Raw genomic sequence first — 144,179 nt, 5'->3', positions numbered from 1 at the left:
AGATTAGGAGTTTACTCAGCCATGCAAATGTTTACACAATTAAATGCAAATCAGGCACACATTTGAGCTGAAGGACATTGTCTGCCTAAAGTCACATTCAGCAAGTAGTATCCTTGTGGTAAAATGAGTGATGTGTCCTGCATTTGACCAGCACTGCAAGACAAGCCCTGTCTTACAATTGCCTCTGCTAACATTAGCCGTAACTATAGGCCTTCTCATGAGTCATTCCACATCCCTTTTGATTAGCTGAGGTGATTCGGTCAACTGTGAAACGCATATCTAGAAACAATTGTTATTTGATTGCGAATGAAAACCTTGAACACTTAATTATTATCTAAAAATAAATGTACAAATACAAAATATGCACTTATTTTTGGCAGTTTTTCCCACCGTTTTGTTTTGTAACAGTTTTGAGCCAAAATATTTTCTACAATGTAAAAAACCTCAGCGCACAATAAGTGCATCTTCTGTATTTCTAAAATTATTTGAAAGTTGAGTTTCTGAGGTTTCCAAAACAATATTGTGTGCAGTAATCAGGGCCAGTCCCAGTCACTGCCTGGTACGGCAACTGCTCGGCCTCCGACCGCAAGGCACTTCAGAGGGTAGTGCATACGGCCCAGTACATCAATGGGGCAAAGCTGCCTGCCATCCAGGACCAGGCTGTGTCAGAGGAAGGCCCTTTGTCAAAGACCCCAGCCACCCCAGTCATAGACTGTTCTCTCTACTACCGCATGGCAAGAGGTACCGGAGTGCCAATTCTAGGACAAAAATGCTTCTCAACAGTTTTTACCCCCAAGCCATAAGACTCCTGAACAGGTAACCAAATGGTTACCTGGACAATTTGCATTGTGTGCCTCCCCCCAACCCCTCTTGCACCCTTCTGCTACTCTCTGTTCATCATATATGCATAGTCACTTTAACGATACCTACATTTACATACTACCTCAATAAGCCTGACTAACCGGTGTCTGTATATAACCTTGCTACTCCTATTTTCAAATGTCTTTTTACTGTTGTTTTATTTCCTTACTTACCTACACACACACACACACACACACACACACACACACACACACACACACACACCATTGGTTAGAGCCTGTAAGGAAGCATTTCACTGTACAAATAAACTTTGATTTGATTTGATCTTTTGGGGGCCCTAAGCAACATTTTGTTGGGAATTTTGTTTTATCCCCGGATTCCTACCGCAAACTGAACATTTTCATCTGGATCTTCACAACTAACCGCAATCCCGGATGACTACTCCTGGCTAGCGTTTCCATCCCAGAGCAAGCACCAATTTAGCTTGAAGCTAGCCCGGCCAGGGCTCCTGTGCTACCACCGAAGCATACATCAGGGCTACAATATCGGCCTGCTAGCTACCTAGAGCTACTTGGAACCCTACTAATTCCACGAGTGGTCTATCGACGTCACCACACGAAGAGGCAAAAACAGACTTACCCCCATCGCGATGTCCCCCCCCTCTAGCCCCTGCTATCTGCATGCTTGCTAACCCGGTCTGCTAACTGCTAAACTGCCGGGCCCTGGTCTGCTAACTGCTAGCTTGCCTGCCCGGTGTTATATAAATATTCATACAAATAGCTCATATAAACAAAGACATTCCATCGCAAGAACACATACACCCAGCCATAAGACTGACCCCCTCTGTTCTCTTCTTTCACGACCCCCTCTGCTCTCCTGTATCAGATTTCCAGACACACAAATATCTCCTTGTATAAACACACATCTCATCCCCCTCTAGTGGTCGGGTGCCAAGAGCAAAGGACTTTTGCTGTGCACCAATGGGGCCCGCTCTGGCTAGAGCAAGGCCCGCCTCCAACCCTTTGTGACCAGTCAGAAGACTAAAACGACAAGACTCCACCTACTTTATTCTATGTATAAAAATGAATGTAACCGTTGTATAAGGCCTCTTTTTCACCTGACTCCTTGCCGAGTTATATGAACTAGATCTGTGCACGTAAAACTGCGGGACAAGATATCTTTGACTCATTAAAACTGTCTTTTGTTACAACTGAAATCCACTCTGTCCAGCGTCCGTGATTTGGTCTCAACTCTCCAGTATTTAAACACTAACAGAACTTGGTAGCAGAGGATGGTTATTCTTGAATTCGATCTATGATAAGTTAGTGTGAGTGGACGAGACTGATCACGGCTCAAAAATCAGACGGAAGCCATTCATCTTGCCTCAGGAAATCTGATCGGAGCGCTCTATATAAGGTGAGCAGAGCCTGTTAAATCGAAATCTGCATATTGTATTATAGCCTAAACCAAATTTTGATCAGAAAGTACTGGGCGTGAGTATGAATCGTTTTACATAAGAACCTAAGGCATTGAATAAAGATATCTTGTTTTGTATAAAGACAAAAAATATATATATATATATATTTTTATTTTTATTAATTGGCCTATACTCAGTTATTTTAATAGGAATGTGTGAATTGTGATTGACCAATGTGTTAAATTCCTTCGGGACGCTGTTTGTTCTGAAATCTGCATAGAAACTGTCCTAATTATATATATATTGGGTTGTGTATAGAGGTGAGGAAAAGCAGAGGCTGTGTTTTAACATGTAAAGGACACGATTATGGATGTTGGAATTTCAATGTGAAATTCGTATGAATGAATGTAGTATTGAGAAAACATATGAACCAGAGTTGACGTTCCATGATTTTGAGGCCGGGGAAATTAAATTGAAAGAAACGTTTGGCGCGGAGTAAACCGCTAGTTTGGGATACGTAACTGGGCTATTAGGCACACGTGCTGATAGACAAAGCTACCTTAGTAGTCGAATGGCCGTGCAACTTTGATTGACAGCAGCCGGGCTAAAACACTGATTTTCGCTTTTTTTCATTCCTGTTGATATTGTCTAAAGTTTAAAATTATTCTGACAATTGCTATAGAATCGCTGGAATTTACTGATATAAGTTCATAAAGGAACTTACTGAATTGTTTCTAGAAAGTATTTAAATAAGCCGCCGAGCTTAGTACAGACTTTGTTTGACAGATGCTAAAAGCTACACACTGATTTTTTTTAATTTTTATTCTATCCATATTTCCTAAAGAGATATAATTATTCTGACAATTGCTGTAGAATCGCTCAAATTTACTGATATAAGTTCATAAAGGAAGTTACTGAATTATTTACAGAAAGTATTTAAATAATTCGCAGAACATTTTTTAAAGTTCTTCTATCTATATTTCCTACAGAGCTAGAATTACTCTGATAATTGTTATAGAACCGCATATATTCACTGATATATTGTTCCAAAAGGAAATCGCTGAATCATTTCTAGAATATACCTAAATAAATCGCTGAACAAATTCAAATTACATGCCGCAGAGGCACACACGTAACATTACTGATCTGTGCGAGGGTGGGGGCGCATGCGAGGAGTCTGAGCTAACACCACAGTATGGGCTGGGTATACAAAGATAGAAATAAACACCACACAAAGGACTGACTAAAACTTAGATAAACGCATTATACACATTATCAGACGACTTAGATAAAATGTCTGCAGCCACCACGCCCAAACAAATGATTGCAGTAGAAACTCAAGACCAAGGGGAGCAGCCAGATAACACTCAGATCGTAGCACAGACTGTCTCTCAGATGATCCAACAGCAGGCAGCCCCACCACCCCATTACCCTCCCCCACAGCGGTATATCCTGCAACAGCAACGGGCTCAACGAGGCCCCTACACTGGACCATACAGAGGGGGAAACTACCAGTGGATTAACTGCGGAATTCCCGGTCACTATGCCAGATATTGCACGAAACCACTCTCCCCGCAACAACAGCAATGGAGAGAAAGAGGATGTGGAGGGGCACCAGGAAGAGGAAGAGGAAGAGGAGGACCCTCTCCTAATCACATGCAGCAGGAGCAGCAAGATTACAACCAACCCTCCCACTTCAACACCTGATCGCCCAGTAAGAATGATGAGGATGCCACTCCTGCCGATGCCCACACTGTCTGAAACCCAAGAAGTGTACTGGCTAAAATGCCTACCCACAGGGCCTGCCACCCCTCACATCCAGTTTAAGTTCAACCAACTGAAAGCTCAAATCTACACTCTGCACCCATATAAAACTCCCCAAGCTGAGATCCATTGCACACTCAATGCAACAGAAACTGATGACTGCCTCTACACTGCAGACTGGGACGAAGACATGATGCACCTGACCCCACCTATCAGCTGTTGTACCATTGTGTGTGGCCCAGAGGGGGTGGCAGCACCGGTCATCCTACGATCAAGGAACCTCCATGCACTGGACGGCTGAAGCATCAACAGCCATAGCACTCCTGAAAACAGATCTATCAGCGGCAGCAGCTCTGACTGCACCTGACTACAAGAACAATTTCCATTTGGATGTTTCTGAAAGGGAAGGATTCACCTCATCCGTCCTATTCCAGAAACAAGAAAGGGAGAGAAGGGTCTTGATGTACTACTCTTCCAAACTTGACCACATTGAGGTAGGACAGACAACATGCTCCAGATACGTTGCTGCAGTAGCAAAAGCTATTGAAAAAACAGCTCACCTCGTGATGTCACCCTTCAATCAGCCATCATCCCTCAACCAGCATCGGCCCGATTGACGCAGGCCCTCATCAGAGGAAAAGGAAAGACTGTGAATATCTATACAGACTCAGCCCATGCCCATGAAGCAGTCCACACTGATGGACCCAGAACTTTTATGAGAAACACATGGCCCCACACACGAAGGCAAACTAAAGACCCTCCAAAAGGCCTCGCACATCTGGTGGCACCCTCACATAAAAAATATGACTGACTTATTTTATGACAATGATTTATTTTGTGACGAATGCAATGTTTGTGACAGACACAACCCAAAGAAACCATATCAAACACCAATGGGCTCATACTTAGTACCTAATGCATGTTTTCAGGACATTAGTATAGACTACACCGACATGGGCCCTGACAATTTATCTAAAGGCAAACACTATCTCCTAGTCATAGTAGATAGGTTCTCCAAATGGGTAGAGGCAATACCAACAAAAGGGGAGGATGCTAGGTCAGTCTTTAAGTGGCTACAAACCAAACTAATACCCAGGTATGGCATCCCAAGACAAATCAAATTTGACAAATGGCTCACATTTCAGTAACTAACACCTGAGACAGGTGGAAGAAAGATTTGGCATAACCCACAGATTTGGATCTGTGTACAGGCCCCAATCCCAAAATCTGGTGGAACGTCAAACCAAAAGCAAAAGCTAAGATAGCTAAAGTATGTGCCTCATGGGATAATGACTGGTAGAGTCATGCATGGTCCACCAAGGGAGGGAGGTCATATGCCCGCCCTTGATGTACAACAAATTGTAATGTCTATTATGTGAAAAAACTGACGGTTCTCTCTGCAGCACTCTCTACCCAGGTTCTCAAGGTCCAGGAGGGGGAGCTGCCGGGGGACACGCCACTACTGAAGGTAAAGGTTGGTGACTGGGTGAGGGTTAAAGTCCACAAGAGAAAGTGGCTGGAACCCAGGTGGACTGGACCGTACGAAGTGAAGGAGGTTACTTCACACTCAGTCCAGGTCAAAGGTAAATCAGGCGCACCTTGGCACCACCTGACACATTGCACCCTAGCCCCAACTCCTTCCAGAACACTGACTGAAGTCAGAGCTGATTTGAGCAGCCTAAATTCGATTCCAAATGAAGACACTCCTTCCTCAAGTGATGCGGCATCAAACTCCGCCTCCCCTGAAAAAGGAGCCTCGCCCAGTTAGAGGGACATTTCTCCCTCCCTGGGTGAGGCTGGGGATATCTGGCCCTTTATTTGTGATATTCTTACTGATATCTGGGGTGTCCCTGGAAACTTTCACATGGTTAATTGAACAACTATTTCACCCTGCCACAACACGTACACCAACCCCTACACATGTCCCTAACTCCGTTCCTGATATCACTCCCTCCAATCACTCCCGTCCCAAACGTAGCACTACACCTACAGACCCACCATGCACACCAGACAAGGTTAGAAGCACCACCTTATGTATACCCACGAATGCAACCACCACCATTGCACTATAGTTTTCACGTCTAAAGAGGGGGATTTGTTATATAAATATTCATACACATAGCTCATATAAACAAAGACATTCCATCGCAAGAACACATACACCCAGCCATAAGACTGACCCCCTCTGTTCTCTTCTTTCACGATCCCCTCTGCACTCCTGTATCAGATTTCCAGACACACAAATATCTCCTTGTATAAACACACATCTCATCCCCCTCTACTGGTCGGGTGCCAAGAGCAAAGGACATTTGCTGTGTACCAATGGGGCCCGCTCTGGCTAGAGCAAGGCGCGCCTCCAACCCTTTGTGACCAGTCAGAAGACTAAAACAACAAGACTCCACCTACTTTATTCTATGTATAAAAATGATTGTAACCGTTGTATAAGGCCTCTTTTTCACCTGACTCCTTGCCGAGTTATATGAACTAGATCTGTGCACGTAAAACTGCGGGACAAGATATCTTTGACTCATTAAAACTGTCTTTTGTTACAACTGAAATCCACTCTGTCCAGCGTCCGTGATTTGGTCTCAACTCTCCAGTATTTAAACACTAACACCGGTTTGCTAACTGCTAGCCCTTGCTAACTGCTTGCTTGCTAACCCGGTATGCTATCTGCTAGCTTGCACTGGTCTACTAACTGCTAGCCCATGCTAACTGCTTGCTTGCTAACCCGGCCTGCTAACTGCTAGCTTGCCCTAGTTTACTAGCTGCTAGCTTGTTTAGCTCCGGCCTACTAACTGTTAGCTTGTTAGCATGCTAACTGTCTGAATCGCCGTGTCCCCAGCCAGCCCACCCACTCACTGGACCCATATGCTCACTTGGCTACGCATGCCTCTCTCTAATATCAATATGCCTTGTCCAATACTGTCCTGGTTAGTGATTACTGTCTTATTTCACTGTAGAGCCTCTAGCCCTGCTCAATATGCCTTCACCAACCATGTTGTTCCACCTCCTAGATATGCGATAACATCACCTGGTTTAAACATCTCTAGAGACGATATCTCTCTTCATTACTCAATGCCTAGGTTTACCTCCAATGTACTCACATCCTACCTTACCATTGTCTGTACAATATGCCTTGAATCTATGCTATCGTTCCCTAGAAACCTGCTCCTTTTACTCTCTGTTCTGAACGTGCTAGACGGCCAGTTCGTATAGTCTTTAGCCGTACCCTTATCCTACTTTTCCTCTGTTCCTCTGGTGATGTGGAGGTTAATCCAGGTCCTGCAGTGCCTAGCTCCACTCCCACCCCCCAGGTTCTCTCATTTGTTGACTTCTGTAAACCTAAAAGCCTTGGTTTCATGCATGTTAACATTAGAAGCCTACTCCCTAAGTTTGTTTTACTCACTGCTTTAGCGCACTCTGCCAACCCAGATGTCTTAGCCGTGTCTGAATCCTGGCTTAGGAAAACCACCAAAAACCCTGAAATCTCCATTGCTAACTACAACGTTTTCCACCAAGATAGAACTGCCAAAGGGGGCGGTGTTGCAATCTACTGCAAACAATTTGTACCCAAATAATTTGAGCTTCTACTTATAAAAATTCACCTTTCCAGAAACAAGTCTCTCACTGTTGCTGCTTGCTATAGACCTCCCTCTGCCCCCAGCTGTGCCCTCGATACTATATGTGAACTGATTGCCCCCATCTATCTTCTGAGCTTGTGCTACTAGGTGACCTAAACTGGGACATGCTTAACACCCCGGCCATCCTACAAACTAAGCTTGATGCCCTCAATCTCACACAAATTATCAATGAACCTACCAGGTACAACCCCAAATCAGTAAACACGGGCACCCTCCAAATACACCTCTGCTGTTTTCAATCAAGATCTCAGTGATCACTGCCTCATTGCCTGCATCCGTAATGGGTCTGCGACCAAATGACCACCCCTCATCACTGTCAAACGCTCCCTGAAACACTTCTGCGAGCAGGCCTTTCTAATCGACCTGGCTGGGGTATCCTGGAATGACATTGACCTCATCCCATCAGTAGATGATGCCTGGCTATTCTTTAAAAGTGCCTTCCTCACCATCTTAAATAAGCATGCCCCTCTCAAATGTTTTTTTAACTAGGAATAGATATAGTCCTTGATTCACGCCAGACCTGTCTGCCCTTGACCGGCACAAAAACATCCTGTGGCGTTCTGCATTAGCATCAAATAGCCCCCGTGATATGCAACTTTTCAGGGAAGTTAGGAACAAATATACACAGGCAGTTAGAAAAGCTAAGGCAAGCTTTTTCAAACAGAAATTTGCATCCTGTAGTACTAACTCAAAAAGTTCTGGGACACTGTAAAGTCCATGGAGAATAAGAGCACCTCCTCCCAGCTGCCCACTGCTCTGAGGCTAGGAAACACTGTTACAACCGATAAATCCACTATAATTGAGAATTTCAATAAGCATTTCTCGACGGCTGGCCATGCTTTCCACATGGCTACCCCTACCCTGGTCAACTGCCCGGCATCCTCCACAGCAACCCGCCAAAGCCCCCACCATTTCTCCTTTACCCAAATCCAGACCAATCTGGAACCTCTCTTTTTAAAATTATCTGCCCAAATTGTTGCAACCCCTATTACTAGCCTGTTCAACCTCTCTTTCGTATCGTCTGAGATTCCCAAAGATTGGAAAGCTGCCGCGGTCATCCCCCTCTTCAAAGGGGGTGACACTCTAGACCCAAACTGCTACAGACCTATATCTATCCTACCCTGTCTTTCTAAGGTATTTGAAAGCCAAGTTAACAAACTGACCATTTCGAATCCCACCATACCTTCTCCGCTATGCAATCTGGTTTCAGAGCTGGTCATGGGTGCACCTCAGCCGCGCTCAAGGTTCTAAACGACATCATAACCGCCATCGATAAGAGACATTACTGTGCAGCCGTATTCATCGACCTGGCCAAGGCTTCGACTCTGTCAATCACAACATTCTTATTGGCAGACTCGACAGCCTTGGTTTCTCAAATGGTTGTCTCGCCTGGTTTACCAACTACTTCTCTGATAGAGTTCAGTGTGTCAAATCAGAGGGCCTGTTGTCTGGACCTCTGACAATCTCTATGGGTATGCCACAGGGTTCAATTCTCGGGCTGACTCTCTTTTCTGTATACATCAATGATGTTGCTCTTGCTGCTGGTGATTCTCTGATCCACCTCTACGCAGACGACACCATTCTGTATACTTCTTGCCCCTCCTTGGACACTGTGTTAATTAACCTCCAGACGAGCTTCAATGCCGTACAACTCTCCTTCCGTGGCCTCCAAATGCTCTTAAATGCAAGTAAAACTAAATGCATGCTTTTCAATCGATCGCTGCCCGCACCTGCTCGCCCGTCCAGCATCACTACTCTGGATGGCTCTGACTTATAATATGTGGACAACTACAAATACCTGGGTGTCTGGTTAGACTGTAAACTCTCCTTCCAGACTCACATTAAGCATCTCCAATCCAAAATTAAATCTAGAATCGGCTTCCTATATCGCAACAAAGCATCCTTCACTCATGCTGCCAAACATACCCTCGTAAAACTGACCATCCTACCGATCCTCGACTTCGGTGATGTCATCTATAAAATAGCCTCCAACACTCTACTCAACAAACCGGATGCAGTCTATCACGGTGCCATCCGTTTTGTCACCAAAGCCCCATACACTACCCACCATTGCGACCTGTACGCTCTCGTTTGTTGGCCCTCGCTTCATACTCGTCGCCAAACCCACTGGCTACAAGTTATCTACAAGTCTCTGCTAGGTAAAACCCCGCCTTATCTCAGCTCACTGGTCAGCATAGCAGCACCCACTCGTAGCACGCGCTCCAGCAGGTATATCTCACTGGTCACCCCCAAAGCCAATTCCTCCTTTGGTCGTCTTTCCTTCCAGTTCTCTGCTGCCCATGACTGGAACAAATTGCAAAAATCTCTGAAGCTGAAGACTCACATCTCCCTCACTAGCTTTAAGCACCAGCTGTCAGAGCAGTTTACAGATCACTTCACCTGTTCTTAGCCTATCTGTAAACAGCCCATCTACCTATCTCATCCCATTAATTGGTATTTATTTATTTTGCTCCTTTGCACCCCAGTATCTCTACCTGCACATTCATCTTCTGCCGATCTACCATTCCAGTGTTTAATTGCTATATTGTAATTACTTCGCCACCATGGCCTATTTATTTCCTTAACTTACCTCATTTGCACCCACTGTATATAGACTTTTTGTTTTCTTTTGTTCTATTGTATTATTATGGGTAGCAAGTAGCAAGTTTTAAGTTCCTCGGCATACACATCACAGACAAACTGAATTGGTCCACTCACACAGACAGCACCGTGAAGAAGGCGCAGCAGCGCCTCTTCAACCTCAGGAGGCTGAAGAAATTTGGCTTGTCACCAAAAGCACTCACAAACTTCTACAGATGCACAATCGAGAGCATCCTGGCGGGCTGTATCACCGTCTGGTATGGTAACTGCACCGCCCTCAACCGTAAGGCTCTCCAGAGGGTAGTGAGGTCTGCACAACGCATCACCGGGGGCAAACTACCTGCCCTCCAGGACACCTACACCACCCGATGTCACAGGAAGGCCATAAAGATCATCAAGGACATCAACCACCCGAGCCACTGCCTGTTCACCCCGCTATCATCCAGAAGGCGAGGTCAGTACAGGTGCATCAAAGCTGGGACCGAGAGACTGAAAAACAGCTTCTATCTCAAGGCCATCAGACTGTTAAACAGCCACCACTAACACTGACACTGACTCAACTCCAGCCACTTTAATAATGGGAATTGATGGGAAATGACGTAAATATATCACTAGCCACTTTAAACAATGCTACCTTATATAAATGTTACTTACCCTACATTATTCATCTCATATGCATACGTATATACTGTACTCTATATCATCGACGGTATCCTTATGTAATACATGTATCACTAGCCACTTTATACTATACTATGCCACTTTGTTTACATACTCATCTCATTTGTACATACTGTACTCGATACCATCTACTGTATCTTGCCTATGCTGCTCTGTACCATCACTCATTCATATATCCTTATGTACATATTCTTTATCCCCTTACACTGTGTACAAGACAGTAGTTTTGGAATTGTTAGTTAGATTACTTGTTATTACTGCATTGTCGGAACTAGAAGCACAAGCATTTCGCTACACTCGCACTAACATCTGCTAACCATGTGTATGTGACAAATAAAATTTGATTTGATTTGATTTGATTATTGACTGTATGTTTTGTTTATTCCATGAGTAACTCTGTGTTGTTGTATGTGTCGAATTGCTATACTTTATCTTGGCCAGGTCGCAGTTGTAAATGAGAACTTGTTCTCAACTAGCCTACCTGGTTAAATAAAGGTGAAATAAAAAATAAAATAAATAAAAAAATGTGGCTTAGTTGCTAGCGGCTAGATAGAGGATTTAAAAGCCTGTTTTATCATGGGCAGTGCCATTGGGGACTTTCACAATTTTTAAGTAGTCAACTACGTGGGACTTCCTATGGGTCAAGGAAGGCTCAAATAATTAAATCTGGGTCATCAGGAGGGATCAACCAATGAATTATGCTCGTGAGCAAACATTTAATAACTGCAGGTGGCATTAAATCACCAACTGTGGCTTTATGCCTGTTCAGAAACACACTCCTGGTGGCAGTATGCCTCCTTTCAGTTTGTTTACCAATCATAGAAGTAGTAGAAGAAGAACATACATTTTTTTTAGATGGCTTCAATGACACTGTCTGTGCACTCACAGATGCCATAACGGGACATATACAAAGAAGAGTCCTTTATCATCCTCTATGCTAGCGACCCATATTGACTAGGGACGACATCATGTGATGAAATATTCATTTTCAATGGAGGGAAAGCGATGAGACGCTGAGTGGACGGGGCAGTGTTAGGTAATGCGAGCAGGGTCAAGAGAGCATGAACAGGGCGGGAGTGAAGTTGGGGAAAGCTGAACTTCATACAAATGCTCAGCAATATTTGTATGTATAACCAATCGAAGCTCACCATAGCATCCAGACACTACTGGATTGGCTGTTGATACCCAGCACTACGTGCAATGCTGTCGGCTTGCTAGCACCCACATCATGGGTGAAACTAGCAGGGCTAGGCAAAGTATCGCTGTGTAGTCAATCACGGCCGTGGGGCCGGCCTGGGCGATGATTATTTGCGGTTAGACGGAGGGTCAGGACTGCTGTACACATTGACCCTGCTGTGGTCAATTGTTCAAATGAGAACATGTGATTATATGGCCTTGGGTTCTCCAGAGCTACCTTAACTACAGCAGAGCAACCATACAGACGTCATGAAGCCAGTCCGCTTACAAGTCAAGGTGCAGACACGAGCAATAAAATAAATCAATAAAGAGATGAGTTATTGATTTCATATTTATTCAGTTAAAGGGAGAATATAAGTTAGATTTTGTATTCAGTGTTTGTTCAAGGGCAGACATGTCAAGTCTCTATCTGTGTCTCATTGTGGCCAAACCATTGAACAGCCAGCTGCCGATGCCAGTATGTAGGACGATGTCAGAGAACTCTAAATACAAAGACAATATTTTCTAAGTTTGTACTCTGACACAATCGTTCAATTGGTTTAGGCGCCAAACATTTGTTTGTTGCTCCGCTAGGTTAATTTGTCTTACCATGCCTTTTGTTAATTTAAATGTTATCACTAACAAGTGCACGTGTTTTGGGGTAATAAGATCGCGAGAGATCGTGTTTAGAACTTCATTCTTTCTAGCTAATGAGGTGACATTTTGGGAATTTATTTCTGTCTTGCTTGCAGGTAGGTGACTCAAACAGCAGGTAGCCTAGTGGTTAGAGCACTGAGCCAGTAACAGAAAGGTTGCTAAATCAAATCCCCGAGCTGACAAGGTACAAATTTGTCATTCTGCCCATGAACAAGGCAGTTAACCCACTGTTCCTAGGCCGTCATTGTAAATAAGAATTTGTTCTTAACTTACTTGCCTAGTTAAATAAAGGTAAAAATAAGGTATAATAATTTTAAAACAAAGCGGTATTCAGAAGCGCCAATTATCATGCTGTTTGGGTGAAGCTATGGCTTGTTGCTAACCCTAGGGGAGAGTGTATTGTGTTGTGCAAAGATAGGGCTGTACCTGTGCAAAGCACATGCCCATTTGCCCTTCCAGTCTCCAAAGTGTCCTTTTGGGTGACGGTATAATTAGTATAAATTATTTTAAATATTTTTTTTCCATTTTTGTTCGGAACCGACTGCCAGCATGTCATCGTCAAGTTCGCCATACCCACACCCCGTTCGTTGGTTCCACCTGTTGATCTGCCCTGTAGCCTACAGAGCTTGTGTGCGCCCAGTCCTCAAAGTCCTCATACTAGATATTGCAGCGTGACCATGCTATTTAAATATGCACCAAATACAACAACCTTACAGTGAAACGCTTACTTGCAAGCCCTTAACTAACAATGGAGTTTTAAGAAAAATACCTAATCAAATGAGAAATAAAAGTAACAAATAATTAAAGAGCAGCAGTAAAATAACAATAGCGAGGCTCTATACAGGGGGTACCGGTATAGAGTCAATTTGCGGGGGCACCGGTTTGTCGAGGTAATTAAGTAACTGGTTCCACAGCCTTTTTTTTCTTTACTCAACTCTTCAGTCAAAGTGTCACCTGAACTTGACATGTTTAGTTTGCCCAAACTTAGCTCCAACATGAGAAAAATGTAGGCAAAAATTCTGTCAACTTAAAATTATGTGTTTGCTCAATTTGCCTCATATGTTCATTCATGTTCATTCATTCATTCAGTCGTTTAGCTCAGTTACCTTAGCAACCTTAGCAACCTTAGTTACCAAGAAAGCTAAGGTAACTGAGCGAAACGACTACCGCCCCGTAGCACTCACTTCCGTCATCATGAAGTGCTTTGAGAGACTAGTCAAGGACCATATCACCTCCACCCTACCTGACACCCTAGACCCACTCCAATTTGTTTACCGCCCAAATAGGTCCACAGACGACTCAATCGCAACCACACTGCACACTGCCCTAACCCATCTGGACAAGAGGAATACCAATGTGAGAATACTGTTCATCGACTACAGCTCAGCATTTAACACCATAGTACCCTTCAAACTCGTCACCAAGCTCAAGACCCTGGATCTCGACCCCGCCCTGTGCAACTGGGTACTGGACTTCCGGACGGGCCGCCTCCAGGTGGTGAGGGTAGGTAACAACATCTCCACCCCGCTGATCCTCAACACTGGGGCCCCACAAGGGTGCGTTCTGAGCCCTCTCCTGTACTCCCTGTTCACCCACGACTGCGTGGCCATGCACGCCTCCAACTCAATCTTCAAGTTTGTGGACGACACTACAGTGGTAGGCTTGATTATTACCAACAACGACAAGACGGCCTACAGGGAGGAGGTGATGGCCCTCGGAGTGTGGTGTCAGGAAAATAACCTCACACTCAACGTCAACAAAACAAAGGAGATGATTGTGGACTTCAGGAAACAGCAGAGGGAGCAGCCCCCTATCCGCATCGACGGGACAGTAGTGGAGAGGGTAGTAAGTTTTAAGTACCTCGGCGTACTTAAAAGACAAACTGAAATAGTCCACCCACACAGACAGCGTTGTGAAGAAGGCGCAGCAGCGCCTCTTCAACCTCAGGAGGCTGAAGAAATTTGGCTTGTCACCAAAAGCACTCACAAACCTCACAAACTTCTACAGATAATCGAGAGCATCCTGTCGGGCTGTATCACCGCCTGGTACGGCAACTGCTCCGCCCACAACCGTAAGGATCTCCAGAGGGTAGTGAGGTCTGCACAACGCATCACCGGGGGCAAACTACCTGCCCTCCAGGACACCTACACCACCTCGATGTCACAAGAAGGCCATAAAGATCCACAAGGCCTGTTCACCCCGCTATCCTCCAGAAGGCGAGGTCAGTACAGGTACATCAAAGCAGGGACCGAGAGACTGAAAAACAGCTTCTATCTCAAGGCCATCAGACTGTTGAACAGCCACCACTAACATTGAGGGCCTGCTGCCAACACACTGACTCAACTCCAGCCACTTTAACAATGGAAATTGATGGAAATTGATGGAAAAATATATCACTAGCCACTTTAAACAATGCTACTTAATATAATGTTTACATACCCTACATTACTCATCTCATATGTATATGTATATACTGTACTCTATATCATCTACTGCATCTTTAAACTATGCCACTTTGTTTACATACCCTACATTACTCATCTCATATGTATATACTGTACTCGATACCATCTACTGCATCTTGCCTATGCCGTTCTGTACCATCACTCATTCATATATCTTTATGTACATATTTTTTATCCCTTTCCACTTGTGTGTTTAAGGTAGTAGTTTTGGAATTGTTAGGTTAGATTACTCGTTGGTTATTACTGCATTGTCTGAACCCGCCATCACACAATTACCAGTTGAGGACACAACAGTTCACCTGACACAAGACCGACTCCAAACATTACATTACTCCAAACAAGCATTTCGCTACAATCGCATTAACATCTGCTAACCATGTGTATGTGACAAATACATTTGATTTGATCTAGAATTTATTTTTATTTTTATTATCTTACCTAAAAACTAGTTACACACACACAATGCTTTTAAAATACGTTTTAAATGTACATATTTGACACGCATTGACATACATGATCACATTGTGCATGTTCCTTCATACAGTAATTAGTATTCAACATCTCTTCACCTGGGATTTGAACTCACATAGTAAAATGAATATAGTAAAATATGTACATACAGTGCCTTGCGAAAGTATTCGGCCCCCTTGAACTTTGCGACCTTTTGCCACAATTCAGGCTTCAAACATAAAGATATAAAACTGTATTTTTTTGTGAAGAATAAACAACAAGTGGGTCACAATCATGAAGTGGAATGACATTTATTGGATATTTCAAACTTTTTTAATTTAACAAATCAAAAACTGAAAAATTGGGCGTGCAAAATTATTCAGCCCCCTTAAGTTAATACTTTGTAGTGCCACCTTTTGCTGCGATTACAGCTGTAAGTCGCTTGGGGTATGTCTCTATCAGTTTTGCACATCGAGAGACTGACATTTTTTCCCATTCCTCCTTGCAAAACAGCTCGAGCTCAGTGAGGTTGGATGGAGAGCATTTGTGAACAGCAGTTTTCAGTTCTTTCCACAGATTCTCGATTGGATTCAGGTCTGGACTTTGACTTGGCCATTCTAACACCTGGATATGTTTATTTTTGAACCATTCCATTGTAGATTTTGCTTTATGTTTTGGATCATTGTCTTGTTGGAAGACAAATCTCTGTCCCAGTCTCAGGTCTTTTGCAGACTCCATCAGGTTTTCTTCCAGAATGGTCCTGTATTTGGCTCCATCCATCTTCCCATCAATTTTAACCATCTTCCCTGTCCCTACTGAAGAAAAGCAGGCCCAAACCATGATGCTGCCACCACCATGTTTGACAGTGGGGATAGGGTGTGTTCAGGGTGATGAGCTGTATTGCTTTTACGCCAAACATAACGTTTTGCATTGTTGCCAAAAAGTTCAATTTTGGTTTCATCTGACCAGAGCACCTTCTTCCACATGTTTGGTGTGTCTCCCAGGTGGCTTGTGGCAAACTTTAAACGACAATTTTTATGGATATCTTTAAGAAATGGCTTTCTTCTTGCCACTCTTCCATAAAGGCCAGATTTGTGCAATATACGACTGATTGTTGTCCTATGGACAGAGTCTCCCATCTCAGCTGTAGATCTCTGCAGTTCATCCAGAGTGATCATGGGCCTCTTGGCTGCATCTCTGATCAGTCTTCTCCTTGTATGAGCTGAAAGTTTAGAGGGACGGCCAGGTCTTGGTAGATTTGCAGTGGTCTGATACTCCTTCCATTTCAATATTATCGCTTGCACAGTGCTCCTTGGGATGTTTAAAGCTTGGGAAATCTTTTTGTATCCAAATCCGGCTTTAAACTTCTTCACAACAGTATCTCGGACCTGCCTGGTGTGTTCCTTGTTCTTCATGATGCTCTCTGCGCTTTTAACGGACCTCTGAGACTATCACAGTGCAGGTGCATTTATACGGAGACTTGATTACACACAGGTGGATTGTATTTATCATCATTAGTCATTTAGGTCAACATTGGATCATTCAGAGATCCTCACTGAACTTCTGGAGAGAGTTTGCTGCACTGAAAGTAAAGGGGCTGAATAATTTTGCACGCCCAATTTTTCAGTTTTTGATTTGTTAAAAATGTTTGAAATATCCAATAAATGTCGTTCCACTTCATGATTGTGTCCCGTGTTGTTGATTCTTCACAAAAAAATACAGTTTTATATCTTTATGTTTGAAGCCTGAAATGTGTCAAAAGGTCGCAAAGTTCAAGGGGGCCGAATACTTTCGCAAGGCACTGTATGTACATTCCTGTATTATGTCCAGTCCCTGTGTTTTCAGAACCCTGCATGAACATGTAAGTATCCAGTGTACAATTAGGTTTCCTACCAAACATCTGTACAAACTTCAAATAGACTCTGGAGTTCCACTGAACGCCTTAGAACTGAACTTTTTTCCTAATTGTCCATTTTCTTCTGATCCAGCTAGATGCTCTTGTGGTCTCTTTCTGTTCCTGCACATTATCCTCCCCTGGCTAAAGATCACAACATCAGCTCCAGTGTGCAGTGCTGACTGTGATGTGCTCTGGGCTGTGACAAAGATTGTATTTCTGCACCAAGGGGACCAAAGGGGTTGTATTTCTGTGTTGCACAATAGGATCAATACGCTAGCCATCTAACTTTTATAAACTTTGAATAGAGACTCTCCACAAAGACGGTTTATTTTTGTCCAGGAGTTTCATCAGGGTCCATGAACCTGGATTTGAATTCCCATATTATTATTGAATAAAAGGTTGGATAAAAATATATGAATATGGGACATTTAGAGAATCTAGATAATCAGATATATAGAGTTGTTAAAGCTGGCTAATTCATTGATGCTGCTTTGTGACATACCCCCTATACTGTTCAGAGACTGTGTGTACACAGCACACACTCCTGCACTCAATGAGGAAGTGGGCATTTCCTGGTAGTGTTTACATAACTCCAGCTAGATGTTGCCCTTAGGAGCTGATGTAGGATCTTGGTCAGCTTACACTCTTTGAATTGTAACCTTTGAGGAAAGGGGAAAATACAAACACTGACCTAAGATCAGTGTTAGGTGCTAGTTTTTCCAACTGTGTTTACATGGTGCTGAAGGGCTGCTGTCAAACACACAGAGCATATTTGGTGATGTTAACAAAAATGTATGTGAACAGTCAGGTTTGAAACCATGTTGTATATTTGCCATATGACGGTGTTAGCATGCTAGCTAAAGTCTGGGCATTTGCTAATGCAAGTCTGCTGGTCTCAAACGAGGGTGATCATTATGCGAGCTTGGCTCACCCAATCCAGTTTTCTTTTTCTCCTAATGCATTGATATGGGACAGCTCTATGTTTGTATTTTGCCCCCGCCCAATGCATTGCTTTAGAAAGAAGCCTAAATCTGCTCTTCTGCAATGAGAACATTGCCCCCAGACATTGGCAATGATGAATAAAAGTAATTCCCCAGCAAGTGGCTGCTCCAGAACGAACAGCCACTTGAGGAGCAAAATAAATCAAAGTTCTGGGGAGTCTCACACGGCGATAAAGCCTGAAGTTGTGTATTACTTTTGTCTGATGCCTCATGACTGTTTTTGACTGAATCCTTTGCGGGCCACCAGGAAAGAAATGAATAAGCTATGTAGAGCATGGGGCTGCTGCGAGGAGGAATGGCTGCTGTGATAGACTGGAATGGTTCCTCTTTCCCTGGTTAAGGATTCACAAACTGTTACTGTGTAACCACACTGCCTGTTCTGTGGTGCAGAAGGAAATATTCAGCTCTCTAAAAAGCATTTGGTGTGGTGCATGTTCCATTTCTCACACAATTGATGATATCGACTCAGCATCAGGATGTTGTTTAACCCAAATTCTGGAACACTGCTCGTGGCAGCCATTTTTTATTTGTCCTCTAATCATTTGTCTCACTCGCACTTTCTGTCTTTCTCCGTCTATTTCTTTCTATTTCTCCCTATCTATCATTGTCTCTTTTGCTTACTCTCTCTGTCTTTCTCTCTCTTTCTCTTCTCCTCACTAACTCACACTCTTCCTCTCTCTCTCTAGAAGGCTTTATTTATTCATGTGCAGTGCTCCCTGCTCCTCTCTCCTGGCTACCTGCCACATGACTATGGTTTGACCCTGTTAGAGCTGAAACCCATTACCCGTGTCAGGGCCGGCCCTAGACATTAGCAACCCCCGACCGCAAGAAATACATCATTTTTTAGGAACTAAGTCTGGGTCTCAACTTACTGTTGAGAATTAGAATAGCAATTTCAAAATTTCAAAAGATTGTGCTTCAGCAGTTTTTCTCTTGTTATGTCTGTCACTGACTGTCACTCAATTATCCCTTGACAGCTATTTATTTTGGTATTGGTAAGTTAGTCTACCCAGCTGTCTAAACTTGTAGTAATCATGGTCAAATAACCGACTGGGCACGCAGGGCATGTGCCCAGGTGCTCTGACCTCCAGGGGGTCCCCATTGATTTTGTTAGTCACTCTCACTCAGATATCATATTAACATGGCATAAGTCTTGGAAAAATCTATAGAATTGCATGAAATCTGCTTTCAAACTGCAAAATCTTCTCTCCGCCCCATCGAGAAATGTGTAGAATTGCAGCAAACCTTCTTTTAACTCGCTTTTAATGCATAAGCATGTTAGCAATTGAAACGGAAGAGTTTGGAGATTATGGGAATATTATTAGACCAGTTGAGGACACAACAGTTCACCAGACTGACTCCAAACATTACCTTGTTGATTACACTGTTGATTACATTGTACATTTACTGTACACATTTAGCACATTTGTATGATAACAAAATGTGAAAATACTCTGGATACGTTCAGTATAATGATAAGAATATTCTTTAAAATCTGGGGTAGGGACAAGGGTTTGAGTAAGAGGAAACTGGTGTCTCCAAGTAGCCACACACCTCTCCAAAGTGTTGACAGTTCCTAAGTAATTCCCCCATGCACTTCTATAACTCAAAGAAGTCTTCAACTATAAGGTGCTTTTTTGAGCTCTCCAGGCTGTGCCGTTGAGGAAGCCACGGTTGTCTGTTTTCTTAACAATAGACAAATATAGGCTCATTCTGTTCCGAACAACCCAGGGTATGACGCTATGTCATCTTGTAATCGTACATCAAACATAGCGATAATAAACGTTGACACTGTACATGACATTAGTTGTATGTTAACGAAATGTGAAGTGAACATTTGGCTTGTTTGTATGACATCAAAGCAGTATTTACAGTTGAAGTCGTAAGTTTACATACACTAACGTTGGAGTCAATAAAACTTGTTTTTCAACCACAAAACTATAGTTTTGGTAAGTCAGTTAGGACATCTACTTTGTGCATGACACAAGTAATTTTTCCAACAATTGTTTACAGACAGATTATTTCACTTATCATTCACTGTATCACAATTCCAGTGGGTCAGAAGTTTACATGCACTAAGTTGACTGTGCCTTTAAACAGATTGGAAAATTCCAGAAAATGATGTCATGGCTTTAGAGGCTTGTGATCGGCTAATTGACATCATTTAAGTCAATTGGAGGTGTACCTGTGGATGTATTTCAAGGCTCAGTGCCTTTTTGCTTGACATAATGGGAAAATCAAAAGAAATCAGCCAAGACCTCAGAAGAAAATTGTAGACCTCCACAAGTCTGGTTCATCCTTGGGAGCAGTTTCCAAATGCCTGAAGGTACCACGCTCATCTGTACAAACAATAGTACACAAGTATAAACACCATGGGACCACGCAGCTGTCATACCGCTCAGGAAGGAGATGCGTTCTGTCTCCTAGAGATGAACGTACTTCGGTGCGAAAGTGCAAATCAATCTCAGAACAACAGCAAAGGACCTTGTGAAGATGTTGGAGGAAAAAGGTAGAAAAGTATCTATATCCACAGTAAAATGAGTCCTATATCGACATAACCCGAAAGGCCGCTCAGCAAGGAAGAAGCCACTGCTCCAAAACCGCCATAAAAAAGACAGACTACGGTTTGCAACTGCACATGGGGACAAAGATCTTACTTTTTGGAGAAATGTCCTCTGGTCTGCTGAAACAAAAATAGAACTGTTTGGCCATAATGACCATCGTTATGTTGGGAGGAAGGGGGGAGGCTTGCAAGCCGAAGAACACCATTCCAACTGTGAAGCACGGGGTGGCAGCAATATGTTGTGGGGGTGCTTTGCTGCAGGGGGGACTGGTGCACTTCACAAAATAGATGGCATCATGAGGGAGGGAAATTAGGTAGATATATTGAAGCAACATCTCAAGACATCAGTCAGGAAGTTCAAGCTTGGTCATAAATTATTTAATTTTTTTCACCTTTATTTAACCAGGTAGGCTAGTTGAGAACAAGTTCTCACATACAACATCACAGAGTTACACATGGAATAAACAAACATCCAATATAATAATACAGTAGAAAAATGTATATAAAGCATGTGCAAATGAGGTAGGATGAGTGAGGTAAGGCAATAAATAGGCCATGGTGGCGAAGTAATTACAATATACCAATTAAACATTGGAGTGATAGATGTGCAGAAGATGAATGTGCAAGTAGAGATACTGGGGTTCAAAGGAGCAAGATAAATAAATAAATATAGTATGGGGATGAGGTAGATTGGATGGGCTATTTACAAATGGGCTATGTACAGGTGCAGTGATCTGTGAGCTGCTCTGACAGCTGGTGCTTAAAGCTAGTGAGGGAGGTAAGAGTCTCCAGCTTCAGAGATTTTTGCAGTTCGTTCCAGTCATTGGCAGAAGAGAACTGGAAGGAGAGGCGGCCAAAGGAAGAATTGGCTTTGGGGGTGACCAGTGTTTAACGATTTTCATTGGTGGAAGGAGAAGAGGACCAAAGTGCAGTGTGGTACGTATCCATAATACTTTTAATCCAGAATGAATACACGAACAAAAACAACAAAACAATAAACGAACAGTTCTGACAGATGCAACAAACACCAGAAAAGAATCACCCACAACTCAAAATGGGAAAACAGGCTACCTAAATATGGCTCTCAATCAGAGACAAAGATAGACAGCTGCCTCTTATTGAGAACCATACCAGGCCAAACACATAGAAAAAGAAAACCTAGACCTACAACATAGAATATCCACCCACATCACACCCTGACCAAGCTAAAAATAGAAACATACAAAGTACCCCCCCCCCCCCCCCCCCCCCGCCCGCCAAAGGTGAGGACTCCGACCGCAAAACCTAAACCCATAGGGGAGGGTCTGGGTGGGCATCTGTCCGTGGTGGCGGCTCTGGCGCGGGACGTGGACCCCACTCCACCATAGACTTGGCCCACTTAAGTGGCGCCTTTGGAGAGGTGACCCTTGCCGCCGACCTCGGACTGGGGACCCTTACAGTGGGACCAGAATAGACGGGAGACTCCAGCAGTGCCGGACAGGCAGGAGACTCCGGTAGCACCGGAGTGAAGGGCGACTCCGGAAGCGCCGGAGTGAAGTGCGACTCCGGCAGCTCCTGACTGACGGGCGGCTCTGGCAGCTCCTGACTAACGGGCAGCTCTGGCAGCTCCTGACAGACGGGCGGATCTGGCAGCTCCTGACGGATGGGAGAACGGAGGAGACGGAGAGACAGCCTGGTCCTCGGAGGAGGCACAGGATAGACCGGGCCGTGGAGGTGCACTGGAGGTCTCGAACTAAGGGCCTGCACAACCCGTCCTGGCTGGATGGTGATTTTACCCCGGCACGTGCGGGGCGCAGACACAGGGACGCACTGGGCTGTGCAGACACACGGGAGACACAGTGCGCAGAGCCGACGCAGGATATCCTGGCCAGAGGAGACGCACTGGCTGTCTGGGGAGCAGGGCTGGCACCATCCGCCATGGCTGGATCCTCACCCTAGCCCGGCAGATGTGGGGAGCTGGGATGTAGCGCACCGGGCTAAAAACGCACACTGGGGACACCGTGCGCTCCACCGCATAACACGGTGCCTGACCAGTATGACGCCCGCCACGGTAAGCACGGGGAGTTGGCTCAGGTCTCCAACCTGACTCCGCCACACTCCCCGTGTGCCCTCCCCCCAAAAATGGTGCTGCCTTTCGGGCTTCCTTGCCAGCTGTGTTCCCTCGTATCGCCGGTTCCCTTTTCCTGCTGCCTCCGCTCTCCTGGCTGCCTCCACCTGTTCCCATGGGAGGCGATCCCTTCCAGCCAGGATCTCCTCCCATGTGTAGGATCCCTTACCGTCTAGAATGTCCTCCCAAGTCCAGGAGTCCAGAACCCTCTGCTCCGGGTTACCATGCTGCTTGGTCCTTTTTTGGTGGGTGATTCTGTAACGATTGTCGTCGGGAGAAGGAGAAGATTACCAAAGTGCAGTGTGGTAAGCATCCATAATATTTTTAATCAAGAATGAATACACGAACAAAAACAACAAAATGATAAACGAACAGTTCTGACAGGTGCAACAAACATTAACCAGAAAATAATCACCCACAACTCAAAATGGGAAAACAGGCTACCTAAGTATGGCTCTCAATCAGAGACAAGGATAGACAGCTGCCTCTGATTGAGGACCATACCAAGCCAAACACATAGAAAAAGAAAACCTAGACCTGCAACATAGAATACCCACCCACATCACACCCTGACCAAACTAAAAATAGAACATACAAAGCAATCTACGGTCAGGGCGTGACACAGTGAGAAATACCTGCTGGAGCGTGTGCTATGGGTGGTTGTTGCTATGGTGACCAGTGAGCTGAGATAGGGTGTGGCTTTACCTAGCAGAGACTTGTAGATGACCTGGAGCCAGTGGTTTTGGCAATGAGTATGAAGCGAGGGCCAGCCAATGAGAGCCTACAGGTTGCAGTGGTAGGTAGTATATGGGGCTTTGATGACAGAATGGATGACACTGTGATAGACTGCATCCAATTTGTTGAGTAGAGTGTTGGAGGCTATTTTGTAGATGACATCGCCGAAGTCGAGGATCGGTAGGATGGTCAGTTTTACGAGGGTATGTTTGGCAGCATGAGTGAAGGATGCTTTGTTGCAAAATAGCTAACCAATTCTAGATTTAACTTTGGATTGGAGATGTTTAATGTGAGTCTGGAAGGAGAGTTTACAGTCTAACCAGACACCTAGGCATTTGTAGTTGTCCACATATTCTAGGTCAGAACCGTCCAGAGTAGTGATGCTGGACGGGCGAGCAGGTGCGGGCAGCGAAAGGTTGAAGAAATAGGTCTTCCAAATGGACAATGACCCCAAGCATACTTCCAAAGTTGTGGCAAAATGGCTTGAGAACAACAAAGTCAAGGTATTGCAGTGGCCATCACAAAGCCCTGACACAAAGCCCTCAATCCTATCAAAAAAATGTGGGCAGAACTGAAAAGGCATGTGCGTGCAAGGAGGCCTACAAACCTGACTCAGTTACACCAGCTCTGTCAGGAGGAATGGGCCAAAATTCACCCAACTTATTGTAGGAAGCTTGTGAAAGGCTACCTGAAACATTTGACCCAAGATAAACAATTTAAAGACAATGCTACCAAATACTAATTGAGTGTATGTAAACTTCTGACCCACTGGGAATGTGATGAAAGAAATAAAAGCTGAAATAAATCAATCTCTCTACTATTATTCTGACATTTCACACTCTTAAAATAAAGTGGTGGTCCTAACTGACCTAAGACAGGGAGTTTAAATGTATTTGGCTAAGGTGTCTGTAAACTTCTGACTTCAACTGTACTTTAATCGTCAATGTCTCATATTTCAAAATACATTGAGTCCTCTTAATTTACAGCATTTCTCTCACTCAGACAATTACCGGGAAGGATGTTGGCATCTTCTTGTTGCAAATGTGTGCATGTTCAGAACAACTGTCAGTCAAAACCCTGACTTAATTTATAGCATGTTACTGTGCAGTCAATGCGTTCCATTTTAGGCACTTATCAGTGCCCAAATCTGCCATTTTCAACCTGTCTATGGGTGTGAGTGCTTAGGACCCCCAAAATGCTAGGGCCAGCCCTGTCCCCTGCTTCAGAACTGAGGTATCAGGGATGGAATGGTGCATACCCCATTCCTCTCTACCTTGGTTGAAGAGCCTGGAAGAGGATGTAATAAAAGTAAAGGGGACATTCTCCTCGTCCGTGTGATTGGAGGTCAATGTTGGGATTCTGCCCAATCATCTTTTGGCCTATAGGGTTGAAAGGATATCATACACGGTTCTGTTATGGTGCGTGAATGAGGACCCAAAAGCGAATTAACAAACAGAGTACTTTAATGACGAACATACGTGGGCTCAGATGGACAGGTAGATTCCGACAGGACAGGACAAGGTTGCAGCACACACGATGATAGTCTGGTTCAGGCATGAGACACATAAACAAACAAACAAGAATCCGACAAGGACAGGAGCAGAAACAGAGACAGATATAGGGACCTAATCAGAGGGAAAAAAGGGAACAGGTGGGGAACGGGGTGAATGGGTAATTAGGAGGAGACAAGGCACAGCTGGGGAAAAGAGGGGGAGAAAAGGTAACATAACAACGACCAGCAGAGGGAGACAGGGTGAAGGGAAAGGACAGAGACAAGACAACATGACAGTACCCCCCCACTCACCGAGCGCCTCCTGGCGCACTCGAGGAGGAAGCCTGGCGGCAACGGAGGAAATCATCGATCAGCGCACGGTCCAGCACGTCCCGAGAGGGAACCCAACTCCTCTCCTCCGGACCGTACCCCTCCCAATCAACAAGGTACTGGTGACCACGGCCCCGAGGACGCATGTCCAAAATCCTGCGGACCCTGTAGATGGGTGCGCCCTCGACAAGGATGGGGGGGGGGGGGGGAAGACGAGCGGGGGCGCGAAGAACGGGCTTGACACAGGAGACATGGAAGACCGGGTGGACGCGACGAAGATATCGCGGCAGAAGAAGTCGCACTGCGACAGGGTTAATGATTTGAGAGATACGGAATGGACCAATGAACCGCGGGGTCAACTTGCGAGAAGCCGTCTTAAGGGGAAGGTTCTGAGTGGAGAGCCAAACTCTCTGACCGCGACAATATCTAGGGCTCTTCGTTCTACGCTTATTAGCAGCTCTCACAGTCTGCGCCCTATAACGGCAAAGTGCAGACCTGACCCTCTTCCAGGTGCGCTCGCAACGTTGGACAAAAGCCTGAGCGGAGGGGACGCTGGACTCGGCGAACTGAGATGAGAACAACGGAGGCTGGTACCCGAGGCTACTCTGAAAAGGAGATAGCCCGGTCGCAGACGAAGGAAGCGAGTTGTGGGCGTATTCTGCCCAGGGGAGCTGTTCTGACCAAGACGCAGGGTTGCGAAAAGAAAGACTGCGTAAGATGCGACCAATAGTCTGATTGGCCCGTTCTGCTTGACCGTTAGACTGGGGGTGAAAGCCGGAAGAGAGACTGACGGAAGCCCCAATCAAACGGCAAAACTCCCTCCAAAATTGAGACGTGAATTGCGGACCTCTGTCCGAAACGACGTCTGACGGAAGGCCATGAATTCTGAAAACATTCTCGATGATGATTTGTGCCGTCTCTTTAGCAGAAGGAAGCTTAGCAAGGGGAATGTCATGTTCCCGAGCCCAGGTCTCGTCCATAAAACAGCCCTCCGCCCCAGAGTCTATTAAGGCACTGCAGGAAGCTGACGAACCGGTCCAGCGTAGATGGACCGACAAGGTAGTGCAGGATCTTGAAGGAGAGACAGGAGTAGTAGCGCTCACCAGTAGCCCTCCGCTTACTGACGAGCTCTGGCCTTTTACTGGACATGAAGTGGCAAAATGACCAGCGGAACCGCAATAGAGACAGAGGCGGTTGGTGATTCTCCGTTCCCTCTCCTTAGTCGAGATGCGGATACCTCCCAGCTGCATGGGCTCAGCACCCGAGCCGGCAGAGGAAGATGGTAGTGATGCGGAGAGGGAGGCGACGGAGAGCGCGAGCTCCTTTCCACGAGCTCGGTGACGAAGATCAACCCGTCGCTCAATGCGAATAGCGAGTTCAATCAAGGAATCCACGCTGGAAGGAACCTCCCGGGAGAGAATCTCATCCTTTACCTCTGCGCGGAAACCCTCCAGAAGACGAGCGAGCAAGGCCGGCTCGTTCCAGCCACTGGAGACAGCAAGAGTGCGAAACTCAATAGAGTAGTCTGTTATGGATCGATTGCCTTGACATAGGGAAGACAGGGCCCTGGAAGCCTCCTCCCCAAAAACAGATCGATCAAAAACCCGTATCATCTCCTCCTTAAAGTCTTGATACTGGTTAATACACTCAGCCCTTGCCTCCCAGATTGCCGTGCCCCACTCACGAGCCCGTCCAATAAGGAGAGATATGACGTAGGCGACACGAGCAGTGCTCCTGGAGTAAGTGTTGGGCTGGAGAGAAAACACAATATCACACTGGGTGAGGAACGAGCGGCATTCAGTGGGCTCCCCAGAGTAACACGGCGGGTTATTGATTCTGGGCTCCGGAGATTCAAAAGCCCTGGAAGTGGCCGGTGGATCGAGGCGGAGATGGTGAACCTGTTCTGTGAGGTTGGAGACTTGGGTGGCCAGGGTCTCAACGGCATGTCGAGCAGCAGACAATTCCTGCTTGTGTCTGCCTAGCATCGCTCCCTGGATCTCGACGGCTGAGTGGAGAGGATCCGAAGTCGCTGGGTCCATTCTTGGTCGGATTCTTCTGTTATGGTGCGTGAATGAGGACCCAAAAGCGAATTAACAAACAGAGTACTTTAATGACGAACATACGTGGGCTCAGATGGACAGGTAGATTCCGACAGGACAGGACAAGGTTGCAGCACACACGATGATAGTCTGGTTCAGGCATGAGACACATAAACAAACAAACAAGAATCCGACAAGGACAGGAGCAGAAACAGAGACAGATATAGGGACCTAATCAGAGGGAAAAAAGGGAACAGGTGGGGAACGGGGTGAATGGGTAATTAGGAGGAGACAAGGCACAGCTGGGGAAAAGAGGGGGAGAAAAGGTAACATAACAACGACCAGCAGAGGGAGACAGGGTGAAGGGAAAGGACAGAGACAAGACAACATGACAGGTTCATTGTTGATGCCTTCTCACACACACACACACACACACACACACACACACACACACAAACACACACACACACACACAGAGACAGACAGACAGACAGACAGAGACACACACACACACAGACAGACAGACTTACAGACAGACAGACAGACACACACACACACACCTCCAAACCCTCTCAAAGATTCTATGCAGTGCACCTTTCTCAAACACCTCAGGTACTGAGGATAACAGGTGTGCCATTAAACAGTTGAGTCTCTGAGTGACTTCAGATTATTCTGAGAAATGTATCATGTGCCATATGTTTACTGCTCTGGGCAAGTGTTCTGCACACATCAGTTGTTTATGAAAGGCATCCACAAGAATATATGATAGTTCTGATAAATGTGTTGCGTAGAGGTGACACCATCTTTCTGATGCAATGGAACAACAGTGGACTTAAGAAACTGCCTGACATTGTTGATAAAAGACACAAATCAAACAATTACCTGAATGAAGTCTGTTGGGAGGACAGATCGTTTGAGAAAGACAATGTCTTAAGTATTGCCAAATAATGAGTAATCACTCCCAACTGATACAAGCTCAAATATGTCTGTGAGGACTGTGGCTCATACACAAAATACTATTGGTTTATAATGGATTCAAGGGCTGGAAAAGACAGGCTGAACCTTGATGTGTAAACTACAGGGGGATTCATTGAGATAGATAGAGTCTTTTTTAGCAGATTTGTTTGATAGTATGAACACCTCAGAGGCAAAAGGCATAGTTAAAACCTCTGTCTAAGAAGCACGCCACATAAGCACCCTGACTTTAAAGGCTTGATGGCAAAACATACAAGTACAGATTTTCTAGAATAGATGAAGTGTAAATTGGGGTTTTAAAATTTAAACAGGCTACGGAAAATGACCATTGCTGTGGGATTCACACTGGTTGTTTTTTTATTAGACAAACACTGGCATGTATGGCATTTAGAAGTGATCACAAACCACACACCCACCACTTTACTGCTGGGTTTGTCTGGTGACATATACAGTGGGGAGAACAAGTATTTGATAACCTGCAAACCCGGCAGTGTTTCCTACTTACAAAGCATTTAGAGGTCTGTAAAAATCCAGAAAATCACATTGTATGATTTTTAAGTAATTCATTTGCATTTTATTGCATGACATAAGTATTTGATACATAAGCAAAGCAGAACCTAATATTTGGTACAGAAACCTTTGTTTGCAATTACGAGATCATACGTTTCCTGTAGTTCTTGACCAGGTTTGCACACACTGCAGCATGGTTTTTGGCCCACTCCTCCATACAGACCTTCTCCAGATCCTTCAGGTTTCGGGGCTGTCGCTGGGCAATACAGACTTTCAGCACCCTCCAAAGATTTTCTATTGGGTTCAGGTCTGGAGACTGGCTAGGCCACTCAAGGACCTTGAGATGCTTCTTACGGAGCCACTCCTTAGTTGCCCTGGCTGTGTGTTTCGGGTCGTTGTCATGCTGGAAGACGCAGCCACGACCCATCTTCAATGCTCTTACTGAGGGAAGGAGGTTGTTGGACAAGATCTCGCAATACATGGCCCCATCCATCCTCCCCTCAATATGGTGCAGTCGTTCTGTCCCCTTTGCAGAAAAGCATCCCCAAAGAATGATGTTTCCACCTCCATGCTTCATGGTTAGGATGGTGTTATTGGGGTTGTACTCATCCTTCTTCTTCCTCCAAACACGGCGAGTGGAGTTTAGACCAAAAAGCTCTATTTTTGTCTCATCAGACCACATGACCTACTCCCATTCCTCCTCTGGATCATCCAGATGGTCATTGGAAAACTTCAGACGGGCCTGGACATGCGCTGGCTTGAGCAGGGGGACCTTGCGTGCGCTGCAGGATTTTAATCCATGATGGCGTAGTGTGTTACTAATGGTTCTCTTTGAGACTGTGGTCCCAGCTCTCTTCAGGTTATTGACCAGGTCCTGCCGTGTAGTTCTGGGCTGATCCCTCACCTTCCTCATGATCATTGATGCCCCGCGAGGTGAGATCTTGCATGGAGCACCAGACCGAGGGTGATTGACCGTCATCTTGAACTTCTTCCATTTTCTAATAATTGCGCCAACAGTTGTTGCCTTCTCACCAAGCTGCTTGCCTATTGTCCTGTAGCCCATCCCAGCCTTGTGCAGGTCTACAATTTATCCCTGATGTCCTTACACAGCTCTCTGGTCTTGGCCATTGTGGAGAGGTTGGAGTCTGTTTGATTGAGTGTGTGGACAGGTGTCTTTTATACAGGTAACAAGTTCAAACAGGTGCAGTTAATACAGGTAATGAGTGGAGAACAGGAGGGCTTCTTAAAGAAAAACTAACAGGTCTGTGAAAGCCGGAATTCTTACTGGTTGGTAGGTGATCAAATACTTATGTCATGCAATAAAATGCAAATGAATTACTTAAAAATCATACAATGTGATTTTATGTTTTTTTGTTTTAGATTCCGTCTCTCACAGTTGAAGTGTACCTATGATAAAAATTACAGACCTCTACATGCTTTGTAAGTAGGAAAACCTGCAAAATTGGCAGTGTATCAAATACTTGTTCTCCCCACTGTAGAAGGTAGGACACCGAGGCTTACATTCACTGCTGTATATCCAAAGTAGAGTAGAGTCCTTGCAGTTCTGTCCCTTCCTCCTTCTTGCTCTCTGTGACAAATGATTTGAGAGTAAGGTATGAGGTGAAAGTGCAAACAGAGAGCTGACATCATGTGTTCAAAAGGGCACACCTCCCGGTGTGCCTGATAATTGTGTTATCATTCTAACAGTGAAGGGCATAAACCCTTTGTCATGGTCTGTAAATAGCCATGGCTAAACATGGGCGTTTGCCAAAGCAGCAGGAACATGTTACTTCAGGTCAACAGGTACAATGGGTTATTATGCAGTCATATGGCATTGTAGCACTTACCAGGAGCACTTATAATTTATAACCACATCATATCTTAGTAGTTCTGTACATGATAGGCCTACAGCGCTTTTGTAGACGGGAGACGTTTGTGTCCATCATACCAATACCGTATAGTGGTTTCAAAGCTAGAAATACAGAGAATTCAACTTTTTCAGGGATGTAATTTCTTATTCTTCTCTCTCCTTCTCTCCTTGCTTTACACCTAACACTTTGCCTAGTCATGCCAAATACAATGAAATGCAGAGCCGCTGGAAGCATATGATACTTGGTGTTGGTGCACCTCCGGCTAAACAGTCCAAACAGTTTCCAGCAAATGGAAAAGGTGACTTATCCTCAGAGGAATCTCATACAGCAAACTGGAATCTATTCAGACTTCCTCCTCTGTCATTTCCTCATTCCCTTACTGCCAGAGATGTCCCTGATTTTAAAGGCAAAATGTGTCTGAGGTCAATGTTTTAACATACCAGGAACATCCCTACAAATCATTCTCACAAATGTTCAGCACTTGTTTCATACTCCAAGAGAGGGTTTGTTATACAGATAGAAATGGGGTCAACCTCTGACAACATTGAGGAAACTCCAGGGTTTATTTTACCTGTCATTAAATGGCCAGGGAAAACCCATGATTCTAAATAAGGCTGTATGAACTGCAGTAGGAGAGAGAGATGCAGACAGGGGACAGTAAATGGGGTCACAGGAAGATCCACAAGCCCTAATTTCCCATCAACCGTGCTGCTGTGTTGGCTTAGAGGCTGTTGTTGGGGGTGGGGTTGAAGGGTGTGGTTTGTTGTCAGCCACACACACACACACACACACACACGCACACACACACACACACACACACACACACACACACACACACACACACACACACATAGTCTTACTGGAACACAAATAACCCCTACTGTATGTCTCTGTAGAGAGAAACCAAGTGTCTCTAAATATCTGGTGAGTAGGGGCTAAATGTGTGTTGAGCATTTAAGAGATTATTATGAAAGCAAACCACAGCCAATTAAAGCAGTATCACAGGACTATAATCAATATAGATAGAGCAATACAATCTAAAGTATCTATCTATTTCCCTCATACACTTTCCACTAAACTGTAAACTGTCAATAATTGCCAATGTGACATACACAACTGTTGAAAGTACCATACTGTTGCTTATCACTGTCTTCAGTCTTATTTGCATTGCATTGTGGCTATTGTCCATTTGTCAAGTCAAGGCTGGGCAACCCTGGATGTGGAATGCAACAGGTTCTGAAGGATTATGTTTTAAAATAAAATAAATCAAATGTGAGTCCACACTATGTCAGTATTGAAAAAGCAGTGATAATCTTATTCTTAATTAAATTAATAACCAGTTGAGTTTAGCCACCAACTAAAACACGAAGGTATTCAGAGGAGCAGGACTATTTTATTAAGCATTTAATTTACACCTAATGAGTAAATGTAACCCATTCATTATTGGAAAAGTAGGTCTATCTCATTTAGGGTAAATAAATGTTAACAAGTATGTTATTACATGGAGAACAGTCATTACAGTGAGTGTCAGGGTCATCGTGTCATTTTAACATTTAATGTGAAAAATTGCAGTAAAATGGAAGAGGACAATATGTTTACTACAATGTGCAATGACAGTTCTCTAATCAAATGTACTACATCGCATAAATCACAATAACACATGTGCTAGGTGAAATTGATTATAAAACCAATTAGTTCTGCAAATGATCGTCTCAATTCAACTGGACAGACAGGAAAGGAAAGCAAATTGGACTCATCATTTGGTGTCCCTCAACAGTAGACGTCTATGCAGCCATTTGGTTCATGGAGATCGGGCTACATCTACAGCGCAGACAGCGCAGGGGACTGGAGCGCATTTCGCACATGATTACGTTCATACGTTGACTAATTTCAGTCATCCACTCCGCACTGAATAAACAGCACCGCCCCAATCTCCCCTTGGTTGTTTGTTTTAAGTGAAGAGCGATCCATCGCAGAGCGCCGGGCTCGATTGACACTGTCTGATGATCTGCTACTGCGGCTGGCTCAGAATAACAAGGCTGCTTGCTAATATCCGTCTATCGGGGCTTTCGCCAAAACACCGAGCGAATAGGATCCAAAAAAGCCAACAAGGCAAGCAAGAACGCCGCGCCGCCGAAGTCCGCACCACAGGATGGCTTCGGGAGACCTTTACGAGGTACTGTGAAACCATGTCTAAGCGACATACTCTGTAGTATTGACGAATACTGGAATTAGGAAGTAAGGGGAGGTCCTCGTTTATGGTGAAAAAACGAAGTCCTAAACCCTTTAACAGGCGTAACTAACCAACCCTCTCGAGAAGATGAGGCTCGTCTTTTTTCGATGTGCCTCGGCGACTTTTGTATGGGGTGAATTGTATAGAGTTGTGAGTGTTCGAGTTCGCGATAAGATCATAAAATATAAACTCCCTATCGGTCGCGCTAGTTGAAAGTCATGATAAAGTGACAAGAGCACTAAACGTACACGGCGAATTGCTCCAGACTGGTGATGGTTAGGAAGGTGCGCATGCCAGAGGATAGGCAATGTATTATTAGCCTAGCAAACATTTAGTGGAGGTGACAACAATGTAGTGGAGAAGCTTCGATGGAGTTATTGTGTTTTAACTAGATGATGCACGTGTCGTGCCAGAATGTGCGCCTCAACAATTACGGGGCGAAAAGTTTGCTAAATGTTGGGTGATGGATGGATGGAATAGCCTAGAAGGTCTCGATGATTACGCGCACATCCCACTGGCCACCTACGTCAGTCAGTTCAACGTCTAGTTTTGATTTAGGCCTAGATTTGGTTGAGTTTTCAACTAACGTGAATTCAACGTAAAATCAATGACATTGTGCATTTTTTTGTTGGATTTATGTTAAAAGTTGGGCAAAAAAAGATGCCCTTATGTTGATTACTTTTTGCAAATCTAGTTTTCCACGTTGATTCCAACGTCATCACATTGCTGAAATTATGTGGAAATATCGTTGATTCAACCAGTTTTGGCCCAATGGTGGTGGCATGATTTATGGTGATAGATTGACCAAGATGTTGGCAGCAATAAATAGTCTTCCATGCTTGTATTGTGCTTATTGTAGGCCTATTGTTGACAATGTAGCTGACTCCAACTCTTCTTTATTGGAGGAGTGATGTCATGCGACCATGTTTCACTTTCTTTTCACGGTGGCCTATACCAGTTGCACTACAAGGTCATAAACTAGTTGGATTGCCTGGTCATCACCAGATAGGTAAATAAGTTTGCCTTGACCTATTGTGTGGCATGTCACCATCAACTGTTGACCAGGTTGACATTAGTGCTTGTTCTCAGCTGTGAGCTATTTCCTGCGGTTTGTTGCCATAACTAAAATGTGTGCTCTCCTCTGATTTATTGGCTAGGAATTCTCTGTTACATTGTTTCACTATTGGTTTGAGAAATGGTTTGGTCAGTTAAATGTCTTCTTAAATGATCCCCATCTGACTGTGTTTGTTAGGCTGTAGTGATTGATTGTAATTCTTATTCATTACATTTGAGTCATTTAGCAGACGCTCTTATCCAGAGGGACTTACAGGAGTGAGTGAATACATTTTCATACTGACCCCCCTTGGGAATTGAACCCACAACCCTGGTGTAGCAACCGCCATGCTCTACCAGTTGAGCCACTAGTAATAACAAGTAATTTTTAGTCATTAGGAATAACATTGTCATAAGGCCTACATTTCCTGTGTTTGCTGACATAGTTGGAAAATGTGCATGTCCTCTTTCCACCAAATACTCCTCTTCAGGTTTTTGAATCCATATTCATTTTAATTGTTGCACCGTAAACAGTTGACCTTAAAAAAAACAATGCAGTAATGAGAAATGCACTTATATGATGGGAGGTCTGTTGCTCTATATAACCTAACAAGCCCTGGTCACATTAATGGCATATTAATTGGCTACAACGTAAATGTGCAATTTCTGACGGTCAAAACTGTGGCAATCACTTACTGAAATTGACAGTTAGCACATGTTCCTTCTGGAAGTGCCTTTTTTACACATAGATCTGTGTTTTCCAGTAAGCGAGGTGAACTGGTTCAATCAACATGTGGTAATACAAGTATGAGAGGAAGACGTCACTATCAATAGTGTCCCTCTGTATGACTCATGAATTGGATTCAGGAAATGTAGGCCTGTACGTGTGTTACACATGAAGGTGTGTTTAGGCTACCTAACAAACTGTAGGACTATGATACACTTAGTTTAGAAGCATTAAGAAGCTATGATGTGCTGAAGAGGAATTTGAACTGGAGTTTTTACTTTCCAATTAGGAACTGCAACATCTAGGCCTATACACCCAGTTAAATGCCATGCAAGTTGAATCGAATTTGAAACATTGAAGAGCTCAGATTTATTGATATTTCAAGATCATGTCTCAACTTAATTTCACAAAGTTTTCAGAGGAATATCTTTGAAGTATGATAGGCCTATGATTGTACAATTATGCTACTTTCTTATGCACCATCACTCAAACATTAATCTATCAGTTTCTCTCAGTTTACTGCTTCTCTTTCTGCTTCTCTCTGTCCACCCCCCCCCCCCCCCCCCACACACACACACACTCTCTCTCACTCGCTCTCTCTCTCGCTCTCACACACGAACACTCATTTGATGTTCTCCCTCTCCTTATCTCATATTGATTGAGATGGTCTGGTCTATTCAAGTGGCCACCTACACTAGATGCTCCAATGTCTCAGAACACCTGCAGTTCTGCTAAATCCTCTGTTGTGTGACTGAGCAGCAGTAATCCTATGGATTAGCAATAGATAGGCTATATTTAGGAGTTTGTGTTATGTTATCAAGAAATGCATGATATGATGTAGGGAAATATGAATATTCTGTTATAGAAATAAATCACAAATGTCATGAAAGTGGTCATGGAGTGAGCTAAATTAGAACCTTTTGATTAGTCAACAAGTGATATACATATTGTTCAACATGATGAGCTGTCAAGATGCAGCTGAAATAATCATCAGTTCATTATTCTCTTCATTCAAAATTCATAAAGTAATCAAGTTGTTAACCATCGACATGCAGCCTTTATCAGCACAACACACAACCACAAGTTCTCGCTCAAAACAAAAGTAGTTGCAACTGGCCATTGGGAGCGGTGGAGAGAGACTGGAGGAAACGGGTTGACCTCGCAGGGGGAAACGTGGGCCATGAGTGCAATAAACTATGCATTGCATGGGAGATACACAGCACTTAATGGGTCGCCAAATACACTGAAGCTGTCTCAGAGACAGTATACTCACAATGTGTTCTTTGAGTCTTCAAGCCCATTGCTTAATTTGAGATTTGGCTTCTTTAATGAATTTGGTGTTCACAAACAAACATAAATGTCAATTTAATTGTAGAAGGAATAAATGAACCCCTATGACACGCGATAAACTGCAGTACTCAGCCCTGGAATACCTCAATGTGTTCCTGCTATACCAAGGCTCTGGGTACTGTGAACGGGATGCTTAGGATAGGTATCTCCCCCTCCACTGATTCCCTGCCAGCTCATAGTCATGTATTGTGTGTGTTGTTGAACCCCTCTCCAACCCACTCCCCTTGTCTGTTTTACTAACCTGAGGAAGGAGAGTGTTTTCTCTCTCTGAAGTCGGCTTTGATCTGGTTAGTGTGACAGTGCGCGGGGCGGTAAGCATCATAATCGTCTCTTCATGACAGCCCTGCTGCTCGCCCATCTTAGGTTGTTTAGTCATACTAATGTGCACAGCACCTCGGGTGGCAGGAGCATTCGTCACTGCTGGAGCTCAACAGCTCCACATCCACACCTAAAGCCTTTAACATTCTCCTGATAGCCTAGTTGGAATGCAGAGGGAATAGAGGAGGTGTGTGTGTATTTCTTTTTTGTTTCTCGTGTTTATGTCCACTTGTGTCACGATCGTTTAGAGATGGATTGGACCAAGGTGCAGCGTGGTAGGCGTACATTTTACTTTCATTTAAAATGACACCGAAAAAACAACAAAATACAAAAACAAACGTAAAGCTACATGCAGTGCAGAAAGCAACTACACACAAGCAAGACCCCACAACTAAAGGTGGGAAGAAGGCTGCCTAAGTATGATCCCCAATCAGAGACGATAGACAGCTGCCTCTGATTGGGAACCATCCCCGGCCAACAAAGAAATAGAAAAACTATAATGCCCACCCAAATCACACCCCGACCTAACCAAATAGAGAAATAAAAAGGCTCTCTAAGGTCAGGGCGTGACAACTTGTCTGCAAATGTGCACGTAATCAGTGTTTCTTGGCTTGTGACTCCTATTGAATAGTTGGTGAACAGGCATACAGAAATAATCAATTTGGAAGTAAGAACCCAGCAGGGTGACATGTCAGGTCCGGACACTAACAATGGCCCTTATGTCAGAGTGAGAAAGAGGATGTTACGGTCTCATCACACCAGCCCAACTGTGTGTCTGTGTATATGCATGCACGGGTGTGTGTGTGTGCGCTACTGAGATTGAATGTCTGCCCCCTGCTGATTGTCCCCCTTGGGGGTGGTCATTGTCAGAAGGAGCAGACTGGCCAGGGCCAACATGGCGCTGTAAGAAGCAGCTGGCTCCAGGGAATGAGGTGAAGACTCTCCACAGCACAAGTCTCTTTAATATATCTCCTCTCTCTGATAATGAGCAAGCTGGACACAGACCACCATTCAGGCTCAATATGATACACTGTGTGCAGTGCATTTGGAAAGTATTCAGACCCCTTCACTATTTCCACATTTTGGTACGTTACAGCCTTATTCTAAAATGTATTAAATAAATAAAAATCCTCATCAATCGACACACAATTTCCCAGAATGACAAAGCGAAAACAGGTTTAGACAGTTTTGCAAATTTATAAAAAATAAAAAAAACAATACCTTATTTACATAAGTTTTATTTTCTTTATTTTTTATTTCACCTTTATTTAACCAGGTAGGCTAGTTGAGAACAAGTTCTCATTTACAACTGCGACCTGGCCAAGATAAAGCAAAGCAGTGTGACACAGACAACAACACAGAGTTACAAATGGAGTAAACAACAAACAAGCCAATAACACAAACAAATCAATGACACAGTAGAAAAAAGAAAGTCTATATACAGTGTGTGCAAAAGGAATGAGGAGGTAGGCAATAAATAGGCAATGGGAGCGAATAATTACAATTTAACAGATTAACACTGGAGTGATACATGAGCAGATGATGATGTGCAAGTAGAGATAATGGTGTGCAAAAGAGCAGAAATGTAAATAAATAAAAACAGTATGGGGATGAGGTAGATAGATTGGGTGGGATATTTATAGATGGTCTATGTACAGCTGCAGCGATCAGCTGATCAGATAGTTGATGTTTAAAGTTGGTGAGGGAAATAAAAGTCTCCAACTTCAGCGATTTTTGCAATTCGTTCCAGTCACTGGCAGCAGAGAACTGGAAGGAAAGGCAGCCAAATGAGGTGTTGGCTTTGGGGATGATCAGTGAGATATACCTGAAGGAACGTGTGCTACGGGTGGGTGTTGTTATCGTGACCAGTGAACTGAGATAAGGCAGAGCTTAACCAAGCATAGACTTATAGATGACCTGGAGCCAGTGGGTCTGGTGACGAATATGTAGCGAGGGCCAGCCGACTAGAGCATACAGGTCGCAGTGGTGGGTGGTATAAGGTGATTTGGTAACAAAACGGATGGCACTGTGATAGACTGCATCCAGTTTGCTGAGTAGAGTGTTGGAAGCTTTTTTGTAGATGACATCGCTGAAGTCAAGGATCGGTAGGATAATCAGTTTTACTAGGGTAAGTTTGGCGGCGTGAGTGAAGGAGGCTTTGTTGCAAAATAGAAAGCCAATTCTAGATTTGATTTTTGATTGGAGATGTTTAATATGAGTCTGGAAGGAGAGTTTACAGTCTAGCCAGACACCTAGGTATTTATAGTTGTCCACATATTCTAGGTCGGAACCGTCCAGGGTGGTGATGCTGGTCGGGTGGGCGGGTGCGGGCAGCGAACAGTTGAAAAGCATGCATTTGGTTTTACTTGTATTTCAGAGCAGTTGGAGGCCACGGAAGGAGTGTTGTATGGCATTGAAGCTTGTTTGGAGGTTAGTTAGCCCAGTGTCCAAGGAAGGGCCAGAAGTATACAGCATGGTGTCGTCTGTGTAGAGGTGGATCAGGGAATCGCCCTCAGCAAGAGTGACATCATTGATATATACAGAGAAAAGAGTCGGCCTGAGAATTGAACCCTGTGGTACCCCCATAGACTGCCAGAGGTCTGGACAACATGCCCTCCGATTTGACACACTGAACTCTGCAAAGTAGTTGGTGAACCAGGCGGGGCAGTCATTAGAAAAACCAAGGCTATTGAGTCTGCCGATAAGAATACCGTGATTGACAGAAGACGGCTGCACAGTACTGTCTTTTATCGATGGCGATTATGATATCGTTTAGTACCTTGAGCGTGGCTGAGGTGCACCCGCGACTTTAGATAGGCAGGGCAGGATGGATATAGGTCTGTAACAGTTTGGGTCTAGGGTGTCACCCCCTTTGAAGAGGGGGATGACCGCGGCAGCTTTCCAATCTTTAGGGATCACGGCCGATACGAAAGAGAGGTTGGACAGGATGGTAATAAGGGTTGCAACAATAGCGGCGGATAGTTTTAGAAAGAGAGTCCAGATTGTCTAGCCCAGCTGATTTGTACTGGTCCAGGTTTTGCAGCTCTTTCAGAACATCTGCTGTCTGGATTTGGGTGAAGTAGAAGCTGGGGAGGCTTGGGCGAGTAGCTGGCCGGGGTTGGAGTAGCCAGGAGGAAGGCATGGCCAGCCGTTGAGAAGTGCTTATTGACATTTTTGATTATCATGGATTTATCAGAGGTGACCGTGTTACCTAGCCTCAGTGCAGTGGGCAGCTGGGAGGAGGTGCTCTTGTTCTCCATGGACTTTACAGTGTCCCAAAACTTTTTGGAGTTAGAGCTACAGGATGCGAATTCCTTCTTGAAAAAGCTAGCCTTTGCTTTCCTGACTGACTGCGTGTATTGGTTCCTGACTTCCTGAACAGTTGCATATCGTGGGGACTATTCGATGCTATTGCAGTCCGCCACAGGATGTTTTTGTGCTGGTCAAGGGCAGTCAGGTCTGGAGTGAACCAATGGCTATATCTGTTCTTAGTTCTGCATTTTTTGAACGGGGCATTCTTATCTAAGATGGTGAGGAAATTACTTTTAAAGAATGACCAGGCATCCTCAACTGACAGGATGAGGTCAATATCCTTCCAGGATACCCGGGCCAGGTCGATTAGAAAGGCCTGCTCGCAGAAGTGTTTTAGGGAGTGTTTGACAGTGATGAGGGGTGGTCGTTTGACCGCGGATACAGGCAATGAGGCAGTGATCACTGAGATCCTGATTTGAAAACAGAGGAGGTGTATTTGGAGGGCAAGTTGGTCAGGATAATGTCTATGAGGGTGCCCATGTTTACGGATTTAGGGTTGTACCTGGTGGTTTCCTTGATGATTTGTGTGAGATTGAGGGCATCTAGCTTAGATTGTTGGTGGCCTTCCTAAGCCAGGATTCAGACAAACGTAGGGATGAGGCTTCTGATGTTGACATAAATGAAACCAAGGCTTTTTCGCTCACAGAAGTCAACAAATGAGGGTGCCTGGGGACATGCAGGGCCTGGGTTTACCTCCACATCACCCGAGGAACAGAGGAGGAGTAGGATGAGGGTACGGCTAAAGGCTGTCAAAACTGGTCGCCTAGAGCGTTGTGGACAAAGAATAAAAGGAGCAGATTTCTGGGCGTGGTAGAATAGATTCAGGGCATAATGTGCAGACGGGTATGGTGGGGTGCGGGTACAGCGGAGGTAAGCCCAGGCACTGAGTGATGATAAGAGAGGTTGTATCTCTGGATAAGCTGGTTATAATGGGTGAGGTCACCGCATGTGTGGGAGGTGGGACAAAGGAGGTATCAGAGGTATAATGAGTAGAACTAGGGGCTCCGCAGTAAACTAAAACAATGATAACTAACCTGAACAACAGTATATAAGGCATATTGACATATGAGACATACAGCGAGGCATAAAGTAATCAGAGGTGTTGATTTGGAGAGCTAACTAAGACCACAGTGGGTGAGACAATCAGCTAAAAACAACAACAGGTAAAATGGCGATGACTGGGCAGAGAGGGTTGGTTAACTACACACAGGGCCTGAGTTCGAGGCTGGGGCCGACAGACAAAATGTTTGTTTATTTATTTGTATAAAAAAAACACACAAAAAACAGAATGGAGTACCGTGATTAATGGACAGTCCAGCGGCTATCAGCTATGTTGCCAAGGGATCATAGGGTCCAGGGGGCAGCAATAGAAGGAACAGGGGAGCCACGGAGTAGTCGCTATCACGCGGGTGACGCAGCGTTTAAAGCGTCTGCTCCGACTGAGTCCACTTGAAGGCACAGCGGATGGAGTATTCGTCGGCAGACCTGTTGTGGTGGTGCGGCTGGCCGCCGTGTCGACTAAGTAGGCCGGGAGGTGGGCCTCAGGGATAGCGTCAATACTGGGTAACTCGGTTGGTGCTAGCTAGCTGTGAAGATCAGGAGAATGGTCCAGGGATTACGGCAGGAATCCGGCGTTGTAGTGGAGAGACAGTCCGTTACTGGTAGGCTCGCGAGTATTATCCAAGCTAAAAAAAAGGGCTGGTACCTGTGCAGAAGGTAAAGGCCACTAGCAGTGGCTAAATAGCTTGTAGCTAATTAGCTGGTTAGCTTCTGATGGCTAGGTGGTTCTTGCTATAAGGTTTAAATATGAAAAATAATAGCGGTTCCGTATCACATTGGGTGAGGCAGGTTACCAGAAGGTATAATTGAACTAAAATGGAGAAGAGATTGAAAATAAAATTGAAATATATACAGAAAAAGACGAAAAAATACAAAAGTACACGAGAGGACGAACAAAACACGTCTGCACTGCTACGCCATCTTGGAGAATGAGTATAAGTATTCAGACTCTTTGTTATGAGACTAAAAATTGAGCTCAGGTGCATCCTGTTTCCATTGATCATCCTTCAGATGTTTCGACAACTTGATTGGAGTCCACCTGTGGTAAATTCAATTGATTGGACATGATTTGGAAAGGCACACATCTGTCTATATAAGGTCCTACAGTTGACAGTGCATGGCAGAGCAAAAATAACAAGCCATGAGGTCGAAGAAATTGTCCGTACAACTCTGAGACAGAATTGTGTCGAGCCACAGATCTGGGAAAGGGTACTAAAAAAAATTCTGCGGCATTGAAGGTACTCAAGAACACAGTTGCCTCCATCATTCTTAAATGGAAAAAGTTTGGAACCACCAAGACTATTTCTAGAGCTGGCTGCCTGGACAAACTGAGCAATCGGGGGAGAAGGGCCTTGGTCAGGGAGGTGACCAAGAACACGATGGCCACTCTGACAAAGCTCATCTGTGGAGATGGTTGTCCTTCTGGAAGGTTCTCCCATCTGTGCAGCACTCCACCAATTAGGCATTTATGGTATATTGGCCAGGCAGAAGACGCTCCTCAATAACACATAACAGTCCACTTGGAGTTTGCCAAATGGCACCTAAATGACTCTCCGACGTTGAGAAACAAGATTCTCTGGTCTGATGAAACCAAGATTGAATTCTTTGGCCTGAATGCCAAGTGTCACATCTGGAGGAAACCAGGCACAGCTCATCACCTGGCCAATACCATCCCTACGGTGAAGCATGGTGATGGCAGCATCATGCTGTGGGGATGTTTTTCAGCGGCAGGGACTGGGAGACTAGTCAGGACCGAGGGAAAGATCCTTGATGAAAACCTGCTCCAGAGCACTCAGGACCTCCGACTGGGGTGAAGGTTCACCTTCCAACAGGACAACGACCCAAAGCACACAGCCAAGACAATGTAGGAGTGGTTTCGGGACAAGTCTCTGAATGTCCTTGAGTGGCCCAGCCTGCGCCCGGACTTGAACCTGATTGAATATCTCTGGAGATACCTGAAAATAGCTCTGCAGAGCTTGAAATTATCTGCAGAGAAGAATGGGAGAAACTCCCCAAATACAGGTGTGCCAAGGCTGTAGCATCATACCCAAGAATCAAGGCTGTAATCGCTGCCATAGGTGCTTCAACAAAGTACTGAGTAAAGAGTCTGAATGCCTATATAAATGTCATATTTCAGTTTTTTTATTGTAAATTTGCCAACATTTCAAAAAACTGTTTTTACTTTGTCATTATGGGGTATGGTGTGTAGATGGGGGGTATAATCCATTTTAAAGTGCTGTAATGTAACAAATTGTGGAAAAAGTGGGGTCTGAATACTTTCTGAATGCAGTGTAACTGTTATACACAGGCCAGCATAGTATCAATGTGGAGCGGCTCTATTTCTGTACCTGTTTCTCATCCCATCACTGTCTGGTAATGGGCAGATGGCCATTTGGGCTCAGTGTCTTCCTATGTGTTAATTGTCTTGCTGGGAGGCAGACGACCATTCCGGCTTTCTGTGTGTGTGTGTGTGTTACACAGAGGTGTATGTCGTGTGGAGCTCTGCGCTGCTCGCTCTCTCCTGTGGGTGCAAATCACAACTTTTTGTTACTCCTTTTTTTTTAAGGCATTTCATTAAACTCTCCTCTGTACACCTACACTGCCCCTCCCACCTTCGATGTCATGTGGGTGGGAGGATGTTTTCTAAAGGAAAGGAGAGAAGCATTTGAACTGGAGGCAGGCCGCTACATAACTAGTGGGGAGGATAAAGTATAGTAGCCAGACTGATGTCTGCATGCTCCTTAGTGTGGGAGTCTGCTTGTCTTCCCACAGCATGTCATCCGCAGCATTGTGTATGAGACAACTAAACACCAAGGAAAGGCTGGGGCTAAATGTCAGGGCACTTCCATCTGGTACAAGGTCAACTGCTGAAGAAAAACAACTCTTGGCAAGATGTGAGGTTGTGTGATGAATGGAGGACTGGATCAAGAAATGGATTGCAGTATAAAACAGACTCTGTTCTCTATAAAACCGCCCCCTTTCCAATACTAATTTGGTTTCTATCTTTGTTGTACTGTCAGAGAACAACCTAGGTCAACAGTTCAAGTTAGTAGTTGACAATCAGTGTACTGTATATTAATTTGCACACTAAGAGCCCATCACAGATTATTGAAAGAGGACATCATAGATATCGAGTTGTCTAATAACACACTTGAATTCTACAGTGTGTGTCTTCCTAAATGTAATAGTAAAGATTGCTTTTCTGCAGCATGTAATGATGGTTATTGGAATAAAGCATGAATGGCTACAGAGAACCTCAGTGAGGTCCCTGAAGCATCAAGGTCTGCTGCTAGTTTCTCCAGTGCCATTGTCAACTGCCTCCATGAGAACAGGAGATCTAGAGGGAAGGTCCCTCCTGAGATGATGTGGTGGAGGGCGTGAGAGAGCTGCTGCCAACCAATTAGGCTTGTTTCTGTCTGCTTGGTCTCTGGGGGTGGACATGCAACAGGCAAACAGGAGAACACCTGTACCACACGCACATCTATACACACATGAACATACTCCGAAAACAGAATGTTATACAGAATAATATCGACCACTGAAAGGGTCATGACCCATGATCCAGAGAACATAACCTTTATTATGCATCCGGGTGTCTGTGTGTAGAATGGAGAAAGCTCCCCCTTGACTATTTGTATTCTGTCATTCATAATGGCTCTGTCAAATGTCATGCTCAACGTGTGTGTGTATGTGTGTGTGTGTGTGTGTGTGTGTGACCATGAATATCCACAGTCATGTTTAAGGGTTCTCCATGATAACAGCTTACATGTCAGCCTATGGGTTCTTATCTCCTTCCCACAGTGGGTCCTACTGTATCTGCCACCAGCAGCACGTTACAAATGTACTTTTAGGAATCAACTATCCCCGGAGGCTGAGAGACATACACTACATGACCAAAAGTATGTGGACACCTCCTTGTTGGACATCTCATTCCAGAATCATGGGCATTAACATGGAGTTGGTCCCTCCTTTGCTGCTATATCAGCCTCCACTCTTCTGGGACGGATTTCCACTAGATGTTGGAACATTGCTGCAGGGACTTGCTTCCATTCAGCCACGAGCATTAGTGAGGCCGGGCACAGATGTTGGGCGATTAGCCCTGGCTTACAGTCGGCGTTACAATTCATCCAAAAGGTGTTCAATGGGGTTGAGGCCAGGGCTCTGTGCAGGCCAGTCAAGTTCTTCCACACTGATCTCGAGAAATAATTTCTGTATGGACCTCGCTATGTACACGTGGGCATTGTCATGCTGAAACAGGAAAGGGCCTTCCCCAAATTGTTGCCACAAAGTTGGAGGCAAAGAATTGTCTAGAATTTCATTGTATGCTGTAGCGTTAAGATTTCCCTTCACTGGAACTAAGGGGCCTAGCCCGAACCATGAAAAACAGCCCTAGTCCCCATTATTCCTCCTCCACCAAACTTTATAGTTGCCACTATGCATTGGGGCAGGTAGCGTTCTCCTGGCATCAGCCAAACCCAGATTCGTCCATCAAACTGCCAGATGGTGAAGTGTGATTTTTATCACTCCAGAGAACGCGTTTCCACTGCCCCAGAGACCAATAGCGGCAATCTTTACACTACTCCAGCCGACACTTGGCATTGCGCATGGTGATCTTAGGGTTGTGTGCGGCTGCTCGGCCATGGAAACCCATTTCATGAAGCTCCCGACGAACAGTTATTGTGCTGACGTTGCTTCCAGAGGCAGTTTGGAACTCTGTAGTGAGTGTTGCAACTGAGGACAGACAATTTTTGCGAGATGTGCGCTCCTGCACTCGCCAGTCCTGCTCTGTGAGCTTGTGTTGCCTACCACTTCACGGCTGAGCCGTTGTTGCTCTTAAACATTTTCCCTTCACAATAACAGCACTTACAGTTGCCCGGGGCAGCTCTAGCAGGGCAGAAATCTGACAAACTGACTTGTTGGGAAAGGTGGCATACTATGACGGTGCCACATTGAAAGTCACTGAGCTCTTCAGCAAGGCCTTTCTTCTTCCAATGTTTGTCTATGCAGATTGCATGGCTGTGTGCTAGATTTTATACACCTGTCAACAACCGGTGTGGCTGAAATAGCCAAATCCACTAATTTGAAGAGGTGTCCGCACACATTTGCAGAAGTCTAAGAACTTCATAAAGTTATCTGTGCTAGAATATTCTGAGATGTTAAGTTTTACTCTATTTTTGAATGGATATGGGATATGCTGCCCTGACGTTCCCAGCTCTCTGGAGTTGGTACTATTGGCCGGCTTGAGTAGTGTTAATATAGAGTTTAGGAAGAAGTGCTTTGTGCTTCTGCCTGTAGCTTATACTTTAAGTGTCTACATGGCAAAACCAAATTATTTGGTCAGCTTTGAAACAGATTCTTCCACTTCAGAGATCCTTCAGTTTAGTCAGGGGTGTGTGTCTGTCAGTCTGTATTTATGTGTGTACTATTCCACTGACATCTACTCTTTATCAGTACATTTGTGTTCCTCTGCCAGTCCTTCTGTGTTGGAGCCAGGATGGAATTGCTTCTATTGTTGTTCTTTCTGTTTGTGTGTGTGTGTGTGCTGTTCTTATTGAGTCTGTCTGTGTCAGTCTACACTTTAAGGTGTGGGATTTGTATTATTTGTGTATTCCAGATATAGTCGCTGAACATTGAATGCTTCCTCATTGGTAATGGACTTGTTCAGTGCTGCCAAACATTGTCTCCATCATTACCAGCTCTCCTGAGTCTAATTATTGTGCTTTTGACAATATGTCAAAAACACCCTGCCTGTCTGTTACACAATGGACAAACGAGACTGTAGTGGAGGCACTATAATCACCAATTTAATTTCATGTTTCTAAAACAATGAAATTGCTCAAGTGAATGAGAAAGTGGCCATTGCTTTCAGACAGCAGTTTGGAGTCACGCTTCTCACTTGTTTGTAGGCACGACATGGCTTTCACCTCTCTACGTGATTATTAAAGAGTTTGACAACCCTGTTTGTAAGCTTTCAAATGATATCAAACCCAGCTGTGTATCTTTTTTCAGTGATGAAAACATGGATGTCTCATGGTAGGGTGGGTATGCAAAAGGGGTCAACTTTGAGCACTGAATGTTTTGGCAATTATGTCAAGCAAGTCATTTTCTGACCACTTCTACCATGGGCAAACATGCATGGAATGTTTCATGCAAATCAAGTGGGGCAGTCAGAAGTGATTGAATTCATATAGAACTACCCTTATGCCAAAATACTCAGTCTGTCAGCTCCACATTTTACATGATTGAAGTTAGAGTGGTACATTTCAAGTTTTCTGACTTGCTGATCAATCCTCTCTCATCATCCACAGAACAGATATCTGGTTCATCTGTATTGGTGTGATCACAGTGCTGCTCCCATTGTTCCTCTCCTACATCTCCCATAACCGCTCTCTCTAACGCATGATGAGAGCTTGCCTATCAGCGCAGCAATTCCAGAACAGAATCACTGATAGACTGGTTATGCTAACATTAAAGAGGAGAGATTCAAAGTGGAGCGCTAACCTGGTCAGACTTTATTTACATCCCTATTACACATACTTACTAGAGAATGTCATGGTGACAGGTGGTACTTTTTAATCTGATTTGAAATCATTACAAATGGTGTCATGTGCAAATTTATGAATGAATCGCCAAGAAACTGATAGGTATTTGTTAGGTAAGGATAATGTCATTGAATTGTGATCATGTCATTTGAAATTCTGACTCTTTCTTGATTTTCTCCCTCTAGGTGGAGCGGATCATGGACAAGCGACGCAACAAGAAGGGCAAGTGGGAGTACCTGATCCGGTGGAAGGGTTACGGCAGCAAGGAGGACACCTGGGAGCCCGAGCACCACCTGCTGCACTGTGAGGAGTTCATCAACGGCCTGCATCTGCACACCCAATACAAACAACCCAAACCCCCCAAGCTGCCCGCCGGGACGGCAGGGGGACCATGGAGGCCGGGAGGGCCCCCAGGGGGGGTTGGACCACACCTCCTATCTGCCCGTCCTCCTGCCCCAGACACCCCGAGAGCACGAGCAGAGGCACGTAAGAAGAAAAGGACTAGTGTTAGTCCAGGGGCCGGGGTTAATCCTGGGGCAGGAGTAAGGGAGGGCATGGGTTTGGGGGTTGGTACTGGAGCTTCTCAGAAGCAGAAGAAGGTGAGCGGAGGAGGAGGAGGAGGAGGGAAGCATGTCTCTCCACACAGGATGACCAAAGCTATTCCGTACAAGGCTCCTCCGGGGGGACTGCAGTTTGTGCCCCCGGTAAGGGCCCCTCATAACGGCCTACAGAACGGAGAGATGGACCATGTCCTGTACAGGTCAGCAGCCAGGACACACAGACTGACCCATGACACGGAGAGGGTGATGGGGGGCGTGGAGACCCCCGGGACACCACTGGTCAATGAACTAGGTAAGTGACGCACTCTGGATGGTGTGTGTGTGTGTGTATATATATATATATATATATATATATATATATATATATATATATATATATATATATATATATATATATATATATATATATATATATATATATATATATATATATATATATATATATATATATATGACAGATATATGACAGATATATATATATATATGACAGACAGACAGACAGAGACCAGACAGACAGACAGACAGAGACCAGACAGACAGAGACCAGACAGACAGAGACCAGACAGGCAGAGACCAGACAGGCAGAGACCAGACAGACAGAGACCAGACAGACAGACAGACAGAGACCAGACAGAGACCAGACAGACAGACAGACAGAGACCAGACAGACAGAGACCAGACAGACAGACAGACAGAGACCAGACAGACAGACAGACAGAGACCAGACAGAGAGACAGACAGACAGACAGACAGAGACCAGACAGACAGACAGAGACCAGACAGACAGAGACCAGACAGACAGACAGAGACCAGACAGACAGACAGACAGACAGAGACCAGACAGACAGAGACCAGACAGACAGAGACCAGACAGACAGACAGACAGACAGAGACCAGACAGACAGAGACCAGACAGACAGAGACCAGACAGACAGACAGACAGAGACCAGACAGACAGACAGACAGACAGAGACCAGACAGACAGACAGACAGACAGAGACCAGACAGACAGACAGACAGAGACCAGACAGACAGACAGACAGACAGAGACCAGACAGACAGACAGACAGAGACCAGACAGAGAGACCAGACAGACAGACAGACAGACAGAGACCAGACAGACAGACAGAGACCAGACAGACAGAGACCAGACAGACAGACAGAGACCAGACAGACAGAGACCAGACAGACAGACAGACAGAGACCAGACAGACAGACAGACAGAGACCAGACAGACAGACAGACAGAGACCAGACAGACAGACAGACAGAGACCAGACAGACAGACAGACAGACAGACAGACAGACAGAGACCAGACCAGACCCGCGAGTTTGTCCTGGCCAGGTGACCTGGCTAGAAAACATTCAGGCCCCTAGCTATTGATTGAATGAACATGTGCAGTAAACTGTAAGATTGATAGATGGAGGGATAGACAGAACATTTACATCACAGTTTGAGGTGACGCTGGTTTGTTCAGTCAGCTTGCTATCTTGCCAATATGCCAGCCAACGTTAGCTTACATAGTATCCCAGTGGAAATGACATTGTTATATTGTTGTTGTCATTTTCGTTTTCACTCAATTCCAATTCAATGTAGTTTTGTTCTCTATTGAATTACAGTGATTCCAGCGGGATGGGAATATTCATTTGAAATAGAAACACACTGTATCCTGGACAGTTAGCTACATGCCATAGTGGATTTGGTAAACCAGGTTGTGTCTCTGCATTGGACCAGATGTAGATGAGACAGCCAGAGGATGCCTCCGTAACCTATAGTTGAATGCATGCTCTGAGGTCCTTATGGTTCAGTATTGTACTACTGACAGTGGTGATAAGGACAGTGAATTTCACTCCCGGGTCACAGTCCAAGACTAGTCTCATTGAGTTAATGATTATATTTATAAAGTCCTTTCCACCTCTGCCAGGGTCAAATCACAATGTGTGGGGGCTGTTTGTCATCACATTGATAGTTTGATTCTTCTACATTTGTCTCGATAGACTGAGTGTTTGTCAGTGGTAGTATTTTTCACTCTTATTATGATTTTGTTTTAGTCCAATCTCATACCCAAGCAAATCAGTGCCATGTGGCACATTTAACACATTGCAGCATACTGATGATATACTGAAGGCAGTTAATGGCCACATTACCACAATGTGTGACACTTTATAACTTGAAACACAGTACTATTGTACACCTCATATTTATGTTAGGTGTGAATCATGTTCTGTAAAGCATTTTATTGATGCTGTTAGTTGTCTATTATCACTCAGGATAAGCTGGAGCCCTCGGCCACGGTAGAGCTGTGAAGAAGTTGAATAATGTTCGCTTATCTGACTAGAACAAGACATGGAAAGTCACTGCATTTATTTGCGCCAAACTACGAAGAAAAGCCAAAAGCAGGTATGCTTGTATTACCCTTGTAAAAAGCATAAACAATCTGTGCTTTTCCACAGACACCCTTTGTGTGTTTCCACAGACAATTATTGTTTTCCTATCCAGAATCAGTAGACCCCAGCTGAAAGGCACAGCAATGGGCTCATCAATGTGACCCGTTTCAGGAAGCTAGGCTTATGTCGTACGTCACTACTTCACAGGAGAGGCATTTGAACGTAATCGTTTTATTTTTATAAAAATGTGTTTTTTGGCAGAAATGCCTTCTGGAATATGTGAACGTTCATCTGTCTTAATAACAAACTTGTATGCCATGTGTAAATAGAAATACAATTGTTAAATTACGAGCCTAGTTGGTTTAGCCCCGGAAAAAGACAAGAACCTTCCTGCTAGCCATGATTGGCTGAGATAATTGTTGGGCTGGACTTGCCGAGAGATGAGTTTGGATTGGTCTGCCTTGTAGCATGCTTCTGTCAATAACAGAAGCCTTCCTACCGCATATTTTTTTTTAAAGATTTACCGTTAGCCATGGAGAACTGCAAAAGTGTTGCTACTGCTCGAAACAACATTGCTTCCCTGAATTTAGCAGGTGCTATTGACAAAGTGGGAAAAAGTTGTGGACTACTTTCTGTACACGGTCCGTGTGAACTGGAGTGACTTGACACAACGCAGGCCAAACAAGTTGTACAAGCAAACTGTACCATTTACACCTTTTGTATCCTGTGCATGTGACAAACAAACTTTGATTTTGTTTGGTATAGTGTGTGTTTACCAGAGACGGTAATGTGAACAACAACGTTACCTGCACCAAAGGCAGATTAGTATATAGGTAAAGGACTACATAGTGTATTGTTACCTGGAGTTTTTCCTTATTGTAAGCTACTACATTCACCACTTTTAGTCTTGAAATATTTGGTTATTTACTACACTACCTTACTCACTCTGTTTAGCACATGGCCTCGCATGTGAATCCCTAAAGAGATGGGTGGGGCTAAAGCTTAAGAGGGTGTGAACGATGATGAAGATGTGTAGACAAAGAAGAGCTCTGCAGTAGGTGTACCAAAACTTTCAAGGGCCATTTCCTCAAAAGTGGGGTTACAAGTTTATCAACTTTCAAAGCAGAATTACTTTCCCATTGTTCCTCAACTGTAGTGTATGACATACCATTTTGTAGCTCTGAATCACTACTTTTGTCCAATGTAAAAAAAACACCATTTCTAATTTTGCAACATAAGACCGAATCGAGGTGGTCTGTCACAAATGAGCTACAGTCCCTTATGCTTTGCATTATCGTCTCTACCTCTGTCTATCATGAAAGCAGGACAGGGTTGAGGTTTTTATGTCATCCATCTATATACATCCACTATACGGATTCATTAGTGTCACTTTGCCTTCATAGAAACATTTGCCTCAATATGGTCCCATCGCAACAAATGTAATAGTTTATTGGTTGGGTGATAACATTGACCTACGATGTCTAATGTCACGAGATGACAGAGGAGAAATGTCTGTCACACTTACAGCCTTGGATTCGAACATCTGGCTGGGGTCTGGGGACTCTTGACAGGCCTACCTACCCCTGAGGGATCAAACCAAGGTTTGGACATGGTTTTCCAGCATTTACGATCTAGCTCTTTTTCCCATGTTCAAATCAGGTCATAGAATACTTGTTCTGAAACATTTGTTGTGATAAAATATATTTGTAGAAATAGAATAAATGATCATTGTAGTTGGTAATGTCTCAATGGGTCAAGTTAGGTTTTCCTTGGTCAGTAACTGAGTGTTGGTCCCTGTTTGGTCTTCTGTGCTCAGCAGTGCTCAGTAACTGTTCTATGTAGACCTGTAAACAAAATGAATCACTTTGTTTCTCTCTGAGGATCCTAGTCTTGCATTTAAATGTTGTCACAGCCATAGTTTACCCCAGACTGGGGAATTGGTGTGAATCCATTCTCTCTGCTCATTTGCAGTCATGCCTCTTTCATTGTCTTAGAAACGAATAGAATCAAGATGGGGTCTGATTCAATAGTTATGATACGTTGACAGGAGCAGCATGCAAAATGAGGATGATGTTTCCTGATGATAAAAATTGATATAGCCTTCTCACTCTTTCAAGGGAGTATTTTAAGAAAGTGTGAATAGACAACTATTGACATGCAAACAGAGCAATGTAGTTGACCAAGTTTTTTTTTTCTTCGATATCAGTAATGCACATCCCATCTCTACAGAAGTTAAAATATGATTTACATGTCTATTGTGTCACTAGCTGAGCTGGCACTTGCAGTACTACTGTGGGCACAACAAATGTATCTGAATAAGTCTTCCAGTGAAGAGGCTCAAGTACACCCCTTGAGATGCACCAGGTCGTTTTCCAGGAAAGTCTCTCTAAAGTAGGGTACACTGCTCTGACTCCTGATGGATCCTCAGCCCATCACGCACTCTGCTCCATCACGCACTCTGCTCCATCACGCACTCTGCTCCATCACGCACTCTGCTCCATCACGCACTCTGCTCCATCACGCATTCTGCTCCATCACACATTCTGCTCCATCACGCACTCTGCTCCATCACGCACTCTGCTCCATCACGCACTCTGCTCCATATGTTCCAACAGGCTCCACACTCTCCAACGGTGAGGTGAATCTGCACAGCTCTGTGAAAAGGAAGCTTGGAGAGGACAAAGGCTACGTGTTCCACAAGCGACTGAGGTACAACGTGCGGCAGAATGAGACCAACTGTCGATTCCGTGACATTGTCGTCAGGAAGGAGGAGGGCTTCACGCACGTGCTGCTCTCCAGCCAGACGTCTGACAACAACGCACTAACACCAGAGGTAGGGGATACGTTACACACACACTCATGAATGCATGCACACACACAACAACAATGCAATGACACCATAGGTAAAAGCTTTGACATAGAAATTGGACTCAAGCGTGCATGACCTTTTTGAATAATTCAGTACCTAGTGTTTTTTCCCATGTATGTACTGGAGCACTACATAATGTACATGTCACTATGCATTGCCTCACATTTTAAATGAGTAACAATGTGACTCGACTGAATTACGGCCCATCGCAGACTATTGTTTGATGGGATTTCTATGGATATCTCAATAGGAAGATTATGACCGAGAAATTAATACCTCTCTGATAGTGTTACATTTTGATGCCAAAAACATTTTATTGTCTTGACATAACTCAGCATAGAAGTGTTTTTTCCTATTTTTCTTATGCACTGAAAATGGGAATGGATTGTCTTTGTGTAAAATATGACTATTGTCAAAGTATGCCTTCACAGTGGTTCTCAGCAGTACTTTCTTCACTTCAAACAACTGTACTGAGCGATTTGCAAGCCTGTCCATTACGTCGCATTAGCGACGGTGAATTGTTTTTGGGAGTCTCGATACGGGAGAAAACCCACTGCCTCTCAAATGACACTGGTGCCCAGTTATCAGCGGGTCCTTAACTGATCATTACCACTGCTGAAAAGGTACTGGAGGCTTTGTCCTGGCTAACTCACAACATGGCTGTAACAACTAGGGCCAATGTTTGTTCAATTTACTTTTTCGCACCCTCAAAAGAGCTTATCTCATTGGCGACTGTTACTGTAGAAAACTGCCATGAGCTACCGGAGCAGCTCTAGTGATATGCAAGATTCCCTTGCACAAAATCCTTCTGCTTAAGTGTGGAATAAGTCTTACTCATCCACTCTCAAGTGCTGTATTTCCATACTGCTCTTCTATGATATATTCCATAGATTTCCGAGGTGAGTGGTCCCCCTTTAGAAAATCTTCTCTTGGGAGATGTGTATCTGTCTATGTGTGTGTTTGACTGACAGCTGATTGCTTATTTCCCCAGGCATCAAGCTTTTAATGGGGTGGCAGGTAGCCTAGTGGTTGGAGCGTTGTACTAGTAACCGATAGGTTGCAAGATCAAATCCCTGAGCTGACAAGGTTCAAAATCTGTCGTTCTGTTCCTAGGCCGTCATTGAAAATAAGAATTTGTTCTTAACTGACTTGCCTAGTTAAATAAGATAATAAGCAGTTGTATGAGTCTATGACACTTCCCCGTGCATCCCAGTAGGCCATAACATAATGTTTGTATAAATCAAATGTTATTGTTGGACACATGCAGATGTTATTGCGGGCAGATGTTACTTAGCGACAGCGTCTTCTCCATGTTAATGTGCTCGCTCCCTCAATCCCTCTCTTACCCTCTTTTCACCTCTGGACACTTTCTTTCCTTTTATCAAGCCTGTAGATGATCATTACTCTGTATATGGAAATGCATATTTAACTGGCTCTGGAGTGTGCTTGATGTAATCTTATACAAGGTCATATGCAACCCAGTATTTTTCATGGAACATTTGCCCTCTGCCGTATGTTCCTCCAGTTGTGCCAGATAAATTAGGGATCATTGGGGGTGAAAACCTTCAGTCTGGGGAATCACTCATGCTTTGTCTTTGTTTCTTCATACTATGTCTATTTCTGATTAGTTACCCAGGAAAGGGCAAATAATAGCCCATATTAATATATTTAGCCTGAGAAATAAGGTTTATGAAATCAATAAATTGCTAAAATCAGTTAACATTCAAACAGTGCCTTCAGAAAGTAAACACACCCCTTGATATTTTCCACATTTTGTTGTTACAGCCTGAATTTAAAATGGATTATATTGATATTTTCCACATTTTGTTGTTACAGCCTGAATTTAAAATGGATTATATTGAGATTTTTTTGGTCACTGGCCTACACACAATATCCCATAATGTCAATTTGGAATTATGTTGAATAAGTCTGGCTGCACATCTGATTTGGCAAACTTACTGTACATTGAGAAATTACAGTGCCTTGCGAAAGTATTCGGCCCCCTTGAACTTTGCGACCTTTTGACACATTTCAGGCTTCAAACATAAAGATATAAAACTGTATTTTTTTGTGAAGAATCAACAACAAGTGGGACACAATCATGAAGTGGAACGACATTTATTGGATATTTCAAACTTTTGTAACAAATCAAAAACTGAAAAATTGGGCGTGCAAAATTATTCAGCCCCTCTACTTTCAGTGCAGCAAACTCTCTCCAGAAGTTCAGTGAGGATCTCTGAATGATCCAATGTTGACCTAAATGACTAATGATGATAAATACAATCCACCTGTGTGTAATCAAGTCTCCGTATAAATGCACCTGCACTGTGATAGTCTCAGAGGTCCGTTAAAAGCGCAGAGAGCATCATGAAGAACAAGGAACACACCAGGCAGGTCCGAGATACTGTTGTGAAGAAGTTTAAAGCCGGATTTGGATACAAAAATATTTCCCAAGCTTTAAACATCCAAAGGAGCACTGTGCAAGCGATAATATTGAAATGGAAGGAGTATCAGACCACTGCAAATCTACCAAGACCTGGCCGTCCCTCTAAACTTTCAGCTCATACAAGAAGAAGACTGATCAGGGATGCAGCCAAGAGGCCCATGATCACTCTGGATGAACTGCAGAGATCTACAGCTGAGGTGGGAGACTCTGTCCATAGGACAACAATCAGTCGTTTATTGCACAAATCTGGCCTTTATGGAAGAGTGGCAAGAAGAAAGCCATTTCTTAAAGATATCCATAAAAAGTGTTGTTTAAAGTTTGCCACACGCCACCTGGGAGATACACCAAACATGTGGAAGAAGGTGCTCTGGTCAGATGAAACCAAAATTGAACTTTTTGGCAACAATGCAAAACGTTATGTTTGCCGTAAAAGCAACACAGCTGAACACACCATCCCCACTGTCAAACATGGTGGTGGCAGCATCATGGTTTGGGCCTGCTTTTCTTCAGCAGGGACAGGGAAGATGGTTAAAATTGATGGGAAGATGGATGGAGCCAAATACAGGACCATTCTGGAAGAAAACCTGATGGAGTCTGCAAAAGACCTGAGACTGGGACGGAGATTTGTCTTCCAACAAGACAATGATCCAAAACATAAAGCAAAATCTACAATGGAATGGTTCAAAAATAAACATATCCAGGTGTTAGAATGGCCAAGTCAAAGTCCAGACCTGAATCCAATCAAGAATCTGTGGAAAGAACTGATAACTGCTGTTCACAAATGCTCTCCATCCAACCTCACTGAGCTCGAGCTGTTTTGCAAGGAGGAATGGGAAAAAATTTCAGTCTCTCGATGTGCAAAACTGATAGAGACATACCCCAAGCGACTTACAGCTGTAATCGCAGCAAAAGGTGGCGCTACAAAGTATTAACTTAAGGGGGCTGAATAATTTTGCACGCCCAATTTTTCAGTTTTTGATTTGTTACAAAAGTTTGAAATATCCAATAAATGTCGTTCCACTTCATGATTGTGTCCCACTTGTTGTTGATTCTTCACAAAAAAATACAGTTTTATATCTTTATGTTTGAAGCCTGAAATGTGTCAAAAGGTCGCAAAGTTCAAGGGGGCCGAATACTTTCGCAAGGCACTGTATGTTACTAAACTGAACACAAATAAGAATAAATTGTATTATGAAACCAAGATAAATGACAAAGTATGATGGATACAAGTTTTGAATACTTTAAATGAAATTATGGGCAGAAAGACTAATTAAACTCAATCTTTCATTGAATCAAATGCCTCGTTTGTCACAAAACCTTTTGATGTTGTCAATTACTTTAAGGTAGAGTGGCCAGACGGAAGCCACTCCTCAGTAAAAGGCACGACAGCCTGCTTGGAGTTTGCCAAGAGGCACCAAAATGACTCTGACCATGAGAAACAAAATTCTCTGGTCTGATTTTTACCAAGATTTAACTCTTTAAATCATCACATCGGTAGGAAACCTGGCACCATCCCTACGGGGAAGCATGAGTGGCAGCATCATGCTGTGGGGATGTTTTTCCGTGGCAGGGACTGGAAGACTAGTCAGGATCGAGGGAAAGATGAACAGAGCAAAGACCAGAGAGATCCTTGATGGAAACCTGCTCCAGAGCACTTAGGACCTCCGACTCGGGCAAAGGTCCACCTTCCAACAGGACAACGATCCTGAGAACACAGCCAAGACAACATAGGAGTTGCTTTGGGGCAAGTCTCTGAATGTCCTTGAGTGGCCCAGCCAAAGCCCAGGCTTGAACCCGATCGAACATCTCTGGAGAGATCTGAAAATAGCTGTGCAGCGATGCTACGCATCCTACCTGACAGAGCTTTAAAGGAGCTGCATACTAGAATGAGAGAAACTCCCCAAATATACACTACCATTCAAAAGTTTGGGGTCACTTAGAAATGTCCTTATTTTTTAAAGAGTAGCACATTTTTTTGTCCATTGAAATAACATTAAATTGATCAGAAATACAGTGTAGATGTTGTTAAGGTTGTAAATGACTATTGTAGCTGGAAACGGCAGATTTGTATTTATTTTATGGAATATCTACATAGGTGTACAGAAGCCCATTATCAGCAACCATCACTCCTGTGTTCCAATGGCATGTTGTGTTAGCTAACCCAAGTTGATCATTAGAAAACTCTTTTGCAATCACGTTAGCACAGCTGAAAAATGTTGTCCTGATTTTAAAGAAGCAATAAAACTGGCCTTCTTTAGACTAGTTGAGTATATGGAGCATCAGCATTTGTGGGTTCGATTACAGGCTCAAAATAGTCAGAAACAAATAACTTTCTTCTGAAATTCGTCAGTCTATTCTTGTTCTTAGAAATGAAAGCTATTCCCTCTGAGAAATTGTCAAGAAACTGAAGATATCGTACAACACTGTGTACTACTCTCTTCACAAAACAGCGCAAACTGTCTCCAACCAGAATATAAAGAGGAGTGGGAGGCCCCGGTGCACAACTGAGCAAGAGGACAAGTACATTAGTGTCTAGTTTGAGAAACAGATGCCTCACAAGTCCTCAACTGGCAGCTGCATTAAATAGTACCTGCAAAACACCAGTCGCAACATAAACAATGAGGAGGCGACTACGGGATGCTGGCCTTCTAGGCAGAGTTGCAAAGAAAAACCCATATCTCAGACTGGCCAATAAAGTTTAAGATTCAGATGGGCAAAAAGAACACAGACACTGGACAGAGGAATTCTGCCTAGAAGGCCAGCATAGCGGAGTCGCCTCCGCACTGTTGATGTTGAGACTGGTGTTTTGCGGGTACTATTTAATGAAGCTGCCAGTGTTGGCGGCTATTTTGTAAATGACATCGCTGAAGTCAAGGATCGGTAGGATAGTCAGTTTTACGAGGCTATGTTTAGCAGCATAAGTGAAGGAGGCTTTGTTGCGAAATAGGAAGCCGATTCTCGATTTAATTTTGGATTGAATTTTGGATTGAAGATGCTTAATGTGAGTCTGGAAGGAGACACCTAGATATTTGTAGTTGTCCACATATTCTAAGTCAGAACCGACCAGAGTAGTGATGCTGGGCGGGCGGGTGCAGGCAGAAATCGGTTGAAGAGCATGCATTTATTTTTACTTGCATTTAAGAGTAGTTGGAGGCCACGGAAGGAGTGTTGCATGGCATTGAAACTCGTCTGGAGGTTTGTTAACACAGTGTCCAAAGAAGGGCCAGAAGTATACAGAATGGTGTCGTCTGCGTAGAGGTGGATCAGAGAATCGCCAGCAGCAAGAGCGATATCATTGATATATACAGAGAAAAGAGACTGCCAGAGGTCTGAACAACAGGCCCTCTGATTTGACACACTGAACTCTGTTTTTGCCTGGTTCACCAACTACTTCTCAGATAATCAGGCTGTTGAGTCTGCCGATAAGAATGCGGTGATTGACAGAGTTGCACCCCCCACAGCTCTTTCAGAATATCATCTATCTGGATTTGGGTGAAGGAGAAGCGGGGGGGCTTGGGCAAGTTGCTGTGGGGGGTGCAGAGCTGTTTGCCGGGGTAGGGGTAGCCAGGTGGAAAGCATGGCCAGCCATAGAAAAATGCTTATTGACATTCTCGATCATCGTAGATTTATCGGTGGTGACAGTGTTTCCTAGCCTCAGTGCAGTGGGCAGCTGGGAGGAGGTGCTCTTATTCTCCATGGACTTTACAGTGTTCCGAAATGTTTTGGAGTTTGTGCAACAGAATGCAAATTTCTGTTTGAAAAAGCTAGCCTTTACTTTCCTAACTGACTTGGTTCCTAACTTCCCTGAGAAGTTGCATATCGCGGGGGCTATTCGATGCTAATGCAGTACTCCACAGGATGTTTTTGTGCTGGTCAAGGGCAGTCAAGTCTGAATTGAACCAAGGGCTATATCTGTTCTTAGTTCTACATTTTTGAATGGGGCATGCTTATTTAAGATGTGAGGAAAGCACTTTTTAAAGAATAAACAGGCATCCTCTACTGACGGGATTAGGTCAATGTCCTTCCAGGATACCCGGGCCAGGTCAATTAGAAAGGCCTGCTTGCTGAAGTGATTCAGGGAGAGTTTGACAGTGATGAGGGGTGGTCATTTGACCGCGGACCCATTACGGACGCAGACAATGAGGCAGTGGTCGCTGAGATCCTGGTTGAAGACAGCATGCAAATCTAGCTTAGATGCCCTCTTGCTCAGTTGTGCACCAGGGCCTCCCACTCCTTCTATTCTGGTTAGAATGAGTTTGTGCTGTTCTGTGAAGGGAGTAGTACACAGCGTTATACAAGATCTTCAGTTTTTTGGCAATTTCTCACATGGAATAGCCTTCATTTCTTAGAACAAGAATAGACTGATGAGTTTCAGAAGAACATTATTTGTTTCTAGCCATTTTGCGCCTGTAATCAAACCCACAAATGCTGATGCGCCAGATACTCAACTAGTCTAAAGAAGGCCAATTTTATTTCTTCTTTAAAATAAGGACAACAGTTTTCAGCTGTGCTAACATAATTGCAAAAAATGTTTTCTAATGATCAATTAGCCTTTTAAAATTATAAACTTGGGTTAGCTAACACAACATGCCACTGGAACACAGGAGTGATGGTTGCTGATAATGGGCCTATGTATATATTACATCAAAAATCAGCCGTTTCCAGCTACAATAGTAATTTACAACATTAACAATGTCTGCAGTGTATTTCTTATCAATTTGATGTTATTTAAATGGTCAAAAAATTTGATTTTCTTTAAAAAACAAGGACATTTCTAAGTGTCCCCAAATTTTGAAACAGTAGTGTAGGTATGCCAAGGTTGTAGTGTCATACCAAAGAAGACTCAAGGCTGTAAACATTGCCAAAGGAGCTTCAACAATGTTCTGAGTAAAGGGTCTGAATATTTATGTAAATGTGATATTTCATTTTATTTGTAATTCATTTGTTAAAAATGTCTAAAAACCTTCTTTAAAAAAAAATCATTATGGGGTATTGTGTTTAGATTGATTAGGAACAAAAAAAGTGTCAATTTTAGAATAAGGCTGTAACGTAATAAACTGTGTAAAGACGAGGGTTCTGCATGTATTGATGTCATAGAGCAGCTGTCAATCAGTCATTTGGGGCGGCAGGGTAGCCTAGTGGTTAGAGCGTTGGACTAGTAACCGAAAGGTTGCAAGTTCAAATCCCCCAAGCTGACGAGGTTAAAATCTGTCGTTCTGCCCCTGAACAGGCAGTTAACCCACTGTTCCTAGGCCGTCATTGAAAATAAGAATTGGTTCTTAACTGACTTCCCTAGTTAAATAAAGGTAAAAAAAAAATAAAAAATCTGTATTGCCTTTATTTTAGTCTCCATCTATGCAGTATTTATGTGGAACCACCACTGGGGGAGACCATTATTCCATGAACCCTGAGGTCGTCTGGAGCCTCCATAACCCTGCCATCACCCCACTCACTGACCTTAACCCATGTCATCTGATTACTAGGGCAGGGACAATACCGGGGTATCAATATTTTTCCCATGGCAAAAATTAAAGCACCTAGCAAGTCTCGGGTCCTTTTTAAAAACCTGCTGTATGTTAAATAGTGTGGAAAATAAATACATGTGGCTCTGGATGACAACACAATAATGTTTGTTTCCAATATTAGGGCTGTTTTTCTTGCCACGACACTAACAAGTATTGCGATACTGATATCGTCCAATCCTACTGATTACCCCCTGACCCAAATAGTCTCCCTAGTCTCCCAGTCAACTCAATTCAACATCTCCTACACACTGCATAATCCCTCCTGAACTTCAGCCGGATGTGGTGTGTGTGTTTGTGTGTGCATGCCTGCTCATGTGTTTGTGTCAATGTCAGATTAATTTATCCGGCTCAATTAAACCTGGGGACAAACAGGGCAGGAGAGTGATACTGACACAACTGGAAGGGGGTGGGGCTGGCATGGTAGGCTGTCTGTAGCGGTGGTGAAGACACTTCAGCCAAACAGTGTCATTCAGAGGACAGCCCTGTACACAGGCCCTGCCTGGGAGCCATTTCCAGGAAGCAGCAGGGGGCATCCACAACAAATTGGACTAGAACCATGTTACATGTCAGCTCCCTGAGAAGGAAAACTACACCACATCAGGGACAGACAGCCAAAAGCTGTGTGTGCGATGTAGAATGAATAGTGTAAAGGTGAACCATGCATATATATTGTAAAAGCAAAATGCATGTGTATGCAATACGTGTGTGTTAATTTGTCAGCGTGTGCTTATGCGCCCTTTGCGTGTGGTTGTGCATGTATGTGGGTGTGCATGTGTGTTCGCACTGGGCTTGTCTTTGTGTTCGGGCCACACGCACTGTGTGTGTCTTTGCACTCTGTGTGTGTGTGTGTGTGTGTGCGTGCGTGCTGCCCCAGACTTGGCTTCTGGGTCGTGTGTCTTTCCCCTCCATGCAGCGTCTGTGTGGATTGAGGTCAGAGGGCTAAGCACCCCTCCACAGAGAGCTATCCACCAGCTATCCACACGGCGTTAGCACGCTAAAAGCAGGTAACCCTCCTGCTAGTACAACTTAACTCCCTCAGAGGGATATAGGAGTTATGAAAGAAATAATACTGGAAATGGGAACTCACTATAGCTGTTACAAAGGAAACCCCTTTGACATCTAATGAAGCAGTGTTTTTCATGATTTCTGTTTGTGACAACTCCCTTTCAGCCCTTCCTCAATCAAGTCTTCATACAAGCTAACCACTTCTTTGGGATTTGAATTGGTATTTTATTAGGATCCCCATTAGCTGTTGCGAAAGCAGCAGGGGTCAAACAAAACGTGCCATAATAAAGACATTAATAGACAGAACAGCTCAAGGACAGAACTACATACATTTAAAACATCACACACAGCCTACATATCAGTACATACACACACAATATCTAGGTCAAATAGGTGAGAGGCGCTGTGTCGTGAAATGTTGCTTTATCTGTTTTTTTAAACCAGGTTTGCTGTTCACTTGAGCAACCTGAGATGGAAGGGAGTTCCATGCAATCATGATTCTATATAATACTGTGTGTTTTCTTGCATTTGTTCTGGATTTGGGCACTGTGAAAAGACCCCGAGTGGCATGTCTGGTGAGGTAAGTGTGTGTCAGAGCAGTGTGTAGGTTGACTATGCAAACAATTAGGAATATTTCAATTGTGTTTCTTATAAAAAGAAGTGTTGCAGTCAGTCTCCTCTACTTTTAGCCAAGAGAGACTGGCATGCATAGTATTGATATTAGCCCTCTGATTACAGTCAATAACAAGATGTGCCGCTCTGTTCTGGCAGCTGCAGTTTTTCTAGGTCATTCTTTGCAGCACCTGGCCATATGGCTGAGCAATAATGAAGATAAGATAAAACTAGAGCCGGCAGGGCGAGCTTTGTGGAGTGGGGTGTCAAAAAAAAGCAGAGCATTGCATTATCACTGACAGACCTCTCCCCATCTTTACAACCATTGAACCAAAATGTTTTGACCATGACAGTGTACAATCCAAGGTAAAAACCAAGTAATTTAGTCTTGCTCAACAGCCCCGTTTATTCTTTATCAGATTCAGCTGAGGTCTAGAACTTAGGGAATGATTTGTACCACATAAAATGCTCTTAGTTTTAGAGATGTTCAGGAATAGTTTATTACTGGCCACCCATTCTAAAGCTGACTGCAACTCTTTATTTAGGGTTGTGCAGTGATTTGCGTAGAGGGTTGAATCATCAGGATACATACAGTGCATTCACAAATATTCAGACCGCTTGACTTATTCCATATTTTGTTACTTTACAGCCTTATTTGAAAATGGATTAAATCATTTTTTCCCCCCGTCAATCTACACACAATAACCCATAATGACAAAGCAAAAACAGGTTTTTAGACATTTCCGCAAAATGTATAAATAAATTGAAATATGACATTTACATAAGTATTCAGACCCTTTACTCAGTACTTTGTTGAAGCACCTTTGGCAGCGATTACAGCCTAGAGTCTTTTTGGGTATGACTCTACAAGATTGGCACACCTGTATTTGGGGAGTTTCTCACATTGTTCTCTGCAGATCCTCTCTAGCTCTGGCAGGTTAAATGCCTTGCTGCACAGCTATTTTCCGGTCTCTCCAGAGATGTTCGATCGAGTTCAAGTCCGGGCTCTGGCTGGGCCACTCACGGACATTCTGAGACTTGTCCAGAAGCCCCTCATGCATGGTCGTTGTCCTGTTGGAAGGTGAACCTTCGCCCCAGTCTGAGGTCCTGAGCGCACTGGAGCAGGTTTTCATCAAGGATCTCTCCGTTCAGCTTTCCCTTGATCCTGACTGGTCTCCCAGTCCATGCCGCTAAAAAACATCCCCACAGCATGATGCTGCCACCACACTTCACCTTAAAGCTGGTGCCAGGTTTTCTCCAGAAATGACCCTTGGCATTCAGGCCAAAGAGTTCAATCTTAGGTTTCATCAGACCAGAGAATCTTGTTTCTCATGGTCTGAGAATCCTTTAAGTGCCTTTTTAGCAAACTCCAAGCGAACTGTCATGTGCCTTTTACTGAGGTGTGGCTTTCGTCTGGCCACTCTCCATAAAGGCATGATTGGTGGAGTGCTGCAGAGATGGTTGTCTTTCTGGAAGGTTCTCCAGTCTCCACAGAGGAACTCCGGAGCTCTGTCAGTGACCATCGGGTTCCTGGTCACCTCCCTGACCAAGGCCCTTCTCCCTCGATTGCTCAGTTGGGCCAGGCAGCCAGCTCTAGGAAGAGTCTTGGTCGTTCCAAACTTCTTCCATTTAAGAATGATGTAAGCCACTAACCCTAACCCTAACCCCAGACATTTTCGGTACCCTTTCCCAGACCTGTGCTTCAACACAATCCTGTCTCGGAGCTCTACGGACAATTCCTTCGACCTCATGGCTTGGTTTTTGCTCTGACATGCTCTGTCAACTGTGGGATCTTATATAGACAGGTGTGTGCCTTTCCGAATCATGTCCAATCAATTGAATTTACCCCAGGTGGACTCCAATCAAGTTGTAGAAACATCTCAATGTTGATGAATGGAAACAGGATGCATCTGAACTAAATTTCGAGTCTCATAGCAAAGTTTCTGAATACTTGTGTAAATAAGGTATTTTTTTTATTTTGTCATTATGGCGTATTGTGTGTAGATTGAGGGGAAACAAATATTTTATCAATTTTAGAATAAGGCTGTAACTTAACAAAATGTGGAAATAGTGAAGTGGTCTGAATACTTTCCGAAGGCACTGTATAGAGGAGGTTTGATTGCTGCTATGTCATTAAGGGGAATATTTATGCTGGGATCTAGAGCCATGTGCACTGATGGCTCTGTCTGTAGCCTCCGTTTCATTGGGCAGGTGTGAAGAATTACACTGAACAAAAATATAACTCAAGGTGTAAAGTGTTGGTGCCATGTTTCATGATCTGATTAAAAGATCCCTGAAATGTTCCATACGCACAAAATGCTTATTTCTCTCAAATGTTGTGCACACGTTTGTTTACATTCCTGTTAGTGAGTATTTCTCCTTTGCCAAGATAATTAATCCACTTGATAGGTGTTGCATATCAAGAATCTGGTTAAATGGAATAATTATTACACAGGTGCGGCTTGTGCTGGGGACAATAAAAGGCCACTCTAAAATGTGCAGTTTTGTCACACATGCCACAGACGTCAAGTTTTGAGGGAGCGTGCAATTGGCATGCTGACTGCAGGAATGTCCACCAAAGCTGTTGCTAGAGAATGTAATGTTCAATTATGTACCATAAGCCACCTCCAACATAATTTTAGATAAACCGGCCTCACAACTGCAGGCCACGGCGACTTGTGGGCGAGTGGGTTGCTGATGTGATATTGTGAACAGAGTGTTTCATTGTGACGGTGGGGTTATGGTATAAGCAGGCATAAGCTACGGCCAAACAAACACCATTGCATTTTATCGATGGCAATTTGAATGCACTGAGTTAGCGTGACAAGAACCTGAGGCCCATTTGTCGTGCCAGTCATCCGCCACCATCACCTCATGTTTCAGCATGATAATTTTCACCTCTGGATGAAAAGCGTGCCCAAAGTAAACTGCCTGTTACTCAGGCCCAGAAGCTAGGATATGCATATAATTGGTAGATTTGGATAGAAAACACTCTAAAGTTTCCAAAACTGTTAAAAATGTCTGTGAGTATAACAGAACTGATATGGCAGGCGAAAACCTGCAAAAAATCCATCCAGGAAGTGGAATTATTTTCATCTGGCTGTTTTTCAACTCAATGCCTATAGAGAATCCAATGGGTTAGGAATCAGATTGCAGTTCCTATGGCTTCCACTAGATGTCAAGTCTTTAGACATGGTTTCAGGATTTTATTTTGAAAAACGAGTAAACAGCCATTTTGGTCAGAGGACAGAATAACTTTGCAGACCTGATTCAGCGCACTCCCGTGAGCGTGCCGTTTGTTTCTTTTTCCTTTCTATTGAAAACGGTATTGTTCGGTTTAAATAGTATTGATTATATAGACCATAAACAACCTGAGGATTAATTATAAACATTGTTTGACATGTTTCAACAAACTTTACCGGTGCTTTTAGTATGTATTCGCCTGCATGTTGTGACCGCCTTGGAGCCATTGGATTACTGAACAAAATGGGTTTTTGGGACATAGAGGGACTTTATCGAACAAAACAAACATTTGCTGTGTAAATGGGAGTTTTGTGAGTGCAACCATATGAAGATCATCCAAGGTAAGTCATTCATGTTATCGCTATTTCTGACTTTATTGACTCCTCTAATTGGCTGGTAAATGTTTGTTTGCTTTTTTACAAGGGGCACTGTCCTCAGATAATCGCATGGTATGTTTTCACCGTAAAGCCTTTTTGAAATCTGATACAGCGGCTGGATTGGTGACAGGGGTGCAGTATTGAGTAGCTTGGATGAATAAGGTGCCCAGAGTAAGCGAATGAGAGTTGATTGAGCCAGGTGTCTGGCAGAGTGCCACAGGCTCTGAGGCGCAGTCACGAGAGAGTTAGCTCTCGTTCCATTGCTTTTCTACAGACATAGGAATTCTCCGGTTGGAACGTTACTTAAGATTTATGATAAAAACATCCTAAAGATTGATACTATACTTAGTTTGACAAGTTTCTACGGGCTGTAATATAACTTTTTGAACTTTTCATCCGACGTTCGGCTGGACCTGAACGCGCGTTTGGATTTGTTTACCAAACGCGCTAACAAAATAACCTATTTGGACATAAATGATTAACTTTATCGATGAAATCAACATTTTATAGTGGAACTGGGATTCCTGGGAGTGCATTCTGATGAAGATCATCAAAGGTAAGTGAATATTGATAATGCTATTTCTGACTAATGTTGACTACACAATATGGCGGATATCTTTTTGGCTGCTTTGTTGTCTGAACGCTGTACTCAGATTATTGCATGGTTTGCTTTTTCCGTAAAGTTTTTTTGAAATCTGACACAGCGGTTGCATTAAGGAGAGGGATATCTCTAGTTCCATGGATAACACTTGTATTTTCATCTAAATTTATGATGAGTATTTCTGTGAATTGATGTGGCTCTGCACAATCACTGCATGTTTTAGAACTACTGAAAGTAACGCGCCAATGTAAAATGAGATCTTTTGATATAAATATGTAACATGAAGTCCTATGAGTGTCATCTGATGAAGATCATCGAAGGTTAGTGATTTAATTGTATCTCTTTGCTTTTTGTGACTCCTCTCTTTGGCTGGAAAAATGGCTGTGTTTTTCTGTGAGTTGGTGGTGACCTAACATAATCATTAGTGGTGCTTTCGCGCTAAAGCATTTTTGAAATCAGACACTGTGGCGGGATTATGAGAATTGTATATTTTAAAATTGTGTAAAATACTTGTATGCTTGAGGAATATTAGATTTTAGTTTTGTTTTGGCGCCCTGCACTTTCACCGGCTGTTGGCGAGGTGGGACGCTACCGTCCCACATATCCCAGAGAGGTTAAGCCGATGTATAACACTTGTATATTTTATGAATGCTTATTATGTGTATTCCTGTATTTTGAATTTGACGCTCTGCAATTTTACCGGATGTTGGCCAGGTGGGAGCGTCCCACATACCCTAGAGAGGTTTTAAAGTGTCTGTGACCAACCAATGCATATCTGTATTCCCAGTCATGTGAAATCCATAGATTAGGGCCTAATTAATTTATTTCAATTGACTGATTTTCCATATATGAACTGTAACTCAGTAAAATCTTTGAAATTGTTGCATGTTGCGTTTTTATTTTTGTTCATTACATATTGATCTGATTGCTCAGTTAGATACAGTTAAGTTGGAAGTTTACATACACCTTAGCCAAATACATTTCAACTCAGTTTTTCACAATTCCTGACATTTAATCCTGGTAAACATTCCCTGTCTTAGGTCAGTTAGGATCACCACTTTATTTTAAGAATGTGAAATGTCATAATAATAAGAGAATTATTTATTTATTTCAGCTTTTATTTCTTTCATCAAATTCCCAGTGGGTCAGAAGTTTACATACACAAATAGTATTTGGTAGCATTGCCTTTTAAATTGTTTAACTTGAATTTTGGCCCATTCCTCCTGACAGAGCTAGTGTAGCTGAATTAGGTTTGTCGGCCTCCTTGCTCGTACACGCTTTTTCAGTTTTGCCCAAAAATATTCTATAGGATTGAGGTCAGGGCTTTGTGATACCTTGACTTTGTTGTCCTTAAGCCATTTTGCCACAACTTTGGAAGTATGCTTGGGGTCATTGTCCATTTGGAAGACCCATTTGCAACCAAGCTTTAACTTCCTGATTGACGTCTTGAGATGTTGCTTCAATATATCCACAACTTTTTCCCTCCTCATGATGCCATCTATTTTGTGAAGTGCACCAGTCCCACTTGCTGCAAAGCACCCCCACAACACGATGCTGCCACCCCTGTGCTTCACGGTTGGGATGGTGTTCTTCGACTTGCAAACCTTCCCCTTTTCACTCCAAACATAACGATGGTCATTATGGCCCAACAATTCTATTTTTGTTTCATCAGTCCAGAGGACATTTCTCCAAAAAGTATGATCTTTCTCCCCATGTGCAGTTGGAAACCGTGGTCTGGCTTTTTTATGGCAGTTTTGGAGCAGTGGCTTCTTCCTTGCTGAGCGGCCTTTCAGGTTATGTTGATATAGGACTCGTTTTACTGTGGGTATAGATACTTTTGTACCGGTTTCCTCCAGCATCTTCACAAGGTCCTTTGCTGTTGTTCTGGGATTGATTTGCACTTTTCACACCAAAGTACGTTCATCTCTAGGAGACAGACCGCGTCTCCTTCCTGAACGGTATGACGGCTGCGTGGTCCCATGGTGTTTATACTTGCGTACTATTGTTTGTACAGATGAACGTGGTACCTCCAGGCATTTGTAAATTGCTCCCAAGAATGAACCAGACTTGTGGACGTCTACAAAAAAAAATGCTGAGGTCTTGGCTGACTTCTTTTGATTTTCCCATGATGTCAAGCAAAGAGGCACTGAGTTTGAAGGTAGGCCTTGAAATACATCCTCAGGTACACCTCCAATTGACTCAAATTATGTCAATTAGAAGTCAATCAGAAGCTTCTAAAGCCATGCCATTTTCTGGAATTTTCCAAGCTGTATGCACATTTCTGGCCCACTGGAATTGTGATTCAGTGAAATAATCTGTCTGTAAATAATTGTTGGAAAAATGACTTGTGTCATGCACAAAGTAGATGTCCTAACCAACTTGCCAAAACTGTAGTTTGTTGATGAGAGTGGTTGAAAAACAAGTTTTAATGGCTCAAAGTATGTTAACTTCCGACATCAACTGTATAACCTGTTTTACCTGTCTCTAGCTTTTGATAAAGGTATCCCACAGCTACGCTTGCATTGCCTGTAGTGTGTACACTCTTATCTTGTCTGTAGATCATGGGGGTAATGTACAGCAGGGCTCTGATCTGATAGTTCAATCTTCTCTCTCTGTCTCTCTGTGTGTGTGTAGATAATGAAGGAGGTGTGTCGGGCTCTGGGGAACGCAGCAGCTGATGACAGTAAGCTGTTGCTGCTCAGTGCTGTGGGGAGTATCTTCTGCAGTGGCCTGGACCCGTCCTACCTGATAGGACGCCTCTCCACAGACCGCAGGAAAGAGAGCAGCCGCATTGCTGACGCTGTACGGTAAGAGAGGAACATAAGCTATAGCCACACACACGCGCGGAAGTAACACACGATTGCAATTATCCACCTAAAGAAGGCTACAGCAGGAACAGAGAACACAGCACACATGCACACTTACCTAGACATCTCTTACCGTTAGTGCATTTACTTGACGTCTTACCAAGGTCTATCTTTTTAACCTAAAAAAGGCTTGATACAAGTGGGTAAGATAAATTATCTTATTTAAAGATATTTGATCTTAATGAGATGTCTTACCAAGACCAATTATTTTTCATACTTTAACTTCTTCGGGGTAGGGGGCAGTATTTTCACGTCCGGATGAAAAGCTTGCTCAGAGTAAACTGCCTGCTACTCAGGCCCAGATGCTAGGATATGCATATTATTAGTAGATTTGGATAGAAAAAATCCAACCAGGAAGTGAGAAGTCTGAGGTTTGTAGGTTTTCAAGTCTTAGCCTATCCAATATACAGTGTCTGTGGGGTCATATTGCACTTCCTAAGGCTTCCACTAGATGTCAACAGTCTTTAGAACCTTGTTGCAGGCTTCTACTGTGAAGTGGGAGAGAATGAGAGTTGATTGAGTCATGGGTCTGCCAGAAGGCCATTGGCTCAGTCAGGTGTGCGGCCATGAGTTAGCTCCATTCCCTTTCATTTCTAAAGACAAAGGAATTCTCTGGTTGAAACATTATTGAAGATTTCTGATGAAAACATCCTAAAGATTGATTATATACATCGTTTGACATGTTTCTACGAACTGTAATATAACCTTTTTGACTTTGTCTGGACCTAGTGCTTGCACATTTGGATTACTGTACTAAATGCGCAAACAAAAAGGAGGTATTTGGACATAAATGATGGACTTTATCAAACAAAACTAACATTTATTGTGGAACTGGGATTCCTGGGAGTGCATTCTGATGAAGATCATCAAAGGTAAGTGAATATTTATAATGCTATTTCTGACTTTTGTTGACTCCATAACATGGCGGGTATCTGTGTTGCTTGTTTTGGTCTCTGAGCGCTGTACTCAGATTATTCCATGGTGTGCTTTTTCCCGTAAAGCTTTTTTGAAATCTGACACAGCAGTTTCATTAAGGAGAAGTATATATTTAGTTCCATGCATAAGTTGTATTTTCATCAACATTTATGATGAGTATTTCTGTAAATTGACGTGGCTCTCTGCACTTTCACCGGATGTTTTGGAGTCAAAACATAACAACGCGCCAATGTAAAATGAGATTTTTGGATATAAATATGAACTTTATCGAACAAAACATACATGTATTGTGTAACATGAAGTCCTATGAGTGCCATCTGATGAAGATCATCAAAGGTTAGTGATACATTTTATCTCTTTCTGCTTTTTGTGTCTCCTCTCTTTGGCTGGAAAAAATGGCTGTGTTTTATTGTGACTAGGTACTGACCTAACATAATCGCATGGTGTGCTTTTGTCGTAAAGCCTTTTTGAAATTGGACACTGGTGGGATTAACAACAAGTGTATCTTTAAAATGGTGTATAACACATGTTTGAGGAATTTTAATTATGAAATTTCTGTTATTTGAATTTGGCGCCCTGCACTTTCACTGGATGTTGGTCAGGTGGGACGTTAGCATCCCATGTACCCTTGAGAGGTTAAACTAAGTCTGCTTGCCCTGATTCGCCTAAAGCAGGATACGCACGAATAAGCACAAAGACACAGTCATATTGTACTGTATAGTTTATAATCACTGTTTTGTGTCTCCTCTCCCAGAGACTTTGTGCTGGCGTTTATCCACTTTAAGAAGCCCATCGTGGTGGCCATCAACGGGCCTGCCCTGGGCCTGGGGGCCGCTATCCTGCCTCTATGTGACGTGGTGTGGGCCAGTGAACGGGCCTGGTTCCAAACGCCCTGTGCCGCCCTCCGCCTCACCCCCTCTGGCTGCTCCTCCTACACCTTCCCCCAGATCCTGGGAGTGGCTCTGGTGAGTCTGGTTGCCTGGTCCCCTGTGCAGATTTTTCTTCAAACCCTGCAGTAAAACACGATTCAACTAATTATTCAAAGTTTTACATCTATATTACCTTGTCCCCGCCTCTCACCCTGACAGACCAATGAGATGCTGTTCTGCGGGAGGAAGCTCACGGCACAGGAAGCCTGCAGCCGGGGCCTGGTGTCACAGGTATTCTGGCCAACCACGTTCAACCAGGAAGTGATGCTGCGCGTGAAGGAGATGTCCACCTGCAGTGCTATGGTAGGCTTTTCTGACATAGAGATAGTCATGTTGAGCTGAAATGCTATATCCCAGGCCTTGAGCTAGGAGCCTGCCAGGAGCATTGGTCTATAAATTAAATATAACTCTTAGATCATTTTATTTTTATTTTATTTTACCTTTATTTAACTAGGCAAGTCAGTTAAGAACAAATTCTTATTTTCAATGACGGCCTAGGAACAGTGGGTTAACTGCCTGTTCAAGGGCAGAACGACAGATTTGTACCTTGTCAGCTCGGGGGTTTGAACTTGCAACCTTCCGGTTACTAGTCCAACGCTCTAACCACTAGACTACCCTGCCGCCCCACCACAAACAGAAACCACAAATAAGTGAAAAGGGAAATATATATATATATATATATATGCTGCCAGATCAAGTGTGTAAAAATGAAGGGCCTCAATCTATGAAGCAGGCTGCCTCTTACTCTCTGTTTGACCCTGTGTGTGGAAGGTTCTGGAAGAGTCTAAATGCCTGGTGCGGAGCATCCTGAAGTCGGTTCTGGAGGAAGTGAATGAGAAAGAGTGTCAGATGCTCAAACAGCTGTGGTGCTCCACCAAGGGACTGGAGGCGCTCTTCAGCTACCTGCAGAACAAGGTGTATGATAACTGACCTCTCACCTCCACACAGCTGCAGAACTATCTATGGGCCACGAGATCTGGTCTTCAGTTGCATACTGAGCAACATCCCTGAAGATATATGGCTTTGATCTTCAATTACCAACAGTCTTCTTTAACAACCAGCAGAGCGTAGTTTGCCAGTCTCCGAGGCCTTATCTCCTCTCGTCAACATCTGGGCCTGCAGAGCACCACAATCAATGTTTGTTTTACTTTGGTCATCCCTCAACGTCCCTGCCTGTAAGATGAACAAAGCATCAACTTCTGGAGAGGATTCATTCTGCATTCATAATGGCCTACTGGGAGTCCAGTGACCGTGAACAAGGCTCTTCAGGAAACGGATACACAGCAGCAGAATGTTGTGGGAGTGTGTGGAGGCAAAAGAGCTCATCTGATGGCTGTCATTGTTCAATTATTTATTTGAAAATGTATTTAGGTTTGATCCTAAATACAAAAAAAGCATACCATGTGTATATATTTTCTATTAGTCTGCTGTGTTTTTTTTTTTTTGTATCTTGCTTTAGTCTTTCTGTTTTGAGGTGAAGTGTCCTCCTGGGCTCTGAGGTGTAGTGAAAATCAAAGCTATGCTTGAGGTCAAAGTGGAACATATATCTTCTCACCTTACAATGCAGTAACCCTGGCCAAAGAAGTAAATAATAATTGAAGTGAAACCTGTCCATTGAATTAGGTGTGGTGTAATAGGAGGGCCACTGGGGAAGAGTTAGAGGTAGGTCATGCCCAATGATACACACCCATAAGTGGGAAGTCACTGTGAATGGGCAGTGAACTCTTTCTGGATTTATATAGACCATTTTGCGATGCTCTTTTGGAAGTGTTTATTCAATTGCTTGTATTTGGTTTGTCAGTAAGGGTGTGTTTGACCTCTGATTGAATGTGAATATATATAGAAGGGCCCTCTTTGACCACGACCAGCACTCCCATAGAGAACCAGAGCTGTCTGATTCCATCTTTTCATTAGAATGTGGAGACTGTCGATAGATCAAAAGGAGACCTCTCCCTGGGAAAGGGAGGAAAGAGAGAATGAGGGTGAGACATATGTCATCGTTATTATATCAGCAGCAACAAGTGCAGCGTCATCATTATCATCAAGGTACATATATGACGTGTATTACAGTGTAAAGGTGTAGCGGGAGGGGTTTGCTTAACTACTCTTCTGTGTTGACTAACCTTGCCTGAGACCTGAAGACTTCTTTTAGCTCCCAGAGCTAATGCCCGGCCTTTAGCTCAGTGGGCTACTGCAGTCTTGAATCGTGAAGACGACCAGGGTTTGATACCCCGTTGATTATATAGGCATGTATATTACATTGTGAAGAGTTTAGCTATGATATTTGGACAGATAATTATTTTGATATTACCTTGCAATCGGTTATTAGTGAGACATTGTGTATTTTTGTAACCACAGAAAGATGTTTTGTCCCAAAGTAATCACTGCACTTTTTTTGTCTGTTGGCTGTCTGTGTTGTGAAGATGCAGTAGTAGTGCAGCTGAAGCAGATGATACCTGCATGTGATAATGGCTTCAGGAAATGGGAAATGTATATCTACATATATTGTATGTATGGATATCTATTTTTGGTTTACCCAATAATGAAATGTAGTTTTGTGGAAATTGTTTTGTATCATTCAGGAAGTGGTGGGTTTTTGCAGTTGTATACATATATGCACCATGTAGGTGTTATATGGTGTAACTATATGCATGTACAATATTGTAGATACGTGTGTTGCCTGTCAAAATACTTTACATTTCAGGGTATGTTTTCTATTGCCATAGTAAGCAATGTTAGAAATCTTGCACAATTATTATTTGTATTTATTTTAAGTTAGTGCTCAAGTTCCCCTTGGGGCTGCAGTGCCATAATGTTTCCCTTTCCCCAGAGGCATCTCTTTCGCTCTTATCTTCTGTTCCAGATCCAAATTGCTTTTTTCCCTAGATCTGCCCTGTGTGATAGTGGTGACACAACAAACACACACCAAAAACATGGTTACATGTAGCATAATTATTTGTAAAGGCTGTTGATAACCACTTTATGCCAAACTTTGAAACATTTAAAGTAATATTGCTATTAACAGCTCTGACAAATCAAAGCTCTATCAATTTCTAATCAACCATTCCCAATTATATTTGAATAACACTTTCCCTGAATTTCCCTAATTGATGTATTATTTGTGTGTTGATCAGTATATTGCTAAAGTATAGTGTAAGATTAAATGTATATTAATATATTCAAGATTAGAGTTTTGCCTGTACCTCTCCCCAACCTGGTCTCAAGAGTATTTTGTCTTATTATGTACGTAAACCCATACACTCCATTTAGTATGCTATGTTACTTCTGTATGGTATGTATTCATTTGTGGATGTCCATCAACCGTTCGTATGATATGTTACGAATTTGCAAAATGTACAAAATAGTACGATTTGCTAAACGTATATGTTCCGAATTCTAGCTAGGTGGTTAACATTAGCGAGCTGGCTAACATTAGCTGAGGTTAGGGGTTAGTATTAAAGTTTGGGAAGGGTTAGCTAACATGCCAAGTAGTTGCAAACTAGCTAAAAAGTAGCAAGTAGAGGAAAAGTTACTAATTAGCTAAAATGCTAAACTTGGTCGTGATGAGATTTGAACTCACAACCTTTAGGTTGCTAGACGTTCATGTTATACACCAGCCCATCCACCCCACACCAACTCATTTTTGCCTGAAGTAAACATCTGTCTTATCTAACCATACCAAACGTAACATATCATACAAATTTGTATCTCAGTTTACATTTACTTTGTTATGTATAGTCTGAGACCAGGCTGCTCTCCCAGGACCCAAATAGAGTAACATTGTGTTTGAATGAATCATTTGAAGTAAAACCGTTATAATTCATTTGTTGAGGACTTATCCTTGAAAATGATGACCGGCCCTGTAAGCCATGTGTTTAGGTTTAGTTTGTAAACTCCTATCATCACCATATGATGTTTCTATGCATCTTCCAAGCATTTACAAACCTATTACATGTTGAGTTTCTACTCCTTTCTCTCGTCTAAAATCACGCCTCGGGGTGCCTTAGAAGCTGTATCTTTTGTCAGTAGGATGCTGTATCCATACGTTGTGAGAGTTTGGGGGTCGAGCTGCTTTGAATAAACTATGACATTAATTTAAACATGGTGTTTTTGTTGTGTGTTTTAAAAACTTTTGTTCCTACTTAGTCATCACTCCTACAAACTTTATTTTTGTTCGCTGCATTTGTATAGTATCAATGTCCGTGTTTGGATAAAAGCACACATCATTTGGATCAGATAAATACAAACTAAAAGAGCATCCATCTGTCCTTAGGCTCCTCTCCATTGAAACACACCACATAAAATAAACATGAATGGGTTGCTCCTCTATGGCACTCTCACTATAACCCTCTTCAGCATTCTTTTCACCGTCACTCTGCTTTCCAGAAATGACTGGAGGCCTAATGCTAAACTGCTGTGAGTCATCCAGACAGGAAAAGGAGGGGGGATTTTTGCTCTGAATAAAATATTACAATGTTCCACACAATTACCTAGTGGAATGCATTCAGGATTTAGGCAATACCAACCATGGCTGTGTCTCTGTAGCGTTTCATTCTGCATAACTAAGATGATGATCACTTAACATTTACAAAGTGCATGTTATTCCTAGTGCTAACTGCTGTATAGATGGTCATTGTATTATGTTTCTCTGGAAGATCCACTGACCTTATGGATGTCCAGATGCTTCCCTTCTGTGTTCTGACACACACACACACACACACACACTGGGTGGGAGCCAGACTATTCGTTTGACTGAAGTGCCAGACCAATAACAATCGACCACAGCTGAGAATAGGCCTCAGGTGAGTCAAAACAGCCTGCTTTGAAAAGGGCCTTATTTACTTACTGTGGTAACAAATACAGTGGATTGTTCAGGATGAATGGAAGCTGGATATGAACAATCATCCGATGAGGACTTGAGTGAATCAATCAATCGATCAAATGTATTTATAAAGCCATTTTTACATCAGCTGATGTCACAAAGTGCCTGTACAAAAACCCAGCCTAAAACCCCAAACAGCAAGCAATGCAGGTGTAGAAGCACGGTGGCTAGGAAAAACTCCCTAGAAAGGCCAGAACCTAGGAAGAATCCTAGAGAGGAACCAGGCTCTGAGGGGTGGCCAAGTCCTCTTCTGGCTGTGCCGGGTGGAGATTATAACAGAACATGGCCAAGATGTTAAAATGTTCATAGATGACCAGCAGTGTCAAATAATAATAATCACAGTGGTTGTAGAGGGTGCAACAGGTCAGCACCTCAGGAGTAAATGTCAGTTGGATTTCATACCCGATCATTCAGAGTTAGAGACAGCAGGTGCGGTAGAGAGAGTCCAAAACAGAAGGTCTGGGACAAGGTAGCACGTCCGGTGAACAGGTCAGTAGCATGGAGCAGCAGCATGACCTGATGGACTGGGGACAGCAAGGAGTCATCAGGCCAGGTAGTTCTGAGGCATGGTCCTAGGGCTGAGGTCTTCCGAGAGAAGAGAGAGTATTAGAGGGAGCATACTTAAATTCACACAGGACACTGGATAAGACAGGAGAAATACTCCAGATATAACAGACTGACCCTAGCCCCCCGACACAAACTATTGCAGCATAAATACTGGAAGCTGAGACAGGAGGAGTCGGAAGGCACTGTGACCGTGTCTGACGATACCTCCGGACAGGGCCAAACAGGCAGGATATAACCCCACCCACTTTGCCAAAGCACAGCCCCCACACCACTATGGGAAATCTTCAACCACCAACCTACTACCCTGAGACAAGGCCAAGGGGGCGCCAACCCGGACAGAAAGATCACGTCAGTGACTTAAGCCACTCAAGTGACGCACCCCTCCTAGGGATGGCATGGAAGAGCACCGGTAAGCCAGTGACTCAGCCTCCGTAATAGGGTTAGATGCAGAGAATCCCAGTGGAGAGAGGGGAACCGGCCAGGTTGAGACAGCAAGGGCGGTTCGTCTCTCCAGTGCCTTTCCGTTCACCTTCCCACCCCTGGGCCAGACTACACTCAATCATAGGACCTACTGAAGAGATGAGTCTTCAATAAAGACTTAAAGGTTGAGACCGAGTCTGCGTCTCTCACATGGATACAGACCATTCCATAGAAATGGAGCTCTATAGGAGAAAGCCCTGCTTCCAGCTGCTTGCTTAGAAATTCTAGGGACAGTAAGGAGGCCTGCGTCTTGTGACCGTAGCGTACGTGTAGGTATGTACGGCAGGACCAAATTGGAAAGATATGTAGGAACAAGACCATGTAATGCTTTGTAGGTTAGCAGTAAAACCTTGAAATCAAACCTAGCCTTAACAGAATAAGGCTGTGAATATGGCACTGACACATTTGTAAATGAATGAAATGTCCTGTGAGCTTGGAGCTTTCACATATAAGTAAAGCATCTGCTGACGACCCATATGAAAATAACAAGGCAATTCTGTGTTTTGATACACTTTATTCAATAGAAATCCAGTGTTCAATCATCATTGCCATTCCCCAGTCAGAAACGCAGACAATTTAAAACAATTATTTTGTTAAGTACTTTAAATATGCAATCAACCATGATTGCAGGGGGTTGGGTAGCAGTCCTCGAAAACAGACCCCCCCCATATGAGCTCTGATCCCTGAGTAGCGAACTGATCATCCACCAAACACTATTCAACACACATACTGAAACCGACATTATGAGAGACCTCTTGTGGCCAGATGTCCAGGCAGTAAGGTAGGCATCTCATGGTAGGCCCCAGTAAGTCCTCCAATACCCAGTTCCTGTGGCCCTTCCTAGAGCATCGGCTCAGTCTACTGCCATTCAGAAGTCTTCCTTAGGGCCGTCTTTCAGCCTCTGTCTCATCTCTTTAGCATGCTGTTTGCTTTTCTCCCTCTTTGCAATTCGCTGTTGGTCAGAAAGAGAAACACACACATTGTTGAAAATACCGAAGTGCTCCCATCAATGAAATATGACAATAGTAGTCATCTGGTGAGGCATCCCTTTTGAATTAAAACCAAATTGCTGGTAGTCCTCACCTCGTCCTTCAAACAAGCTCTCATGGCACGGTCCATATCATTGCAATGGCCAAAGAACTTCTTGACATTGTGCTGAGGATGAGACATTACAACATGTTTTTGACGGGTAAGAGTGTAGCTATACTTGACTGCTCCTACACATTAGTTTAGAACAGCTACAGTGTAGAGCAATACAGTAGATCTTTCAGGTGGAGGTCTATGTGGGACATGTTCTTAGACGCTGTTGAGTCGTTCCACCTAGGATTTTTACACCCACCATCTCAGATTGTTCTGAAATTGTTTCTGTAGTTAAACATATTAGATTAACACTCCTGAAACATTACTTTGTTGAAATATAATTTGATCGCTGAGAAATTAAGGTAATTGATTGCACCCTAATTGGCCATTTTAATTTCTAGGATTCATATAATCTTTAATAAGACAAAAATATAAACGCAAGGTGTAAAGTGGTGGTCCCATGTTTCATGAGGTGAAATAAAAGATCACTGAAATCTCCATATGCATAAAAAGCATATTTTTGCACAAATTTGTTTACATCCTGTTAGTGAGAATTTCTCCTTAGGCATGATAATCCATCCACCTGACAGGTGTTGCATATCAAGAAGCTGATTAAACAGCATGATCATTACACAGGTGTGCCTTGTGCTGGGGACAATAAATGGCCACTAAAATGTGCAGTTTTGTCACACAACACAATGCCACAGATGTCAAGTTTTGAGGCTATGTGCAATTGACATGCAGGTTGCAGGAATGTCCACCAAAGCTGTTGCCAGAGAATTCAATCTTCATTTATCTACCATAAGCTGCCTCCAATGTCATTTTAGAGAATTTGGTAGTATGTCAAACCAGCCTCACAAACGCAGACCACGTGTAACCACACCATCCCAGGCTTCTTCGCCAGCGGCATCGTCTGAAACCAGCCATCTGGAGAGCTGATGAAACTGAGGAGTATTTCTGTCTGTAATAAAGCCCTTTTGTGGTGAAAAATTCATTCTGAATGGCTGGGCCTGGCTCCCCAGTAGGTGTGGCACCCATGGCTGTGCCCCTGCCAAGTCAGGTGAAATACATAGATCGGGGCCCAATTAATTTATTTCAATTGAATGATTTCCTTATATGAACTTTAACTGTAAAATCGTTTAAATTGTTACGTTTTTATATTTTGTTCAGTATAATACCTAACTTCTGATTTGGACCATAATTCTTCCTAGCATGAGAAATACAACAAAATTATCAAAAGCCACCCAGACCTCCACACCAATCCCACCCCAACAACTAGGATACAGTACTCTATGTAGGTAGCCTAGAGGTTAGAGTGTTGGACTAGTAACCGAAAGGTTGCAAGATTGAATCCCTGAGCTGACAAGGTAAAAATCTGTCGTTCTGCCGCTGAACAAGGCAGTTTACCCACTGTTCCTAGGCAGTCATTCAAAATAACAATTTGTTCTTAACTGACTTGCCAAGTTAAATAAAGGTCAAATAAAAATAAAATGTCTGACAAGTAGTATGGAGCTGCTGCTTGGGAGTTTTGCTTCTTCATCCTTTGTAATGTATTCCCTGTGATGTTATTTACCATAAATGAGTGTGAAAGTACCAGTATTGCCTACTAGATGCTGCTGTTTCTGCTACTGCCACCACCTTTTATCCATTTTGCTGGTCTCTTGTGTTTATTAAATATCACAACGTTTTCTTTGCAACTTTGGGTAGAAAACCAATATCTTTTGCTCATGATGGAAATAAATTGTATGGTCATCCTCACAATTAAAGCCAGTCCTCCATGAAAGCAATTCCGTTTGTCCTTCTCTTAGGCTTAATTTGTGTCCAGGAAATGGCACCTCTGTGTGTGTGATTTATTCCCTTCAAAAAAGGTCTGGGCTAGTTAGGCCATTCCTGGCGAACAAGCAAACCATTAGGCTATAGCAGTTCTAACTGTTTCAATGGTAAAAGTCCCAAACACACACTGTATAGTGTTTTTGCATTGGCAATGGTATTGGGTTGGGTTTAATGGTACATGTCACTAATCACACTACATACAGAGATGTTTTCTAATAATTTTATTGAAAAACATGGAATACCATGCAATGGTTTATAATTGTATTATTTTATTAGGGTTGTCATAACATTTTAGTTACTAGCCCAAGTTTTGGACTTGTAGGAAAAGTGTTCATTTGGTAATTGCTACATACGGATAGCCCTCTCAGAAAGCTGCCATTTGTTGGACTATTCATGGAGAGTCTCCTGACCCCTCCTGTCTTAGCCTCCAGTATTTATGCTGCAGTAGTTTATGTGTCGGGGGGCTAGTGTCAGTCTGTTATATCTGGAGTACTTCTCCTGTCTTATCCGGTGTCCTGTGTGAATTTAAGTATGCTCTCTCTAATTCTCTCTTTCTTTCTCTCTCTCTCTCAGAGGACCTGAGCCCTAGGACTATGCCTCAGGACTACCTGGCATGATGACTCCTTGCTGTCCCCAGTGCACCTGGCCGTGCTGCTGCTCCAGTTTCAACTGTTCTGCCTGCGAGTATGGAACCCTGACCTGTTCACCGGACGTGCTACCTGTCCCAGACCTGCTGTTTTCAACTCTCTAGAGACAGCAGGAGGGGTAGAGATACTCTTAATGATCGGCTATGAAAAGCCAACTGACATTTACTCCTGAGGTGCGGACTTGTTGCACCCTCGACAACTACTGTGATTATTATTATTTCACCATGCTGGTCATCTATGAACATTTGAAAATCTTGGCCATGTTCTGTTATAATCTCCACCCGGCACAGCCAGAAGAGGACTGGCCAACCCTCATAGCCTGGTTCCTCTCTAGGTTTCTTCCTAGGTTTTGGCCTTTCTAGGGAGTTTTCCTAGCCACTGTGCTTCTACACCTGCATTGCTTGCTGTTTGAGGTTTTAGGCTGGCTTTCTGTACAGCACTTTGAGATATCAGCTGATGTAAGAAGGGCTATATAAATACATTTGATTTGAGTTGGGTTGAAACAATAGGTTGTTAAAAGAACGAACTGAATTGCTTTCATGGAGGACTGGCTTGACCACACTATTTATTTTCAACATGAGCAAAAGTTATTGTTTTTCAACCCTAAGTTTCAAAGAAAACGTTGTGATCCATTTTTATATTTTTTTATATTTCACCTTTATTTAACCAGGTAGGCCAGTTGAGAATAAGTTCTCATTTACAACTGCAACCTGGTCAAGATAAAGCAAAGCAGTGCGACAAAAACAACAACATAGAGTTACACATGGGATAAACAAACGTTAATAACTTAAAGGTCCCAATACAGCCGTTTTTACATCAATATCAAATAACTTCTGGGTACCAATTAAGCAACTTACTGTGTTTGTTTTCCATTAAAATTGTCAAAATGAAACAAAAATAGCTTCTTAGCAAAAAGCAACTTCTCAAGCAAGAATTTAGCTAGGACTGTCTGGAAGTGGTCTAAGTGGGAGGGAGACACTTAGACCCCCCCGCCACACACACACCTGAAAACTAGCTGTTACTGGCAGAGAGTTTTGGAACTCTTTCTTAAAACTCCATACCACCAAAACAAGCTGAAATATTAGGCAGTCTTTTCAAAAAGCTCTTACACTAAAAGGGCATGATCATTATTTCATTATTTTCATTATTATTTAATTGGAAATATAAATAAAACACAGGAAAAGCACATATTTGACTGCACTGGGCCTTTGATAAGAACCACAAGAGACCAGCAAAATGGATAAGTGTGTGGTGGCAGTAGCAGGAACAGCGGCATCTAGTGGGGGAAACCTGGTACTTTCACACTAATGTATGGTAAATAATTATTCACTGGATAACTTCTCTAAACGGGGCAAAAACCATCACCTGATTCCCAGAGAATACAATACAAAGGGTGAAGAAGCAATACTCCAAGCCTCACAGGTCCATACTACCACTGAGACACAGAAAACTGATACTGTATACTGGTTGTTGGGGTGGGATTGGCCTGGGGTGTGGTGGGTCCGTGAGTGGCTTTTGACCATTTTCTTGGATTCCTTATGCCTTATGCAATGGTAGGAAGAAGTTTGATTCAAATCGGATGTTGGGTACTATATTTGTTGAATATTATGTAAATCTTATAAATTAAAAGTGCCAATTCAGGACCAATCAATGAGCTTAATTTCTCAGAAATCAAAATACATTTCAACAAAATAATGTTTCAGGAATGCTAATCTTATCTGGTTAGAAACTATTTCTGAACAATCTGAGATGGTGGGTGTAAAGGCTTGCTGAAATGACATGTAACAACCCAGTCTATGGTTCTCAGGCAAGTATACAATATCTTACCTCCGTGTGGCACTGCTTCAGCAGGTTTATCAGTATGTTGCACTCATCCGTGTGCAGGTGAGGCGACAGATCAGAGTGCATTCTGAGTTAAGGGCTTACCACTCCAACAATACTGGAAGACAAACAATACCAACCATGTTTGTGACTACAATGTATGCTGAAAATTACTATTTGACTATTTGGGTTTCTGTTATGTGTGTCTACTCTAAAGGATACTCCATCCACCCAGTCCCTCTCCATCCTGCAAACTCATGGGGATGATCCGTTTTCTGTTTACACTTACCTGCAATGAAAGAGAAAACAGGTGTAAAACACAGGTGGGCAGGTTAAAACTAATAGAAGTCTAGGTAAAGACATGGATAGCATTGCCTGTGTGGGTTAATGAAGGACAGAGTACCAGACACAATGAGGAGTGGCAATTGTCATACAAGCCCATCCTTTCATCCTGATTAATCTCAAAGCTGTGATTGCCGAAAAGTGATTTCAGCCTCTACTGTAACAAGTAGGCTAGCAGTTGGCAGCGTTGTTATAAACAGTCATAAAGTTGTGGTTGTATGGAGATGGACTTTGTTACATATTCAGAGACCGGTTGAAATAGACTCATGTGTATGCAGCAAAGGGGCCAAGTTGTGAAATTAAATGATGCTAGTTAGTTACAGACTGTTCTAGCTACAGTGCAACTCAGACTGGTAGCTAGTACGGTAGCTACCAAAATAGACTGGAATTACCTTAAAAGCTGTGAATCGAATAAGGTAGCTAGTCGAATAAAGATATTACCAGTTCAGTTGGGATATCATTGAGATATCTATCTTCCAGGAATAGAATATATCGTAGATAGCAAGTTGACCAAATGTAGCTAGCTGCCAATGCCTATTAGCGAGACATACCACTTAAGGGCAAATGCAACGTTCTTTCAACCCCTTGTTTTAACTCCTATTACTGCCAGGTTACTGTCGATGTATTTACATCTAACTAGCTACTGTACACAGCTTGAAAAATGTGTTTAACAATTTTGACATAACATTAAATTGTAAACCTAGTAATGTATTTGATCAAAGGAGGACATGCTGGTAACATGCTAGCTAGCTACACGTCTCTCACTCTTTCGTAACAGCAAAGACAGTAAACTCTGTGGAAAATGATAATCTGATTGACATTACAGTAGCAAATCAACACCTGCTACCGTTGGATGATGGACCAATCACATTAATTGTTGATCACATGTGGGCGGGCACTCCCTCAACGGGCACACAGCAAATAACTCCAGTCATTGCACGACTGGAACATAAAACACATTTTATTACATATTTATGTACGATTGTAGTATGTATGCATTATAGATAGCTATATCATCAAACGTAATTAATCCTAAACGCTGTGCATCTATGCCTCTCCAGCAGACGGCGCCTTCGCATGTGGCAGTGGAAAGAAGAATACATTTTTACGAAACAAAATCCCAGATCTCAGTTTTCTATTTATTTTGTTTTTACACATTTGTTGTATAATTTAGGACAATATTAAACCCCATTTAACCCCATATAACCTCTAAACATCTCTAAAGCGTGTGAATATGTGGTAAACGTTATTTGCGGGGGAAATTACGAAACAGGAAGTGCGACCCACCAAATAATTCCGATTGGTTGACTCTCGTTTGGCGGTTTGTTTTGTATTTGCGTGTCTGCTGTTAGCTTACTATCTAATGCGTTTTAAGAGTTTACTTGGTTAAAACAAACATTTTAAGCATGGGTGGCTCTACAAAGCTTTTATTACAACGTCTGATACGACGAATCCCTTATCAAATGCTCCAGACAATGCTTGGCAAGTGGGCTCATCTATCAAATGCGGACCTGCATTCGCTGAACTTCACACAACCAAAATGGGTGTTGACGGAACATCTACTGGCTCTCTGTGAGGTAGATGTAGCTGCTTGACTATATAGTTAACGTTGCCTATCTAAGTAGCTTTCTAGTGATGGATGTGATGTTCTCTTTAGCTAACTTGTTCACTTAATCTAGTGTAACAGTTTAACTGTAGTCCTTTTTTTGTTATACTTTCAACCTTTCTGATACACTCTACTTGTATCTTTCCCAGGAGAAGGGCTTGACAGTGAAACACATCACAGAACTCGAAATGATCTGTAAGTGTTATCTGACAGTGTGAATGAACTAATTCCCCCCTCAGTAGCTAATGGTCTACTTAGTTGTCAGTAATAGATAATACATTTCACCAATGCTTTCCAGATATCATTGAGAATCCAAACCAGGGAATGTGGCATGGCTTCCAGCTCCTTGATGCAGAGGGTAAATTAAAGTCTCTAATACCATGCTCAACATTTAGTATCTGGTGCTTTCACTGACACTCACAAAGTTCCTTTTGAAAGTGGACCTTAATCAATATTAGAGTTCCAAGGTATTAAAGGTATCCTAATCAGCATTACTGTTAATTTCAAGTATATTTTTCTTCACAGAGGATGCACCATCCATTGAACTGACACAGTTCAAGGAACAGTTCAAGGCCAACCTCACAGAGCTCATCAGCCATGTATGTATGATTTCCAGCTTTTATATGCTTGGTAGAAAAGACAGAACTAACATTCATTAAAATGGACATTGGCTTGTAATGTCCCTCAATTGCTGTGTTTGCGTGTGCCATCTCTGTCAATGCCTGTGTTTGTCTTTCCTTCCAAGGTGTCTATTAAAATAAAGAAACACACAGATGAGGCCATATGGATACGTGTTGCCTGGGGGGACAACTTCACAAAGCCTAACCACCTTAAACCCACATATGTTGTCCATCATCTTCAGACCCCTTATGTCTTTGTGACCGGCATGACTTCAAAGGATAAGCCTCTTTTAAACCAGGCAAGGATGCTTTCTAAATTGCCCTGGGGGGGATTCATAATGTCATATTGCAGTGCTTTGAATTCAGTTTCTATGGTCTCTATTGCCTGTTTAACAGACTGGGTTCTGTCATACAGGCCTTGGTTCTGGCCACCAGATATGGCTCTATGAAGGACGCTCACCTCAGTGGACGGAACCTCATCGCCATCAGAGACCTACTGACGAGGCAGTACCAACAGGTAGGCCTTGGCCCTGTCCCCTACGGGCCATATAAAAGCCTTTGTCATGACCATCCCACTGCTTACTGATAACAAGGAAAGCCTATTGAACTAACTAGATATTCTGTGTTCTGCACCTTTTCATTCATTCATAGGTGTTCCCCACCAAACATCCAAAACCTCTTCAGGAAAAGAATCCTGTCCCTAGAAGTATGTTTTGTTGTCTGTTTATAAAATACAATTGTACGTAATGTATACATGAACATAATCATGGTGACAACCACAACTAATTAGATATCAATAGAATATTTACTTAGTTTATGTTTCACTGACATTCTATTTTCTAATTTTAGACCCCAATATAGAGAACGAACAGCCTGAGAATACAGAGAACCGTCTTCAGATGGCCTGTGAGGCCTTCGGCGATGGGACACTACCTCAACTGCAAAAAGCTGTCTACAAGGTGCAAGAAGTTGAACTATGGATTGTTTACAAAAAAGCTTTCTCCTCATGTGCCTGCTATGCTGTGTGTGACAATGTATTCTGCTCTATTCTCAGCTGGAGACCAAGTTCCGAGATAACTCTAACAAAACGTTGACAGGCAGAAAAGAGCCCTTCAGAGGAGTGGTGGAGTTTTCCAGCACCAACCTCCTAGAGTCACTCAGGCACTGTGTGTCCTCAGGTACAGTATCTATATGTCTGGGGCTGGGCTTTGTTTAATATCCCCTTTAATCTCTGTCAATGGGAAGAGCCACATCTTACAGTTTTTTAAATATCTATTTAACTTGGCAAGTCAATTAAGAATTTGTTATTTATTTACAATGACGGCCTACCCCAGCCAAAAACCCTAACAACTCTGGGCCAATTGTGGGAGTCCCATAGGGCGGCGCAATCACGGACGGTTGTGATACAGCCTGGAATCGAACCACGCCTCTAGCACTGAGATGCAGTGCCTGCAGCGCCACTCGGGTGCCCCATTAGAGCTGCAGAGACAACAAATTATGAACAATAGCTCTCTCTCTGCACTTTGTTCCATACAGGTTTAGAAGTCATGTCTTCCAGGTGATGCTCAGCATTATAACGTTTTATTTGATGTGGTTATAGTTAGTTAACTGCTCATATATGGCTTCACTTCTTTATTCAATTCTGTCCATGGCCACAAGGGGGCAGAGGAACAATGACAGACTTTCACTGTGTCCATCTCATTCTCCAGACAGATGTGCTGAGTTTGATGCTTTTCAGAGGGTCTGCTAATAAATGAGTGGATTAGACTGAACTGGGGTGAATCAGGCAATGGCCAGTCACATGACTGGCTAAAACCGGTGAGGGCGGAGTACCCTGCTCAAATTGAACAGTAATATGCTCAACCTGGTCATATTGTCAACATGGCAGCATGATGGATCATTCAGAACAAAATGTATTTTCCATAAAAATGTATGTTCACATTTTCAAACTAGCTTTCTTTTGGACAGTAGATGGTGATATATCAATAGCAAACAGTTGTGCAGGTGAACATGAAATTCTAACTCATTACTCCATGTGTTATATCACTTTTGTTTCGTGCGGGGCACCCAGCTCATGCCAGGGAAGACTCACAGATTTAAAAAACGAATGCAATCACTTTTAACCATGTGCAAAATCAGCCTACCCTGTGAACAGAGTGGGTAAAAATGAATCCCCTCAGTAATTGCTTGTGTTTTACAGGCATGGCGTCAACTCCAGTCACCCCTCTGCTCTCATCCATCACACAGAAAGGGAGAAACTATTTTGTTATCACAGACAAAGGAGTTTAAATCAAATTTAACTATAAGAACTACCAGAACAAGTCGTGTATATTTTGTATTGAATGTGTTAACATTTTATGGAGTTTAACATACATTTTTTAGAACACCTTGTTTACCCATTCACTCTGTCCTTCACCCAGGTGTTAAGAATAAGAATCATCTTGTATTGTTTCTCAATTAATATACTACAATCTGTACTCTAATAAATGTTATTGTATGGATGTTTTACTTTGTGTTACATTTTTGCACATGTAATATGTCATTAGACTTTAGCTACAATATTGTCACTTGCCAGCCCTCTGATGTTGCCAGGACGCTTGTGTGGGAGTGGCTGTCTGTTGCTAAGAAAGGTCTCCCGGAAGTGGCCGCGTCCTCGTATTTTCCAGACCATATTTTCCTGGCTTGTTTGCAGCAGCGCGTCTGCTGCTTGACGAGCAGTTGGTTTGGTGACTTGTCAACAGAAACATGGCTGCCTCTGCGTCCGGGAAAGCATACCGAAACGATAACGCTTCCACGGGCAGTCAAAAATGCACGGAAGAGCCCCCTGCACCGACGCGGGAGATAATCAAACCGTCTATCATGGAGCTCACCAAAGAAGTGCGGACCAATATCCTATGCACCGTAGAAGGATGTGGCAAGATTCTACCGAACACGCCAGCCCTGAACATGCATCTCGTGAAGTCCCACAGAGTAAAGGTAGCTAGCTTGTTAGCCTATTTGCAAGTTAACCAAAGGGGCTTCTGACATATTCCAACACGTTGTCTTTCTATTTTTCAATTAATGATCCTTGTATCACTAACTAGTTACGCTAGGTAGTTAGAGGCATGCTTATTGGGAAAACGGCAAGTCATTGTGCACTGTTTGAGGCCAGTTCTTTGAAGTTGGCTAGCAACAACTGTATATTGCTGATAACGTTACTTTCTTACTATTGTGTTACATTGCTTTAAGCAGTGTTTCAATCATCCTAGGCTAGGATCATAGCTGCATGAGACTGATTATCCGCGCTAATGTTAAGTTAACTAGCTTTCTTGTACTGCCTTTACATGTCAGCCATACAAATATATTATCTGTTAAAATCCACACGTTTAGATGCGCACAATAATACGAATATTGTGGATATTCAGATTAATATAATAGTAAGTTTAAAACGTTTACATGCTTTGCAAGAACAACGATTTCACTAATAATCCTGTTTTTATGGACACATCTGAAATTAGGCTACTAATGGGACTTTTGATTAAATGCAGAAAATCGCCAATGAAAATAAACGTTCTACCACATTGACCATGTTATATTTGAAAAGACGATCTGATTCTGCGTTAGGACATAATGTGTGTAAGTGATAAGATGCATACTTTCATTTTTCCGAACTCACGCAGGGAGGCTTGCGCTACGGGTGCTGGCACATGCGCAGATCAAATACACAGCTGGAACGACGATTAAACTGTTTACATGCCATAATTCGAAGGTTGCTCCGAAAACCTGGTGTTTTAATCGGTTTATGTTTACTTCGATTATGACCTTACGCCGATTAAGATAAGCAGAGTAAGGTGTTTACATGACTAATGCCAAACTCAGTTTAATATCGAATTATTTGTGTGCATGTAAACATGCATGTCTCCATGCCCACATAGCCTAACTGTGTGTCATATTATTGAGTCATTTGGTTCTCAAGACGTTTCTGGAAATTCAAGCAATTAAAATAGCCCTCAGTGAATTAATGTTTAAATGGCTGAAGAAGATGGGCTAAACCTGAGATGTGCAATGAAATCAGTCTGGTCATACAACCAACTGTCGCACTGTCTTTAGGCTAAATATGAATACTAGTTATAGTAAGGGAAAGTCTTGGAGACAATGGTCCTCCTCTTTAACTGAAATGTATGCAATGTCCTGGCCTAGTCTTGCTGCCCCGTAGGAGTCCTAGTGATTCCAGTTTCCCCCAAATGAATGCTGGGATCTAGCAATCTTTTGGCTTTCTACAGACTGAGCTCGTTGAAAAAAAGAAAAGGTGAATGTTTGAATTAGGTCAGAAAAGCACTTCATGCTCCTCATTCCCCCACATAAATGCTAACTGTTCTCAATATTGAACTAATTCAACTGGGTCTAATGCAGGAGAATGAGAGATGGAGGAGAAAATGCATGGTGCAGCAGTTCATTAAGGAAACTGTCAATCAGAACAAAATGGTGTCAATTGAGCATAGTCGTAGATGTCTATGACTGTGAAAGGGCTGACAGTAGAGGCAACGCTACCCTTGCTTTCGAGAACCCAGGGCATTATTCCTTATCACACAGGTTCTCCGCTATAGGCACCGTTTACCACTGGGACCATGTGACTACAATCCCAACGCTCTGTTTTAACGTTTAGAAACGCCAATTATCGCTTGCGATGCGGTCTTCGAAACATATGGAACTTAAATTTCATTTCAAGGTGAAATAATCTTTCAATAAAATATATTTACTGTAGCAGGTTTGCACAGATCCATACGGCTGTGTGCGTCCAGCCACACACAACACATCCTCGCCAGTTACGCTTACACACAGGTGTTCGAGCAGGCTAGATGGCTAGTTAGCACAGGTGGTCGCCTCTGTCTTCCGTATAAAACCGCTGTAACATGGAGCTATGGCCACGTGGAAACACTTAACTATTTAAAGGTGTGTAGTAATTTAACCTTTTGTTAAAAAAAATATTGATATATATATCACTGATATTAAAGATGTTACTTATTACATTTCCAAAATCGTATCGCAAGCAATGCGTGTTAACATTCAGAATTAGCGGCGGGGCTCATAACAGAACTGCCCCGGCCAGAAGATACCTTCATAAATAGACACTAAAGGTAGTTAATGGGCTAACGCTACTCAACTGGAGTCATCAGGCCAGGAAAGCACAGGCTGCTGTTCCTCCGCTGTTACGTACTGGCCAGGCTTGTTCTGTTTTATTAATTGATGCAGAAAGAGATGCAATTTGGGTTATAACACGGTTGTCGCTGGACACTCACTGTGCCTTAGCTCGACTGAACTGCCATATCACATTTTAGAATCAATTTAGTTTCACACACTTCTGAACATTACAACAGGTACGCCCGACTAGCATCACCACCCTGGATGGTTCCGACCTAGAATATGTGGACATCTGTAAGTACCTAGGTGTCTGGCTAGACTGTAAACTCTCCTTCCAGACTCATATCAAACATCTCCAATCTAAATTCAAATCTAGAGTCGGTTTTCTATTCCGCAACAAAGCCTCCTTCACTCACGCCGCCAAACCTACCCTAGTAAAACTGACTATCCTACCGATCCTCGACTTCGGCGATGTCATCTACAAAATAGCTTCCAATACTCTACTCAGCAAACTGGATGCAGTTTATCACAGTGCCATCACTTTTGTTACTAAAGCACCTTATACCACCCACCACTGCGACCTGTATGCTCTAGTCGGCTGGTCGTCGCTACATATTCGTCGCCAGACCCACTGGCTCCAGGTCATCTACAAGTCCATGCTAGGTAAAGCTCCACCTTATCTCAGCTCACTGGTCACGATGGCAACACCCACCCGTAGCACGCGCTCCAGCAGGTGTATCTCACTGATCATCCCCAAAGCCAGCAGTTCTCTGCTGCCTGTGACTGGAACGAATTGCAAAAATCGCTGAAGTTGGAGACTTATCTCCCTCACCAACTTTAAACATCTGCTATCTGAGCAGCTAACCGATCGCTGCAGCTGTACATAGTCCATCGGTAAATAGCCCACCCATTTTACCTACCTCATCCCCATACTGTTTTTATTTATTTACTTTTCTGCTCTTTTGCAAACCAGTATCTCTACCTGCACATGACCATCTGATCATTTATCACTCCAGTGTTAATCTGCTAAATTGTAATTATTCGCCTACCTCCTCATGCCTTTTGCACACAATGTATATAGACTCTTTTTTTCTTTTTTCTACTGTGTTATTGACTTGTTTATTGTTTACTCCATGTGTAACTCTGTGTTGTCTGTTCACACTGCTATGCTTTATCTTGGCCAGGTCGCAGTTGTAAATGAGAACTTGTTCTCAACTAGCCTACCTGGTTAAATAAAGGTGAAATATTTGTTTATATATATATTAGCCTACTGTACTAAGCAGGCTGTAGTGTAGACTAGTCACACTTCCTGTCAAACTTTGCATGTTAAACACTTTTGATGACCTGACTTCTTGAAGCAGCCTACTGACAGATTTTCAGTTTGTATTTCCTAGCTGCGATGCTGCTCAGCAGACCCTACCCAGGCTGTCTTGTAGCAGACATAAACAAAGCTATCTCTGCCCTGCCTGCCTGTATCAAAGTCTGGCAATGCACTGTGCTTGGATAATGTTTTGCACTATGCAGGATGTTTATGTATATTAGCCTGACTTCCATCAAAACGTCTCTTTTACTAGTACTGTACAAATTTTGGACTCCCGAGTGGCGTAACGGTCTAAGACACTGCATCTCAGTGCAAGAGGCATCACTGCAGTCCCTGGTTCGAACCCAGGCTGCATCACATCCGGCTGTGATTGGGCGGCGCACAGTTGGCCCAGCGTCGCCCAGCGTCGTCTGGGTTTGGCCGGGGTAGGCCGTCATTGTCAATAAGAATTTGTTCTTATTTGACTTGCCTAGTTAAATGAAGGTTAAATAAAAAAAACAATGACACAGTAAATGTAGCCTGCTAGGTGACCTTGACCAGTGAAATAGTGCAATGCTAATAAGGATGGTTAGGATGTACACACGGGTCAATGCCCGTAGCCTGTGCTGTACTCTTACATAAGCATCATGCTGCTGTTCATTGAGTTAATGTAATGTGCTGCTGACAGCTGCTTCGGCACGGCTATCTGGAGACTGCCAGGAGTGTGGAGTGATGTAGCACACTGGAAAGCACAAACTCGATATGCTGTTAAACTAATAACTTTAATCTGAACCTCCTTTAAAGTCATAGATGTGGACCACCTTCGTCTGTGTATTTGACATTCATATGGTTTTCTACAAAGGATAAATGGCGTGTCCATCCACTCGATGTTTTCATTGTAATGGTACTCCAAGGCTAAAACCATCACTAACTAAGGTATAACTAATACCTAGGCCTAGCCTTTAGCTCAGCGATCTTGAGAGTTGTGCTGATGGCCTACCTTTCTACTTGTTGTTGGCCTACATTATTTCAGTGCTGATAGATGACACTAAATCTTAAGCCTATAATATCACAATCTAATTCATCCTCTCTCTCCATAGGACGGCCTTGTCAACCCCACCATCAGGAAGGACATGAAGGGCTCCCAGAAGCTCTACTGTTGTCCCATAGAGGGCTGTCCACGAGGCCCCAACAGACCCTTCTCCCAGTTTTCCCTGGTTAAACAGGTACCACATCCCTACAGTCAGTCTAAGATCTGTATAATGACAGAGATAGCCTGGCTGAAATCACCTGAGTCAGACTCATGCGGATTGTCTAATGAATGGAATGACTGAGACAGACATTTCCTCCTAATCACTTTCCACTCCTGCTTTGGATCTCCCCTGAGATGCTGATGGTGGATGGGAATTGTAAATGATTGGAAAGCGTGTCTAATAATTACGTCTCAATAGAGAGTCTTTTGCAGTATAACTAGGAAATTGGAATTAGTGAACAAGAAGGGAATAATACATTCTTTTATTGCTTTTTTTCCAGTTCGTGTAACGAGTAACCTCCTCTCATAGCCCTATGTAGTGTTGAAGTTGGAAGTTTACATACACTTAGGTTGGAGTCATTAAAACTCGTTTTTCAACCACTCCGCAAATTTCTTGCTAACAAACTATAGTTTTGACAAGTCTGTTATGACATCTACTTTGTGCATGACACAAGTCATTTTTACAACAATTGTTTAAAGACAGATTATTTCACTTTTAATTTACTGTATCACAATTCCAATGGGTCAGAAGTTTACATACACTAAGTTGACTGTGCCTTTAAACAGCTTGGGAAATTCCAGAAAATGATGGCTTTAGAAGCTTCTGATTTAGCTAATTGACATCATTTGAGTCAATTGGAAGTGTACCTGTGGATGTATTTTTAAGGCCTACCTTCAAGCTCAGTGCCTCTCATGTGAAAATCAAAATAAATCAGTCAAGACCTCAGAAAAAAATTTTGTAGACCTCCACAAGTCTGGTTCATCCTTGGGAGCAATTTCCAAACGCCTGAAGGTACTATGTTCATCTGTGCAAACAATAGTACGCAAGTATCAACACCATGGGACCACGCAGCCGCCATACTGCTCAGGAAGGAGACATATTCTGTCTCCTAGAGATTAACGTACTTTGGTGCGAAAAGTGCAAATCAATCCCAGAACAACAACAAAGGACCTTGTGAAGATGCTGGCGGAAACCGGTACAAAAGTATCTATATCCACAGGAAAAAGAGTCCTATATCGACATAACCTGAAAGGCCGCTCGGCAAGGAAGAAGCCACTGCTCCAAAACCGCCATTAAAAAGCCAGACTACGGTTTGCACCTGCACATGGGGACAAAGATCGTACTTTTTGGAGAAATGTCCTCTGGTCTGATGAAACAAAAATAGAACTGTTTGGCCGTAATGACCATCATTATGTTTGGAGGAAAAAGGGGGATGCTTGCAAGCCGAAGAACACCATCCCAACCGGTAAGCACGGGGGTGGCAGCATCATGTTGTGGGGGTGCTTTCCTGCAGGAGGGACTGGTGCACTTCACAAAATAGATGGCATCATGAGGCAGACATTTTTTGTGGATATATTGAAGCAACATCTCAAGACGTCAATCAGGAAGTTAAAGCTTGGTCGCAAATGAGTCTTCCAAATGGACAATGACTCCAAACATACTTCCAAAGTTGTGGCAAAATGGCTTAAGGACAACAAAGTCAGGGTATTGAAGTGGCCATCACAAAGCCATGACCTTAATCCCATAGAAAATTTGTGGGCAGAACTGAAAAAGCGTGTGCGAGCAAGGAGGCCTACTAACCTGACTCAATTACACCAGCTCTGTCAGGAGGAATGGGCCAAAATTCACCCAACTTGTTGTGGGAAGCTTGTGGAAGGCTACCTGAAATGTTTGACCCAAGTTAAACAATTTTAAGGCAATGCTACCAAATACTAATGGAGTGTATGTAAACTTCTGACACACTGGGAATGTGATGAAAGAAATAAAAGCTGAAATACATTTTTCTCTCTACTATTATTCTGACATTTCACATTCTTAAAATAAAGTGGTGATCCTAACTGACCTAAAACAGGGAATTTTTACTCGGATTAAATGTCAGGATTTGTGAAACTGAGTTTAAATGTATTTGGCTAAGGTGTATGTAAACTTCAGACTTAACTGTATATTCTGCTCTATCCAGCACTTTATGAAAATGCATGCAGAGAAGAAGCACAAGTGTTCCAAGTGCAACAACGGCTACAGCACAGAGTGGGACCTGAGGCGCCACATAGAGGACTGTGGGAGGACCTACTGCTGCACGTGTGGCTGCCCCTACGCCAGCAGAGCAGCGCTACTGTCACATATCTACAGGACCGGCCACGAGGTCCCCACAGAACACCGGTAGAGTGTACAAAACATTAGAAACACCTGCTCTTTCCATGACATAGCTTTCACCTGGTCAGTCTATGATCCCTTATTGATGTCACTTGTTAAATCCACTTCAATCAATGTAGATGAAGGGGAAGAGACAGGTTAATTAAATATTTTTAAGCCTTGAGACAATTGAGACGTGTATGTGTGCCATTCAGAGGGGCGGGGGGGGGGGGGGGGGGGGGGTTATACAAATCAATATTACTAAGGTTTTGTTCACTTGGTGTATACTGGATATCATCCTGGAGGGCAGTGTTTCCATTAGCCGGTTATTGGGGGGTTTTGGCCGATTTAAAAAAATACACAAAAGGCATAAAATATAAGCATTGCCAGAGACATTGTCCAGCAAAAAACATCCTCCATAAATCATATTAGCTACGCATGGAGGTTGGTTCACGTCGTCTTTCAATGATCTCTCTACTTTGCCTGTTTAACTGCCTGCCTGTCTGTCTTGAGCTCATGCTCTCACTAGCAAATTAGCATTGTATCAACTGGAACAGGCCCACAAAATGTTCACATGCCAGTCTGACACACAGCTGCATGCACGTGCCTCAGGGGAGAATGATGATTTTATGCTACATGAATCTCCCTAAAATAGAATTTACAGTAATATCCACCCAGGAGGAATATAGGATATTAAATAATCGTGCTTCCCTACTTGAATCTACTGCCTGTTTGTGTAGTTAACTCAAAAATGCTTGTCTAGCTACTGAACCAAGGTTGAAGGTACAGACAAGTCGACAAATAGACACTGAAACAAAGGATTTTTACAAGCCAGATGGACAGATTGAGACATGCATTGTGCAAGGAGCCAATGTTCACTTGGTAGGCTATCCTTCCTCCTGCATATTGCAGTCACTTCCATGTGGTGTCATTGAATCGGCAGTGGATGCTCCTAAAAGCACTAGTCTACACATGACATTCAAATGGTTTTCTATTAAAAAATACTTTGGTTGGACATGCTGTTGGAGGGGACTTAAAGATGGTGTGGACACGTGGTGGCAGAGGCTCAACGTCTTCAAGTGTCATGCAGTTTATCCAGTAAACCATGTCATTACTCAATAACAGATCATGTTGGGACAAACGCCTGCATGCACAACGTGGCTTGAGAACAGACCTTGAATTTGACTGCACATCGATGCTGCCACTGCACCTTGCTTTTATTAGTGTTTGTCAAAGCTTTAGAACTACCTACTGCTGTTTTGTCTGCTTGACATATTCTCTCCTCCGCCCGGTGTTTGCAGGTATCCACCAGTGAAAAAGCGGAAGATGGAGAGACAGATAAGTGGAGAGGAAAAAGTCAAGCCCAGTGAATTCATGTGTCAGATCATAAAAACAGACAGAGAACTTTCAGAGGACTCCCTCCCTTCAGACAGGGTCTGCCACAACAACCCCCCTAAACACCTCCAGAAACTCCTCCTACCCAAGCCCAAAGTGGCTCTGGTGAATTTCCCTGTGATGCAGTTGGCCCATCTCCCTGTCCTCCTCCCCTCCACAGAGAGCGGGGTTCTGAGGTCTGTGGTGCTGGCTGTGGACAGCCAGGGCTCCTTCAGCACCCTCCACCTCATGCCCCAGTCCATGGGGGCCATGGTGCCTCACCTGGACCCTAAGACCCTGGGCTTCAGGGGCAGCACGCCTGCCTCCCGCTCCAGTCTGGGGCCTGTCAGCATGGGGGTGCCGGTAAGTCTGGAGTCATTGGGCTCTGGCGATGACCTAGGAGGGACCAGGGGGAGCAATACCTCCACCAACATCCAGACAGACATCTCATACTTGTCCAGGATGCCTATGGGGGTCGGGGTGGGGACGGAGATGTGCCCCGTTGGTGAGTCGTCGGTCTCCTCGTGTTCTCAGACAGATATTAGTGTGAGTGCTCAGGTCCTGCTGCCGGTCAGTGTAGAGACCCAGACGTTCCCCTCGAAGGCCAAAGCCACCACCACCATCGGGGCGCAGACAGATACCCACACCCTCAACCAGCTGCCCTGCCCCTATTCCTCCCCATCCCAGTCCCCCTACATTACCAAGCAGACCCAGACCAGACTCGCCCTGGCTGGGTCAGAAGAGAGGGCTCAGATGGACCAGGCCATCATGTGCTCAGACCTCTTCGACAGTTACTCCCTCAGTGTCTCAACACAGACGGCACTGACAGACGGAAGCTTCAGAACCCACGGTGTAGACGACCCCCTCTCCGGTGTCGGTAACGGTCTCTATGACGATGACAAGTCAGCAGGAGGCATGTGTTTTGGCGTGCAGACAGACGATCTCCAGTCGGGCAGCGTGGCGGACAACCAAACCCAGACCACCTTGGCTCTGTTCAACGACTTGGAGAATATCTTTTCAGGTCACTCTCTGTCCGGTCACCAGACGCAGATGGATTCTTCAACAGGCTGTGGGTCAGGTCTGGGCTCTGTTCAGGAACAGCACACGGGCATCGACTTTGATTTTGAGGAATTCCTGAACGCGGCCCACATCCAGACCCAGACGGAGGAGAGCGAGCTGAGCGGTCTGGGGGCCGACACACCCCTGGAGGTCCTGGATATCCAAACCCAGACAGACTTCCTCCTCCTGGAGGGCCTGGGAAACAGTGAGGGGCCGGGCCGGAGCCAGGCCAGCGACCTGGAACTGGAGATGTTTGACACCCAGACCCAGACGGACCTCAACTTCCTGCTGAAAGCCGGAGGCCACATGCCACTGGGCAACATTCTGCGACAGTCCAGCTTCTCCATGAGCACAGACTCCTCTGACACTGAGACACAGACCGACCTCCACCGACCGCTGACACCAACACCAAACTCCAACACCCTTCCCTCTGTGTCCCAGGGTGACCAGGCCAGGCTCTTGAGCAGCACGGAGACTCAGACGGTGACCGACGCATCTTCTGAGGGCCTCGGAAACCTCTTCCTGACCAGCAACGAGACCCAGACAGTCATGGACGACTTCCTGTCAGCTGACATGGCCTGGAACATGGAGTCCCACTTCAGCTCGGTGGAAACGCAAACGTGTGAGGAGTTGTTTGCTCTTTCAGCACTCTGAGAAGCCCATCAGCTGACCCCCCCCCCCCCCCCCCCACACACACACACACACACACACAGGGCTACCACCTCAGCCCACACAATATGTTTCTGGTTTCCGTCAAGGAGGTCCTGGGATCCAACTCATCATCCTCTACAGTCTATGTCCCTCTACTACTGGAGGTTTAGGTGTAGAAGTGAGCCGCCTTAAGAAGTCTTAGGACATTCTACAGGGGGGTAGCATGTCTAGGATAACATGTCCAGACATCTCCCTCATGCTAGCTCTAAAGCACTTTATTATCAGTTCATGGATATGATTTCTCATCCTTGTTTACATGTTTATTTGCACGTCTTACTACTTAAATATATATTTTGTCTGAAAAGCCAGTTTAGTCCGTTTTCAAAGTTTGAACACTGTTTGCTGTAAGAGAGTATGTAATGCCTGTTGAGCCTTTCCTTAATCATACTGCTGTTGAATGACTTCCGGCAGTTTTGATGTGGCACAAACGTATTAGTGAAATTCTAAAATAGTTGCCACACTCCCATTGTTGACATGTGTTTGTGAAGTACAGTCTTGTAGAATTGCCCCATTGTTACAGGGCCACCCACCTATAAGCTGGGTCATCGCGTTAGGAGACTAGCCTGTCATCATCTTTGACTTATTCATTAGCTGGCTGTAAGTGTATAGCAGCACAGTGTGCTAAAGTGATACAACACTGTAGAGAAACACTATGAGGATCTAGCTACTCACTAGTCACTGTGATTACATTGTGATTGTGTATGTCCACCACCACCATATACAGTGCCTTAAAGTATTCACACCCCTTGATTTTTTTCCACATGTTGTTGTGACAAAGTGGGATTAAGTGGAACAAAAAATAGAAAATAAAACGAATATGTCTTCATTAAATAAGTATTCAACCCCCTGAGTGAATGCATGTTAGAATCACCTTTCAATTACAACTGTGAGTCTTTCTGGGTAAGTCTTTAAGAGCTTTCCACACCTGGATTGTGCAACATTTGCCCATTTATTTTCAGAATTATTCAAACTCTGAATTGGTTGTTGATCATTGCTAGACAACCTTTTTTGGGTCTTGCCATAGATTTTCAAGTAGATTTAAGTCAAAACTGTAACTTGGACATTCGGGAACATTCACTGTCTTCTTGGTAAGCAACTCCAGTGTAGATTTGGCCTTGTGTTTAAGGTTATTGTCCTGTTGAAAAGTGAATTAATCTCCCAGTGTCTGGTGGAAAGCAGACTGGACCAGGTTTTCCTCTAGGATTTTGCCTGTGCTTAGCTCCATTACGTTTCTTTTTTTATCCTGAAAAACTCCCCAGTCCTTAATGATTACAAGCATACCCATAACATGATGCAGCCACCACTATGCTTGAAAATATGAGTGGTACCCCAAACATAATACATTGTATTCAGGGCAAAAGGTGTATTGCTTTGCTACATTTTTTTGTATTGTGGAGTAAATACAATTGATCCATCCTCCATTTTCTCCTATCACAGCCATTAAACTATTAACTGGTTTAAAAGTCACCATCGACCTCATGGTCAATGGTGTGCGGTTTTCTTCCTCTCCTGCAACTGAGTTAGGAATACACCATCCAAAGTGTAATTAATAACCTCACCATGCACAAAGGGATATTCAATGTCTGATTTCTTTATTTTTATCTGTCTACCAATAGGTGCCCTTCTTTGCGAGGCATTGGAAAACCTTTGAAATTTACTGCTTGGCTGAGGGACCTTTCTGATAATTGTGTGTGTGAAGGGTACAGAGATTAGATTTTTGTTTTATTACTATGTTAAACACTTATTGTACACAGTTTGAGTCCATGCAACTTGTTATGCACATTTTTACTCCTGAATTTATTTAGGCTTACCATAACAAAGGTGTTGAATACTTACTGACACCAGACATTTAATCTTTTCATTTAGTTTGTACAATTTCCTAAAACATAATTCCACTTTGACATTATGGGGTATTGTGATAAGGCCAGTGACAAAACAAATCTTAATTTAATCAAGTTTAAATTCAGGCACAATTTTTGGTGTGGAAAAGGCAATGGGTGTGAATACTTTCTGAAGGTTCTGTATAACAACCCCACTAAACGTTACTGAACATAAACTGATGAAATATTACAATTTCTATCAACATTTTCTTGAACTACACTCTAAAGTCTATCGTATTAGTCAAAGCTAGCTGTTGGTATCATTACAATATTTTACCTCATTTGCACATGCATCCCATTCAAATTTCAAGAAACAGACATTTGTTGAGAGTTTTATTGAATGTGAACTTCAGAAAAGAGCTCCAAGTTTAGAGTATTTCTCCATGTTGGATTTTGATCTGTTGGTGCCTTAAGACAAGTATTTTTCATGGTGTATTTTATGTTTCCGTTGGTCAGTGATGCTCTAAGCAGCTTTACGAGGTAGGAAGAAGTTCAGGATCAAAATGGATTTAACATTTACATTATATTTATTTGTGGAGGGTGTATTGGAAGAATACTTCATATACTTGAGTGTCTTTAATTTGCATGTTGAATATGTTTGAATGCCTACTATGAGTTGTATTTGGAAAAAGCTGTGTTGTGTTACACATCCAGGTTCTAAGAATGTAATGCAGTATTTTTTTCCAAGGCAGCATTTGCCCTACTGTGGTACACTATCAATATGTGAAGAAGTGTACCCAGAAACGGCAGAATGTAGCCTACATGACACTGTCCCCATACTACACAACATGGCTTAGTTTTTGCACTGCATCTTAAAGTGATCGAAACAGGACTGTTTCATTCCAGTTTAGAACAGACTTTCATACTCAACCACATTTCATAACAATGTATTGTGCTGTACTGAAAACACTACTTCTGTTTAATTTATCGTTCTTCAACTTATAATAGCGCTTAGGGGAGAAACTGCCTTGCTTAAAAACATGTACATTAGACTACATGGCAGGGTTGAAGTCAATTCTATTTGTATTCCAGGCAATTGAGAAAGTAAAGTAAACCAAATTCCAATTCTGAATTTTCCTCATTTTGAAGAGAACTGGAATATCAATGTACTTCCTGAATGAAATGGAATTGATCCTAACCGTGCTACGTGGGGATGTCAACTTCAGCGCTTTGGTTTTTCTCAGTAGGGAGTGCATGCAGTCTTTGGTGCCAATATAATTTATTTCAGTTGCATTTCTGTTTGCAGCCTTATCTGTTGTATTTCAGTTGCCTGAATGTGTAGATGGGTCGATCAAGGTTGCCTCTTGTGTTGATGCTATTCGGCAGACGCTCATAATAAACTCTTCATAAAGGGTTGATTGTTTGAGTTGATGTAGTAGCTGGTTGTTTGTACTAGCTTAGTTCCAGTACACTTCAAATCAAAGGACAGTAATGCAGTGCTGTATAAAGCCAAGTCAAATATTTTGTTACTGGTTACAGCACACACTACTTTTGATTTACAACACCATACTCAATATTGTACAACCTCAATGTGCTCTTTTTCGGTAAATGTCAGTCACATTTTTCACCTGGGTTGTGTGGCAGTACAAGTTAGTTTGCTATGTACATGTATTATGCTCAGTCTGTTTGAATACAGGATTGTAATTGTGTAAGTCATTTGGAATATGATACTAATCCCTCTGCCCACACACCTATGCTGTCACAGCCCCTCAGAGTCACAGTGTGGTTCACTTCTAGCATGTAATTCAATAGGCTACCAATGACATCTTCACATGGGTTGGAACACTACAATCACTGACTGCTCATTCCATTAGAGTGCACTAGCATGCTTTGGCAATGGCTCATATGTTTTGTCTTGATGAGGAGTTCTGACATAAGAATGTCTGCAGTTTAACATTCAGGAAACCAAGAAACCGACCCAGACCTCAGCATTGTAGAGTAGGTAGCATAGTTGCTGAGTAACTAAAAGCTCAAGTGTGAGCACCACAATAAAAGCACATGCAAAATGTAGGACTGAAATCACACATGCATACATACATTTATCACTCCATTTAAAATGATTCACTCATGTCCAGGTGCGTGGAGGGTTTATAATTAAGGAAGGCTGAGGTGGTATAGCCTATAAATCACATAGAACTAACAAATCTGTAAACTCATGTTAATTCCATGTAGTTTAATACGACCAAGTTGAATTAGTCACAGCTTTTTTTTTTTATACAGTCATCAGTGTCATACAAAAAATATGAAGAAATTTCACAAAGTTTATTTTTAATCACAAACCCACAGAGGCTGAGCTTTTGGGTTGGGAGAGAGTATGGAGTGCGAAGTAACAGTCTCTGTTCAGAGTAGTCTCTGTGCAGAGGCTGGGATGGGCACCCTGGTTCCAAACAGAATGGGCAGTTGTGGCTCTGCACGCTTCAGAATCTTGGTCTTCAGTCCAAAGTAGAGTCTATGAGCACTGCTGGTCCGGGGATCCTGTCTGAGGTGTCTGTCCAGGGGGTAGGTGGCGCGGGGTAGAGGATCTGACAGTGTGCTGAGGGGCATGTCACATCTCTTGGGGACAGGGATGCTGAATGCAGACAACAGGTGGCGGCTCTGCTGGCTCTCCACACCTCCTCCGCTCTCCCAGGCAGGCGTGACACCGTCTGACCCAGCCTCTGCGGTCTCCCCGTCTGAGGCGCTGCGTCCCGGTCCAGCCTCCCCCCTCCGGAGCTGGCTGGTGACCTTAGGGTGTCTGGGCTGGGAGGCCTTCACGGGCGGTAGGACGGCGAAGCTGTTGATGATCAGCGTCATGGGACACTCTGAGGCTGAGTGGTGGTGACCCTGCGAGGGGGCCAAGCCCAGCAGTGAGTCACTGATCTCACACACCTCACCCTTGTCCTCCATCATCTTGTCTCGGAGTGTCAGTTGCTGTGTGGCTTTCTGAAGGTCCCTGAAGGACTCTGGTGGGGACTCCTCTGAAGAGATGCTAGAGGTGTGACTGTAGGGTCTGTTCAGGAAGTCTCCCAGGCTTGTGGGGGAGGTTTTCGCCCATGGGTCCAGGGTGGAGTCCCAGAAGGACTCAGGGGAGTGGGTTAAACTGGATTCAGAGTCAGGGTGGTCCGAGAGCTTCACGAGGTCCACACACAGGTGGCAGTGGTGGTCTGTGTCTCCAGTCTTGACCCTCTTTCCTCTCCTCTGGGTCTGAACCAGGCAGCCAAGTGGAGTAGTTCTACCCCAGCCCCGGATCTGTCTCAACAACAAACACAACAGCATTAAGGGAAACGTAATTACATGTTAATCAGTGTTTCGCAATTTAGACAAAATTAGGTTTCACCTTTTAAGATGATTTCTGAGATTGAATGTAGTTATAAACAATGAATAAACATACTAACACTGTTTCACTTTGTCTTAACTCGCATGAAATTGAAGTGTGTATCTGGAATAACGCAATAACATGACACTGGCTGAATATCATTCACAATCTAGCCAAAAATAAAAGAGTAACCGCAGTGTATTACTCACAGCTTCCTCCCATCCGGAGAGACAGAGAAACTCAAATGGCTCCTGCTCTTTGGATGAGGTATCATCGCTGATATCCAAAAGGGCATCGACATGGCCCCTGTTGGGTAGTTGGCAGCTCTGGTCCCATCCTGTGTACTCGACTGCCACACTTCTGTCTTCAGCCACTTCTACAGGCGCCTGATCCCATTCCTTGAATTTGTCCATTCTAAGATGAGCCTTTCAGGGTGAAATCTGTTGAGAGTGAAAAAACATCCCTAATTCGGCACTCATCTTGTAGGCTCGTTGGTAAGAGTGGATATATATGTACACAAACAGCAAGCAACCTATAATGAATTGAAAGCGTTGCAAAACTATTTGTAAGATATCTGAAGACGTGTAACCTTTGACGTCAACTTTATGACGTGTTAACTCAGTGTTAACAAACTTATTAACCCTGTTTACAAAACCTGTCCATTAAATGGATACATAAACATTATCGCTAGCTAGCAAGAGAACCTCACATTTCTCCCTATCTACTAACGTTAACGTTAGGTAAACGTTAACGTTTACTGGCAACTTAAGTAGGAAGCTTGTTCTAACGTTAGCTGAAGCCAGAAGAAAGGCTGTTAAAGAGACAACTTACCATTAAAGTGGGTCGAGTTCGACATTTTCCTCAGCAATACCATACAAGCATTTGCTCCCTGGGGGTTTGACATTCAACTTAATAGGCAGTAACATAGAATAGTCATCAAATATTTATTACAGTTTGGCAGGTATCGGGAGACGAACCCAAACAAAGTCAAAGATGTGCTTGGCCCACGAAGTGTTTGGAGCGGAGATAGAACGTCGTTGCCATGACAACTCCGCTACAACAGGGCGCTCAGAAGTGACGTAGGGGGAAACGAAGAGAGAAATAGGAGGGGGCGTGAGAAAACAAATTGCAGTTGACAGGTTGTTGCTAATCTCCATGTTATCTAAGAAAATGTAACCATTTCTAGACCTGGATTTGCTGCTTGTCACTATTCGTGATTTACAGCATGGTGTCCACTATGTTGCTGACTTTCATTCAATATCTATAATTAAGACTAACCCTAACATTTCTGTAATCTATAGTAAAATGTTATATACAATATAATCTAAAATAGCCCATTATAACAGTATTATAATATGCATAATATAACGTAAGGCTATAAATAGAGGGCATGGGCCTATGTTAATTTGATTCAGATGTAAATTATTTACAGGTATCTAGAATATACTCTCAAAGCTAGAGTCCTTGTTGAAACAATAACAAAGTGGCCACACAACTCTGTTTCGGTATAAAAAAAAAAACAGAGAAAGGAAGTTGTGTGTTTTATCTCATGGTCGAAATTAGATTGCCTAGCTGCCCATCCACATCGCTCCGGGCAAACGCAACGCCCACTAACGTTTCTTCTCCGGGAAGCATTCGATATAGCAGCGGAATTAAATTCCGGATGAGTCGTCAGGCAAGAAATGAGACGTGCTATTCGGCACGTCGTGGTCCAGCCAGGCACAAACCTTATGACTGTAATGTCATGCCTCTCACTGGGTCCTCCTAGCTCTGTGCAGTTTTATGTGCACCTTGACTGTTTTGTGTTCTGTATTGTTGTCTCTACCTTCTTGACATTTGTGCTGTTGACTGTGCCAAATAATGTTTTTGACATGTTTTGTGCTGCTACTATGTTATGTTGCTATCATGTTGTGTTGCTACCATGGTGTGTTGTCATGTGTTTCTGCCTTGCTATGTTGGTGTCTATATTGTATTTATTTTATTTTTTTAATCCCGGGCCCCGTCCCCGCAGGAGGCCTTTTGCCTTTTGGTATAGGCCTTCATTGTAAATAAGAATTTGTTCTTAACTGACTTGCCTAGTTAATTAAAGGGTAAATAAATAAAAAGCTCAGCCACACACACACCTTGACTGGGGCATGCTGCTGGAAACGTGCACAAATATAAGAGAATACCCAATTTCATATTATTTCATAATGAACGAATTTGTATGCCTGTGAATGAAATCTAAAATTACGTTAGGTATGCATGTTTGGTATTTGTGGTGCGTTGTTCTAGCTGCACTTGCAGAAGCTTGGCTTATTGGTTCAGAAATGCGCAGTGTCATAGTCTGACGTGGTACTACGGCGCCTATCCGTGTGTTTATCTCTGACACCTGACGGCGTGTTCCTTTCTCGGTTCCCCTGATCACGACCACTGCGAGTGCAGACCAGCGACTCTCCCGCTTTATGGAAACCGAGGCTGTGCGCTCTGTCGTGGTCATGCTACCTCCCAAGAACTGCCTCCCGAGGAACTACAGCTGCATAGCTGGGTTGTTCGGGAGCTTGACAGCAGACCCGAGATTAGAAGACGAAGAGGGGATGGAGCTGAACGGAGCAAGCGAGCCCATCGAGATGCACCATGTGGTGGATGAGAGACCAAGAGGACGGGAATCCTTCCTCAAACCCCCGCAGAGTCCGAACCTGCGCCGCAGGTGCAAGTCTCTGCCGACCCCCATAGAGAGAGCGAAGCTTGAGATCTCCCGCAGCCGGAGTCCCTGCAGCCAGAAAAAGGTCCGTTTCGCCGACTCTCTGGGTCTGGAGCTCACCTCTGTGAAGCACTTTAATGACACAGACATGCCCGATGTGCCGGAGCGCATAATGGCGAGATTCGACAGGGGTCCCCTCCATCTGAACCCATTTGACAAGTTCCCCAGGGCACCGACCACCCAGTCTAGTTTTATGGAGCTGCAATTCAAGAACCCCGGGACTGTACCAGGCTTTACTGAGAAAGTGAAAGAAGTTAAAGTGTTGTTGGAGTGTGCTGAAGCCGACGAGTTCAGTCTGTCGGGCGTCGTGCGGGTTTTGAACATGGCTTTCGAGAAAAGTGTCTATTTGAGGTTCTCAATCAACAACTGGATAACCTTCATGGACAGTCTGACATCATATGTCCCCGAATCAAGCGACGGTGTGACAGACAAATTCGCCTTTAAGATAATCACCCCAACAACGTTTCTGGAGAGCGGAGGCACATTCCAGTTTGCTATAAGATACTGCGTTGGTGGAGATGAGTATTGGGACAATAATAACGGGTTCAACTACAAAGTGCGACGCCACAGGTTTAAGATTTCCCCACCCCGTGAGTGGGAGGATGGCTGGATTCACTTCATCTAACCTGCGTGCGCCCTTTGCGTTCTCACCGGTGCACTGTGTGTGTAAAGCACGCAATCTCTCCACGGGCACCGCTTTACCATAATGAAGAATAGGGCTACCATAGGCTATAGCCTCTACACATTGTGTTAATGATCCAACCGCCGTGTCCAGCTGTACACTCAGTCATTTTTTACATTGTTTGGGTTATGATTTTTTCACCACCGTCACATTGGTTTTGTTTCATGTCATTATGTTTGACAGATTTGACAGGATTGAAAGACAAGCCCTTCATTAGGTGTCCGCCGTGGGAGGTAAATCTGCTGTATGATAATTAGCCTTGGTGTTGGGGACTTTGTAGTCTTGTGCCCTTTGGTGTGGCCCGACTATACTCTTATGTAATGCAGGGACATGTGCCATTGAAAACGTGCCAGGAATAGACCCCATTTAAGCGTCAGTGTCCCTCTCTAAAACGCAGCGTTGCTCGCTTCAAGCCCCACTTTTGACTATTTCATTAAACATCTTGTGCGATGTCTTAACTGTCAACGACCGCTTATACAAAACTGAGGAAAATGGTTATGAAAAAGACTAAGACGGCTTCTCGCCTTCTCTCTGTTTATTTCCGATAGCATGGGACTGCTCTCACGTGCATCCCGCTGTGTACCTGTCATGCCGGATTTCAATCCGATTCTCTCATCTGAAAACTCAAGCGGATGGAGCAGGCCGAAGCTCAGTCACAACAATATTCGCACTGGATCAACAAAGGAAATATCAAATTGTCATTTGTTTTACCAATTCCTCATCTTTTCATTTTATTGGATATGCCTTATAATACCCCTTATAACTAAAGGGGAACGCTGCTGTGCTTTTATCTTGATCAATATTGGGTTTATTCAGTTTTATAACTATTTGAACATTAATATTTCAATGTTGGGGTAATGATTAAACCCTCTCTATAGCACTGCTCAACGAGATGATGTTAGAAAAAAGAAATCATCCCACGAGCTTTGTTCGCTGGTTATAAATGCACCATAATTTTTTTTCTCCAGAGGATGGTAACCAATAGTAGGAGAGTAGACTGTGGGTCAGAGTGGAGCCCTACTGTCTAGCAGTAGGTTAGCCTATTAGGATGCTCTGGTATAACCCTCAAACATCTTACATAATAATATGTGGATATTTACCACTCTAAAATGCCAAATAATGCATATGCTATATGCATTATTTTAAACTAGAGGACATGTATATTTGACAAAAAAAACTGTTGTACAGAATTTTTTGTACGGGATCTTATGCTAGATTTTTCTCTGCAGTGCAGTCTGCATGTATCTGACAGGTGATATTTTACAACATTCCTGTTGTGACACTCTTGATCTCAACCAGTCACAATAATTCACCAGGTGTCTTGTAAACAATAGTTGAGAATAGCTCTAACCCTAAGGTCCACTGCAGAGTCAGTCACCACTGCCTCACCCATACAGTATCTCTACCTTCTTCAAGGTTGAGCTTTAATGACAAAATCCACACGCATATCACTCCATTTTATAAGTGTTATTACACAATGATAAATTACAGAGACAGATACTGTTGGACTTTTGTTTCTGTTCCTTGTTGGACCTGAAATACAACTGTTGTTGTGGAAAATGATACATTTACCTCAGATCGTTTCTAGAGTGCGGACCTGACGATCTTCCAAAAATTCCAGGTTTCTCTCCTTTTATTCAGGTTGAACAAAACAAAACATTATTTTTTTATGAAGTACAGTAGAACCAAAATAGTCAAACTCATGCCATTTTTAAAACACATCAAGTCCAGTAAAACAGTAGCATTTCATTGTCAGTATTTTGTAAATAACTTCCACTGTGCAATGTTGTATTTTACAGTAGAACTGTGGTGATGACAGCATCTGAACTACTTTTACTGATTTCAAAGTCGTAATGCAAGACTTGGCTGATGATATAGAAAAGAGCAGTGTTTGGTAGGAGCACATATCGTACAGTTGATGCTATTGCACTGGTGCTTCATGCTGAACTCATTTGTTGGCACAATGGCATCACATAATGCATGTGTCAAACTCATTCCACTGAGGGCCGAGTGTCGGCGGGTTTTTGCTCCACCCTTGTGCTTGATTGATGAATTAAGGTAAACAATTAGTAAGGAACTCCTCTCACCTGGTTGTCTTTGACACCCCTGACATGAGGTGAGGGAGCTCATTATGGATGGATGTCAAACTAAACTTAGGTTATGTAGCGCAACAGCCACAAACGGTTTGTCTACATGTGTACTGGATGTACAGCATGTTTAAATTAGAGTTTCTATTTATTTGGGTTGTTATAACTTGTGGGAGTTTTCTATGCCATGAATGCTTGGAATGTATCAATATTTTGTTTTGAATAGGACACCTCTGAGAGATCAGCAGCTTGGAGATGTATCTGTTTAGAAAATGGAATGCATCTATGAGACTAACAGATGTAGTTATGTAATATAGTTAGTTACTGTTGTCTGGCTATGGTGGTCAGTAAGAAAAGCCTGTGTTTACATGAACCAGGACTTGGCAGGAGCTTGGTCAGATAATTCAACCCTTGAGATTGAAAATGGAAAATAGACTACTCATGTGACCACTGAGCATGTCCAAATGACTCAAACAATTTAGAAGAGTTGTTTGGCTTATAGCAGAGCTGTTTGGTTTCCAGAGTCCAGCAGTTGGCTCTTTCTAATATCTCCATGGGAAATCTGTAGAGCCTGGTTGAACCAAAATAACCTCAATCACGGTCTAACGTCCACCATGACATTAACCAACCTCTAGGGCTGCACGATATGGGCAAACAAATGTAATAGCGATTTTTATTTTTAACAAATATGGTTATTGCGATTTGACGTGTGATAAATATCAAAATATTTGGGTGAACTGTTGGAATCATAGAAATATATTGAATTAAATTAAGAAGCTAAGTGGAAAGCAGCATCGTTCTTGTTTGGAACAATTTGTTGACTGCGTTGACCTGACGGAACAACATGCAAATGTATAGTCAATCATCTAACAGCGAGGGGGAGGAACTGCGCTGCTTGAGTGACAGGGGCGAGGCTTAGTGTGTGTGGGAAGCAGCCACAAGATGAAAAAAAACGGAGTTAAAACCGAAAGTTACTCACGGCTGAGATGCATTTCAAAATATTGCATATGATATGGATCTCTTGCGATATGGATATGATTTTGATGTGAATTCGATTAATTGTGCAGCCCTCTCTTGAGACATGACCATTGGTTGACAACTGGTTGGCCTCACTGTGTTCAGAAGCATGCTAGTCTGTGCAGTCAGTGAGTTCCACACACGGCAACTGTATCTCCACACAGACTACTGTGGTTAACAAGATATCACGCCTTGTCAGAGATTGTTTTATGTTCTTAAGTCTGATGAAATATAATGGTTATTTTTCCTCCTGTACCTTTTGCTTATGATTTCTGTTAACTGTAAATATTCTCTCAATAAGTGAACATGTAGTACAGTATGATTTCAATCATGAATTGTTTCAATCAAAACATTTCACTTTGTGAATATGTCATGGAGGTAAAGATGTTTTATAGGGGAAGGATGAAAGGCTTCCAGAAACGGACCGTATAGGGTTTGTCAACACAACATGAGCTATATGAATCACTTCAATATATTGGTATCACTCTGCGCCGGAGGGATACATCCGAGGTGAGGATTTACAGATTTACTCCCATGTACACCTGTGTCATGGCTGGGGTCCGCCCCTATATATAGACTCCATGGCGGTGTCACACATTCTCTACATCATTTTTGAGGCCCCTCTAGGACCGTAGAGGATTGGAGTGATCCATATAGCTCACATAACCGTGGTTACATACGTAACCTTCGTTATGTTTCACTATATTGGATCACTCCAATATATTGCTATACGCATACCAGATTAGTCTGTGCTAGAGGGACCTGGCCAGTCAGCGGCAAAGTCCCAGCGCAGGACCGGGGACCTCAGTCCACCCTGATGGTTGATGTAAGCCACCAATGCGGTGTTGTCTGTTCTCACCAGGACATGTCTTCCTTTCAGATGTGGAAGGAAAGACCGCAGGGACATGGAGTCGTAGTGTAAAGCTAACAAAACACAAGCATGACAAACCACGGGCAGAAGATACAGATCAACCATGCGCAGCAAGTGGAGCACTCAAGAGGAGGGGCTGCTCCAGGCTGCAAAACAGCCAGTGAGTATACTCCCACGCAAGATATTACACTTACCAGTGACTTACCAAGCGAACTTCAGAAAGTTTGTACCTCAAACCATACGGACGTCCACCGAGAAAATTAAAGAGAACTTGTCACGGCCATGGGGTCTATATATAGGGGCGGACCCGAGCCGTGACACAGGTGATCACAGGAGTAAATCTGTAAATCCTCACCTCGGATGTATCCCTCCGCCGCGGAGTGATACCAATAATTTAGAGTGATCCAATATAGGGAAATATAATCACATTTTATGAGCACTCGCTGATGTTTATCTGTTTTTATGTGTCGCATATTGAATGTCTTTCTGATATAATATTATGTCGATTAATAGCATTTCAAAAACAGGATTGCAAGCGGTGGATAGATACCCAACTCAGAACTAGAAAGTCATCTAAAAACAATCTGAGCAAAATAGAATTTCAGGAAATTTCCTTTAAAACTGTGGTACGTCACTGAACCTTAAGCCAAAATTTGGGCGGGGTACCAGGAATGATAGGGTTATTGTATAAGGTGTAACTAAAGATGGTTCCATTGCCTTATGTTTAGAGTTCATACTGAAATGAACACATAAGAGGTCTAAGCTGTGAAGGGATGTTATGGTAGGTTGATCAACATGTGCTAATAGTCTCGAGCAGTCAAATCATACTGGATAGTATGTACTGGGACTAAGCTGAGGGGATCTTTAGGCTAAAGAGTTGCATGCATGCCACTAAAGACAACATACACTTTGGAGTATCTGAAACATCTGAAAGGAGTGACTAATGATTGTAATATTGAGCTACTCAAAGTGCATAGTGCACTTTGAGTAGAAAAGTAGGAAAGCTAGGAAAAGAGGCATGGTTTGGTTTGGTATGCCTCTTCCGACTTGACATGTATTCCTGTGAATTGCTACTAACCAAGATGTTCTCCATCCCCAGTCATGTTTCATACACAGCTTTCTCTCTCACTGTGAAATGTTAAACATCTGAAATAGGTTAAATCAAGTTCGTTTTACTCATATGTGGAGTGGAGGAAGTGAATTCCCCTTGGTTTGACCTATAAGGTTATCAGTATTCGTCTTTTGAACCTATGCAAACCTTAGTACTGCAATCCATCATCTGTCTGTGTTGATGTGTCTTAGTGTCTGACGTATTGTTTGGCGCTAACGTTTATCACTGTATTCTGGCTGTTTGCATGCACGGCGGAAGTACCCCTGTTATTTTTATGGTGAGTTTGTAATCTAGCCTATATTTGATTAAAACAACGACAATAAAGGTCTTTGTGATGGGAAATTGAAATGTGTTTTAGTTTTGTCCATTTCCTTTATCATGCTACAGTCAGCAGCATGGTATATTTAAGCAATAAGGCATGAGGGGGTGTGGTATATGGCCAATATACCACGAATAAGGGCTGTTTTTATCCACAACGCATCGTGGAGTGCCTGGACACAGCCCTTAGCCATCATATATTGGCCATATACCACAAACCCCCAAGGTGCCTTATTGCTATTCTAAACTGGTTACCAATGTAATTAGATCAGTGAAAATAAATGTTTTGTCATACCCCTGGTATATGGTCTGATACACCACGGCTGTCAGCCAATCAGCATTCAGTCCTCGAACCACCCAATTTATAATAACCTTTACCTTAACCTTTCATTACAATAGCTTTATTAACTCAATTAGAATCAATGTCACAGTATCCTCTGAGATGACACAGGTTTAATACAAAGGTCTACAGATTAATTTTCCTGCAGGGTGTGATTTTGATTGTATTATGAGAGATCTCATTTTCTCCTCTGAATGATCCACTGCTGTCTGTCTGCTCTGAGCTGACTGGCTCATTTATCAGACAACCGTCTAATCCACACAGGGTCCTAGTCCTGTAGGCCATAACATGTCTTGCTGCGCTGCGGACGCCAGCCACCCAGCCCCTCGCCGCAATCATGACGAGACACATGTCCTTGAATTGATCATCTTTGTCGGCACGCCCCTCAGTGTTGCATGGGTGTGGTTGCATGGGTGGTTTTGGAGGGCAGGAGGACAGGCTGAGGGATATCTTGTGATCAAGAGGGTTGGCTTCAGGCACAATTTAGTCTCTGACATGTAGGCTGTATAACAGAGAACAGGTACTCTTGGTGTCCTTGACTTTTTCCATTCTGATGGATGGGCATATTTTTATAATGTCTTCATGGTATAGGGTATCTATTTTATATGCAAGGGCACACAGAGTTCCAGTTACAGCCGTATGATATTACCATGACATTTCATTAGCTAGTCATTGATCTGTTCAATAGATTGCATTTAGCTCTCCATTGACTAGTTTCCTCTCAAAATATTGATTGCTCTGGAGCATCATTCTATAGGACAGAATCTTAATAGTGAAAGACTCTATAGGATGGAATCTTAATGGTGAAAGACTCTATAGGACTGAGTCTGTATAGTGAAAGACTCTATAGGACGGAATCTTAATAGTGAAAGACTCTATAGGATGGAATCTTAATGGTGAAAGACTCTATAGGACTGAATCTGTATAGTGAAAGACTCTATAGGATGGAATCTGTATAGTGAAAGACTCTATAGGATGGAATCTGTATAGTGAAAGACTCTATAGGATTGAATCTTAATAGTGAAAGACTCTATAGGACGGAATCTGTATAGTGAAAGACTCTATAGGATGGAATCTGTATAGTGAAAGACTCTATAGGATGGAATCTTAATAGTGAAAGACTCTATAGGATGGAATCTGTATAGTGAAAGACTATAGGATGGAATCTTAATAGTGAAAGACTCTATAGGACGGAATCTTAATAGTGAAAGACTCTATAGGACGGAATCTTAATAGTGAAAGACTCTATAGGATGGAATCTGTATAGTGAAAGACTCTATAGGATGGAATCTGTATAGTGAAAGACTCTATAGGATGGAATCTGTATAGTGAAAGACTCTATAGGATGGAATCTTAATGGTGAAAGACTCTATAGGACGGAATCTTAATAGTGAAAGACTCTATAGGATGGAATCTGTATAGTGAAAGACTCTATAGGATGGAATCTGTATAGTGAAAGACTATAGGATGGAATCTGTATAGTGAAAGACTCTATAGGATGGAATCTGTATAGTGAAAGACTATAGGATGGAATCTGTATAGTGAAAGACTCTATAGGATGGAATCTTAATGGTGAAAGACTCAATAGGACTGAGTCTGTATAGTGAAAGACTCTATAGGACGGAATCTTAATAGTGAAAGACTCTATAGGATGGAATCTGTATAGTGAAAGACTCTATAGGATGGAATCTGTATAGTGAAAGACTCTATAGGATGGAATCTGTATAGTGAAAGACTCTATAGGATGGAATCTTAATGGTGAAAGACTCTATAGGACGGAATCTTAATAGTGAAAGACTCTATAGGATGGAATCTGTATAGTGAAAGACTCTATAGGATGGAATCTGTATAGTGAAAGACTCTATAGGATGGAATCTGTATAGTGAAAGACTCTATAGGATGGAATCTGTATAGTGAAAGACTCTATAGGATGGAATCTGTATAGTGAAAGACTCTATAGGATGGAATCTTAATGGTGAAAGACTCAATAGGACTGAGTCTGTATAGTGAAAGACTCTATAGGACTGAATCTTTATAGTGAAAGACTCTATAGGACTGAATCTTTATAGTGAAAGACTCTATAGGATGGAATCTTAATGGTGAAAGACTCTATAGGACTGAATCTTTATAGTGAAAGACTCTATAGGACGGAATCTTAATAGTGAAAGACTCTATAGGATGGAATCTTTATAGTGAAAGACTCTATAGGATGGAATCTTAATAGTGAAAGACTCTATAGGATGGAATCTTAATGGTGAAAGACTCAATAGGATGGAATCTTAATGGTGAAAGACTCAATAGGACTGAATCTTTATAGTGAAAGACTCTTATAGGACTGAATCTTTATAGTGAAACACTTTATAGGACTGAATCTTTATAGTGAAAGACTCAATAGGACTGAATCTTTATAGTGAAAGACTCTATAGGACTGAATCTTTATAGTGAAATACTTTATAGGACTGAATCTTTATAGTGAAATACTTTATAGGACTGAATCTTTATAGTGAAAGACTCAATAGGACTGAATCTTTATAGTGAAAGACTCTATAGGACTGAATCTTTATAGTGAAAGACTCTATAGGACTGAATCTTTATAGTGAAATACTTTATAGGACTGAATCTTTATAGCCAAACACTTTTGTTATGGTGAGTGAATGAGGACCCAAAAGCGAACTAACTTAAACAGAGCTTCTTTAATAACCAAACATAGGTAGGCTCAGATAGACCGGCAGATTCCGACAGGACAGGACAAGGTTACAGCAAACATGACGATAGTCTGGCTCAGGCATGAAGCACAACAAACAAGAATCCGACAAGGACAGGAACAGAAACAGAGAGAGATATAGGGACCTAATCAGAGGGAAAAAGGGAACAGGTGGGAAACGGGGTGAATGGGTAGTTAGAGGAGACAAGGAACAGCTGGGGGAAAGCGGGGGAGAAAAGGTAACCTAACAACGACCAGCAGAGGGAGACAGGGTGAAGGGAAAGGACAGAGACAAGACACAACATGACAGTACATGACAGTACCCCCCCACTCACCGAGCGCCTCCTGGCGCACTCGAGGAGGAAACCTGGCGGCAACGGAGGAAATCCTCGATCAGCGCACGGTCCAGCACGTCCCGAGAGGGAACCCAACTCCTCTCCTCAGGACCGTACCCCTCCCAATCTACGAGGTACTGGTGACCACGGCCCCGAGGACGCATGTCCAAAATTCTACGGACCCTGTAGATGGGTGCGCCCTCGACAAGGATGGGGGGGGGGGGGGAAGACGAGCGGGGGCGCGAAGGACGGGCTTGATGCAGGAGACATGGAAGACCGGGTGGACGCGACGAAGGTATCGCGGAAGAAGAAGTCGAACTGCGACAGGATTAATGACCCGAGAAATACGGAACGGACCAATGAACCGCGGGGTCAACTTGCGAGAAGCCGTCTTAAGGGGAAGGTTCTGAGTGGAGAGCCAAACTCTCTGACCGCGACAATATCTAGGACTCTTAGTTCTACGCTTATTAGCAGCCCTCACAGTCTGCGTCCTATAACGGCAAAGTGCAGACCTGACCCTCTTCCAGGTGCGCTCGCAACGTTGGACAAAAGCCTGAGCGGAGGGGACGCTGGACTCGGCGAACTGAGATGAGAACAGCGGAGGCTGGTACCCGAGGCTACTCTGAAAAGGAGATAGCCCGGTCGCAGACGAAGGAAGCGAGTTGTGGGCGTATTCTGCCCAGGGGAGCTGTTCTGACCAAGACGCAGGGTTACGAAAAGAAAGACTGCGTAAGATGCGACCAATAGTCTGATTGGCCCGTTCTGCTTGACCGTTAGACTGGGGGTGAAAGCCGGAAGAGAGACTGACGGAAGCCCCAATCAAACGGCAAAACTCCCTCCAAAATTGAGACGTGAATTGCGGACCTCTGTCCGAAACGACGTCTGACGGAAGGCCATGAATTCTGAAAACATTCTCGATGATGATTTGTGCCGTCTCTTTAGCAGAAGGAAGCTTAGCAAGGGGAATGAAATGAGCCGCCTTAGAGAACCTATCGACAACCGTAAGAATAACAGTCTTCCCCGCTGACGAAGGCAGTCCGGTGACAAAATCTAAGGCGATGTGAGACCACGGTCGAGAGGGAATAGGAAGCGGCCTGAGACGGCCGGCAGGAGGAGAGTTACCGGACTTAGTCTGCGCGCAGACCGAACAAGCAGCCACGAAACGACGCGTGTCATGCTCCCGGGTGGGCCACCAAAAACGCTGGCGAATGGAAGCAAGCGTACCCCGAACGCCAGGGTGGCCGGCTAACTTGGCAGAGTGAGCCCACTGAAGAACGGCCAGACGAGTAGGAACGGGAACGAAAAGAAGGTTCCTAGGACAAGCGCGCGGCGACGGAGTGTGAGTGAGCGCTTGTTTTACCTGCCTCTCAATTCCCCAGACAGTCAACCCGACAACACGCCCCTCAGGGAGAATCCCCTCGGGGTCAGTGGAGGCTACTGAAGAACTGAAGAGACGAGACAAAGCATCAGGCTTGGTGTTCTTAGAGCCCGGACGATAAGAAATCACGAACTCGAAACGAGCGAAAAACAGCGCCCAACGCGCCTGACGCGCATTAAGTCGTTTGGCAGAACGGATGTACTCAAGGTTCCTATGGTCAGTCCAAACGACAAAAGGAACGGTCGCCCCCTCCAACCACTGTCGCCATTCGCCTAGGGCTAACCGGATGGCGAGCAGTTCGCGGTTACCCACATCATAGTTACGTTCCGACGGCGACAGGCGATGAGAAAAATACGCGCATGGGTGGACCTTGTCGTCAGAGAGGGAGCGCTGAGAAAGGATGGCTCCCACGCCCACCTCTGACGCGTCAACCTCGACAACGAACTGTCTAGAGACGTCAGGTGTAACAAGGATAGGAGCGGATGTAAAACGATTCTTGAGGAGATCAAAAGCTCCCTGGGCGGAAACGGACCACTTAAAGCACGTCTTGACAGAAGTAAGGGCTGTGAGAGGAGCTGCCACCTGACCGAAATTACGGATGAAACGACGATAGAAGTTCGCGAAGCCGAGAAAGCGCTGCAGCTCGACGCGTGACTTAGGGACGGGCCAATCAATGACAGCTTGGACCTTAGCGGGATCCATCTTAATGCCTTCAGCGGAAATAACAGAACCGAGAAATGTGACGGAGGAGGCATGAAAAGTGCACTTCTCAGCCTTCACAAAAAGACAATTCTCTAAAAGGCGCTGGAGGACACGTCGAACGTGCTGAACATGAATCTGGAGTGACGGTGAAAAAATCAGGATATCGTCAAGGTAAACGAAAACAAAGATGTTCAGCATGTCTCTCAGGACATCATTGACTAATGCCTGAAAGACAGCTGGAGCGTTAGCGAGGCCGAAAGGAAGAACCCGGTATTCAAAGTGCCCTAACGGAGTGTTAAACGCCGTCTTCCACTCGTCCCCCTCCCTGATGCGCACGAGATGGTAAGCGTTACGAAGGTCCAACTTAGTGAAAAGGGGGGGGCGCAGAGACCCGTCCTTCTTCTTGACAAAAAAAACCCCCGCTCCGGCGGGAGAGGAGGAGGGGACTATGGTACCGGCGTCAAGAGCTACAGACAAATAATCTTCGAGAGCCTTACGTTCGGGAGCCGACAGAGAGTATAGTCTACCCCGGGGGGGGGGGTGGTTCCCGGAAGGAGATCAATACTACAATCATACGACCGGTGTGGAGGAAGAGAGGTGGCCCTGGACCGACTGAACACCGTGCGCAGATCGTGATATTCCTCCGGCACCCCTGTCAAATCACCAGGCTCCTCCTGTGAAGAAGAGACAGAGGAAACAGGAGGGATAGCAGACATTAAACATTTCACATGACAAGAGACGTTCCAGGAGAGGATAGAATTACTAGACCAATTAATGGAAGGATTATGACAAACTAGCCAGGGATGGCCCAAAACAACAGGTGTAAAAGGTGAACGAAAAATTAAAAAAGAAATGGTTTCACTATGATTACCAGAAACAGTGAGGGTTAAAGGTAGCGTCTCACGCTGAATCCTGGGGAGAGGACTACCATCCAGGGCGAACAAGGCCGTGGGCTCCTTTAACTGTCTGAGAGGAATGTCATGTTCCCGAGCCCAGGTCTCGTCCATAAAACAGCCCTCCGCCCCAGAGTCTATTAAGGCACTGCAGGAAGCTGACGAACCGGTCCAGCGTAGATGGACCGACAAGGTAGTGCAGGATCTTGAAGGAGAGACAGGAGTAGTAGCGCTCACCAGTAGCCCTCCGCTTACTGACGAGCTCTGGCCTTTTACTGGACATGAAGTGACAAAATGACCAGCGGAACCGCAATAGAGACAGAGGCGGTTGGTGATTCTCCGTTCCCTCTCCTTAGTCGAGATGCGGATACCTCCCAGCTGCATGGGCTCAGCACCCGAGCCGGCAGAGGAAGATGGTAGTGATGCGGAGAGGGAGGCGACGGAGAGCGCGAGCTCCTTTCCACGAGCTCGGTGACGAAGATCAACCCGTCGCTCAATGCGAATAGCGAGTTCAATCAAGGAATCCACGCTGGAAGGAACCTCCCGGGAGAGAATCTCATCCTTTACCTCTGCGCGGAAACCCTCCAGAAGACGAGCGAGCAAGGCCGGCTCGTTCCAGCCACTGGAGACAGCAAGAGTGCGAAACTCAATAGAGTAGTCTGTTATGGATCGATTGCCTTGACATAGGGAAGACAGGGCCCTGGAAGCCTCCTCCCCAAAAACAGATCGATCAAAAACCCGTATCATCTCCTCCTTAAAGTCCTGATACTGGTTAGTACACTCAGCCCTTGCCTCCCAGATTGCCGTGCCCCACTCACGAGCCCGTCCAATAAGGAGAGATATGACGTAGGCGACACGAGCAGTGCTCCTGGAGTAAGTGTTGGGCTGGAGAGAAAACACAATATCACACTGGGTGAGGAACGAGCGGCATTCAGTGGGCTCCCCAGAGTAACACGGCGGGTTATTGATTCTGGGCTCCGGAGATTCGAAAGCCCTGGAAGTGGCCGGTGGATCGAGGCGGAGATGGTGAACCTGTTCTGTGAGGTTGGAGACTTGGGTGGCCAGGGTCTCAACGGCATGTCGAGCAGCAGACACTTCCTGCTCGTGTCTGCCTAGCATCGCTCCCTGGATCCCGACGGCTGAGTGGAGAGGATCCGAAGTCGCTGGGTCCATTCTTGGTCGGATTCTTCTGTTATGGTGAGTGAATGAGGACCCAAAAGCGAACTAACTTAAACAGAGCTTCTTTAATAACCAAACATAGGTAGGCTCAGATAGACCGGCAGATTCCGACAGGACAGGACAAGGTTACAGAAAACATGACGATAGTCTGGCTCAGGCATGAAGCACAACAAACAAGAATCCGACAAGGACAGGAACAGAAACAGAGAGAGATATAGGGACCTAATCAGAGGGAAAAAGGGAACAGGTGGGAAACGGGGTGAATGGGTAGTTAGAGGAGACAAGGAACAGCTGGGGGAAAGCGGGGGAGAAAAGGTAACCTAACAACGACCAGCAGAGGGAGACAGGGTGAAGGGAAAGGACAGAGACAAGACACAACATGACAGTACATGACAACTTTATAGGACTGAATCTTAATAGTGAAAGAATATGTCAAATCTTGACTGTATTTAATACAGCAGTAATTATGCCATGAAATCCGGCACCATATCCATCATTGATTCCCTTGACTCTGACCCAGTTAGATATGAATGAGGACATTTTGAACTGAGGCCTCAGCCCCTGTTATTTTTGCTATTCACAAACCAATGATGAGGCCTTAGGGAGGATAAGAGAGAAGGGAGGGAGAAGGGTGGTAGAAGGGGTATACCCTGAGGAAACAGTCAAGCTGTTTTGCTTCTTGCCAGATGACAACTCTATCTGTGTGTGTGTGTGTGTGTGTGTGTGTGTGTGTGTGTGTGTGTGTGTGTGTGTGTGTGTGTGTGTGTGTGTGTGTGTGTGTGTGTGTGTGTGTGTGTGTGTGTGTGCGTACAGTTGCCTCTCCTAAATGTAAAGGGGCAGTTAGACAATCTCAGTTCTGATTCTAGATGTCATCCCAAGAGTCTGTGTGGAATGGGTGTAGGGGTCGTTTTGGGTACATAGTCCCTTTTTTAAATACCTCCTGGGTATAAAAACACAACAACATTAGTTTAATTTGTCACAGGTAACCTCCAGCTCACCCCTTTTAGTTGATGTGAATAAATTTAGTTTAGACCGTTGTTTTATAACAATCGTCCACCAAGTCAAACATTCATCACTAGTGAATATGATTGATAATATTATTATACTCCAGCCTAGCCTGCTCTGACTCAGTGTGTATCAGTCAGCAGTGTCTGGGGGACCACATCAGAACACAAGTAGTCAGAGAACCAGACAAACAGAGAAGCCAAACAATTGGGGCTACATTGACAACCTAGATTAAAGCGATGGTAGCAGACTACTGTATATTGCCACTTCTATTTGCCACATCTTTAATCTGTAGATTAAAGTCTGTAGAGTGTTTTTCCACAGACCTGGAGGGAAGCAAAAGTCATTCTGCTACCAAAAAATGGTAAAGCTCCCTTTGCTGGTTCTAACAGCCGACCAATCAGCTTGCTGCCATTTCTTAGCAAATTTATGGAAAAGATTGTGTTTGACCAGATACAATGCTATTTCTCTGTGAACAATTAAACAGCTGACTTTCAACACACTTATAGGGAAGGACACAAAACATGTTCTGAACTGACACAAAGTACTAATGATTGGCTGAAAGAAATTGATAATAACAAGATTGTGGGAGCTGTACTGTTAGATTTCAGTGCAGCCTTTGATATTATTGACCATCATTTGTTATTGAAAGAAATGTAGAATCTGCCGTATCATGGATAGACAGAGGTACCTTTAATGGAAGCTTCTCTGACGTTAAACAGTGGTGTATTCCACAGTGGAGCTGGTTCAGAGTGGAGGACAGACTGACTGCATCAGTGCTGCTCTTTGTAACAAGTATTGATATGCTGAAAGTAATGAAATTGTCTGTTCAGCCAGTTAACACACAGCTCAAAAACCCATATATACCCCGCAAGACAAGCAATCAGGTGTCTCTTCACAGTCCCCAAGTCCAGAACAGAGGCTGGGAGACACACAATACTGTAGAGAGCAATGACGATATGAGTTACCTCAGGTAACCCAGGCAAGAAGTACAATCTATTAAAAAAAATACAATAAAACAACACGTCAAGGAACAACGAGGACTGTGAAGAGACGCACGCACGCACGCGCACACACACACACACACACACACCCTAAAAGTGCGTGTGTGTGTGTGTGTGTGTGCGACAACCTAAAAGTGTCGACATGGCAAAGCACTTGAATGTTTAAGATGAGTATTATTAATGTATTTATTTTATCCTTCTTCTTCTTCTTAAAAACAAAGAGTTACACTCGTTAGTCGTAGTGTTCTTAGTTTAAATGTGTGTTGCTGTTCTTGCCCATTAGTGTTCTGTATTTTGTCATGGTCTATGTTTTGTGTGGACCTCAGGAAGAATAGCTGCTGCTTCTTCGACATCTAATGGGGATCCGAATAGAAATCACAAAAAAATCACATTGAGTCAGCAGCAGGGAGCCTGCCATCCAAAATCACCCATTGACTTTATGGGCACTATGTCATTACAGATTCAAGTTCTTCTTTTGAACATCTTGGCAACAAGATTTTTAGAGAGCTGATGTAGAACCAGAGCATGAAGTACAGTAAGGTGTCTTTCCACTATATGGATATGACAGAATGGGTTGATTCTAACCCTACCTCTAACCCTGGCAGTGTTACAGTCATAGTTCTATGTGGTTAATCACATCAGAAGGAGATGGGATCAATAATTAGTATTTTTTACTTAAACTTAATTTAACTCGACAAGTCAGTTAAGAACAAATTCTTATTTACAATGACGGTCTACCCTGGCCAAACCCTGACGACGCTGCGCCAATTGTGTGCCGCACTATGGGACTCACAATCACGGCCGGTTGTGATATAGCCTGGAATTGGTTGTGATACAGACTGGAATCGGTTGTGATACAGCCTGGAATCGGTTGTGTTTGTGATACAGCCTGGAATCGGTTGTGATACAGCCTGGAATCGGTTGTGATACAGCCTGGAATCGGTTGTGATACAGTCTGGAATCGGTTGTGATACAGCCTGGAATCGGTTGTGATGCAGCCTGGGGTCTGTAGTGACACCTGTAGCACTGACAGGCAGTGCCTTGGACCGTTGCACCACTCGGGAGCCCAAGGATTTAATTAAAACAATTGAACCATTGATTGACAATATTGGTTCAATCCAATACCTCAAAATGTCAACATATATCATTCTTAATTAAACATAACTAATTGAATGTGTGAATGTGCACTATTGGATTGTGTTGGTATATACTGTACAGTGACTGTTGTTATTGAACCTTCAGGGTGTCCGTAGAACAAGGTTATCCTGAGTAATCCTACAGTATGACACATGATCTAGGCCTGGCCTGTAACGTTACTGTATGTTAGAGTATCATGTATGTGTCACATTCGTGTCACGTTCCCTTGTGCTTCCCCCCATGCTTAGTTAGGCTGTGCTTCTCCCCAGAGTGGTGAGTGACCTGTGCTGGCTCACAGTTAGATGGGAAGGGGAGTGTGGAGTGGTGCTTAGGTAGGGTCATGTTGATGGTCATATCATGTTTATAGCTGCACAACATGCCCAGCAGGTCTCTTTGTACACCTTATTCTAGTTGTCTCCAATCCTGGTTCTGGTGTGTGACATGAATTTACGTGACATTTATTTGTCATACATTTTAAAAGGCTCTGGAAATGATATACAGTAGCTTCATTTATAAAACATTACACATCGCCCTAACCATGCGTGTGCGCCCATTTATCAGTCTCTCATCATGGGGTGGTAATCAGCCGTAAAGTCATGTGTTGTTTGACATAACCACTGTGTTAATGTGCCCATCTGATGATTGTGCCTCCCTGCACTGGGATGTTATCACACCACCACAGCCTCAGTGTTATATTTAGATGCTAGACAGCTTGTTCCTAATGTTTGGTATACTCAGTGTTTATCTTGAAAGATGGTTATGTGTCGTGTCTTTAATATCATTAACTGAAGACTGATAGTTTTTATCAAAGATTTTCTGTAATTAATTATTACGCGATCAACTGATTAATCACGTAACTAATTACAGTGCCTTGCGAAAGTATTCGGCCCCCTTGAACTTTGCGACCTTTTGCCACATTTCAGGCTTCAAACATAAAGATAGAAAACTGTATTTTTTTGTGAAGAATCAACAACAAGTGGGACACAATCATGAAGTGGAACGACATTTATTGGATATTTCAAACTTTTTTAACAAATCAAAAACTGAAAAATTGGGCGTGCAAAATTATTCAGCCCCCTTAAGTTAATACTTTGCAGCGCCACCTTTTGCTGTGATTACAGCTGTAAGTCGCTTGGGGTATGTCTCTATCAGTTTTGCACATCGAGAGACTGACATTTTTTCCCATTCCTCCTTGCAAAACAGCTCGAGCTCAGTGAGGTTGGATGGAGAGCATTTGTGAACAGCAGTTTTCAGTTCTTTCCACAGATTGTCGATTGGATTCAGGTCTGGACTTTGACTTGGCCATTCTAACACCTGGATATGTTTATTTTTGAACCATTCCATTGTAGCTTTTGCTTTATGTTTTGGATCATTGTCTTATTGGAAGACAAATCTCCGTCCCAGTCTCAGGTCTTTTGCAGACTCCATCAGGTTTTCTTCCAGAATGGTCCTGTATTTGGCTCCATCCATCTTCCCATCAATTTTAACCATCTTCCCTGTCCCTACTGAAGAAAAGCAGGCCCAAACCATGATGCTGCCACCACCATGTTTGACAGTGGGGATAGGGTGTGTTCAGGGTGATGAGCTGTGTTGCTTTTACGCCAAACATAACGTTTTGCATTGTTGCCAAAAAGTTCAATTTTGGTTTCATCTGACCAGAGCACCTTCTTCCACATGTTTGGTGTGTCTCCCAGGTGGCTTGTGGCAAACCTTAAAACAACACTTTTTATGGATATCTTTAAGAAATGGCTTTCTTCTTGCCACTCTTCCATAAAGGCCAGATTTGTGCAATATACGACTGATTGTTGTCCTATGGACAGAGTCTCCCACCTCAGCTGTAGATCTCTGCAGTTCATCCAGAGTGATCATGGGCCTCTTGGCTGCATCTCTGATCAGTCTTCTCCTTGTATGAGCTGAACGTTTAGAGGGACGGCCAGGTCTTGGTAGATTTGCAGTGGTCTGATTCTCCTTCCATTTCAATATTATCGCTTGCACAGTGCTCCTTGGGATGTTTAAAGCTTGGGAAATCTTTTTGTATCCAAATCCGGCTTTAAACTTCTTCACAACAGTATCTCAGACCTGCCTGGTGTGTTCCTTGTTCTTCATGATGCTCTCTGCGCTTTTAACGGACCTCTGAGACTATCACAGTGCAGGTGCATTTATACGGAGACTTGATTACACACAGGTGGATTGTATTTATCATCATTAGTCATTTAGGTCAACATTGGATCATTCAGAGATCCTCACTGAACTTCTGGAGAGAGTTTGCTGCACTGAAAGTAAAGGGGCTGAATAATTTTGCACGCCCAATTTTTCAGTTTTTGATTTGTTAAAAAAGTTTGAAATATCCAATAAATGTCGTTCCACTTCATGATTGTGTCCCACTTGTTGTTGATTCTTCACAAAAAAATACAGTTTTATATCTTTATGTTTGAAGCCTGAAATGTGACAAAAGGTCGCAAAGTTCAAGGGGGCCGAATACTTTCGCAAGGCACTGTATAAACAGCGTTATGGTAATGTGGCCACACCATCTCCCATGAGCTTCCCCAAGTTGTGACAAAAGGACCAGTTCCTAGCTGGATTCTTCACCGTTCTTTTATACTTTCTCCGGAACATGACATTTGTTCGTACCTCAAGTTCTGTGAGGTGGAAGGATTTCCTTTGTTCTCCATGAAAATGTACTCTCTCTATACTGTGTGTCCATGAGAAGATTCTTAGGAATTTACGACGTCTCTCTGACCACAGCATCCTAGTTGAAGTAGGAAAGGGGGAGGCAGGGAGAGGGGGATGGGCTTGCTATACCCAATGAGGCCAACGTCATGACATATGCAAATCTTAATCGCAGGCCTGTTCTGCTAAAACATGCAGAACACAGATGCATATACAGTGGAGTCTGAAATGATTGACACACTTGATAAAGATATTACAAAAAACTGTATAAATTATTGAAATACTGAGCTGATGTCTGTTGTATGAAAAAATAATAATAATAATATGAAAAAATAATGAATTTATACTAATACAATTACTAATACAAATGTTTTTCTCAAAAAAGGTAGGGGTCAAAATGATTGACACCCCATTGACAGCCCATACAATTAACCATTTCTTTGTGGATTTTGATGTGTGCTTGGGGTTGTTGTCTTGCTGGAAGATCCACTTGCGGCTAAGTTTCAGCATCCTGGCAGAGGCAAACAGGTTTTTGGCTAAAATGTCCTGGTACTGGGTAAAGTTCATGATGCCATTGAGCTTAACAAGGGCCCCAGGACCAGTTGAAGCAAAATAGCCCCATTTCATCAAAGGCATATTTTACAGTAGGAATTGGGTTATGTTCTGCTCATGCATTCTCATTTCAACACCAAACACACCACTGGTGTGCGTGGCCAAAGAGCTCTATTTTCATGTCATCCAACAAATGTAAACGCCTGGAGTTAGCTAATCAGCATTGACACTTGGATTGGATGCGGTTCTTAGGTCAGACTTGAAAATAGAGCTCTTTGGCCACGCACACCAGTGCTGGGAAATTGTATTAGTATAAAATTATATAAAATTCCCCCATTTTTTTTTCATACAATATAGCTCAATATTTATATTATGTATTTTATACAGTCATTCTTGCTCATCTTTAACCAGGGTGTCAATACACTGTAATATCACTTGTTAGTGAGTGTTGCAACCGAGGACAGACACTTTTTAGGCACTACGCGCTTCAGCACTCGGCGGTCCCATTCTTTGAGCTTATGTGGCCTACCACTTGATGGCTGAACCGTTGTTGCTCTTAGACATTTCCGCTTCACAATAAAAGCACTTACAGTTGACCAGGGCAGCTCTAGAAGGGCAGAAACTTGTTGGAAAGGTGGCATCCTATGACGGTGCCACGTTGAAAATCACTGAGCTCTTCAGTAAGGCCATTCTACAGCCAATGCTTGTCTATGGAGATTGCATGGCAGTGTGCACAATTTTATACACCTGTCAGCAAAGGGTGTGGCTGAAATAGCCGTATCCACTCATTTGAAGGGGTGTCCACATACATTTTTTATATATAGTGTATGTTGGCAGTCTGCTGTTCAAGACATTTGGCTTGTCACCTAAAACCCTCACAAACTTGCACAATTGAGAGCATCCTGTCATGCTGTATCATGCCTGGTATGGAAACAGCCCACAACCGCAGGGCTCTTCAAAGAGTGGTGCGATCTGCACAATGCATCACCTTGGGCAAACTACCTGCCCTCCAGGACACCTGATGTCACAGGAAGGCCAAAAATATTATCAAGGACAACAACCACCCGAGCCACTGCCTGTTCACCCCGCTATCATTCAGAAGGCGAAGTCAGTACAGGTGCATCAAAGCTGGGACAGAGAGACTGAAAAACAGCTTCTATCTCAAGGCCATCAGGCTGTTAAATAGCCATCACAAGCACAGAGAGTGTCACGTGTGCTCCCTCTCCGGCCTCTAGGTCACCAGGCTGCTCATTATGGCGCACACTTGTCACCATCATTACGCGCACCTGCACTCACCTGGACTCCAACACTTCCCTGATTATCTTCCCTGTATATGTCCCTCCCTTTGGTTCCTTCCCCAGGCATCATTGTTTCTGTTTCTGTGTCATGTCTGTGTGCTGTTAGTGTTCTTTACTTTGTATTATGTTCCATTTATTTTATTTAAACACTCACTCCCTTCTCTCAGCGCATATCGTTACAGACAGGCTGCTGCCTATATACCCAGACTTGAAATCATTAGCCACTTTAATAAATGGATCACTAGTCACTTTAATAATGTCACTTTAATAATGTTTACATATCTTGCATTACTCATCTCAAATGTGTATACTGTATTCTATACTATCTACTGTATCTTACTCTATGCCGCTCTGATATTGCTCATCCATGTATTTATATATTCTTAATTACATTCCTTTATTTAGATTTGTGTGTATTGGATATATGTTGTGAAATGGTTAGATATTACTTGTTAGGTATTGCTGCACTGTCGGAACTAGAAGCGCAAGCATTTCACTTCACCCGCAATATACCTCAGCTGTTCTCTTACCATTCCTAATGAGGCCCCCTCTCTGTCTCGAAATCTCGCCACACACACACACACACACACACACACACACACACACACACACACACACACACACACACACATACACACACACACACACACACACACACACACACAACACACACACACACACACACACACACGCACAGATGGATATAAGCAGTGACGGCAGTCAAACTGAATCATTCTCACAACCTCTCTCCGTCTGGTCTCGTCATCCCTCCTCCTCTGCATCGCGCCTCTCTCTTGGTAATTGGGATCAGTTGTGCTGCTGCTCAGCCTCTGACATCGCATTTAATTATTCTCCTTCCTTGGTAACTTTTTTAGAATACCCCGAAGTGTTTACAGTAAACCTCTGCCGACAGCAGTTTACCACAGTTATTCAAGGTGTAAGAGGTGACTAACTCTCCTGAGGTTCATTGCTACCGGATGTGAGCAAGCTGTTTATTTATGAATGTCAGCTAAACAATACGTAGAATGGTGCTGAAAGTAACTGAATATTTATATAATTCTACTGTAAAGGCAAGTGGCAAGTGTATCAAGAGGAGTGAGTCAGAGCTGTACTATGTATGCATAGTCACATCACCCCCTCCTACATGTACAAATGACCTCAACTTACCTGTACCCCTACACACTGACTCGGTACCGGTGCCCCCTGTATATAGCCTCGTTATTGTTGTTCTTATTCTTGTTCTTACTTGGTAAATATTTTCTTAACTCTTCTTGAACTGCACTGTTGGTTAAGGGCTTGTAAATACAGTGCCTTGCGAAAGTATTCGGCCCCCTTGAACTTTGCGACCTTTTGCCACATTTCTAGCTTCAAACATAAAGATATAAAACTGGGACGGAGATTTGTCTTCCAACAAGACAATGATCCAATACATAAAGCAAAATCTACAATGGAATGGTTCAAAAGTAAACATATCCAGGTGTTAGAATGGCCAAGTCAAAGTCCAGACCTGAATCCAATCGAGAATCTGTGTAAAGAACTGAAAACTGCTGTTCACAAATGCTCTCCATCCAACCTCACTGAGCTCGAGCTGTTTTGCAAGGAGGAATGGGAAAAAATGTCAGTCTCTCGATGTGCAAAACTGATAGAGACATACCCCAAGCGACTTACAGCTGTAATCTCAGCAAAACGTGGCGCTACAAAGTATTAACTTAAGGGGGCTGAATAATTTTGCACGCCCAATTTTTCAGTTTTTGATTTGTTAAAAAAGTTTGAAATATCCAATAAATGTCGTTCCACTTCATGATTGTGTCCCACTTGTTGTTGATTCTTCACAAAAAAATACAATTTCATATCTTTATGTTTGAAGCCTGAAATGTGGCAAAAGTTCGCAAAGTTCAAGGGGGCCGAATACTTTCGCAAGGCACTGTAAACATTTCACTGTAAAGTCTACACTTGTATTCGGCGCATGTGACAAATGCAGTTTGATTTGATTTATGTGGGGAGTGGGAGTGTCTGCCTGCCCTCTGTGTGGCGCTCCATTATTGTCCCAAACACTTACACACACACACACACACACACACACACACACACTTATTCAGTGAGGAGGGGAGAACACATGCCTCCTGTTCTCATTGTATTCTAAGCCTTTAGTGATTCCAGTCATCCTCCCCTCATCAGGATTCAATTCCAGTACTCTATTTATGGAAAAGCCCAGTTCTGAAGCCAGTGAAAACTCCCCTGTAATGAGAACAACAAGACATGAGGAAGCAGGCTTCTCATTGCAATCATCAAAGGTTTCTCAACTTTTGGCCATTTAGATGTTTTCAATCTGAAGTAATAGTGGCCCATGTGGGAATCAAACTCACAACTCTGGTGTTGTCAACACCACATTCAGAGGTAAAAAGGACAGGATGTCCATTAGAGTGAAATTCAGGGTCAGTGTTATGAGATGGAAATGAAATGGTTTCATACCAGAGGAAAGGACATGGTTTCATACCAGAGGAAGGGAAATGGTTTCATACCAGAGGAAGGGAAATGGTTTCATACCAGAGGAAAGGACATGGTTTCATACCAGAGGAAAGGACATGGTTTCATACCAGAGGAAGGGAAATGGTTTCATACCAGAGGAAAGGAAATGGTTTCATACCAGAGGAAAGGACATGGTTTCATACCAGAGGAAGGGAAATGGTTTCATACCAGAGGAAGGGAAATGGTTTCATACCAGAGGAAAGGAAATGGTTTCATACCAGAGGAAGGGAAATGGTTTCATACCAGAGGAAGGGAAATGGTTTCATACCAGAGGAAAGGACATGGTTTCATACCAGAGGAAGGGAAATGGTTTCATACCAGAGGAAAGGAAATGGTTTCATACCAGAGGAAAGGACATGGTTTCATACCAGAGGAAGGGAAATGGTTTCATACCAGAGGAAAGGACATGGTTTCATACCAGAGGAAGGGAAATGGTTTCATACCAGAGGAAAGGAAATGGTTTCATACCAGAGGAAGGGAAATGGTTTCATACCAGAGGAAAGGACATGGTTTCATACCAGAGGAAAGGAAATGGTTTCATACCAGAGGAAAGGAAATGGTTTCATACCAGAGGAAAGGACATGGTTTCATACCAGAGGAAGGGAAATGGTTTCATACCAGAGTAAAGGAAATGGTTTCATACCAGATGAAGGGAAATGGTTTCATACCAGAGGAAAGGACATGGTTTCATACCAGAGGAAGGGAAATGGTTTCATACCAGAGGAAAGGAAATGGTTTCATACCAGAGGAAGGGAAATGGTTTCATACCAGAGGAAGGGAAATGGTTTCATACCACAGGAAAGGAAATGGTTTCATACCAGAGGAAAGGACATGGTTTCATACCAGAGGAAGGGAAATGGTTTCATACCAGAGGAAGGGAAATGGTTTCATACCAGAGGAAAGGAAATGGTTTCATACCAGAGGAAAGGAAATGGTTTCATACCAGAGGAAGGGAAATGGTTTCATACCAGAGGAAGGGAAATGGTTTCATACCAGAGGAAGGGAAATGGTTTCATACCAGAGGAAATGCCTTGTGTGATTTGTGTGTGTCAGTAATAATCTCTCATTCAAGGAATAACAACGAGACGCAATTCTACTAATATAATGCAAACACTTGCCAAGTCAGGACACATAACAGGTCCAATCATATTAGGTCTGTGGTATGGCTATGAATCATTCTGTCTTCTACTGGGGTCAAAGTTCGCTTGGCACTGTGTGTAGACTGTTGTCGTGGAGAACTAGATTAGAGCAGTAGACATTGTGGTACCATGACTTTACCACTACTTGGTATTCCTCCTGTCTCGACCAACACGCACGCACGTATGGACGCACACATGGAGGCACACACACACACCCATAGACACACACACACACACACACAACACACACACACACACACACACACACACACAGCTCACTGCGACAGTCTGGAACCTGTTTAGCCTCCAGTAATAAACAGTATTATGCTATCTTCACCTCTGACCCCAGCAGCCTGGCTGTAAACATTGCACCAGGATATATTGCGCTGACTATCTCCCTCTCACTCTCCCTCTCCCTCGTCAGTAAATAATGGCACGAGTCATGACACAGTCTGGAAGGGAGTGGTCAGCTATTTTCAGTCTGGACAGTAAGTTCTTCCCCCTGAGCATCTTATTACTTTTATTTGTTTTTCTCTATCCTGTTTTTTTCTCTCTCTCTCTCTCTCTCTCTCTCCCTTTCTCTCTCTCTCTCTCTCTCTCTCTCTCTCTCTATCTCTCTCTCTCTCTCTCTCTCTCTCTCTACCTGCCCTTGACCTGTCATTTGCCTGCCCCCTGTTTTGTAAATAAACATGTGATTCGAAATGTCTGCATCTTGATCTATCCTGAGTCCTGATAATGTCTATATACATTGTTGTAACGATGTGCAAATAGTTAAAGTACTAAAGGGAAAATAAATAAACATTAATATGGGTTTTTATTTATAATGGTGTTTGTTCTTCACTGGTTGCCCTTTTCTCGTGGCAACAGGTCACAAATCTTGCTGCTGTGATAGCCTCTCTTCTCTTGAGAGCCAGGTCTGACTACGACGACCTTTCTCAATAGTAAGGCTATGCTCATTGAGTCTGTACATAGTCAAAGCTTTCTTTAATTTTGGGTCAGTCACAGTGGTCATGTATTCTGCCACTGTGTACTCTCTGTTTAGGGCCAAATAGCATTCTAGTTTGCTCAGTGTTTTTAATGATTCTTTCCAATGTGTCAAGTAATTATCTTTTTGTTTTCTCATGATTTGGTTGGGTATAATCCTGTTGCTGTCCTGGGGCTCTGTGGGGTCTGTTTTTGTTTGTGAACAGAGCCCCAGGACCAGCTTGCTCAGGGGACTCTTCTCCAGGTTCATCTCTCTGTAGGTGATGGCTTTATGGAAGGTTTGGGAATCGCTTCCTTTTAGGTGATTGTAGAATTTAACGTCTCTTTTCTGGATTTTGATCATTATTGGGAATTGGCCTAATTGTGCTCTGCATGCATTTGATGTTTTACGTTGTACACGGAGGATATCTTTGCAGAATTCTGTATGCTGTCTCAATTTGGTGTTTGTCCCATTTTGTGAATTATTGGTTGTTGAGTGGAACCCAGACCTCACAACCATACATGACAATGGGTTCTATGACTGATTCAAGTATTTTTAGCAAGATTCTAATTGGTATGTCAAATTTTGTGTTCCTTTTGATGGAATAGAAGGCCCTTCTTGCCTTGTCTCAGATCGTTCACATCTTTGTGAAGTTACCTGTGGCGCTGATGTTTAGGCTGAGGTACAGTCTGCATAGTGTTTTGTGTACTCTAGGGCAACGGTGTCTAGATGGAATTTGTATTTGTGGTCCTGTCAACTGGACCTTTTCTGGAAAACCATTATTTTGTTTTACTGAGATTTACTGTCAGGGCCCAGGTCTGACAGAATCTTTGCAGAAGCTCTAAGTGCTGCTGTAGGCCCTCCTTGGTTGGGGACAGAAGCACCAGATCATCAGCAAATAGTAGACATTTGACTTCTAGTAGGGTGAGGCCGGGTGCTGCAGACTTTTCTAGTGCCCTCGCCAATTTGTTGAAATATAGGTTGAAGAGGGTGGGGCTTAAGCTGCAACCCTGTCTCACCCCACGGCCCTGCGGAAATAAATGTGTATCTTTTGTTAATTTTAACCACACACTTATTGTGTGTGTACATGGATTTTATAATGTCGTATGTTTTCCCCCCAACACCACTTTCCATCAATTTGTTTAGCAGACCCTCATGCCAAATTGAGCTGAAGGCTTTTTTGAAATCAACAAAGCATGAGAAGACTTTGGCTTTGTTTTGGTTTGTTTGTCAATTAGGGTGTGCAGGGTGAATATGTGGTCTGTCCTACGGTAATTTGGTAAAAAGACAATTTGGCATTTACTCAGTACATTGTTTTCACTGAGGAAATGTACAAGTCTGCTGTTAATGATAATGCAGAGTAGTGGGAAGCTGGGAGGAGGTGCTCTTGTTCTCCATGGACTTTACAGTGTCCCAGAACTTTTTGGAGTTAGAGCTACAGGATGCAAATTTCTGCTTGAAAAAGCTGGCCTTTGCTTTCCTGACTGACTGCGTGTATTGGTTCCTGACTTCCCTGAACAGTTGCATATCGCGGGGACTATTCGATGCTATTGCAGTCCGCCACAGAATGTTTTTGTGCTGGTCAAGGGCAGTCAGGTCTGGAGTGAACCAGGGGCTATATCTGTTCTTAGTTCTGCATTTTTTGAACGGAGCATGCTTATCTAAGATGGTGAGGAAGTTACTTTTAAAGAATGACCAGGCACCCTCAACTGACGGGATGAGGTCAATATCCTTCCAGGATACCCGGGCCAGGTCGATTAGAAAGGCCTGCTCGCAGAAGTGTTTTAGGGAGCGTTTGACAGTGATTAGGGGTGGTCGTTTGACTGCGGACACGTAGCGGATACAGGCAATGAGGCAGTGATCGCTGAGATCCTGATTGAAGACAGAGGAGGTGTATTTGGAGGGCCAGTTGGTCAGGATAACGTCTATGAGGGTGCCCTTGCTTACAGATTATGGGTTGTACCTGGTGGGTTCCTTGATAATTTGTGTGAGATTGAGGGCATCTAGTTTAGATTGTAGGACTGCCGGGGTGTTAAGCATATCCCAGTTTAGGTCACCTAACAGAATAAACTCTGAAGATAGATGGGGGGCGATCAATTCACAAATGGTGTCCAGGGCACAGCTGGGAGCTGAGGGGTTCGGTAGCAGGCGGCAACAGTGAAAGACTTATTTCTGGAGGGATTCATTTTAAAAATTAGAAGTTCGAACTGTTTGGGTATGGACCTGGAAAGTATGACATTACTTTGCAGGCTATCTCTGCAGTAGTTTGCAACTCCTCCCCCTTTGGCAGTTCTATCTTGACGGAAAATGTTGTAGTTGGGTATGGAAATCTCAGAATTTTTGGTGGCCTTCCTAAGCCAGGATTCAGACACAGCTAGAACATCCGGGTTGGCAGAGTGTGCTAAAGCAGTGAGTAAAACAAACTTAGGGAGGAGGCTTCTGATGTTGACATGAATGAAACCAAGGCTTTTTTGCTCACAGAAGTCAACAAATGAGGGTGCCTGGGGACATGCAGGGCCTGAGTGTACCTCCACATCACCCGAGGAACAGAGGAGGAGTAGAATGAGGGTGCGGCTGAATGCTATCAAAACTGGTCTCCTAGAGCGTTGGGGACAAAGAATAAAAAGAGCAGATTTCTGGGCATGGTAGAATATATTCAGGGCATAATGCGCAGACAGGGGTATGGTGGGGTGCGGGTACAGCGGAGGTAAGCCCAGGCACTATGATAATAGAGGTTGTATCTCTGGACATGCTGGTTGTAATGGGTGAGGTCACCGCATGTGTGGGAGGTGGGACAAAGGAGGTATCAGAGGTATTAAGAGTGGAACTAGGGGCTCCATTGTAAACTAAAACAATGATAACTAACCTGAACAACAGTATACAAGGCATATTGACATTTGAGAGAGACATGCAGCGAGGCATAAAGTAATCGCAGGTGTTGATTGGGAGAGCTAGCTAAAACAACAGGTGAGACAACAACAGCTCATCAGCTAACACAACAACAGCAGGTAAAATGGCGATGACTAGGCAGAGAGGGTCGGATTAACTACACACAGAGCCTGAGTTCACGGCTGGGGCCAACAGATAAAAAATAAATAAACAGAATGGAGTACCGTGATTAATGGACAGTCCTGTAGGCATCAGCTATGTTGCCAAGTGATCATAGTGCCCAGGGGGCAGCAGTAGATGGAACAGGGGAGCCCCACTACGCTAGCGACACAACGTTTAAAGTTAGTAGCCCTGGGCTAGTAGGAGCATCTGCTCCTAGGCACAGCGGATGGAGTATTCGTCGGCAGACCAGTCGTGGTGGTGCGGCGGGGCGCCGTGTCGACAGAGAATCCAAGCCAGATGGCGATAGAGGTATTGTGGAATTTAGTTTGCTAGCCGGGAGATGTGCCTGGCTCACGGCTAACTGGTGCTAGCTTCGTGGCAGTGGCGTTAGCCACTATATCCAATTGGTAGCAGCGGTGATCCGGTGCCAAGGTCCAGAGTTTACAGCAAGGATCCGGTGGAGTTTTGGGCTCTAGCCGTGTATGAATGGGGTTCGGGTGAACAGCTGAGTAGGCCGGGAGGTGGGCCTCAGGGAATAGCTTCGCTACTAGGTGCCACGGTGAGTGAAATATTGGGGAAGATGCCAGGGCTGAGGATGATTTTAAAGAGTTTAAGTATAGCCAATTAGAATTTGTGGTCTGTATATTATATAATTTCATGTAGGATACCATCAACACCACAGGCCTTTTTGGGTTGGAAGGTTTGTATTTTGTCCTGTAGATCATTCAATGTCATTGGAGAATCCAGTGGGTTCTGGTAATCTTCTAAGATTTGTAATTGATCATGTATATATATTTGCTGTTTGTTCTTTGTTATAGATCTCTCTCTCTCTCTCTCCCTCTCACTCTCTCGTTGTCTTTCCCTTTCTCTCTCTCTCTCTCTCTCTTTCTATCCCTCAGTGTTGGTAGAACTCACCAGTGCGGCTGTGTATCCAGACATCAGCAGACGTAAATAACTGGGCCTGGCACACTGCACTGGAGGAACAGTGCTGGAGTCACACTCATAAATAATGAATTGATCCAGACTATTCTCACATCCTCTTGGTGCTTCCAGACACATGCACGCCTGCACATACGTACGTAGTTGAGTGCACTTATACACGTACTGACCACTTCCGTATTGAGCGAGTCACTGGTACTTCCTGCTTTAGTTTTGATGATTGTAAGCAGGAATCAGGAGGATATAATTATGGTCAGATTTTCCACATGGAGGGCGGGTGAGAGCTTTGTATGCATCTCTGTGTGTGGAGTAAAGGTCTCTGTGTGTGGAATAAAGGTCTCTGTGTGTGGAGTAAAGGTCTCTGTGTGTGGAGTAAAGGTCTCTGTGTGTGGAGTAAAGGTCTCTGTGTGTGGAGTAAAGGTCTCTGTGTGTGGAGTAAAGGTCTCTGTGTGTGGAGTAAAGGTCTCTGTGTGTGGAGTAAAGGTCTCTGTGTGTGGAGTAAAGGTGGGCTAGTTTTTGTTTCCCTCAGGTTGCACATGTGACATCCTGGTAGAAATGAGGTAAAACTGATTTAAGTTTGCCTGCCTTAAAGTCCCCGGTCCACTAGGAGCGCCGCTTCTAGATGAGCTTCAAATGGCCACCCGGACTATTTACATTACCCCCTTTGATTTGATTGATTTCATTTGAAAGTGTACAACAACAACAGTTCATCATCATGTGTTTCGGTGTGTTACTCTGACTCCTCAGTTGCTGTGCTGTGATAAAATGTCACTAAGGTCAAGGCATAGGTGTGTGTTGGTGTGAAGGTGAGAGTGTGACCATGTTTGTCTGAGTGTGTGAGTATGACAGATCACACAGATAACCTTGCTCTCCCTCTCTGTGCTGATGTTGCAGACTAGGCATTGGGCTCTGGTGTGTTCCAGTTCTCTGCAGTTCTCTGCTTGCTGTGTTGGCGTTGCCTGCTGTATTCTGCATACTGTAACAGAGCACACCATCTGGTCTGACGCTATACATCTCATGTGGTGTTTGTGTGTGCACGTGTGTGTGAGTGTGTGTGTGAGTCTGAGACGTCTGTTTTAGTCTAGATCTTATTGATGACATAATCCCCAGTCCCCCCCCCCCCCCCCCTCATCTGATGTCTGGGGCATGAGGTGTGAGTGACTCAGCAAAACGTGACTGCTGTCACCACGGACACTCATATCTTTATTCCCTCCTCCATCTGATGTCTGGGGCATGAGGTGTGAGTGACTCAGCAAAACGTGACTGCTGTCACCACGGACACTCATATCTTTATTCCCTCCTCCATCTGATGTCTGGGGCATGAGGTGTGAGTGACTCAGCAAAACGTGACTGCTGTCACCACGGACACTCATATCTTTATTCCCTCCTCCATCTTGATGCTCATGAAATTATTCATCATGCGCTGATCACTAACAATATGAGAAGAACATGGAAAGTACTTGGTGTGACTTAGCGTGGGCGCATGTGTATGCATGCATTTCATTGTGTGTGTTTGTGTGTTTGCATGTGTTATTGGTATCACTCCTATGCTGGAAGGCAGTGATCTGTGAGAGCCATGTTGCCTTGAGGTCCAGAGCACTCAGAACAGTTCTCATGAAACAGTAATGAAACAGCTACCAGCTCTCACAGTCTCACGTCAGAGTTAGACGGTCATCCTTGTTTCACAAATCTAACACTTTGAAGTTATTCCAAACGTCAACTTTGCATTCAAACTTGCATTCAAACATTCAACTTTGCATTGAAACTTGCAACCTTTGGAATCAGAGGCAGATGCTAACTCCAATCCCCCATCCCCGTTTACAACGCCCTAGCAAACCCGAAACCTACTTGAAGGTAACAGTGCTCACTGTTGCCTCTAGTGACCGGTTTCAACATCATCTCCCGACTTCCTCAGACATGGATGGTGAATACTGACTTGGCTGCAGATCAGATGGTTAACCTGATACCATCTGTTCAGGTAAAGGATGTAATCTATTAAAAGGGAAAGAGCGACTCATTGGTCTGAGACTCTCTGTTGCTTTAGGTGTGTGTGAGAACAAGTCTGTGTCAGTATGAAACTGTCAATGTGAGTGTGTTACTGCACGTGTGTAACAGTATTCTCCAGGGTTAGCATGCTGATGTTGACTCTCTGCTGCCCTCTCCTGGTAAAATATGTTCATTCACAATCCACTCTGTTCACTAGGGTTCAATGTGAATGGCTAGTAGATGTTGTTTACCTGATTCAAAGAAAAAACAAAGATACAGTATAAGAGTGGCAAACAACTTCAACGTCTTTCTTTTTAACGTGTGAAATGTCATTTGGATGTAGATCCTGTCCTTCTAAGGTTCCTGTGATGACCTCAGTGGAGGATGGCTCATAATAATGGCTGTAATGGAGCAAATGGAATGACATCAAACATTTAAACCATGTGTTTGATGTATTTGATACCATTGAACTTATTCTTCTCCAGCCATTACCACGAGCCCGTCCTCCCCAATTAAAGTGCCACCAACCTCCTGTGGATGACTCTTGAAGAATGTTAGCCTGAGAATGCTAGCCTATTAGGTCTCTCTTTATGTAGTGTTGTGTCTCTCTTGTTGCGATGTGTGTTTTGTCCTATATTTATGTTGTTTTTAATTTGAATTTGTTTTAATCCCAGGCCCCCATCCCCGCAGGAGGCTTTTTGCCTTCTGGTAGGCCATCATTGTAAATAAGAATTTGTTCTTAACTGACTTGCCTAGTTAAATAAAGGTTCAATAAAAATAAATAAATAAATGTCACCCTTGTCCATACAGTGCCTTCAGAAAGTATTCATACCCCTTGACTTATTCCACATTTTGTTATGTTACAGCCAGAATTCAAGATGGATTAAATACATGTTTTTGTCACTCATCTACAGCCTATAAAGACAAAGTGAAAACATGTTTTTAGAAATGTTTGCACATTTATTTAAAAATGAAATACATAAATATCTCATTTAAATAAGTATTCACACCCCTGAGTCAATACATGTTAGAATCACCTTTAGCAGTGACTACAGCTGTGAGTCTTTCTGGGTAAGTCTCTAAGAGCTTTGCAGACTTGGTTTCTACAATATTTGCACATTATTATTTCCATAATTTTTCAAGCTCTGTCAAATTGGTTGTCAATCATTGCTAGACAACCATTTTCAGGTCTTGACATAGATTTTCAAGTAGATTTAAGTCGAAATTGGAACTCGGAAACTCAGGAACATTCACTGTCTTCTTGGTAAGCAACTCCAGTGTAGATTTGGCCTTGTGTTTTGGGTTATTGTTCTGAATACATCTCCCAGTGGCTGGTGGAAAGCAGACTGAACCTTAGCCTTTGCTTAGCGCCATTCCGTTTCATTTTCATCCTGAAAAACTTCCTAGTCCTTAAGGATTACAAGATTACAGCCACCACGATGCTTGAAAATATGGAGAGTGGTACTCAGTAATGTGTTGTATTAGATTTGCTCCAAGCATAACACAAAAAGCTTTGCCACATTTTTTGCAGTATTACTTTAGTGCCTTGTTGCAAACTGGATGTATGTTTTGGAATATTTTTATTCTGTACAGCCTTCCTTCTTTTCACTCTGTCAATTAGGTTGGTATTGTAGAGTAGCTACAATGTTGTTGATCCATCCTTAGTTTTCTCCTGTCACAGACATTAAACTCTGTAACTATTTCATGATGAAATCCCTCAGCGGTTCCCTTCCTCTCCGGCAACTTTAGGAGGAACGCCTGTATCTTTGTAGTGACTTTTTATTTTTTACCCATCTACCAATAGGTTCCCTTCTTTGCGAGGCATTGGATAACCTCCCTGGTCTTTGTGGTTGAATCTGAGTTTGAAATTCACTGCTCGACTGAGGGACCTTACAGAGATGAGGTAGTCATTCAAAAATCATGTTAAACACTATTATTGCACACAGTGTGAGTCCATGCAACTTATTATGTGACTTGTTAAGCACATTTTTACTCCGTACCTTATTTAGGCTTGCCATAACAAAGGGGTTGAATACTTATTAACTCAAGACATTTCAGCTTAAAATGTTTAAATTATTTGTAAAAATTGCGAAAAACATAATTCCACTTTGACATTATGAGGTATTGTGTGCAGGCCAGGGACAAAAGAAAATCTACATTTTATCCATTTTAAATTCAGAATGTAACACTACTTTCTGAAGGCACTGTATGTCACACCAGTATGTACCTTAGGTCTCAGATGCTTAAGCAGTCAGTGGATTGGAGAACATTATAGACAGAAATGTGTGCCTGAGGGCGGGAGAGAGGAGCAGGCAAGAGCCCTGGTCTCTTGGGCTCAGTCATCAGACACAGCATCACTGCCTCCAAATGTCTTCTCTGAACCCCCCCCCCCCCCCTCTCTCCCTCTCTCTCCCTCCCTCTCTCTCTCTCTCTCTCCCTCCCTCTCTCTCTCCGTCTCTCTCTTACCCCCTCGTCTCTCTCTCTCTCTCTCGTCTCTCTCTCCCTCTTACCCCCTCCTCTCTCTCTCTCCCTCTCTCTCTCTCTGTCTCTCTCTCTCGTCTCTCCCTCTCTCTCCCTCTTACCCCCTCCTCTCTCTCTGTCTCTCTGTCTCTCTCTCTCTCGTCTCTCTCTCCCTCTCTCTCCCTCTTACCCCCTCCTCTCTCTCTCTCCCTCTTACCCCCCTCCTCCCTCTCTCTCTCTCTTACCCCCTCCTCTCTCTCTCTCTCTCCCTCTCTCTCTCTGTCTCTCTCTCTCGTCTCTCTCTCTCTCTCTCTCGTCTCTCTCTCCCTCTTACCCCCTCCTCTCTCTCTCGTCTCTCTCTCCCTCTTACCCCCTCCTCTCTCTCTCTCCCTCTTACCCCCTCCTCTCTCTCTGTCTCTCTGTCTCTCTCTCTCTCGTCTCTCTCTCCCTCTCTCTCCCTCTTACCCCCTCCTCTCTCTCTCTCCCTCTTACCCCCCTCCTCCCTCTCTCTCTCTCTTACCCCCTCCTCTCTCTCTCTCCCTCTCTCTCTCTGTCTCTCTCTCTCGTCTCTCTCTCTCTCTCTCTCGTCTCTCTCTCCCTCTTACCCCCTCCTCTCTCTCTCGTCTCTCTCTCCCTCTTACCCCCTCCTCTCTCTCTCTCCCTCTTACCCCACTCCTCTCTCTCTCCCTCTTACCCCCCTCCTCTCTCTCTCCCTCTTACCCCCCTCCTCTCTCTCTCTCCCTCTTACCCGCTCCTCTCTCCCTCTCTCTCTCTCGTCTCTCTCTCCCTCTCTCTCCCTCTTACCCCCTCCTCTCTCTCTCTCCCTCTTACCCCCTCCTCCCTCTCTCTCCCTCTTACCCCCTCCTCTCTCTCTCTCTCCCTCTTACCCCCTCCTCTCTCTCCACCCCCCCTCTCCTCTCCTCTCTCTCCCTCTTACCCCCCTCCTCTCTCTCTCCTCTCTCTCTCCTCTCCTCTCTCTCTATCCCCCTCTCTCTCTCCTCTCCTCTATCCTCTCTCTCTCTCGTCTCTCTCTCCCTCTCTCTCTCACTCTCTCGTCTTTCTCTCCCTCTCTCTCATCTCTCTCTCCCTCTCTCTCTCTCTTACCCCTTCCTCTCTCTCTCTCTCTCTCTCTCCCTCTTACCCCCCTCCTCCCTCTCTCCCTCTTACCCCCCTCCTCCCTCTCTCTCCCTCTTACCCCCTCCTCTCTCTCCCCCTCTTACCCGCCTCCTCTCTCTCTCCCTCTTACCCCCTTCCTCCCTCTCTCCCTTACCCCCTCCTCCCTCTCTCTCCCTCTTACCCCCTCCTCTCTCTCTCTCCCTCTTACCCCCCTCCTCTCGCTCTCTCCCTCTTACCCCATCCTCTCTCTCTCTCCCTCTTACCCCCTCCTCTCTCTCTCCTCTCTCTCTACCCCTCCTCTCTCCTCTCCTCTCTCTCTATCCCTCTCTCTCTCTCTCTCTCTCTCTCTCCTCTCCCTCCCTGCCTATTGTGGCTCCATTTGCTCTCTGTTTTCTTCAAACTTAACAAGTCTTGTGGGGCAGGGCTGTGAACATCAACATAGAAATGGGTTTATGTCCCTGAACACATCACACATCCAACTTCACACTTACTGTACATATCACTAGGGCTCTAAGGTTTCCCTGGTTAGTTTCCCTGGTTAGTTTCCCCGGGTTAGTTTCCTAGGTCAGTTTCCCTGGTCAGTTTCCCTGGTCAGTTTCCCCGGTCAGTTTCCCCGGTCAGTTTCCCTGGTTAGTTTCCCTGGTCAGTTTCCCTGGTTAGTTTCCCTGGTCAGTTTCCCTGGTTAGTTTCCCTGGTCAGTTTCCCTGGTCAGTTTCCCTGGTCAGTTTCCCTGGTCAGTTTCCCTGGTCAGTTTCCCTGGTTAGTTTCCCTGGTCAGTTTCCCTGGTTAGTTTCCCCGGTCAGTTTCCCCGGTTAGTTTCCCCGGTTAGTTTCCCCGGTCAGTTTCCCCGGTCAGTTTCCCCGGTTAGTTTCCCCGGTCAGTTTCCCCGGTTAGTTTCCCCGGTCAGTTTCCCCGGTCAGTTTCCCTTGTTAGTTTCCCTGGTCAGTTTCCCTGGTCAGTTTCCCCGGTCAGTTTCCCCGGTTAGTTTCCCTGGTCAGTTTCCCTGGTCAGTTTCCCTGGTCAGTTTCCCCGGTTAGTTTCCCCGGTCAGTTTCCCCGGTCAGTTTCCCTGGTTAGTTTCCCTGGTTAGTTTCCCTGGTTAGTTTCCCCGGTCAGTTTCCCTGGTTAGTTTCCCTGGTCAGTTTCCCTGGTTAGTTTCCCTGGTTAGTTTCCCCGGTCAGTTTCCCTGGTATATGAGTACTTCTGAAGCATACTATAAAACCCATTTCTGTATTTATTTTTGGTAAACATTTTGATGTTCATTTGTCCTTGATTGAGCAGCAATGAACAGTACGACATGATGACCATAATAGCAATGCTGCAGAGACACTTACCTGCTACCTGCTGGAGATCAGAGATATGATGATTAGTCCTCTGATATTCACAGTACATGGAGAGATCACACAGACGTTCACAGGTCAGGTGTCTTTTACAATCAGAGCACTTCTGCCTCTCCCTCTCACTGTGGTTACTGAACCCGAGAGGTCCCCAGGTGCATCTCCAATGGCAACAGCCACAGTGGTGTCACATCTTTGATACCAAGACACATACACACTCATGTCATACATGAACGGTCACGCACACGCGAACACACACAGATAATCTCCCTCTCTCGCTCTTTCTCTCACTCTTTCTCTCTCTCGCTAAATGCATGACACCGTTGCTACGGTAACCTCCTCCATAGTAGGTGAATCTATATTCAGTAAGAGGGTCAATGGAAGGTCATGCTGGCAGCTTAGCTCTCATACTATCTGGTTATGTAATGTCCGTCACCTCTCCATCATAAGGAGCAGATGGGATACAGCCTGCGCATTTTAA

General features: G+C 43.7%; 6 protein-coding genes across 11 annotated transcripts; 4 read left to right on the top strand and 2 right to left on the bottom strand.

Moving 5' to 3' along the window:
• The first annotated feature begins 32,583 nt into the window (after nucleotides 1–32,583).
• On the top strand, nucleotides 32,584–83,284 carry LOC110526488 (chromodomain Y-like protein 2). 2 transcript variants are annotated; one of them, XM_090238751.1, is made up of 7 exons: nucleotides 32,584–33,373; nucleotides 47,977–48,643; nucleotides 53,354–53,571; nucleotides 70,051–70,223; nucleotides 71,974–72,184; nucleotides 72,308–72,451; nucleotides 81,564–83,284. In XM_090238751.1, the coding sequence occupies exons 1-7, from the start codon at nucleotides 33,350–33,352 to the stop codon at nucleotides 81,570–81,572; spliced, it is 1,446 nt and encodes a 481-aa protein (XP_090094877.1). In that variant the 5' UTR covers nucleotides 32,584–33,349; the 3' UTR covers nucleotides 81,573–83,284. The 2 variants fall into 2 exon arrangements, with proteins under 2 accessions (XP_090094877.1, XP_021463172.2); XM_021607497.3 differs by lacking the exon at nucleotides 81,564–83,284 and adding an exon at nucleotides 72,920–76,248.
• cmc2 (C-x(9)-C motif containing 2) lies at nucleotides 78,575–84,607 on the bottom strand. 5 transcript variants are annotated; one of them, XM_021604952.3, is made up of 5 exons: nucleotides 84,242–84,378; nucleotides 83,681–83,747; nucleotides 83,465–83,535; nucleotides 79,161–79,232; nucleotides 78,575–79,029 (listed from the first exon to the last, which is right to left on the bottom strand). In XM_021604952.3, the coding sequence occupies exons 2-5, from the start codon at nucleotides 83,715–83,717 to the stop codon at nucleotides 78,946–78,948; spliced, it is 264 nt and encodes an 87-aa protein (XP_021460627.1). In that variant the 5' UTR covers nucleotides 83,718–83,747; nucleotides 84,242–84,378; the 3' UTR covers nucleotides 78,575–78,945.
• Nucleotides 84,591–88,527, top strand: LOC149983067 (centromere protein N-like). The gene is made up of 10 exons (XM_090238752.1): nucleotides 84,591–85,377; nucleotides 85,556–85,601; nucleotides 85,705–85,764; nucleotides 85,932–86,005; nucleotides 86,152–86,325; nucleotides 86,442–86,543; nucleotides 86,678–86,732; nucleotides 86,876–86,985; nucleotides 87,081–87,204; nucleotides 88,227–88,527. Exons 1-10 carry the CDS (start codon nucleotides 85,207–85,209, stop codon nucleotides 88,313–88,315), a joined length of 1,005 nt encoding a protein of 334 aa, XP_090094878.1. The 5' UTR covers nucleotides 84,591–85,206; the 3' UTR covers nucleotides 88,316–88,527.
• Nucleotides 88,528–88,652: 125 nt separating this feature from the next.
• LOC110526960 (ATM interactor) lies at nucleotides 88,653–104,235 on the top strand. The gene is made up of 4 exons (XM_036980870.2): nucleotides 88,653–89,002; nucleotides 93,548–93,673; nucleotides 95,661–95,860; nucleotides 97,135–104,235. Exons 1-4 carry the CDS (start codon nucleotides 88,772–88,774, stop codon nucleotides 98,918–98,920), a joined length of 2,343 nt encoding a protein of 780 aa, XP_036836765.2. The 5' UTR covers nucleotides 88,653–88,771; the 3' UTR covers nucleotides 98,921–104,235.
• Nucleotides 102,928–106,233, bottom strand: c6h16orf46 (chromosome 6 C16orf46 homolog). Its single transcript, XM_021607495.3, has 3 exons — nucleotides 104,984–106,233; nucleotides 104,362–104,592; nucleotides 102,928–104,085 (listed from the first exon to the last, which is right to left on the bottom strand). The coding sequence occupies exons 2-3, from the start codon at nucleotides 104,563–104,565 to the stop codon at nucleotides 103,198–103,200; spliced, it is 1,092 nt and encodes a 363-aa protein (XP_021463170.3). The 5' UTR covers nucleotides 104,566–104,592; nucleotides 104,984–106,233; the 3' UTR covers nucleotides 102,928–103,197.
• Nucleotides 106,220–113,011, top strand: LOC110526959 (protein phosphatase 1 regulatory subunit 3E-like). The gene has a single exon (XM_090238753.1). The coding sequence runs from the start codon at nucleotides 106,597–106,599 to the stop codon at nucleotides 107,518–107,520; it is 924 nt and encodes a 307-aa protein (XP_090094879.1). The 5' UTR covers nucleotides 106,220–106,596; the 3' UTR covers nucleotides 107,521–113,011.
• The last annotated feature ends 31,168 nt before the right edge of the window (nucleotides 113,012–144,179 follow it).

Source organism: Oncorhynchus mykiss, chromosome 6 (assembly GCF_057628025.1).
Source record: "Oncorhynchus mykiss isolate SJ-2025 chromosome 6, ASM5762802v1, whole genome shotgun sequence".
In the NCBI taxonomy this organism is placed as follows: Eukaryota; Metazoa; Chordata; class Actinopteri; order Salmoniformes; family Salmonidae; genus Oncorhynchus; species Oncorhynchus mykiss.
Note: the sequence above shows the minus strand (reverse complement) of the source record. Positions and strands in the feature narration are given on the sequence as shown.

What these genes read in the sequence shown, in the direction of transcription:
- LOC110526488 (XM_021607497.3), top strand. Translation starts at nt 33,350, where the DNA reads ATGGCTTCGGGAGACCTTTACGAG. An exon ending in CTTCGGGAGACCTTTACGAG is followed by an intron (nt 33,374 to 47,976) that starts GTACTGTGAAAC and finishes TTCTCCCTCTAG; the next exon opens with GTGGAGCGGATCATGGACAA. An exon ending in CGCATTGCTGACGCTGTACG is followed by an intron (nt 70,224 to 71,973) that starts GTAAGAGAGGAA and finishes CTCCTCTCCCAG; the next exon opens with AGACTTTGTGCTGGCGTTTA.
- cmc2 (XM_021604952.3), bottom strand. Translation starts at nt 83,717, where the DNA reads ATGAGTTTGCAGGATGGAGAGGGACTGGGTGGATGGA. An exon ending in AGAGGGACTGGGTGGATGGA is followed by an intron (nt 83,536 to 83,680) that starts GTATCCTTTAGA and finishes GAATGCACTCTG; the next exon opens with ATCTGTCGCCTCACCTGCAC. An exon ending in GAGCTTGTTTGAAGGACGAG is followed by an intron (nt 79,030 to 79,160) that starts GTGAGGACTACC and finishes TCTGACCAACAG; the next exon opens with CGAATTGCAAAGAGGGAGAA.
- LOC149983067 (XM_090238752.1), top strand. Translation starts at nt 85,207, where the DNA reads ATGGGTGGCTCTACAAAGCTTTTATTACAACGTCTGATACGACGAATC. An exon ending in CACAGAACTCGAAATGATCT is followed by an intron (nt 85,602 to 85,704) that starts GTAAGTGTTATC and finishes AATGCTTTCCAG; the next exon opens with ATATCATTGAGAATCCAAAC. An exon ending in TCACAGAGCTCATCAGCCAT is followed by an intron (nt 86,006 to 86,151) that starts GTATGTATGATT and finishes TTTCCTTCCAAG; the next exon opens with GTGTCTATTAAAATAAAGAA.
- LOC110526960 (XM_036980870.2), top strand. Translation starts at nt 88,772, where the DNA reads ATGGCTGCCTCTGCGTCCGGGAAAGCATACCGAAACGATAACGCTTCC. An exon ending in AGTTTTCCCTGGTTAAACAG is followed by an intron (nt 93,674 to 95,660) that starts GTACCACATCCC and finishes TGCTCTATCCAG; the next exon opens with CACTTTATGAAAATGCATGC. An exon ending in GAGGTCCCCACAGAACACCG is followed by an intron (nt 95,861 to 97,134) that starts GTAGAGTGTACA and finishes CGGTGTTTGCAG; the next exon opens with GTATCCACCAGTGAAAAAGC.
- c6h16orf46 (XM_021607495.3), bottom strand. Translation starts at nt 104,565, where the DNA reads ATGGACAAATTCAAGGAATGGGATCAGGCGCCTGTAGAAGTGGCTGAA. An exon ending in TCTCCGGATGGGAGGAAGCT is followed by an intron (nt 104,086 to 104,361) that starts GTGAGTAATACA and finishes TTGTTGAGACAG; the next exon opens with ATCCGGGGCTGGGGTAGAAC.
- LOC110526959 (XM_090238753.1), top strand. Translation starts at nt 106,597, where the DNA reads ATGGAAACCGAGGCTGTGCGCTCTGTCGTGGTCATGCTACCTCCCAAG.